The sequence below is a fragment of the Lottia gigantea genome (assembly GCF_000327385.1).
Source record: "Lottia gigantea unplaced genomic scaffold LOTGIsca_29, whole genome shotgun sequence".
In the NCBI taxonomy this organism is placed as follows: Eukaryota; Metazoa; Mollusca; class Gastropoda; family Lottiidae; genus Lottia; species Lottia gigantea.
This window is the reverse complement of record NW_008708943.1, coordinates 1,559,883-1,675,137: the sequence shown is the minus strand read 5'-3', so window position 1 is coordinate 1,675,137 and position 115,255 is coordinate 1,559,883. Positions and strand designations below refer to the sequence as shown.

Sequence of the window (115,255 nt, the reverse complement as noted above, 5' to 3'; positions counted from 1 at the left end):
CACCATTATATGCTGTTATTGAAAGTTGTGGCAATGTGGTAATATTTATTTTGATTTATGCAGGCATGTAGTTCAGTAGACAGTAGGTAATATGCGTATAGACAATCTGCTGTTAAGTGGATTATAAATTAAGTCAAGTATTATAAAAGAAGCTTAAATAAACTGATATAATAATACAGAATAGATAAGATTAACTAAATAGACTAAAATATAAAATATAGGACGTCTACTGTCTCCACTCATATTAACTGTATATACAACCAAAATTTAAAGGGATTGTAAAGAGGTTTTTCAATTTTCAAAAATGTGTATCAGGAAGACTGATAGCATCAATTAACACCATTTCAATTTTCAATCAGTGTCTCCAATACACATAAACAATTTAGGGGGTTTTGAAGGGGGTTGCTTGGGGATCATGGCTCCCCTAGAATTGAGGCTGACCGGACCTTACTTTGCCCTAAAAACACTTTTTTTTATCATATTACATTGGGAAAGTGCCCGTGAGCCCCCCTTCACCATTCTATGACCCTCTACAGCCACCAGCCCTACCCTCCCCTCAGTTCTATTCGACTTTCATAAGGTAATTATTATGTTATTTTGGTATTTCATTTTGTATCTAATTTACTTTTGGTTTCCGCCCCCAATCCTTTTTATTTCTAATTTCAGTAGTCAAAAGTTTTTTAAAAAATAAAACCTGCCACCCACGCATTACGTTTATAAAGAAAAATTAAAGCTGAGTTGTGACCTATTTAACTTTAAAAACTACCGTCTGTATTGCAGTGTGTAAACTTGAATAAAATAAACATTCTGTTGACCCAACATCAGACAAAACAACAAATAAACAAAAGATCGGGTCAAAGTCGAGGAGGAAAATAAATATTGTGTTTTAAATGTTACGACATAGAAACCAGAGAAATTAAATTTCCGCCGACTCTTTTAATAAAAAACACTACCACACTTTTCTTATTTTATTAACAGCTTTTTGATGAGATGACAGCATTTTTTTAGCGCCCGCAACATACATTACACGGTGTTTTTAAATTTGGAGAGTGTGATATTTCATGATATTAACGGAAATGATTGCTTGATGTTTTCTATTGGTCATATCAGGACAACCATCGGGAGTAGGTTTGGTACCTTGAAAGATCTACGACGTTACCAAGATCACAATGACCAAGATTTACCTATCATTTGAACAAGCAACAATGTACGTTGTTAAACAATATTGATATCAGGGAATTAGCTTTCCAATCTTACCAATCTTAAAATAGTGGTGATAGTGGCTGCTTGTCAGTCGACATCAAGCCGTCTCTCACAAGCACTGGATATATCAGAAGTTCAGTAGGAATCAATCCGCGACACATGCAGACGACAATCCATCTCGCTACAGGTAGAGCTTTTCCAATGACAGTGGTGAAAATCTGAATCCCGCATTTCTGTGCATCTTGTCTTTTTCTTGGTGTTATTTAAAGGTTTTGAACTGCACTGAATTAAGTGTTGTCTGCGGTAAGAGAGATATGATCAAATTGCAGATGTAGATGTTTCGTTTTCGTTTTCGTGTTATTTGTATTGCTGACTTCACTTGTCACAAATAAAATCAAACGAAACGAAACTATTCTTTTTACATTTTATCAATCATGAAATCTGCTGTCAAGATATTTAAAAAATAAAAGACGATGGCCTTAGAACAAAGGATATGCAAATACAATCATGACCAGTTTGTCTTCAGTCTGCTGAATGAACTCTTCATACACATCATATTAGACAGAAATATTCAAATTATAATCCACAATGACAGAAAATAAAGCCTTATCTCCGGACCTGTCAATAACATGTCCACTTGTTTCATACAATTGATTATTAATTCAATTAATGAGATAACCCTTGTTCTTTCACTGACAGATAATCGAATACACTCCTTGACTGAAACAATCAAACAATCGAATGCCTCGTTGTGTACAAGGTCACAGGGTCGAAGTTTTTTTTTATTTGTAAAACGTTAATATCGTTCGTCAGAATTCTTTTTATTTGCAGCCTTCTGTTCATTTGACCTTCAGTCATTCAATATTACGACCTTGACAAAAAGAATCAAAGAAAGAAACCACCATATATCACGAGTATTAGAATTCTGAGATTTGATGATCCTTTGTACCAGCTGGTATTTGACTGAAAATTTCATTGTCTAGTGACCTGGTAACCACCTTTTTGTACCTTTAACCTTATGCGCAATTCCTGGTACCCTTCGACCACCAGCAAAGCCAATGAGCTCGATGAAAACTTTTTAAAAAAACAATTGTATCCATAATCTACTCTTGTACATCTGGGTCGTAAGTACCTCTTGGTGATACCAGTATCCCAGATTGGGAACATGGGATCTAGTGTGTCAGTGTGATTTTCGAAAGGATATTATTTTTACGTTGGAATTGTGTGCATTGTCGCCATTTAAGTATATGCATATGGGGTAGGCCTAATATTACAATATGTAAATGAGATTACTACACTACTGCTCACGAGCAATAGATTAACAGCTGCACTCCCTGAATACCTTGTCTGTCTCTATTCAAATTCACAGCGGAGGCTGTATTTCATAATTTGTTTGAAAACTATGTTAGGAATACATTAAGTAACAAAATAGAGAAATCATTGCAACTTTTATGTATCAAATTCGCCGTTTTCCGTTTTTTTCTGTGTAGAATAAAGAGCAGACGGTGTATATTGTGCTTTCCTTTCAATATTGGTCAATCCAGCTGTAAGGAAAAAAAGCATGTTGGTGCTTTATCATCTGCACGTGTCAAGCTTTTAACTTCGTCTTATACCTTGACTGAAAAAATCACCTTAATTGTATCCCGGAAGTTTGTTAATGAAGCGATATGATTGGCCTCGGGAGCAAGTCTGTGAACACAAAGCCATAATGTTTAAAGCCATCCTGTCGAGGGCTCTGATTGGCTGTATTCGCTGGCGTACAATCCAATCAAATAGCTTCATTCCATGATACAAGTATATAAGTACGAGGTTAATAGCTTGACATTGTGAAGAACAATAGCTCTTTGGTAAGACATAAAACTTCATTGTTTCGGGCGAACAAGAATTCATCTTTAATCTTGCTTGTCAACTATCTCTAAACTTAACAACACGTTCTGTATTTACCCGAGATCAAAGTTTAAAATGGGTAAATACTGCATAAGTCCTATTAAAAAATCGTTCTTTATATACAGAGGACTTGCACAATTAAACAATGTTTACGACTAAAAGGGTAGTATATAGAGATATTCAGCCGTACAATTTCAATTATCACCGTCAAAATATCAACCTTAAATACGTACTTCTTAGTCATGTGAAAAATATATCACATTAAAAATTAAAAAAAAAAAACGAAATGAATGATCCACGTTAAGGGTTTCTTAGACGTAAAGTGATACGTTTTGTAGTTTACCATATATACAGTTAAAATGTTTTGTAGCTAATGGTTTTGCAGTTAACTAATAAGGAGAGTGGGTCTATAAACAAAAAGCTTCAAATTGCAATAGGTTTTAGAGCATTCAGAATTTTGACATTGTATTTTGGGAAAATGGTAGCTCTACTTTAACTATCTAAGTGTCCGAGGTCTTCAAAGAAAATGTTGCTACGTCAAATGGTATATATATTTAATGACTCCATGTCCAGTTGTTTAATGGTTTTGAGTGGCCTAAACTATATGTGTGATTTTCCTCCAGCTTTTTACATTCCCTATAATGTTAATCAATGTAACAATAATCATATTCCTGATTTCAATATACATGCAGTTGTCAATCATAGCCATTTTGGGTATTGGCCTTTAAATGTTCGTCATACGCATCATAGCTCCTTACTAAGCCATAAATCACAACCTGTCGTGTTAGAAGGGCTTTCATTTAGTAACCACAATCATAAGCAGGTTTAAAGAAACAACAAGAAACAATTTAAGACTATAAACCCCTAAACTTGACCCCTTGTTGACTCCATATTGATCAATAAAAGGGGCTACTGTAGTTTTATGGACATATGTCAATAATGACTATTAGTGAAAACAAAAATAACCCGCCCTTTCGATTGTTCAGTATGTCTGTAAATAGAAGGGGCCAATGTTCTCAAGTTTGAGCTTAAAAAATGCTCCTCATCAATCAGAGAGAGAAATATCTGAATTCCTGGCGTGACAAATAGCTATCGCTATACACCAAGGTTGGGAATGCTTACTCAACCAGAATATCTGATATTAGATAAGTACTAAAATATATCTTGTATAGTTAGTTACCACTATAATATTTTTTAATTACAAATTTTTTTCACCTCATGACCTGATAAACATTAAAAAAATTTGATAAGATCTTGATTAAAGCCTCAATGATGTAAAACATGGCCTCTATATTACTGGTATTCAGAGCGAGACTATCTGTTATCCCATATTATAATACCTTAACATTTATATATCGCCAAAATTCCTTGCTATAAGGGTCAGATATCATTCTACCAAAAATCGTAGGCGTAGAACTAGACGGCCACTTTGAAAATCTGCTTAACAAACACAATATACTATGCCCATAGCATATTTTAACAATTTTTATACCGCCTAAATGTTTTTCGATGAAGGTTAGATATCATTTCACCAAATATCGTAGGCGTAGAACAAGAAGGCCAGTATATTTTGAAGGTTGACAAATATCTGCTAACAAATATCAAGCCACAGATTGTATACAATGTAACCAATGAATACTCCAAATACCCTCTGTATAGTTATCACAGAAAAAATTAAAAAAAGAAAAATTATTGTGCACCAAATTAGTTTCTTATAGGAGAGTTGTTCACGGTATCTATAGCTATATTCTGAAAACATATCAAAATAATGGTATCCAACATAGGTCACTAATTGAAGTTAACAATACTGCTTTATGGACTATCAACGAGGTTCAATATAAACTAACCTCATCCCGATGAGTATATAACAACTCTCTGTATTGGTCAGAAAGCTTTGAGATGTTCGTAATGCATGCCCAGTTCTTGACAGACTCAGGCTTCAGGCTTCCAACATAGGTCGCTAATGGAATTTAACAAACGCCCTGCAGTTCATCAACAATCAACATCGAATAACCCAAATAGTTCTTTACAGTCAAATATTGAATCTAAACAACCAGGTAGTCACACGGTCATCTTGACCTACAAATTACAGGTAGCTCTTTCATCTTACCACCATGGGAGACGGGGCACGGCAGGGGATGCCGATACCCACAGGGATGCCTAGAGTGTTAGAGTAATTCATACCAATAATGACTTTTTAATTAGTCATAAATTTTACACTTAAAGGGATTGTAAAGAGATTTTCTTAATTTTTCTTGTGTACCGTAGACACTGATAGCATCAATATTCACCTTTCCATTTTTCAGTCAGACGTGTTTATAAATCTTTGAATGGTGCATATCGATACAATCAGTGTTCCCGATACACATAATTTTTTTCGATAACCTCTTTACTTTCCCTTTAATTACCTTATCTAAATAACGATCGGTCTCAAATAACTGGAGTATAAAAATTTAATATTGTTAATAGTGTATTTAAATAAATCATTTTTTTAAATATGTATACATACAAATAGGGAAGGTCTGAGTTTGTAGCAAATTTAAAAGTTTGGAAAAAGGTACTTATTTTATGAGGGTCATACATGCTCGACAATATTCGAACCACAAACCATCGTGTTAAATTGTGTGGAAAACATTGTCCATAAAATTGTTACTATTAATGATAATAACACTATAAATATCTATATTGAACAGATAATGTCTCTATGAATATGTATGTTTATTGAATGCATATATATATACATTAAAGGGACAGATACGCCATTTTTTTACCATGCTACCTTAGTCACAGAAACGGATTTTTTTTTGGCCAAGCCAATCAGTAATTGTGATCACCTCTCGTCGTTGAAATTTGAGCCTTCAAATCCATGTCTAGAATTAAAAAGTTAAAAAGACGATTCGTCTTTTCTAGAGAAACTACCATATGATAATAAATAAATAAATTCCTTGTTTGGGGTATTTTTGAATACAATATGCGATTTTCGAACATTTCTAGTACTTCTTAAGACTATTTATGTATTCAAGACTGAAATCATCTCCCACCCCCAATGGCGCATCTATCCCTTTAAAGTATATTGATCTAAAACTGTCTATGTATTGTCAGAAATACAATCATGCATATATATCGCCGTTCATAGCATATAATATAACCAATATACTTAACCAGTTTCTTTTATACTATATATGATCATACATATTTTTATTGAAAAATACTATAGATAAATAATGTAGCGTTTTAATAATATTGATTGACCATGTAGTATGTACATAAATATTATACTTATATATTATACTTAAAAAAATATATATATATTAAGAAAAATACGACTTTTGTACCTATGTACCACATTTAGACACTACTGGTACATCTGCACTCGCCATGAGCAAAGTGAAAGTGCAATCGTTTCGAATCGTAAGCACCATACATGGTGATGGTTATGTTTGTAATAAATTATATGTAGCTGGCCCTCTAAACAGAATCATATGCTTATATCATTTTTTGCTTCTCAATGCGGTTTATTACAAGTATATGTATTAATAACACCCCATTTATAATTGATTTAATAAGACTCTGAAAAGATCAATCAAGTTCATTTCAGTTCAAGATATTTCAATTTAAAAATGCAATCTAATTTCCTGGCTTAAATTAATTTGATTAAATTGATATATGAATTAAATAAAATCAACCGTCAATAGTCTTTGAATAGATTTACTGCATTTTTATTACATGTTCCTTAAGCAATGTTACATGATAATGATCATGTGAATAATCGTATCTTTGCTTAAGGAACAAGATTTTATTATAAACATTTCATGAACATTTTGACATACAGTGTCGAATTAGCAAATGTGAAAGAAAAATTAAAGAGCTAGTGTTATATTTATCAACACTCCGTATTCCTTTTCAGAAAGAAAATATCAATGTACTTGTAATCTACAATTGAATAATGTTCACTGACATATTTGAATCCCCCACCGAATTATTACTGCATTATTTGCATGACAAACTGTCGAGAATGACCTAAACAACATCAGGTGTAAAAAACGTTTTTACAATAGGAGAAAAACCGTACGCAGGATTCTCATTTTGAAAAGAGTATGGACTGTTGAAATAAAACTTAAGTAAAGCAATATTTAGACCACCCTTTACGATATTGCTATCGGAAATAAACTTGTTGGTTGATACAAACTAGTGCAATAAAATTTAAAAATACTCAGCTGTTGATAAATGAAATTTTATAGTATCTATTGATATTGCCTGACCCTATATATCATTATATATGACCTAATAATCTTTGATCTCACCGACTCATCGATAATTTATATCTTATACTCTTACAATACGTGAGACCCTGAGAGGTTTGAAGTATCTTACTTTTGTGCATGGAAAAGTCGACGTGACTAGCAGAATCCAAAAGAATGTTCCACATTCCAGGATAAATTTGGGCATGTTTAAGTGGAGCCCATTTGAGAAGCTACCAATCACAAACACATTATGATATAGAGAGTTGCGGACGAGTCAACATTCCGTACCATAATGGATGCCATCGTCTCTATTACGCATTTTTACCGTGTTTCCCTTTAGCAGGCAAATCTCTTATTAGAGACTGATAAAAGTAATATTAATAATGTCACGTGATTTTGAAACCAGCCAATCATCACGCTTGTAGGTAGCCATTTTAACGTTTTGTTTTGTAAATATGAACACATACACAAAATGATTGAATCATATATGAGTAGGGCAACTTTTTATTGGGCTAAATTAACCGCTTTTTTCGAAGCCATTTGGATAAACTCAGGATGCTGTTTTTGCATTGAATTTCCCCAAAATAGCAATCTCCATCGGTTCATTGCTTGGATCTGTGGAAAGTTCGGGTTGAAACTCTTAATTCCTCAAAATGGATAACAAAATCATGAGGTTTTATCGAAGACCAAAACTCTCCCTTACTTATCAGACCTTTGATGTTTTCAATTTTCATAAACCAAGAACGTCAGGAAGTTTAAACAAATCATACCAATATATAGTAACTTATGTCTGGGGTTTGATAGATAAAGCACATTGTTACAATATATATTATGTTTTACAACCAACCTTGACGAGACAGGTGTGGGCTCATTGAATTCGGGGCTCGATCTGACTTAAACAGTCATTCTACTTCAAAGTTATATTAATTTCATGCGTTAACCTCCAATGCCCTTCAGACAACCACCCTAAAGTACCGAAATCCGGCAAATTGTAACACCAAACTTGCATCTTTATCCTTATAAGTTCCAGCCAATAATCAATTCATCCATTTTGAAGGTTTCTCCATTATCAACATGGGCCTACTTTATTAATAAAAACTTTTAGATTTGGGGTGCTGCAATAGGTTTGGAGAGATATTTACATTGAAATGTCTCGAATCATCATAAAGTTTCACATCTTACAGCACACACAATCAAAAAACAGATTCATGTGTGACAGGGTGCTGCCACAGAACGTGGTTACAGCTTCAGGATTTAGCAGTACACAAAGACTGTCAGGTGTAAATGCAAGCGATGGTTGCAACATTGTGAGTTGAGAGGGGGGGGGGGGTCTGAAGGATGTACAGTGGTATGGCCACCCAGGTCTCAAAAACATCCAGGTTCACAGACGTTAGCGAAGAGTGAATGAAAAAAGATGTTACACACATCAAAAGGTATACGAAGTCTGAGTATTGATCTCAACTTCATACTCCAACATGAAATCATTCTGAATTAGTTGCTTTTCAAAATATTTTAATTTCACATCAACAAAAAGACGAAAACATTTCAATAATATATATTCTCAGATCAATGTTATTTAAATAAGGGTTTGAAGTGTTTTTAATTCACACGAGAGTGTAAGTGTTCATATCCTATGTAAGGATAATATTACCTATAAGTAAGGCTGTTTTAAACTTTCAAATTTTATAGGTTCGTATGACTCTCGGCGTTCACAAAATCAATTAAAGTAACATTCTTCATGCACATCTCCAAAAACAGTGTCTTTACCACTGTTAATATGTTAATGAATTGTAGACGAATTGGATGTAGACATGTTATGTTGAAAAGTGGTTCGGATGACTGAAATCGAGATAAATCAGCTTGGATAGCAAATATTTCAACGGCTAAATCCCTTGAATTGGGTTCTTTGCTTATTTAGGTTTAATAATGAAAAGTATTGTATTATGAAGGAATATTAAAAATACTGTCTCTAAAGTTTCTAACACAGGGGTTTTCAAACTTTTTCAGTTTAATAACTCTTTTCAGGATCCTTGGTAGATTGCATTACCTCCCTTCTCCTTAAAGACCTTTCCAGTTCGTGATTTTATCTTAGGTTTCCTGATGGTTCGGTTTATTGTCCCATGTCAACTTCAACGACCAGCTTCAACGACAAGTTCAAAAACTCTTACCTTATCTCTAATAGTTTAATCCTTAACTGCTAATCCCTTTAAATTTTATACTACAACACTTTTGCACTCTACCACACTTTTAATCTGTTTAAAATTACTCGGATTTTTATTTTATGAATTTCAATGTCACAGAAGTTAAAACTAATGAGGATATGATTTTAAAAAAAATATTACGAGATAATCCTTTAAGATAAGCGGGTAATATCGGTGATAATGCCCTGTAGAGATAGTGGCTAATATAGCACAGTGAATTATCCAATCAGCAATTTGTAACGAAAAACTGTTGTCTGATGTCACCAACCGTCTGCATTCAGTCACCCAAACATTCATCGTTCATTCATACATTTCGATCAATCCATTAAAAATAAACGGGGGTGACAGGTATGCTACGCTTGATGGGTATGCATAATAAACAGAATTAGATTAAACCCTTTGTATCATTACTCGATGTTTTCACAGTATATTAAATATTTTATGTTAAGTAAATTTCTTTATGCAAATACAGACTTCCATCTATAAAAGGGACAAGCGTAAACTCCCATCTCGATTTTACTCAGGTTAAAAAAATATATGTGACTTTTTTTACTTGTATGATAATGATTAGTTTGTATATTTAGATTGACAAAATGACTGACGTGACATGCGATTTTTTCTTTTTCGTTTAACGGTGTCACATTATTGGTGAATTGGTACAAACCTTTAGGTTTTACTTGTGACGGAGAAAAACAAACGATCCACCGTGATAAATTCAGATGTACGGAAACTGCTGCCAAAGATGCGGACCAAATTGCTTAAAAGTAATTTTAACAAGCTTCTTTTGCCAAAGGCCCGTAGCTACGGGGAGCAATATAATAATAATTCCAATACTGCAACTAAACACCATACACCAAGTCTGGCTATGGGCATGGACAATGTATGTTCTCATTAAATAGGACAAATGAACGCATTGGGCACAATTTTGGTCGATTCCTGTCGACAGAAATAGGTTGTATCTAAATACAGTAAGATTTGAATGTTCAGTTTAGCAGCAAGAATCCTGTGCAATCCGTACTACCAGCAGTGTTCACAATGCAAGTCAGTCTGATCTATAATTGCTTATATACGCTATGATGGTAATGTTGCCTTTTTAAGAACCCTTATTGAATCCAAATATAAGACCTTGGGAGTTCAGTGAGGTATCGTGCAAGCTACCGTGTCATTAGCATCCAATAATTGCATTCAAATCCCATTTTGTGTACTATGTAGATTTGCGCTATTGGTAGGTTACTGAAAGAATCCAAGCAGTATAGATGAGGAATGTCCAGTCAGCTAAGTACAGAGTATAGAGTCAAGGTTATATAAGAAAGATAAAAGTCAAGGAAATAAACTCAGGAAATATAATCAATTATCCTCAAGTGTTTCCTTTGTTATGTTTGAAATACTTGAATTTTAATCATCATGGCCTATTGCCATACATCACGACCTTGAGGCAGGGTACTCGCTCCAGGTCAATGAGTTCAATAAGAACTGTCTTTATGTATCAGTTACTTAGAATCAATTGATAAAAAAGTGAAATTTTGAAATATTTAGATCACACTATGAAGTAAAAGATACGATATTTATGTAAATTTTCAAAAATTTGGAAAATCAAAGTAATCAGGAAACGAATTTTTGTTATGTTAATTTAATTCCGCTATATTGACTAGTGTTAAAATCTATGAATAATTTTTCAATAAAAGGCTATAAAACTCCGTACATTTTAGGTCAATGACTGAATGGATTATTATTTTAAAGATATGGCCATAACTTTAGCACCAAATGACATCCACCATATTTATAATGGCAACATCAACGTTATGCCAAGCACATTGGAGGCTTATATTGAATTTCATGAGAGTCTTTAAAAGTGACCAACTGGTGAACAGCAATGTGTATATTCTCGAGGTCCTATTTACCTAAAGGGGCTAGCCAACATCGGGATTTGATTTGGGTCTTGAATGTATGTAAATAGTCATCAGAAGTACTAAAAATCTACGAAATTCGCCCAATCCCTTCAAAGATATCCCAAACTGGGGATTTCAATTTTCTATATGTCGTTATTTAGTTCCAAAATGCGGATAAGTCTGGAAAAACGAATGACAAACTTGTCCCTTTAAATGTAAAAAGTTCTTATTATTGAATTTTTGTCACCAAACTACTGCAATAAAATTAATGGATTTTTCAACAAGGTATATAAACCAGCCGCGTTTAAAGTTATTTATAGTTTGTGCATAACTATCAATTAAAGAGCACTCTATTCTCACCCGAGGCAATGCATATTTATCAATTTAGTATAATTTTATGTAGGAAGTTGAATTTTTATTTGTCTGTCGCCGGCATAATTTTATTTGTTAAAATACAAGTCTGTATTGTACTATAATTTTAAAGCTGTGCACCGTTATTTTTTTTATCAAAAAATCAAAGCAATCGGATAAAAATGCAGATCAGCGTTTCGTGGCTGATCTACTCGTCATGACGACTTTCTATCCCATTTTCCCCAATTCTATTTGTTTTAACCAATCCAGTTTTTCAATTTTGTCATTTCTTCCTATTCATTATTGTGTAGGTTAATGCATACCAACTTTTAAAAGTGTGTGATTGGTGCGCATTTACGAGATGCTAGTTGATAAAAGTTCGACTGAACATGATATAAAGAGCACTTTCTTTTATCTGAAAACCACATCGAAGGAGTACCTAATCTTCTGTAGATATGACGATCGTTGAGAATCTACACCTAGCCCCGTTGATCGTCACAGAATAATCACAGTACATGACACAGATAAAGCTCTATGAGCACTCCGCTTCTCACTTCAGAAAGGAACTGACAGAAGAATACATGGATGAAGTCGAAGAAGCACCCCGATCCACACTCAACGTTTTCTCATCAAAGCGGACATCATGGCGTCCAAGAGGAATAGAAGAAGAAAATGATATTGTAACTAGTGACCAACATTAGAGGAGTTTCAACGCATTCTGGGCATAGTTAAAGGGAAGTAATGCGAACCATGAACAAGACCATCAACGTTTCATATAATTTATTAACCAATGATGTTAGCATCGGATTTTAACATGGACATAGTATTACTAAGACTACCGTTATTGGGTGCTGGGTTTATTCCCAATAATTCACAGATCAATGGATATATATCTACGCTCTCAATGGAAGTCAGTCGGTGATTCTCCTTGAAATTGGGCCCATGAGCCAAAAATATTGGTTTCATGGACATATATTCATTACTGTAACCGTGAGAACCATGGGGATGGTAGTGAGAGTACTTTTTTTTATCCTGAAAAAAAGAGTATATTTTTGTATCTTGGAACCTATAATAGTACCTCTGTAATTCAATGAATAAATATTGAGTGAACATTCTCATGAAGGGTTCTTGTCCTTATATCCATAAAGTGTTTTGTTCGAAAAACAAAAATTAAGCGTTTGGTTTTATCTCGATCCCACAGGTTGCTCATAATATATAGGACCAATTCCATTAAACGCTCAGTTTAAGTGGAAATGCATGAGCTACAGACGTCTGATTGGAAATGGCGCAAGTCGATGCTATCAGTTTCCAAAATAAACATACAAGGTTTAGAAAACCTCTTTACAATCTCTTTAATATGACCACCAAGTGCAACTACAGAAAAATCATTTATGATATTACCTTCATCAGTAACCAGCCTTCATCTGCCATGGCGATTATAGGAGGTATACGTCTGTTGTCCTTATAGTGGAATTTCTCGGGGATGTCTTCCTTTTTATATACCGTCATATGCATGTCTTGTTTTTGTTGTTCAAGAATCTGGTAAACCGTATCTATTTCACCGTCTTCTGGAATGATGTGAATGACTGGACCCTCTTTAGGTATCATTTTAATCAAAGTCTGGTTGACCCAGTCTCGCACGTCTATCAACTACAATGAAATTTTGAATCTTTTGAAATTAAACCGTAAATTTTGTCAAAAAGTGAACAATGAATTAGTGATACAAATGGACACTTGATTTGACACGGTACACCTCTCTGTCCAAGATATACGTTTCACCTTACTCATTGTAAATCCCTATAATGCCATTGTATGACACATGATATTTTCAATATATAATCTGGTTGCGGCCATATCTATAATCTTGACAGAAGCTAGACTCTTGTCGGGAGGTCGCAAGTAGGTATGGCCGCAGTCGGTATTATTATCTCTTTATGGTTTTTAGTCGGACCAAGAGAATTCAGATTATACTCACTCTTTTTGTGGTGTCAACAGTTGTCATACCATGATCACTTGTTAGGATAAGATTGACTGAATCGAACAGACCAGCAGCTTTTAGTTTCACCATCATATAACCTAACACGCTATCCATATATTTTACTTGCGCTTTCATCTCATCTGAATAGGGACCGTATACATGTCCAGTATGGTCAGGTTCATGGAAATACAAGGTTGCTAGTTTCACATCTTGATTTAAGAACCAATCTATGACCTGAAAGCATCGGGAAATAGACAAGTCTTGTTTTTTATTAGCTTTTGTTTTTAATATAAGCACTTCATTTAAGGTCTAAAGACGGACCTTTTAGAGTCCTTCTAAATAGATTTTTGATCTAACTCTGATTTAACTCTTCAAATTTCTACCCTCTCCAGCGCTGGCAGTTTGTGAGGGATTGGAATTTAATTGGTTAAAGCAGATGTCATCAGATTAGGTCAAAAGTTTATTTTGACGAATGGTTAACAGGCCCGTCTTTAGACCCTAACTGAAGTGGCTATCTCAAAAATAAAAGCTAACAAAAAACGGGACGAAAGTTGGTCTAATCATAGAACTGTAATATTATAGTTCTATGGTCTAATTTGCTATGCTATGTTACTTTACCAAGCTCAACCATAATTATGCTTCACTCTGTCCCATTAAAACATGCTGTTACATACTACAACTATGCAACGCACTGTCAGTTTAAGCCAAGCTGCTATCCACTACAACTATGCCATCACAACCCTGCGCCACTATAAGCAGTGCATCAACCATTTTTAGTATGCTTTGCTATATTGTTACTACATTCTCTGTTGCTGGGTTACGCTTTGCTTCTTTGCCCTGCCCATCGTCTTCGTCTTGTTAATTAAATTCGTCTCTTATGGTATGTTCATTTATCTTACCGTTTCAATTCTTTTTTCAAAAAGTACAGATTGGTTGTATAGTTTCCAGATGGCAGGTCGGACACCATGTATAGCAACTTCGCTACCGGGCCAGAAATAGGTTGCAGATTTAACAGATTGTTTAGTTGCAGTTATCCAGATTGGTTCTCCACCTTCCCACCATCTAGGTTCATGGTTCGCCATAGTGAAGTTTGCATCAAAGACCGGATCATACATTTCATTGGCAACGATACCATGGTTTTCCTCATACAGACCTAAAGTAAATATAAATCCAGTGGATTATCATAATGCTTTGGGGCACGAAGTCAAAGTAAAGAAAGATTTAAAACAATCAGAAACAGAGCAGAGCAGAAACAGAGCAGAAACATCTAACAGCAGAAACCCCCACGTCGCAGTTAAGGTTTTCAATAGTTCAAGCAATATGAATGGAGTCTTCTAATTGAAGTATTTGCCCCATCCTAAACCTGAATCAAGGAGAATCAAACCCTCCCTTCCAAGAAAACCAATACCATGCCAGAGAAGTAGTATTAGCATATGCTTGGATTATTTACTGTCGATAGATTTTTAATCACGCGGAGCCTTGTTTATCGTTTATTGGCCTTGGTAAGCAGGTAAGAGTCAAGGTCACTGTGATTTTGCCATGGAAATCTGAATTCCAAACATAAATATATCACCTGTTGCTATGGAGTAATGGCAAGGGAACGTTTCTGTTATGAAGGTGTTGTTAACGTATTTCACTTTCACGCCATGATCGGCCAAATAATCAAAATGTGGCGTATTCATCTTGTCAAGGTAATCCCAACGAAATCCATCCATTGAGACTAGTAAGACCTTGTCTACATATTTTTTCGGACTACCAGTAGCAACGGCCGTCACGAACAGTATGAGATGAGCAATTGATAGTTTTCCCATTTTTCCTAAATACAAGATAAAAAAACATGTGCTGATAAGTTACTTCTGTTAACTGATCAATAACTATATACATATATCCATCCAATGGCTTAACTAGATGAGTAGGGGCCCGTGAGCTGGAGTGGATTGTGGCCTCTCCACGGCCTTTTTTTTGAGAGAGATGCTCTTCTGGATATTTTCTGGGGGTGGGTCCCCCTTAAGTGGACTTTTTTCAAACGACCCCTATGATAGTTGAGCCACTACACAAGAGTCAATTGAAAACACACCATAGGACAGTACCATCACATACGTTTTATAATCTTGCACCAGTGAGCGATTTTAAAATGTCAGACCATTTAGAAATGATTTTGTATGTATCATATTCTTAACAAATATATTCAGAAACATTGGAGATATTATTCCGTTTGTGATTTATTCAATAACAATTTTTGAATAAGAACAGAACCGAGAATAAAAAAATAACGAACCTGTACACCCGGTCGATCCCTGATAAAACCACAGATAAGAACCTTCAGGTGAACAAGATCCGCTAAAAATATAGGTCTCTTATCGGTCATCAGTGAAATTATTATGTAAATTATAGAGGAAATCGATTCTTCGTTAGAGACACGATATAATGCCGTGTTGCAGATTAGGACAAGGGCATGCCTAGCCTAAATAAAGAATCAGCCAACCTACATAATTCAAAATTTAAAAATAAAGCCCATTGATCTGATGTTTAATCTTGTAATCAGGCATTGAAGAAATAAGTCGAAGTTGCCATCAAAATCTACCATAGAGTACACACAGTCTTATTTAAATATCACAGTAAAGGAACAAAATAATTGTAATATAATTTTAATCGGATTTAATAAATGTCCCTTTGGTTAACATTTTCTATTTATTGAGGATATAATGATGAGTATGAGAATGATTGGTTAGTTGAACATTATCCAATGTCTGTAGACACGGTCTGCATTCCACTAGGACAGTTCCACCAGGTTGAGGAATATCCGAAGAATTCTAAAAATAGAAAAAATGGATACACATGTAGTTGGTGTGATCTAAAGAAAGAAAAAAGAAAGCAGCAACCATTTGTACAACTCAGATTCACTTAGATCCTTCTCCTCTTTCACACTATGACCAAGATTAGACTCACGACCACCATTTGTTAGGCGTAACCAATTATACATTCCTTTGAATAATAAAAATAACCCTAAATATATTGGCAGCCTAACACGAACGTTTATTTATTCTGTTTGTCAAGTTTCTTGCTATTTCAGACGGTTCTCGCTATATATTTCTTGATTTTGAATATCTGCTTGTTGATAGCTTCAACTCCACATTTGAATTAAACCATTGTAGAAATATCAGATAATTGTTTTGAAAGTGTTGATAAATGAATGAACTAAACGTTTCAACATCTTACCTGTATATTAAATCGTTTAAAATTCTGTATTTGTATTGAATTTGGTTTGTGATCATCCTTCGATATAACACTACAAAACTCTTTCAGTTTTCTTTCGAGGCTGCATAATTGACTGTCAGTGACTTCTTCGTCCCAAGCGACCGGGACGCTACCAAATTCACAAACGTCGACCAACTTGAAACATAGATACATCAGACAATAGAATACCAATTCATCATATAGATCAAAGTCTAACAAAAATCTCACGAGCAGAGACTCGCGCTGGAAATTTATGAATGAAAACCATGATCACTTCCGGTTAACCTTCTATTCGAAGTGACGTAACTTTTACAAATAACTGATTCGATATTCCATCTGGCTGAAGCTTCGCCACAAAGGAATGGGCTTCACCTTAATATTGATTTGACGATTGTTATCCCATGATGTACTATTTTTGCTTAAAGTAGCCCAATAAATCATGAGGACCGAGAGCTGCTCGTTGGATTTAAGCCGTACATGTGAACATAACAAGAGTCCAATTTACATTTATCCGATCGTGGTGAAGAGTTAAAATGCAATTCGATATATGTAACGTTATCCGCCATATTTTCTTTAAAAAAAAACTAAATTAAATGTGATGGAGTTTTACATCTCAGTTTTCTGCACCTGATTGGGCTAATGAAGATCAGTCGCGTTCAACTTGAGAATTTCACATTGTGGGAATGGTCTGAATTCAAAATTTTACGTTAAAAGCAATGGTTATATAATAAAAGCTCTTACATCTTCAGTGTCTTCACCAGAGTCTTGAATTTGCTTCAGTCTCCTCACAAAATTCTCTTTTGCCAGTAAAGCTCTCGTTTCTTTTGCTCTCATCTCTAATTTTGATTCTTGTAGGTAACTGAGTTTTGTGGATATATTTTGAATCTTGTCAAAAGTTCGATGCGACAACGGATTAAACATCGATTGCCCCGTTTGGGTTATTCCAGCCGATGAACAATGTGAAGATTCTGGTACTCCTCCTAAATCACTCTTCGACCTTAATAACGTCCTTGACCTCGAAATTACAGATCTATTCATTTCCGGGTCCATATCTGTACCTGATGCAGTAACTGGTCGACCGAGGAGCTTCTGTTGTGCAAATACATTGTTCTTTATTTGAGACACGCTTCTCGGAAGACGACCTTTGGGACACAATATGTCATCAAACCTCTTTAACGTCCGATTCGTGTTGCGCATTATCTGCTTATTCTTCACGAACGACCTGTACCTATAAAAAATCGAGTCTACTGTGTATGGGGAGGATAATGCCGACTGATTGTTCAAGAAAAGTGTAACTAAACGTTTCTGGTCTTTTTCTTTGATTTGACTTTGATCAAAACGAGCACCTGCTTCTCTCAACAAATTCTTTTCATTATAAACTTTATTGACAGGTCTGCGTTTTAATTTCTCACAAAGTATTTTGAATAATGGAATGGTGTCACCATGTGCTTCACTTCGAGCTGAAAGTTTCTGTGAAACCAACTTTTCCAACAAATATTCTGTCGCAGTTCTTATAACTCAGAAAAAATGTTTCTGTTTTCGATGAGGCTGATACTGAGGCAATGTTTGTTGGAAGTTCACAAATCAGTTCCACATCTCCTGGAATTATACCATGTCAACATTTAAAGGGGTTGTAAAAATTCAGAAAACCTACTTACAATCCCTTTAACTCAATGTGCAATTCATTGGCTTCAATAGTGTAGTCAATTACTATTTTAATTTATTCATTGGATCAATGTATTACAAATTAACTTTCTTTAACATAATTAGTGCTTTAGACCATATTTGGTAACATGAGGTTCTACAAAACGTGCGATCAGAACCACCAATTTCATGTCATTCTGAATTAGAAGACATGACATGGTCTGAAATAATTAATGAGAGTGATTTGAAAGATGGTGATATTATCTTCTTACCTATGATTTGTCCAGGACCTAATACACAAACATCAGTATTTCCTTTTATTGTTTTCTCAATAACACCATTTTTCCACTCAAATCGGTGTTGGCGACCTCTATATATAAGAAAAGTGAAATTAAAATGCTGAATGGATATTACGTTGCCTGTTATCAAGATTTAGAAGTTGAGATATATCATGCACACTATGTAAAAGCAACATTTCCATCGGAATAGCAGTCTACAATGCTTCCCATATTAATTCCAAAAAGTACCAAGTCTGACTGAATTATAAGGCTGGGAATACATCCAGGCTTCGGAGAGAAGCAGATGTAGCGGCATGCAATTCTTTGGTTGATTTTGGAAAGCTGTCTAATGGACAATAAAGCCATAGCATTTCTTACCGCTTAACATCATTCATCAGCTTAGGATATTGAAGATGGTGACGTTGAGGTTCTACAGTAACAATTGCTTGACCTCTGAAAAAATAATGACATGTATCGAGTTTAATAATTCAATACCACATTCCTGGCGATGAGCATTTGGTAACAGAATCTACTAAATCTGTCCTTTAGATTCATGGTGCTGAGCCTTAAATATACTGATGGAGCAATGAATAAATCTGAATGGTCGGGATCACTTACTCACTTACTTTAACGAAATACCATGAATAATAGACGAAATTGTCTTATCCAATGTTGTTTCAATAGCAACTTACATTGAAATATCATCAACAGAAGCTTAAGGGTCTCTTGTTGTCCGATAAGGTATCCCGTTGTCATTTCCAGGGAGCCCAAAGGTTCGGCTGAAAAGCTTGGGAGATTGCTTACGATGGTATCTCAAAAATGTATTTTTGACAACTTTACATTCAAAATGATCTGGAAAAAACGCCTTACCCTAATATGAAATGAATTCCTTCCACTGGCCGACCTTGACACACTATTGGCTGTCCAAACCCGAAGCTAACTTTCTGAAGACACATTTCAAGTAATCGTTTGAAGCGTGAATTCCATTTGCTGAACCAAGGATGCTCCTTAATGAAGTTGTATCTTTCTCTAAATTCTGTCTCTTGTTGGCACTAAGAAAAGCAATTGAATGTTGGAAAATGAATAAATCTTTCGTTCTGTACAGTTATGCATTTTCTTTGCCTCTGCACAATATTCACAAATTCAATGAACTGTTTCCATCAAATCGGTAACACAAAGAGTGTAGGTTCAGATGACTTTAATGGCATCTTGAAAACAACAGAAGACAAATGGGGTTTTTCAGACCGCTATGTATTATTTGTTTATTTGATGCATGTCTATTGTACTTCATTTTTCTGTTTGTGTGCCTTTTTCCCAGCTCTCTAATAATGTGTTTACCTTTAATGATCGGCTGAATAAATCACTTGATATCACTAATAAATGACAAACATTATCTGCAACAATAGTGGCATTTCTAACATTCCGTTTACTCATGAGAGCTATCTCACCAAAACTACTACCATTTTCTAAAATTGGAAATATTTTGAGTACAAGAAGTAGTTTATTCTGCGTAAAACCGAGTGATAAAATCCGTTCAAGCAAGACAATTTCGTACAGAGAATGTAAAATCGGGAAATAGTTGAATGGTAGTGAACACCACCAAAGAGAAGTACCACCAAGTGTTTCGAAAAGAGTAAGCATGGTCTGCGTTGCATGATGACACAAGCAGGCCTTTGACGTTGGCCAGATTATAGTTATGGCAGTATTCACTAAACTGCCTTTAGAACTTAAAATAAAACAACAAAGATTATACATCCGTTACCAAACGATGTCATATATTTTCCAAATTGTGTTCTGTCTACTGTCTCAAAGTTTTCATGTCCTGTTCCAGAAACTTTAGAGGATACCATTTGTCCTCTTGGTGTCATCGAGGCACCATTAATATAAAGCAGCTGTCGCTCAATAGATATATCTTCATAGGCATCTGTATACACTGACGCTTTCCCATTTATTAGAATGTAGAAGCTGCAAAACAATATACTTCTGTAATTGCACCAAAAGATCTATATACCGGTACCGTGAAAGCTCTGCTAGCTCTACGCAACAGATTCAGCTTTAACAGAAACTCCCAAGTATTACCGAATGTAAGTGCACATTTATGAATGCATTTATAATACATTAGCAACTGTTTTTACATTTGTAATTGATGTTGTGTTTTAAATCATATATGAGACACTATTTTAATACAATTCATAAAAATGGATTTACGACCTTCTTTTGAAATTGTAAAATGTTTGTACAATTATGTCTAGAAATTTTTACAGATTTTTACAAACCTTTCTCCAACTTCTCCTTGTCGAATGATAATTTCATCCTTAGAAACCTTTTTGTATCCACAGTTTTTAATAATGTCATAGAGAACCTCTGAAATTTTGATAAAGAAACTGTCATCAAATCCGTCCGCACGTTGTTTGTAATTAATGCTGAAAAGAATCGGGCATCAGAAACTGGAGATTTGCACATACTACTACTACTAAAAATTCGAATTTTTTTTGTGACCCCCAGTTTGTCGGACCCTTTTAAGGATACTATACATGGAAATATACGGTACTTACTTACCCTTTGATAACTTGTACAGCAGATGACTACGCCTTCGTAACCAGTAAGCGACGGAATCAATATCCATTTCGGATCGATTGGATGGATCCCGGCTTATTAGGCTGATTAAGGCATCCTCTGTAACGGAACTGTTCATTTTCTTCTGTGTTATTTTAGTTTCAAAATTAACAGAATGGCTTAACGGTACTAAATGGTCGTTTATAGTCAACATACCACATTTCCAAACAGTACTATATGCTATAGCTTTAAAACATCCACAAAACTAAACCATGTAAACGCATTTGATCAAATCCAAATAAAAGTCTTCGTTCGCCACATATGAAGAACATGAACCGAAGAATATTGGAAAGCAAAGAATGTTTTAGTCCAAAAGTCTACCGTCCGAGGATTCAAACAAAGCTTATAGTGTCGCCAAAGTTAATAAAGTTCAATAATGAAGAGATCGTATTGGTAATTTATTTGTTGTTGAAAAGGAACTGTATATTAAAATGTGAAAAAAGGAGAGTAAGTAAAGAGAAGGGGTTATGGTTATTGAATGGGTTTGATCAGTAATTGAAAAGGTTGACGATATCGAGTATTCAAACCATTCACTGTGTTCAAGTGGGTTTTATTAAGAACATTGTTAGCTTTAACAATAACTGTTATTAGGCAAATTGAGGGTTGATTTTTAGTTTTTAGAGATTTAGGGGGATAGAAATACGAACTACCGTGGCCATCTCGCTTTATTTGAAGTTGTTCTGTTACCATATGGGGTATGATCTGCTAGCAGTTTTCTGTAACCAGATGGGGGGTAGACGTGTGACAGTTTCCTGTTACCAGATTGGGGGATAGACTGCTGGCAGTTTTCTATAAACAGATTGGGAGATAGACTGTTGGCAGTTTTCTGTAACCAGATTGGCAGATAAGACTGTTGGCGGTTTTCTGTAACCAGATAAGGAGATAAGACTGCTGGCGGTTTTCTGTAACCAGATTGAGAGATACTTGCCGGTTATCTGTAACTAGATTTGGAGATAGACTGTTCGCGGTTTTCTGTAACCAGATTGGGAGATAGACTGCTGGCGGTTTTCTGTAACCAGATTAGGATAGACTGCTGGCATTACAGATTCCAGACGGGAAAAGTTTAAAATCACTGAAGACGGGAATTACACCCGCTTAGACACCATTAACTTCTTGTTGTAGTTCTTAATCTAAAACAGACTAATTGATTAACCCCGAAGTCAGAATGATTAACACTATAGATGTTTATCTTTTCAGAACCTATTCATACTCTCTTCTTTCAGAACTGGTTACAAGAAAACTTTCATATTATAGACTTTTGTTTATTGTAGATTACTCGTGGTTGTTTATTTTTTAACTTAATACTAACTATGCTAACTTCACCTTATCTTGTATTGAACATTTATCTCTTTATTTGTGACCTTGGCCAGTGCTTTACTTAGAAGTTTTTAGGAACTTCTTCACTCTTAACACTGAGGTCAGAGTTCAGAATAATAGTTTTTTTAATTGCCACCTAAACCCTAATGGTATCTAACCAAAACCATGGATTTCGACAACCCTCAAAAAGCTATCAGATCAATATGGCGGCACCAGTTATTCGAGACTGGGGTTACAAGTTGGGAGCATACTGACTGCGGCGCGACAACTGTCACTCGTGGTTGTGGAAACACCATAGAAACAAGCATACAATGGAGCGGCTGAGAGGGTTCTCTACCAAGAAAATTGAAACTAGAAATGATTTAGTGTATTCTGTCTGACACATATTTTGAGGCAAAAGCATATATAAATTATATCTTTTAAATTTGTTTGAAATGAAGTGGGTGTACAATGGATTTAGTATGTACGTATGTGGCCTACATATAACTTAGTGCTAGTTAGTCTTTTTTTCTCTGAAAAACTTCTTACACCCAGTCAAAATGGTCATGCTGCACCCCTCATTACTAATTTGACTTTTTGCCAAGTCGGACATTTCCAAAATTCTGACTGATTCTAAGTCTGAAACTTTCAAAAATCTTTAAAATGTCACTACTTTCAAATCCTTGACTCTCCATAAACCTGATGTCACTGTGTAATTGGGTTTGTCAGCCCTCCAACCCTTTTGTAGATTCCACATATTCACTGTTTAGTTGGCATAATTTCTTTCTTAATGAGGTTGTTTCAAAACTAACTGTTATCACATCTGATTGCCTCCAAATCTGATTTTTTAAATATCTAAAGATTCTCATGATTTATCATCAACACTGAAAGGATCTGCCCGTGGTTTTTGTGTTTCTTGTAATAATTCATTTAATTGTCCAATTTGTTCTTCATTAAAGCAATTTAATAACTCGGATGATAAGTTCTGTCCAACTGTCACATTTGCCCTTCTCCTTCCAATCTGTTTAGCCAAGGTCATGTAATATTTCTGAAATAAAAAAACAATGATATGAAGAGTTCACAAAATTTGTTAAGTTTATTACAATAGGATAAAACAATAGGGCTATAATAAATTAAAAACCATTCAATAAAGTATAAACAAAAAAGACTGGCCTATAAGACAAATGCTTCATGACAAAATTTGGTGACAAGTGTTGCTGTATATAAAATACAATTAGTTATTTTAACCATTGAAAGGTAGAAAATGCTTACAGTCCATTCCTGCATAAAAATGTCTGCTTCAGCACTTGAGGCATTTTGATGTTGTCTGAATTCTTCTTTAACATATTGATCACCTAGAGCCTTCATTTCTAGTGGTAGACCCCGATGTATCTTAAGAATGGCCTTATACAGGGCTCGAACCTTTAACACTTGTGTTACACCCGACATCTGTCAATATTCAGCATTGGTTCTCTTTTCTACAAATAAGCCAATATCAATATATGAGTTTCTGGATCAATCCAGAGGGCTAATAGGTTACAGAGTAAAGCAAGATGTTGACCAATGTATTTCAATCCAGAGGAAGATCAATGAGTCACTGGTAACTTGGTCAATGCCAAGGTGACCCATGAGTTACTGGGTCATTCCAGACAGGGAATTATTGGGTAAACACAGAGAATGGACAATGTAAAGGATTTCTGGATCAATCCAGAGATAATTAGTTATTGGGTCAATCTAAAGAACAATCAATTGGTTATTGAGTCAATCTAGAGTACAACCAATTGGTTACTGAGTCAATCTAGAGTACAACCAATTGGTTACTGAGTCAATCTAGGACTACTGCAGTACAACCAATTGGTTACTGAGTCAATCTACAGTACAACCAATCGGTTACTGAGTCAATCTAGAGTACAACTAATTGGTTACTGAGTCAATCTAGAATACACCCAATGGCCAATCGGTTACTGAGCCAATATAGAGTGCAACCAATTAGTTACTGGGTCAATCCAGAAGGCAACCAATTAGTTACAGGGTCAATCCAGAAGGCAACAGTCAAACGATGAGTTATTGAATCAAGCAAGAGAAACCTATACTGTTACTTACATGTATTAGCTTTTATAACCAATGTTATGATTTTGGTTATCCAGTCTTAAAAATCAAACAGTAAAAAGTCTGGGTCATCGAGAAATATTTTCTTGATGATGACAAACATTAATTATTTTCATTTGTAGTAATAAACCAAAGCATGAATTCCTACAATTTTTTTTTAAATCTAAAAAAGGGATAAGAAAAAAGGGTATTATAAACCCAGTTTTATTTTGTTTAATGAGGTTTAACCACAGAAAATTGCACATCATTTAGTGTCAGTTCGAGTTTTACAACTTACTCGTAGCAAGTGAAATACAAACAGAAGAAAGCGAACTCAGTCTCAAATGACGTCATTTACATCCCGCAGAAAACTGACAGCTTCCGGAAGAATGAATCACAAATTCTGAGAGTAAATTGCAAATAGATTTAGCTGTGTTTTGCAGAAATAAAGCAAAAATGGCTGACCGAAAAGCCGAACTAGAGCGAAAGAAAGCTCGTCTGGAGCAAATGAGACGAGAAAGACAGGAGAAAGTTCGACAGAAAACCGGGGCTACTGAGGTAAATGGCAGCATATTTTCTATTTGCTGTGTTGCATAAATTAGCCTATTGATTTTTATTATTGCTTATCAATACCATGCAGCTAAAGCAATTTCTTCTAGATCTACTCTACAAATCTACCTTGACACTCTACGTTCAAACTCATTGTTATCCATTCTTCATCGGTTGATGGTAGAATCAATGTCTAAAACCATTAAACTTGCAACCTAAACCACCTTGTTGCAATGAATCTTATTCTAACACATGAAAAAAGATAAAATGGTTTATTTTATTATTGAAAAGTCCTGTTCATATTTGCAGGGCGAAGAAGGAAAACCTAAAGTACAGAAAGATCTACGTGCTGAAACAGATGATTTGCTTCGTGATTTGGGAATTCCAGGTAAATGTCTGTTATGTTTAGCTTGTAAAAGGATTTCTCGGCCAAGCCCATTTTTGATGCCACAGTCACATGACACAAATATATTTGTGGTCTGGATTGAATTATAACACTTACCTATTTACCTCAAGATTAATAATCTGACTTGCATAGATTTAAATGGTGAGCCTGTATGTATTGTCATATATTTCATTTTATAACTAAAAGAGGTTCAAGAAAAATCTTTTTTTTTTCTTAGCAGAAAATTTCTGCACAACTTTAAATTAATAGATGTATTGACTATATTTAGTAAAATATGATGAATTAAAAATTTCAGAACCATCTTCAGTTCAAACAACTGTGAGTAAAACACCAACAGGTGGGGAGCAAGTTGTGCATACTGTTTCTACAAGGTAAATTTTTCTTAAATCATTTTCTTGTAAGGTTGCTAAGTTTGAGGAATTGGAGTTTTTGAACCAGTACAAAACCCCTACATTTTTTACATTTCTCGCATTGGATCTTTGAAATTCTGGTAGACTGTATAATTTTTTTTTGTATTTTTGGACTTCCAACTCTGAGTGAAGCAAGGCAGCTTTCATGAACACTTAATGCCACTTCTCTCTATGGCTCAGTTTGTTTGCCCTGAATACCATTCCACATACGTAATATAATTAATCATTTGATTTCAGCTCCAGAGCGAAGGTGAAGCTGAGTTTATGTAAAGTAAATGAAACAAGTATAGCTCCCCGAGAACAAGTTTCATACAGTAAAGAGACTCAAACAATAAATGCAGAACCCATTGATAAGGATGGTCAGTATTAATTTACTTTCATTTTATTAAATTTTACTTTCATTTTATCGATTTGGAAAATCAACAAAACTCCTCAATGGGTTAAATCTTTAGCGATTTTTCTCTGTAAAAATGACTTTGACCAGAGGTGACCTTCTCTTTCAAAATAGGCCTTGGACATAAAATAATTTGCTTTATTAAAATTTTTATTCTCTAAAAAAAAACCAAAAAACTGAAAAGGAGTACATATTCTTGTCAGAACTGATGTGCTTTAATTTCATTTATTTGAAAGTTAAGATTGTCTTTAAGTTGAACCTCTTTCTCTAATTTCTTGTTTCACTCAGTCTAAGATTTAGTTAAAATGATTTTTAAAAAGATGTTTAATTTACTGACTAGAAATATTAATTTACTGATTATGTAGATTTGTTCAATGATGAAGGTGAATCAAAAGGTAAAATTACCATAAAGACTTTAAAGATTAACTCAGATATATTTTGGGACTTATTATATTGTGATCAAATTAAAACTTTTGGGTATATACGGTAGATGTTTAAATAATCTATGAATATGTGTTGAATTTTTTTTACTATTATACTAATGATATGACAACCAAATGTTTAGAATTTTAATTGTGACTAGAAAGTAAGAATGTTGGGTGTGATAGTCTGGTGTCAGTAATCTTTAGACTATTCCAACAGGAGTGTGTGCACTCTGTTGATAAGTCTGGCAAGTAGAAGTCCATGTTTTACTGCATTAGAATACCCCAGTATTTTAAGGTGATTTTCTGATCATTGTATGTGTATCTGGAACACTTATAGCTTCAATTTGCTTCATTCTTATTTCCCAAACAACATATTTGGTTCTTGAAAGAAACAGAGAGAAACAGATTCTGGAAAGATCATGACATAATTTTTCAATTGGCTTCAACATTATTTGCTAGAATAGTGACTTCATTTCTGTTTTGCAGTTAAAGCAACCATAGACAAGGAATTAAAATGATACAAATAGAATGTGTCCCTGATACACATACAAAAGCTAGAAAATTTCTTTTTACTATCCTAACATTTTACCATTTCATATGTTTTGTTAGTCATATTAATTAAATTTCTAAGGTGTTACTTACAAGGGATTACAAGGGAACTGACTCAGTGATAACCCCTTAACTCTTTAAACAACCCCATCCCTTATTCTCTTTATTTCGTACTAATATTGTGTGATAAAATACAGGGACTAAAAGACGTGCTTCCAGTAAGTTAACTATTGTTCTTGTCTTGTTTGTTGTCTCTATTGCCTGTACCAGCCTGAAACATTCATTTCATATTCTATGCTAGACTAAGTTTTGTATTGCATGTACCTGACAATAACCGAAATACATTAATGGACTTAATTATGGACTTGTTGCCTTTATGATACTAGAATTAACTTAAAAAGAACTGGTAGTTTGTGAAAAAGGACTTGACTTTGACTGTATCTGTACCTTAATTAGACTAAAAATCTTTTTGCACCTCTGTTCTTTACTCTGCAATTTTACTTCTTTTCTTGCTACTAGGTTTTTATCACAATACAACTTTTACATTGATTTAAATCCCAGTTGAATTGACAAAAAAATTTCAGTTAGTAGTAGACTATGCCTTGCAATTGACTCTTGACTTACATTTGAAAAAGTTCAAGTACCGGTACTAAACATTTTGAAAATTCTTTCCTGCATGTTGTATAGTTGAAGCATGTTTTATAGCTACAAGTTGTCCTAAAACATATACAAAGGATAGAAAACCTTATGACTTACTTCTTCAAAAACCTCTATCATTTTAGGTTTTGACAAACTTTTCTATCGCATCAACACAAACACCATCAATATTCTGTATTCACTTGCATGACCATACCTGTATTGAACATTCTCTGTATGCTGAATGAAGATATTGAAACATGATATAATACCTGTAGATATATTAGGGTTATTGATAATCCCATTCCCATCCCTGTGTCTTGACTGCCTTATCAGACTCTATTCATAGTCTCACACAATAATTGTGCACATCTGGCAAAACTCAAATTAAGAGGACCCTGGGAAAACTCAAAATCAATTAATTGTACCTGGATTTGCATAAATATTCATCCCAGGCTAAAGTTATATCTGGTGTACAATTGATATTGGATTTAACTCACCCAATCCTTATTTTAGCCCCTGTTAATATCAAATTTTTTAAAATGTTATTGGGTACCAAACTAACTTTTTTTACTGATTTATATATTTAAAGTGGCATAATTTGTTTTTATGATATGATTACTATATATATGTTTTATGAAAAAGAAATTCAAAGAAATATTTAAAATCAGAGTAATGAAATGTTTGATTGTAAATTATGAAATAAGGTCAACAAACTTCAGCACAAAACTTGTAAAAAGATATTAAACTATTAGACTAGAGCTCACCTCATGCTGCTGATGTTTTGGAAGCATTAAACTCATTTAAGATTTTCATTTGTTCAGAACTATTCCATGCTTGCAACATTGTTCTATCTTATATTGATAGAAAGTATCATATGCTATGCCTGAAATTTTAATACTGTAATTGAAAAATCGATTTCTGCTTTTTGCTAAAATTGAAAATCCATTTTCATCCAATATCACACATTTAAAAATTGAGAAAATGAAAAAATTTAATTTCCAAAAGTTATTAGAAATGTATAGTTCAAAAAAATTTGCAAACTGAAATACCATATAATTTAACATTGTTACAAGTGTTGTAAGATAATAACAGCATGTAAATGTAATAAGTTGAAATAGATATTTTAATGGCATGGTTTAATGTCATTTATTTACAGCATGCAGGGTTGTCAAACAACATGCCCTTTGAATAAACCAGGGGTCATGTATAACACGCTTATTCCCTACTTCCGCCTCGGGATAAACAACATAGACCTAACATGCCAGTCTATGGGAAGGATCTTATACTAAGGGTTTGCTACATATACAATAGTGATATATGCTATGAACTGAGAAAACTTGCTTTCGATAATGTTCTAAATGCTAAATGGATAACTGTCTATGTAGTTAACCCTTTATATTTATTAATTTTTTCATCGCTGGCCATAGACTGCCATATTAAATCGAGACCGAAGAAGAAGAGTAGCCTGCTGTACATGTGCACATATAACTCTGAACTGGCTTATAGTTCAGGCATTTCTGATAAAATCCTGTACAGTGAAAGGTGCAGGATTGTCAATGAAGTGGAAAATTGAACATCTTGACTGGACAAGAAATATCTTATCTATTGGCACCAAAATTATGATGAGATTATTCCAAAATAAAAAAATATTTTAGAACATGTCATCTTCATTAAGAAAAATGCAATTTTTTGGTATCAGGGTTTTGATCTTTTTTAAAATGATTTTGTTTTACCACAATAAAAGCTACACCTTTTGATTTTTTGGGCATTATCAAAGATAAACATTTACAAGATCAGTCTGCATGGTTTATGGATTTGATATCATCTTACATTAAATTCAATTCCACAAAAAACAGCGGGCTTAAAGTGTGTTAATTTTGAATCGTACATGGATGATGGATGAGCATATTAAATATCTATGTTCAACCATGAGCTTGAAAAATGAAAGTAGTTATTTGTGTTTATCTTCGATGACGGTGATTTGACAACCCCAAGCATGAAGTACCATATTTTACGAATATTTATACCATAGCTCGGTTGGTTTGTGCTCTATTTTTGTTGGCCTTATTTGGATTGTTATTTTTGTCTGCTGCTATTTTTTTACTAACTTTTTTATTTTCCTCCCCCAAAGCTCGAGGCCCTTGGGATTATTACGGTAAGTTGCCTCCCTTAAAAGATAGGGTTATCTCCCTTTTATTTAGGGTTATTTCCCTTTAGATATTGTTGTTGCTTACGGAGGCAGGGTTTTATTTTTGGTTTCTTTTTTTTTATTTTTGGTTTTTATAGAAGAGATTTACGGAATATGATACCTTAATGTAAATGCACCTTCCTCATACAGAAAAACTAACTTAATATCTAGAGGAAAATTAATTGTTGTCTGAAAATATCTGCAGTTACTGAAATTTGCTGAGTTAACGAAAGTCATATAATACTGAAATATGTGTAGTAGCATTTTACTTCTCAAAAATAAGTTGATTTGAATTCATCATCATCATCACAATTATCATCCATTTGAACTTTGTTTCAGTCAAAAGTTTCTGATTTATTTTTGAAGATTTTTGAATTTCATTCAATCAACCAGTTCATCCAAAAAATCATCTATCACATTATAACCTCATCTAATATCATATTTATTTTGGCTGAAATTTCTAATCATATTAAGGCCTTCACTAACAATTCTAAACACTAAATCCAAAAATCCACATTTTGTTTTCAAATTTTGTAGATGATCGTTCTGAATCAGAAAGTTCTCGCTTTGGTACGTTCTTTTGTCTCTTTTCATGTCATGATCTCATTATCCAATCAGAAGGGCTTTTACAAAATACAAATTTGTATCACCTGATCAAGGTGCTTTTAGATGATGTTGAAATCAAAAGTTATGTGATTATTTTTTTATCCAATCGAAAGATGAATAGATTTTGAAAATTTATTCTGAATTGTTTCATTAATTTCATCGACTTAGAGATCCCTTTTAGAAAATCCACATTTCATATTTATTGGTATTTTGGTTTGTCAAGTTGACACGAGCGTGCACATGACTTGATAAACTTGAATATAACACAATAGAGATAGATTAGTGATGATCTTGTTGTTCAGGAATCCCAACCTTAATTTTAACTTCGCTATGGTTTTTATCAGGTTCATCCCATCAAGGCTCCCCGCGTTTCGGATCACCCAAGTTTACTCAGCCTCATCTTGAGTGGGACGATGAGTTTTTTGATGACGATGACGAAGGTATTAAAATACTGCAGTAATTTCTGTGCTCTCTTTTGATTGGTTATAATTTTTTGTATTGTCTTTTACTAGAGTAGGCTTTATTTTTACGTATTTAACCATGTCTTGTGAATTTTTTTTCATGCTTTTAGCTAAAATGTTGAATTTTCATGTCATACAATTAGAATATATATTTGATTAAAATTTTTGATTAAAACAGGGATTGTGATATTGAGATTTTTAAGGTACTGCCATATAATCTATAACATACATAAATTGAAAAAACAAAATTCTTTTGAAATTGCATAACTTTTATAAAATTCTGCAATGAAAATTCAACAGTAATGAGTATTAACCACAATCTACTAATGTTTCTAATAATATTAATCCATATTGATCTAATGCATGTCATCAAAATACAGATGCAATACTGGTTAGTGAGAAAAAAATTTGAATGTGTGAGTTAATCCAGGGTGATAGGTATAAGTACAAAATTACCCTGTATTCCAGATAAATACTGAAGTTTGCATGTTAACAATTAATTTAGACAGCTTTTCATATCTTACTCGAATAAAGCTTATGAAATCTAATGAGGAAGGTCCATTATATATGAATTTCTTTTTTTTAACAAACTTTTATTTAAATGAACAAATCAACATTTAAAATGAAATAGAGCGATAACTTTAAAAGAAATGTTGAATTAGTACATGTAATTTTTTTGAATTTCAAGAACTAAAAGTAAAAACAGAAATATTTAGTGTCCAGAAATACCCCTACTCCCTTAACAATAAGATTTTATTTTGCATGTGGATGTATTTTGATTTGAGCTTGAAGTAGTCTGTTTTTAGTTTGAATTCTGTTGGTACTAGTTGTCATAGTTACAGTGCTCTCTAATTTCTTAAAGGAAGGTGCATTTATACATCATTATTATTACTATTATTATTGTTTTAATTATTATTATGATTATTATTATTATAAGGTATCTCTAGTTAGTTAAAGCCACTATAGTCAAAACTCTTAGCTTGTCTCCATGTCAAATACTATCCAGATTTTTATTTTTTTTCTTGACCACATACTGTCACACAGCAAGCAGGTGTCAATGTGTGTTTGCATAATTAACGTATGTAAGTCATATACTTGTATATATACTGATTAAATAACTATGGTCTATAAGAATGGTCTAAACTAAAACTGAAAAGATATCATACGTTTCTAGTCTCAGTAAGCATCTTTTGAATTTGACCAAAAGAAATAGTATGTTCCCATACAAAGGGCACTTTTAAGTCTATAAGTATTTGATAACTCTCTGCTGTAAAGCTATATCTACATTGAATGAATAATTGTGTCTAATGCAGCTTGGATGTGTACTACAGTGTTCACCCATGATTTATGATTGTAACTAAGTAGATGAAAGATGTTTAAACTACTGATATTCTTACAGTCTCATTTAGTGTTGGTCAAGTAGAGAAAATTAAGTTGTATCTATGGAAATTGTAATCACAGTCCCCAAGCCCAGCAAAATCAGTGAGGGTGCAGACACTTTGTATTAAACGACTTTTAGGACAAAATGTTTATCTTGTGTGAAAATAAATTAGAAAATGACATCAATTCAATAAAATAAAGTGTTTCCAAATGTCAAATTACATTATAATTTGAAAGAGATTTAGAAGAGGTTTCCCAGCCTTTGTAAAGTCGAAAATTTCCATATCTTGGCAGTCCTGTCACAACATCATCTTTCCAAAAAAAAAACCATCCCTCTCTGTGATCATCAAGAATCCTTTGACAGTTTGACACTGAAACAGGCCTGGCACTGCATGCAAACTTTGTCCAAGCCCTGGACATGAATCCATAAACTGACAGATACAGATGCAGTCTAGATTTTATTGCAATCCAACATGCAATTTCTGCGTTCTTTTGTATGTTGTATATCTGGTTTCCTCTTTCTGTGATACTGGTAAGCTTGTTACAGAGCTCATAACAGTAGGGAAATATTTAAGAAAAGTAGGATGTGTTATCTTAATTTCATTTCATTTGTAATTGACAGTGCTCATGCAATTTTTATTTTTTTTTTGGAGAAGAACAAATTTAATTGCAAGCCAATTAGCAGAGTGTTGTCATGTGGATATAACTAACTAGAGAACCAGTAAATCTGAACAACTAAAATTCAATTCAAATTACATCAGATCAACATTCTAATTTTCCTATTGGTGGTGATTTTTTTTGATTTTCGCATAAACTTGTGATTTTATTGGTTTATTTTTTGTGGGTTTTGATTTTTTTTTTATATATTTTGGTATCTTTATTTTGCGTTGGCTTTATTTTATGGGTTTTGGGATTTGATTCTTATGCTATTTTGATTTTATTTATTTATTTATTCATTTATTTTTTCTTTGATTGCTTTGATAAATTGTTTCAATTTTCGCAAAAATTCTTGAAAAATCTGAAAATCAATTAAATTCCAAATCAATAATGCGCTGCCTCAGAATAAAAACCTAGGAATTTATTAGTAATAATTCTCAATATATTGTTTATTACATATTGTACAGCTATTTGTATTAGTTAGCTTCATGGAACCAATATTTTAACAAATACATGTAAAATATTGCACTGTTACAACAAAATTGTTGTTTTTTGTCTTACTTACAAATTTTTTGGAAATGTATTGCTCTCTTAATGGTTTTTTGATTCAGACTCAAAAAAAGAGTCTGTCATGTCAATTCAGCGTGCATTGGGAAAATGCACATAGCCAAAATTATTAAGGTGTCACAGTTGGAATCACTTCATTGTGATCTACCACAGAGCTCAAACTTGCATTGAATTGTGTTAAAATGTTGGTTCTTGATTGAATAAGCATGTTTAGATATTTCACTTTAAGCCATTGTACCAGGACACACTTTGCATGTATGTTGTGAGTTCCCTAAGAAAAAGGTTTTAGACACAGGACTCTGGTACCCCCTAATAAGATTATCTCCCCTTTCAAAAACGTTAAATTTGTTTTGCAATGTGTATTATTTCTGTAACATTAAATACATCCTAAAAAACTTGATCCTGTGTCTAAAACTTGATATTCCAGAAAGAAGTGATTTGTATGGTTGCATAATGATGTTTTTTGTACATCTGGGTTTGAATCAAACATAAACATGAGTAGTCTATTTTGTTTTTGGGTGGAATAAATAGTGACTGAGCTGTGTTAGTCAGTCTTATATCATGTTCATTACTACTTAAACTACCTAAAACTAAAGTGGATTGCTCGTGTTTATGTTTTAATCAGATTGGGATGTGCTCTAATATCTTTGCTCGATTGTATCAGCTGTGTATGTTGTGAACTCTGCATGCTTGACCTTCATCATTAATTTCATGTTTAGAATATAGAATGAAGAGATTTCTTTTTGAGCGAAAAATTAAGCAACTAAATATGCATGGAAAAGCTTTATTGCAATTCAGCTATGGCTTATCATATTTAGAATTTAAAGATATTTAATTTTTAGATATAAGATTTTATATTTGCTATTATAATATAATATTTAGTCTCATGTAAAAAAGATTTTTTTCAGGTTTTCCCAAAAATTGAGTTAAGACTTCTTCCTCTGACATGTATATTTTGTGTGAGAAGGGCAACATTTCCCCACTCTCCCCTACAGGACAACCTCTCCCAATTCTCCTGTTTTACAGCCTTTTGAAGCCTGTGTTAATTATTGAGTTACAGTTCTTGTTGATGACAACCTCTCCCCTCTCTCCCCTAATGGACAATAACAAACTTTCCTTTACATTCTAGTATAAAAAGGTAATTGAACAATGTTGGTGATTGTAACAATAAGTTCGTGTTAATGATGGCCCTACTCCTAATCTCTCCTTACTCTCCCCTTGAAGCATGGAGTAAATTATTGATACATAGTTTTTGATGATGATAGTCCCACTCTTCTGGTTGTTGTTTTATCTTACACTTACTCCTCTGAAATGACAACCTCCCCGTGTCTCCCCTATAAAGAAAGTCTCTCCCAATCTTCCCCAGTGTACCCTATGAAATTGTTATGGGACAGCCTGTAGTAATTATTAACATACAGTTCTTGTTTATGACGATCCCCGTCGTTCAGATGATGAGGGTGATACAGATTCTATGGATGTTGGTGTTGATTCTCCATCCGCTGGTATGCCACAAGTTAAAATGGTCGAACCAAAAACAGCCGAAGAAGAAAAGAAAGAAGAAGTTGGTAAGTTTCTTTGTTTTCTATCTATGATTATAGGAAGCCCTGTTTACTGTAGACTCTGCTTGTGAAAGATTCTTTGACAGTTGGAAATAATTTATGAGTAAATTGATGCCACTCTCTTGCAAAAAGTCATATGGGTTGCTAAATTTCAGCCCTTTCAACTGATTAAACAAATAATAATGAATAATGTTTTAATATTTTTTCCAGTTCGAGAGTTATCAGAAGAAGAAAAACAGCTGATAATAAATGATCCAGAATTTAATGTATTTTTCACAAAAACAACTCGTATTGTGGAAAGAGCTCTAGCTGAGAATTATGATATTTTGGTGGATTATTCTGGAGGAGACGGAGAAAACAAAGATGAGTAAGTTGACAAGAATTTTCTGACAATTCTTTTCTGACAATTCTTTTCTGAAGCATCTTAAAATAGAACGTAAACCATTGATCATCCTTACCAGAGCCTGATATTGCTCTTTGTTGGATTATCTCACTATTTTTGAAATTGTTGATTTTTAATTTTTCAATTTTTTATTTGTAGTGATGTATTAGCTGGGGAAAGATTGAAGTTAAATCGTACATTTTACGATGACCGTTGGTCTAGACATCGTACTGTCACCAGTTTAGATTGGTCCATACAGGTAAGAACATTAAGTTGTTTCATTGTTCATAATAAAACTTGAATTGTGCATAAGAATTTCTCTTACAAGGATAACCTGTGTTTTTAAGTAACTCACAAACTGTGTTGAAATAGGTAGATAATGATCTGATAAATAAGATCAAAGATGATAATAACTTCTCAGAAAGATTGAAATAGTAGCCATTTTGTAGCCAAAGAAATAATGTCATATTATTTTAATATTCTAATGTACAGAGCTACTGTCCATACACCATTCCTATATTGTCCCATGTAGCTAACTATTTTCATATATTTCTGAGTCTAATGATTGAATTTTAATATATTGTAGCATCCAGAATTAATTGTAGCATCATATAATGTAAATGAAGATTCTCCTCATGATCCTGATGGTATTGCTTTGATCTGGAACACCAAATTTAAAAAGACAACCCCTGAATATATCTTCCATTGTCAGGTAAACAGATTGTCTTCTTCTCTTAGCCAGTTCATTTTGAGGCATCTAAATTGTGATATGTATTGTTATCACCAATGTTCATTGACATTTCTTTTGGAGACCATGATTTTCCATGATAAAACTTTTCATGCATGCATTTTTGAGTTAGCTTTATGTTTGACTTCAGAGTTCTTTCAGGAACAGGAAAATTGTCTGAATTGGCCTGTAAAAAGTTAAGAAAACCCCAAAACTTTATTAAAGTTGAGCTCTGTTGTAAAGAGTACTGTGGCTGGTGTCTGTAATCAGGCTGCCTTCCTCACTCTTCCTGATCACCTGATCTCAAAGCAGCATACAATAAGTACACAAAAGTAATTTTATTTTCATAATCTTTACAAACTTTTATATAAATTATTTTATTTCAGTCTGCATTTTATTTTTATTTTGTAGTCTGCATTGATGTCGACATGTTTTGCCAAGTTTCATCCTAACCTAGTTGTAGGTGGAACCTATTCTGGACAGATTGTGTTGTGGGATAACCGTGTTAATAAAAGAACACCTATACAGAGAACACCACTTTCAGCTGCTGCCCATACAGTGAGTGTATCTTAATGTTGATAAATTCATCTACAGCCAGTCTATTTCATCAGAATTAAGATTGCTTCTTTAATTTTGGAGAGAATGGAGGAATTTGTTAAGAATAAAATTGTATCAAAGAATGTCATAATGCTCATTTTGAAGGGATAACAGTAGATAATAGTGATGTTTTTGAATATTTATTTATCAGATGTAAAGGGTATTTGCAAAGATAATACCCAATCTATAGGGTGTAAAATAGTAAAGGTAGCAGTAAGCCAAATGTAATATTGATAAAGGATGTGAAGCTCCTAACAATATATAAATAAGCCAACCTAGAGGATGTTAAGTTATGGTAGCTAATAGTAATGTATTTTGTTCCAGCATCCTGTATATTGTGTTAATGTAGTGGGGACTCAGAATGCTCACAATCTAATCAGTGTATCTACAGATGGTAAAATGTGTTCATGGAGTTTAGATATGTTATCTCAACCACAGGTAAATCATTATATTAATCATGGGAATGGTAGTGAGCAAAGCCAGAACTATTTATCAAATCTTTTCCAAGAGTTGAAACTAAATAAAATAAATCATGGTATGTTATGATGTATCTTCAATGTACAATTACCACTGTGATTATTTTTGTTCATTTGATTTGGAAAGTTGTGGTTAAAATAAATATTTGAAAGAATTTGTTCCTTAATTTTTGCATATTTCTCAAAATTGTAGGACAGCATGGAACTACAACATAAACAGAGTAAAGCTGTAGCAGTGACAAGTTTCTGTTTTCTGTCTGGAGATGTGAATAATTTTGTAGTAGGAGCTGAAGACTGTACAGTTTATACTGCATGTCGACACGGCAGGTTAGTTGCTTTACACCTATTAGTACACAATGATGTGGTCAGTCATGTCAGTCATTAGAGCTTCCCCGTAGGCCATGTCTAGCATATAGAGCCAAATCATGAGCCTGATACACAAGATTCTGACAGGATGTCTCAATCATTCCATTTCTTAATTTCAACTGATTCCAATTTCTCTCACTTAACCTACACTTCACATCGTGTACCAAAAATGTGTCTTGTCTTTGCCATATATCCCAGAAAGAAAACACATACTTACAAACCCTTCTACTTTTGCTTAAGTGGAGAGAGATGGAAAACGACGCTGGGCTAATCCTTGAAGGCACCAGTTGTGGTAAAAGTCGTGGACATCATATACTGTCTACACATTTAAAATTTATATTAAAAATATCAAGTTTAATATTAAAAATACCACATGTTTTTTTTGTTACAGTAAAGCTGGTATTAATGATTCATTTGACGGCCATCAAGGACCAATCACAGCTGTGGATTGTAATTCTGTCCAGGGTCAGATTGACTTCTCTCCATATTTCTTAACTTCCTCGTTTGATTGGACGATCAAACTATGGAGCATCAAGGTATGTTATCTTCAATTTAGAATTGAAAGGAGAGTTACTTAATACTCCTGAAGGTTGAGTTTACAAACCCAAAGTATAAGTAGGCAACACAATTATCAAACAAATGTGCCATCTAAAAGGGAAGTTAAAATTGGCGATCAGCTCACCATGCTATGTGACAGTTGTTACTCTTAAAAAGATTAAGTGGGCTTTGTTGAGAAACTTTCTGAAAAAAAAAGTTTTGATTGTCAAAATTTAAATGGATCTGATTTTGTTATTCTAGGACCAGAAGTTTATCCATTCATTTGAAGATAACAGTGATTATGTATATGGTGTAGAATGGTCTCCTATTCACCCTGCATTATTCGCTAGTGTGGATGGTAATGGCCGACTGGATCTCTGGCACCTTAATAATGAAACAGAGGTAAAAACTGACATTTTTCTACATGATTTTAGACTTTTCAGGTTTATAACTTTACCAAATAAACTTTTGAACTTGGTAGTTTTTAAACTTTAGGGGAAATGGGATGTAGAGGTTGTTCGAAGTTACCAGTTAGGGTGGATAAAGGGTAACAAGGCACTGGCACAGGGTTAAAGCAGAGTTCACTAATGTGACTTAGAAAATGTGACATTAATAGATCAGATGTGTTGGCTAATACAAGCAAATCAACAACCTATAACTGTATTAATGACAATACATACTAATACATACAAATCAGCAGCTTACAGCCTCATTCAAAACTGCCTTGATAACACATCATGCACTGTTACATATGTATAGGGCATGTATTCAGCTGGAAATTACTGTTAATATCTATTTGGTTGATATTATAGGTTCCCACAGCTTCAACTGTTATTGATGGTAATGTGGCATTGAATACCTGTCGCTGGCATCAAAGTGGTCACATGATCAGTGTGGGAGATGATATGGGAAAAATACATACTTATGATGTGGGAGAGGTTGGTATATATTTATAGTAATTAGGGGTTGAATTAATTAATTTTGATTAATTAAAAGCCAACACAAGACCAACTCTAGGAAGCACTAGCCATGGCATCAGCATTGTTTTCTACTTTGAGGACGATTTGAACCCACAGCATCTAATGGCCAAGCAGACGCATTTCAACCTGCTACTGGCTGTCATAATGTAAACACTAGAGCTACTTCAGTATGGACATGGGCTGATATAGCCAAAAATTCAGGCTCTTTACTAATATATCTATCTATCTCTTTATAGCATTTGGCAAATCCAAAACCTCAAGAATGGTCCAAGTTTGTTCATACCTTAACAGAGTTAAAACAACATGCTGTGGAAAGAGAAGACGACTCTAATCTAGCTTTACGATAAATTATCTCCCTTGGCTTGTTATGGTGCAATTTCTTATCATCCTTTTTCATTGCCTTACATGTATAGACTTATTTTTCCTCAGAACAAAATAAAACTGTTCACAGTTCTAGCTTAAAACCCTCTCGTGAAGTCATTTATGATTTTGTATTGGTTGGGATTATATCTGTCAAATTTGACAATACCTGTTTCAAGGAGTTGACACACTTATTTAGAGAGGTAGAGAGATTTATCATGAGATTAAAGTAGCCTGTTTACAGATCAAGCTAACAAGCCTTTAATGAAAACAGGGCTTGACTTACGAATGTGTCTGAGATGGGTTTGTGTCTTAGAGAGTCCACAAGCCTATAAATGATCTTTCAAAATGCATGCCATGAAATAGCTTCTGATGGGTTTATGTCTGTCAGATATTGAAAATAGTCTGTACTATGTTTCGGAGAGTGCACATGCCTATTTATGATCTTTCGAAATGCTTGACATGAAAAAGCTTTTTTTTGTGATGGGTATATGTCTGTTAAATATTGACAGTAGTCTGTACATTGTTTCGGAGACTGCACATGCCTATTTATGATCTTTCGAAATACTTGACATGAAAAAGATTCTTTTTCTGTTCAGTGTATTTTTGTCAAATATTGACAACGTTTACGTTCTTTTAAGAATATGACATGATTTACCATGATTTGTCTGTTATTTTGATATCAAATATTTGGCTCAATTCTGTGGTAATTGGGATCTATATCTATTGTTGAATAAAGGAAATGGATTTAGAAGTAAAATAGTTATAAATATTGAGTCTTTTTTTTATATCTTTAGTGCTATTCTTATTATGATATTATTTATTTTTTCGTAGCATGAAAATAGAAAAACATAGGATATGAGCAGTAACTTTGTTTAAAATTTGTCAGATTTGTACTTCAATAATATTATGTTTTTCTTCTTCTTTCACAACAAGCTTACAGCTTTTCATTTACATTAAAGTTTGGTTCTGAAGTTTGCATTCTTTCAATTTTTTATTAATTTTTTTCTGTTGATCTAGCTTAAACCTTTCATGTAACATAAAATATTATTATTTAGTATAAAAGTGGAATGGATTCTGTTGAATAAATTACTATATTTACTGATCTCCTTCTTTTCCTTAAAATCCTGTGGGTTTGAGAGTTGGTAAACAGCACATTCTGGAATGTGCTGGCAGTGGGATAGGGGTTCAAAATCTGACGCTGCTATGAAATTCATGAGGAACAATAATGTGTCTGGGTGGACTTGAGCTTTCATTTGGAGAGGAGCTTAACCTTGTGGATCAATCTTTTACCATAAATAAACATACCTCAATTATCTATTTTTTCTATATGCATGTGGTTTGCAGCTCGATTTTGACTACAGTAAATGAGCTGGTATGAAAAAAGCAATTGACAGGGACTAGAAACCTGGGTTGTGCATACAGCAATAGTTGATGTCAGAACAAAAATTCCCGTTCAAAAACAAACTCAAGAGCAGAGAAAAAGGATTTAAAAAATCCAATCCTTTTCAATTTGTAGAATTAAAACTTGTTGAACCAGTTGTTCCTATTAATAAAGTTGCATGGGAATCCTACCATAATATAAAGACACTGACTGTGCATCTCCTATAGAATGTACATGGGGAATCCCCTGATGACTTGCTGGAAATCCCCTGAGATCGATATGTTACTATAAATAATCGGGCTGGGAATCCCCTGGGATCAATATACTACTATAAATAACTTTTATGTTTATGTAGCCTCGGTGTAATATACCGGAAGTATAGTATCGACTGGGCCAAACGAAGAATATTTTTGTTATGTAAGTGAATTTTGAGATATTTTTCTTGGCAGCCGACTTATTGTAGTTGAATGTTTGTGTGTTGGTTTGTTAACAGTTAGACTGGGTTTGTTTGAATGTAAAAAATGATATTAAAACAACTGTCTTTTATGACTAACAGCACAGCGACAGACATTCATTAAAGCCAATACTGTTCTCACTTACTTTCATCACGTTATACATACATAATTTACAGTACCGGTACACAGTAGGACTACATCAAATCTAGGCGTTATTATCTATTTAGACTCTTAGAAAGGAATGCTGAGTTGACAATGTAAAAAGACCAAAATATTATAAACATTAGTATTAGCTATCTGAAGACTTTCTGAAAGGGATGTTAAGTTGACAAGCCTGAATACCAAAGAAACATTATTAGCTATGTAGATTTTCTGAAAGGAAAGCCAGAAAGGCATACTGAGTGGATAGACCTACCATTACCAACTACTAATGGATATTATTAGTATTATTAGTTATACCAACTAGGCCTACCAACATTTATTTGGACTCTCTAAGGAGATGGTGGGTTGACAACTGTATGCTTCAAATGAATACTCGATCTTATTTGCTGATTAATAAATAATTAAGGTTCTTTTTTTGCATAGACCTACTATTAGTTGAAAATTGGGCTGTTCTGTAAAAAGTTTAGATAAAGTCATTAAAAACAAGGTTTTTGACATTAAAAAAGCTTGCCCATTCCTTGCTACATACAAATTACTATATTGGGTTTTGCTTCATTTGATTGCAATTAGTTCAATAAGTGACTGATTTCAGGTAACAAGATTTACTTCAGATCATTACACGGATGGCAGCCAGACCCCAATTATTGATATGAAATCTAGAGTAGACTAGACTACAAACAGGGATTTTATCATGATTACACTAGGGCAGACAAGCATATTTTATTATTATTATTATATATTTTAAAATCATTCACAAAATTCGAATGTGTTCCCGCTCATGCCCCGTTGTTATGGGGTTTAATCATTGTGATTGGGCGATAAAATACACGTCTGCTCCCAGCATTACAGTGAAATATGACTGCCTGGATTGATGCCGCAATGAATGTGCCAATCCATATCTATTGTCTCCTTAAATTAAACTACCTCAGTCTAGTATTTGGTTGGTTTCCAAGTTCGAAGAGAGCAGCTTAAGGTGCAGGCACAGGAACGGTCTTGGTGGGAGATTTTTGTTGCAGACTAGAATCTTGAGTAAAATCTCCCATGTGCCCATGTTTCCACGCTAAGATTATCATGTTGCTGACAGGATTTATAATATTGTTTTATTGTCTTGAAGACAGAGCGTCATCATCCAATCAGATTCAATTTCCTTTCAATTGCATGCTTGGCATGTGATTATTGACATGGTGGAAAACAACCGACTAGAAGTTTTTGCCTCCTCATGTGCCTGTGTTGGTGGGTGTAACTCTTGACAACGATCTAGTCAGTGACAAATATAACTGTTTAGTAAAGTACTTGGTAGGTAGAAAGTGACTGCAGGGTATATGTCATTATATTATATGATGTAAAAGGAAATGAAAGTAAATGAATGACTAGAGCTGTTATAACTTATTATATTCCAGAATGGAAGTCTATATTTAGTAACTGACTAAACTTGTTAACAGTCTGTGTCATTTTCCTTAAACATGGTTTTATTGTCTGAAAATGAATATTTCATTCATTAGTTAGTTTATCAATCACTAGTATGGTGGCAGGGTCAGCAAACTGAAGTTGCCGGGTAGGGATTGGTGAGTAGGCCTTCTTATTTTAGTGGAGCTCAAATTCAACTTAGTTCAAAGCAAATAGTTTGATAATTACCTTAGGAAACTATTGTCCACCAACAAATTCATCAAAGGCATATTGAAAGTGTAATAATTATACCAAACCTAGTCTCAGAGTGGCATCAGGTGTTCTTAGAAGATTGATATTAATGTGATTTGACCAGATGTATTAAGTAGCTAGTATAAACTATGGTATATCCTGTATTGAGTATTTATAGTATTATTATCTTTCAGGTCAATATGGACCTTAATAACAGTCTGTAGTAGGTCTATTTCAACTATATTTATTGTCATATTACCCCAGCCGGCCAGTTCACTTCCCTTATCTTTCACTATATTTACAAATTTAAATTTCACAAAATGGTGGTCATAGATCTTATAATGGAGTAAGTGACTTACTGTAGTTCTGTTTTGATAAGAAAAGTCCCAAAAGAATTTTGAGATTTTGAAATTGTATTTAGGACAGAAGCATAATATCAAAAATTGGCTTTGCTTTGATGCACATTTTAATCTAATTAAGAAAGTTTAAGGCAAGAAAAAATTGAAGCAAAAATAAATTTTAGACATTATTTTGTCAAATTTTTGAGAGAGAACTCACTTAATCTAATTGATAAGCATTCCAGTTTCTGACTAAGCTCTAGAGTGCTTTTTCTCCAACAGACAGTTCACTCAATAATTATATACTGGCTGTAGGACTTCCTATTTAATATAGCTTGGTTTTATAACTAATCCTTCTTTAGTTCTTATAGAAGTTCTTATTGAACTAATTAGATATATTGATTCTTGATTCTAACAGATAACAATTGGCACTATATATGTGGGTGTGTGGCTAGAGTGGGGCGGTGGAGAGCTTGAAAACTAAGTACATAGATGGACATTTTGTTATTAGTTCTGAGAGATATTCTTAAAGACATATATGTTTATGAAATAATATAACTGTATATGGATTCTTGAGCAATGTCTATTGTCTATATTAGGCACCAATAAATAAGGATATATAATATAGAAGTGAAAACTTACTGTTTATTTTTAATGTGATACTATTTAAGAATAGTTCTAAGAGGAAAAACCATGATAGTTCAACTGAATTGAAGATTGAGAAGTACCTACACAGAGAAATTCAAATGAATATTTAGATATAAGGAACAATAAACTGTTAGGCAGGGGAGTTAAAGCTTTTTCATCCTCTGGATATCAAACAGTATGTAATCTGAATTGGCATCAAAATTTCGCACATTGCTCACGGTTCACTATATGGCATTGCTTTTCTTCATTTGTCAATAAGAAGTAGGATGTAGAAACTCCAATTTAATTTCAAATGAAATTGATCCGACTGTATGTAAATATAAAAGACAAGGGGTTATGTTTTGTTAAGAAATCTGACATGGTGAGAGCTAGTTATTAGACTAACATCTCTGTCAATGGGAGAATAACAAAATCTCCGCAGTGAATTGAAAATGAAATTTGGTGTGGAAGTCAATAATGAGAACAGTGTGCTGGAATATTCTATAGAATTTTCTAAAGGATACAGTTATACTAGAGTATAGTTGTTATTGTATCTATCATAGATCCAGTCGAAAAATTCGAAAAGGGGGGGGGGGGTAATGCCCAAACCCCTCTGTACCCCTTGTGACCTCAATGACCCCTCACGTCTTAACTCAAGATTAAAGGTCAAGAGTTTATAATAAATTGACATTTAGCTACAAGCTAAAACCTCAATTTGATTTGTTGTTTCCTTGAAAAAGATTAATTTCAATCCTTTTTTAAAAAAAAGATCATCTTGCTTCTAATCACCAACTGTTTCTGCCAAAAGAACTTCTCATTCATCATTCAAGCCTTTTATAGAGAGTAATTTTGGCTGGTAATGACCAGAAATTGAATTTTGTAGTGTGAAGTTGCCACCTAATTAATCTACATAATGATCCATTAGGAAATATTGATCACCATAGAAACAGATAAATAAAAATAGATTCTTCAACCAGAAGTAAGTTAAAGGAACTGTGTGCTTATTTCATGAAATCTTCATGGAATATCATGTGTATATCTGGTGTATCGCTTGCCAGTAATTTGTTCAGTTCAGATCAAATTTCCATCATTGCACACTGTATAGCATTTTCTATAATTATTAGCCAAATTTGGAGCAGAAAAGGATGTCTTGAAAAAGAAACCAAGTACTAATGATCTGAATTGGAAAACAAAACATGAGGAAGTATATCAATCATAAGTGAATAAGTATTTCTTAATAATAAGTGATATCAGGTGTCTAGATTTTAAGCATACCCTGCATAGCGCAGGCCTGTTTGTCTTGAACTTCATTTCATTACTTATTATAAGAAGTCTGTTATCGTGAGAAAGGCGTATTGTAGTCCTTTTCAGGATATCATAGTTGTAACGAAGACAATGGCAAACAAATGTTGAAAAGTTTACTATTCTAAACCAGTTGATGACATTAATGGACAAACCAAAATTTACTTCACAACGTCAATGTTAGCAATAACCCTTATATATTTTCATCCTGGAATCTGAAAGGGATTTTAAAGAGCATTTTGTAAAAAACTTATCTGTATACGGGACACTGTTAGCATCGATTTGCACCATTCCAATATCCAATCAGACGTCAGTGTCCACAGTGCAATTCCACTTAAGCTTAGCTTATGGCTTTTGGGTTTTATCCATCACTATTGCAAATGTTCTTATATATCAATAGCAGATTTTGTAATAGTGATATCATAAAACGCTTACTTCAAATGGAATTGCAAGAACCACAGATGTCTGACTGAAAATTGGAATGATACAATTTGATGATATGAGTGTCTTCGATACACGAAAAAAGTTTATAAAATCTCATTACAATCTCTTTAATTCACAATTTCTACTTCAAGGAAGCTGACACACCCTTTCCATTTTAAATTTTCTTGGCCTAACTTGAAAACCAGTAATTAGGTAGGATATTTTCAGTTGCACTAAATCTCGCAAGTTAAAATTAAATTTAATAAATTTTATCAAGATACACCTAGAGTGAACTGAAAAAACAGAGGAATATTGACTCGGTGCCAAATATTTTCTGATCAGCCTGCAGCCTGAGGAATTCTTCATCATTAACCAGCTCAAGTCTTTAATCAACCCAGTTTATTTTGTTGAAAAGGAATTTTATATTTTTGGAGGCAAATGTACAGTTTAGAAGGTATTTTATTTTTTTGTTTATTCACTGAAAGGAACATTATATTTTGAGGTGAAAGTAGATTGTATTTGGAGTTTTATATTTTGTTCAAAAAGTTACTAATATTTTTGTCATGGAATTACAATATAAACTATATTAGGTTAGGTATAGGTATATCTATTTTAGTGATACATTATAAAAAAATTTCATTCTATTTTCTTAATGTATGTATTTCTAAAACATTTTATTCAGGAGATAATGGTATGAAGCTGGTGATGCATTAATTTTATATTGTTTTATTTCGAAAGCAATTTATGAGACTAGTTTAATTTATGAGACTTTTTTTAATTTATGAGACTACTTTTGATTTTTGAGACTAGTTTGAATTATGTACTACTTTTAATTTACAAGACTATTTTTAATTTATGAGACTAGTTTTGATTTATGAGACTAGTTTTGATTTATGAGTTTATGAGACTAGTTTTGATTTATGAGACTAGTTTTGATTTATGAGTTTATGAGACTAGTTTTGATTTATGAGTTTATGAGACTAGTTTTGATTTATGAGTTTATGAGACTAGTTTTGATTTATGAGACTAGTTTTGTTTGAACCGTTTTGCATCAAGTATCTAACTTATAGTTTCCCGACAACCACGCACAAGTCATGACATTGTGTTTATTGGAGAATTCATCACAGATCTCTACAGTATTGTTTCTACGAAATGATTTTGTTTGGCTCTTGACAGATATTGGTTCAATAATGTCATAAGCGTGATTATCTTTCTCGTATGTGTGAACTTCTGTTATGGTTTTGTGGTTCTGGTTATTTAAGATTGAGTACATCTATCTTATTAAACCTACGTGCTTTGGATACAACATTATGTTATATCTGTTCGATTGGTTATTTGAATGTATGTGTTTGAACCTTTAAAGTTATTTCTCATATTTTTACCAATTATTTTAAAACCAATATTTGTGTGACATACCATTAAATTTATAATTTTGACTGTGAGCCATACTTTTTTTCTGTACTCGTATGATTTTTTTCCATTTTTTTTCTTTTTTAAGCTTGCCTATTAGATATGCAGTGTGGTTTTTATAATTTATCTCAAGACTTTTATAGATTGACTCATTAAAAACCTGTAAGAAAGCAAAAAACGGCTTTGAAATGGGACTAATGGATGTCAGTGATTTCGTAGAATTGTGGTCGTAAGTTCTAATCTATGTTAAAATGTGACAACTCGGAAAAGATAAATTACAAGAGGTTGTGTCAAGGATCAGCCAATAGACAAGACAACTTTTATTCTTACACCTTAAAAAAAATGGTTATCTTTCTTCTCTATCTTATATTTTCAATGTTTGCTTCTCGGTTTTGTCCATGTTTAGTGTCTTCATCAAATGATTTTTGTGGTTTACCTCATAAAATGCATGAGAGAGAGATCTTGTTAGCAGTGTAATAGTTATCTATCCACCTGTTGTAAAATAGAAGAAGGCTATAGATGAAAGAGTTTAGGAGATAAAATACCTCAGACTGGTCTCATTAGGCCAAGTTAGTAATTTTATCTGATAGAATGTTAATTTCTATTTCTCTCTCAACACTTGATTAGTTTATTTTATGATTATTTATATATATTTATTGGCTAAATTTATATAAGGCAATAGGTATACTATATATGTTATTAGTATATATTTTGAAATAAGTATTGTCAAAAACCAGCTATGAGTGAGCAAGATTTGGACTTTCATATTTATATTTATATTAGGTTATTCTATAAACTTGTATAAAGCAATAGGTTAACAGGTTCTATATGTTATTATTGCATATAACCAAAGCTATCACAGGCTAGGTAAGAGTTTTGGACCACTGTGTGCTATACTGTTATGAACTCTGAAATCTATTATGATATATCTATCAAAGCTTGGATGAGTAAGCAAGTTTTGGACTAAAGTTATTGGCTAAACTTATATAAGCCAACAGGTTTACAGGTGCTAGTACTTGATTTACTATACTTTGGGTAGGAAAAGGATAAAAAGATAAGTTTTGGACAACTATGTTATATAAAGTTATTGACTCTAAGTTTGGAATACATGTATATTATCATTGTTTAGAAGTATATTAAGCTATCAAAGTTATATGCTCTGAATTTGATTGCTCTATATCATACATTTATTATATCTATCTAGGCTAGACATGAGTTAGCAAGTTTTGGACCACAATATTATATAAATTTGTTGTATAAAGTATGAGCTATTGGTATATAAGAGGTATATATAAGGTGTATAATATATGGGACAGTGAGACTTGTGATAAACAGTATTATGGTATTTAGTAGTCTGACTGTGTAACTTGCTATATTCTACCAAAAGACAGAAATACCAATATCATATAGGTTTATAGAATTCTAAAATATCAAAACTGAAATTTGACTGTTGGATTAACACTGTATGTAAGTAAGGAATTACAAAAGATTTTCATGGTTTTTAAAACGTTTGGATTGTCTACAATTGAAGTAAATTAACTAGGTGCCATAGCTCAAAGATGAAATCCTGCAACTGTCAAAGACCACTTAAAACCAGAATAAACAACGTTTAAGAAAAGTAGACAGATATTTTTTTTTGGAAAATTATATTATATCATATTTGGTATTTCAGGTTTATAAATAAAGCTACACGGATATTATTAGTGGCTCAATTGGTGCGTTTCAATCCTCCCACTGCCTCGTTGTTTTCTATGGGAGATTTGAACTCGAAACTAGAAATGGTGGATAAATCTCAAGCTCTTCCTGGTAAGACTTTTTTCACAATTGTAAAATAATGGATTACTTAATAGTATTAGGCCCCCGTTTCCAAACTGGGGGTGTTTTCATCCCCTGGGGGTGTGAGACTAGGGTGTCAGGGGTGTGGCCAACTGGTGTAGGAGAAGAATGTATTTTGAATTGAGAAGCACCTCACATCATCACATGCTGGAAATGTGGATGAAAAAAATTTTGGGGTGTGTGGAAGGTACAGGTGATTGCTCAAGGGTGTGAAGGTTGAAAAAGGTTGGGAACCTCTGCTATAGGCCATGACTTATTCTAGGATTAATAGTTTGCTTAATTTGACTCTAAGAAACAAGGAAACCCATCTTTAAATGAAATACCATTTGGTAATTATTTTCAGGTCGAAATGAATCTATATCAGTATCTAAGAAACATGTAGTGAATAAAAACCCCACCTTACCACCATTTCCCGATGGCACGAAACAAGCTATGTTTGGTAAGTTTGATTTCCTACATAGATATTTATCATCATTCATTCTATAGACATGGTGGTAGCTCATTTTTACATCAATTGTAAGTTGTTAACTCTTCAACAAGTTTATCTGGTAAAAGGTGGCCAAAATCAAATACAAACTATCAAGATCTTTCATAAAAAATGTAACAACTTTGTATAGACCATACTGCAAATCAATTTTTATCATGTACAGAGCTGAGATATCTAAGCTATGGTTTAGCAAATATGTGTTCTGGACATTAGACATCATTAAGTTAAACTTGAAAAATACATTTTAAATGAATGAAGAATGCCAAAAAAGTTACGAATCAAATTTTCTCAAATAAGACATAATTTCTTTTTAAGGTATGGGATGTTTTTGGGGTGCTGAAAGAAAATTTTGGCAACAAAATGGTGTCTATTCAACACAGGTAAGTTTAATACTCTTACCATACATCAATATAGCAATGACTCTGCTGGTGGACATGATGGCCCTGAATATCAGTCTCCAGCCTTTTAGATTCAAAGGGATGTAGTTCTTTAAATAGTTGAGTTATCAGCTGATAGAGCTGAGCTGCTTTGAAATTAGGAAATTCTGTTCTTCTACAATTAAATATAAAGGATATAGTTGTATTTTTTTTACCAGCTGATAGAGCTTACTGTTGCCTTTAATAATACATTCATTGATGATGTTGATATTAATGTTGTATATTGTAGGTGGGTTATTCTGGAGGGTACACACCCAACCCGACCTATAAAGAAGTTTGTACTGGTAAGACTGGACATACAGAAGTTGTGAGAGTTGTTTACAACCCACAAACCATTACATATCATGATCTCTTAAAGGTATGTACCTCTCAAACATAAATTGCAAACTCTAACTCAGCTTAATTTGTTATGGTTGGTGGTTGAATACCAAAATGGTATTTGTTGTTGTTCGTGGATGGTACAGAAATTAGAAACATTAGGGAAATACTGTTGGTACAGAAATAAGCAATAACTGTCCCTGTGTGTGTCTTATTCTCATGACATCACTTTGATTATATAAATCATAAAAACAAATAGTTCCCTCCAGACTTCTGCAATTTATTTTCAGATATTCTGGGAAAACCATAATCCAACTCAAGGTCATCGCCAAGGTAATGACCATGGGACACAGTACCGATCAGCAGCGTATTACTATGATGAGGAGCAGAAAGAGCAGGCACTGGCATCGAAAAAGGTTTATCAGGAACTTATTAATCAGAAAGGCTACCCACAAATCACCACCGAGATTAAACCAGCGGGAGAGTTTTATTATGCGGAAGATTATCACCAACAATATTTACATAAAAACCCTGACGGATATTGTGGCCTGTCCGGCACTGGAGTTTCGTGTCCTGTTGGACTCTTCAAAAAGGACAAAAAGAAAAATGAATTGTGATTAAAATGTAGACTGTAGATTAGAGGGTCTGTTTGATTCATGCAGAAAATCTAGAATAGATAAATGGTTCCGTTTGATTCAAACAGGATTATTATCTTGGTTAACCTATTTTTGCATGTCAAGGGAAAAAACTCCATTTAATATCCAGGTAGAGCTTTGATGCAGCTTCCAGAATTATCCTTCCAAATCAAATTGAAACACTGTGCAAATTGACTTTATATGCCTTGCTTATGGCCTGAATTTTTTATAGATATATTGACAATGAATTTTTAATAACAAACATGCACACAAAATATATTCATAGAATTTAACAGGGGAGATTAAAAACACAACTAAAGCAACTTAATAAGGCCCTCTACTAAAATATATAGTCATGACATTGTTCACCAACAGATGTTAAAAGATGAAAATTTTATCTTAATTAATTGGAGTATATTCAAGAACATAACCCTCATTATAAAATTTCACTTGCAGATGCAATACTTAAAGAATCTGGAGCATTGTATACATATGTTAACGTACTAAGCAATAATATCAAGGTCATGTTATCTACTAAAAACCATAAAACAATTTACATGTATTCAATAGTAATAGACATGATTCATATAATGTTACATAAAGAGAAAAAAGTTACCTAGCAATCTAGCATGTTAACACTTAGCTAACATATCAGTGTTCAGATACTGAGCCAGTTTGTCAATATGAAAATTAAGCTTGATTGTCAATGGGTGATATTAAGCTAGTGTATCATTAAATGTAAACATGTAACTAGTTTGCCAAAATATAAACATAAGAGGTAAGCATTTAACAAGCTTGTTCAGGTGTATTCTGCGAACTACCTTAACCAGTAAACAAGCTTGACACCAAGTAAACTGTAATCATTTAACTAGCTTGCAAAATAACAAATGTGTTATACAAAGCCAGGTTTTCGGCACGTAAACCTAAGATGTAAAAGTCAAATTGTAAACAGAAAACCAGTTTTGTCATTTTGTAAACACTAAGCTGTTAAGTTGTCAATATCTTGCGAATTCAGTAATTTTGGTACCTTGTAGATTTTATTTTTTGAATATTTCAGCCAATCAGAAGCCTTATTTTATGTCATGTGACTAGATTAGTTCTTAGTTATGTACATATAGTCAAGTCATTTGCTGATGTGCTAAAATATGGAATGAAAATTAACATAAAATTTATTATTGACTCTTAAGTGTAATGGACTTTAATTTATAAGGGGGTCATGACGTCATCTTGCCTGTATATATGGATGTACACTGAAGTAACTGTAATTGATAACTATGAATTCTCGCTAAAAACAGGATTCCGTGGCACTATACCAATAGAGATAACTTTAGAGTGAAATCATGGTCAAATGAACTAGCTCTAGAACTTTGGTTCCCCACCTAGGATTCTGGGAAGTGCCAACCTTTGGTTTTGAGATTCTTGTATCTTCAGTTTGCCAAAAGTGAAGAGGTACCATGAGATAGTGAGAACAAATTATGGGAAGGGGGATTTAATAGGATGGGAATCAAAGCTTTTAGACGATACTATAAACGGGAGTTTAAAGAGGTTTTCTGAATTATTTTATGTGTATCAGGGACAGTGACAGCATCGATTTACACCATTCCAATTATCAGACATCTACTGGTTTTACAGGAACCACAGACATCTGACAGAAAATTGGAATGGTGCAAAAGAAGACTTTCAGGGCCCTGATGGACATAAAGCTAGACAACAGTTTGCAACCCCCATTAATATAGCGATGCGAATAGTTCTTTATGTTGTAATATTTTGCTCACTTTGGCTCAAACTATTTATAACTGATTTCGTCCATTTAATAATAAAATAGATTAGAGCAGTATTTGTGGAGTTATTTCTCAATATAAGTCGGCAATACCTTGGCTAAGCTTGAGCTATTAGGGGGATTGTGGGGAAAGTATTGTTTTCCGTAGCATCCATCATTTCTTGGCACAGTGACAGTTGTCTGTGGTCAGATTGAATCATCATAACTCACGGGTCTAATTCTAAATCTGAGTGGTAAATATCATAGGCATTGGAGCCCCTATATTATTTATTTAGAAAACGGATGATATAGCTCAGAACGTTTTTTAAGACAGCCCGTCTGAAAACTAATATTGCTTGCCCAAATGTTCATAAGTCCTCCAGCCCTCTATAAAACTCTTTGACCCCTGCGCTCTGTCCCCCTACATACGTGGGTAATAAAGTAACTGCACTGTGTCGGACAATTTCTACTGTAGGGTGTTGATTTGAGTTGAGGCTTTTGGTACTGAAGAGTATTCTCGTAATTGACTTCCTTTCAGTAATCCTTGATTTTAAATTTTCATAATCGATTTTCAAACCATCTATCACGTCGAGAATATTTTATCCGGGGGATGTGACAACAGAGCTATTCCCAGGATATCTTGTAGAGTCAGATAATATAATACTGCTATAATTTAGAATTGTCCCATTTCATCTTAAATCTTACTTTAAACTATAATTGTAAGTGATTTAATACTTCGGAGTAAAATAGGGGGAACGGTGGTCATTTTTGTTAAATTGGGAATATTTCTATACATTAGACTTGATATCGATGATTACCACTCAATAGTTTACATGTTCATGGTCTGAATTTAGTTCACAATTCAACTATTACTCACGAAATTTTAGATTCGACAAATTCACCCTGTTTTAACTCGACAAGACCATTCAATATTCAGCTCTCCAAGATATCAGATATGACTTCAGAGATAGGTAAGATATTATTCTCTTGAAAACTATACACCATTTACATAAAGCGAGTTTATTTAATGGAAGCTGGTTGATGGTAACCCAACCCATGCTCATCTGGTGTTACTACTTAATCCAACTTGCAGTTCTTGTTCCAAACAATACATTTTGCAAAATGGTATGTACAATATCTGCGATTTTATCGACTTCACATCCACTGTGTAATATCGCACTTACCATTGATGAGGTGCACAGGTAAGGCTTTAATCGAAATCAATACTACATTCTAAATGGTCGCACTCAAAGTGTTCTGATATATTCATTTGGTCAAGGGAATTTGAAACTGAATGGTTTTCATCCTTTACCAATGGCTTTACAGCTTACAGTTCCAAGATTTACAGCACTGGTTCCAGGACTGTGGCTTTTGATGGATGTAAGATCTACCAGACTACTAGCCTCCAACAACCAGACATAAGCTTGACTCACCAATATCTGTAAGTTTTCGTAATTTATGAATGTAATACAGGCAGTTATTAGTCTATTTGGTATGGAGAACACTAACCTGTAGCTTCTATTTGCACCATTCCTATGGCGTGCAACGGTGTTTCCTATTATACCAGAAAATCTTGGAAGCGGTTATGACTGTATCATCGCAAAAACCAATTGATCTGAAAAGCATTTGCCATAAACTTAATTTGGTCAGGTTTTTTCGTATGTAACATGAACCATGGAAATTGGCGAAATTGGAAGGCTTCAAGTGTAATGCTGCTACCTGTTTACTCATTCTCAAAAACCACATGATACAAACAAAATCTCAAATGGAAAAAACATGTCTAAGAATATCATCAACACCCTCACCTGAAAATCAACTTCCGTATGCATTTGTTTCATGGATATGAACAGCATTGTTAGCTACGCCATTTGACCAAACTAAACTGTTTTTTTTTTTGTTAATTTCAGTATGAAGAATGCCGTGAAACCGGAAGAATCCTTTTTGAATAAACTTCAACAAAAAACGGTAAAACTCTATGAAACAGCAAGATTTGAGTACAATTACCTAAAATCCCCAGAAGTTATGTACAGGAAATCACAATAGCACAAAATTAAATCAAAATCCCATCTTTAGGTCATCTCAATTACCCCCGAAATTTTACCATTGTGGACCAAATCATTGATTCCTTTCACACCCTCTCTCCAACCTCAAATCTTATGTGTATATGACTGTGGTTGGCCTTGCAGATGTACAGTCTGACAAGTTAACGGTACAGTTTTTAAACGTAATATGAACCTGTCGCTTCAGGAGAAGTCCACAGATCTGTTGAAAAGTTTAGTAAGAGATATTAGGTTTTTATCACTGAAACCAAACTTAAACCAAGATCCAAAAGTTGAAACAAAACTTAAAGGTAGGCATGGTGTATTGCACAAACTGTTTCGACAATTTACACTGTAATCGGGTGATAAAACATGCAAATGGTCTAATGTTAATATACATGAAACGTTATGTACTTTAAAAATAAGAACAACAACTGAACAGATCAACACTCGACATTTCGAATTCAGGCATGCACCATTGTTTCATGTTTTTGGTCCACTTGCTATTTCAGATTGGACACCGGAGCTGAAGGAAGAGATGGCGAGATCTGAAACCCAAGATGGATGCCAGGTTGTGATTCAGAAGGAATTGGTCGATGACGTACGAACTAGAGTCTGTAAAATGTTGACTCGAGCTGGAATCGATGTCTCCACCATTGATGATCAGCAATTACAAGGTTTGTCTGTTTACCAAATTACCTAAAAATTTATCAGGGGCTGAAAGGTGATACAGATATATACAGACTCTGTCCACTGGTAAAACAAATAATAAACTTATCCCTTACACCGATATCTATTTCAGATTTTGTTGATCATCTGCAAAATGAAATGGGCGGTAAAAAAGCTTCTGATGTATTCGGAAGTGACGTCAACCATTACCAATTCTTGGAGACATCAAAGATGATGCCGCGCAATGAAGAAGAGATGGCGAAGATCAGGAAATATTTAGATGAAGGTTGTGGTGATAGTATTGTTATTTCTCATCAAATTCATCGTCAAACCATGGTAAGATGGTCGTTCATTGTTTTAAAACCACACATCTGGTAATCCGAAGTTCAGATTTAGTTATATGTGTACACGACCCAACAGTAAAAGCATTCTCAATCAGATATATTATTATATTGGATCCACATTCAGCAACACTCAACTGTTGCCTAGAGGTTATTTTTTTTTTCGGTAATGGATGGAACTAAGCCCTGTCTGAGGCAAGGCTCCTTTATCAGTCGTTTTTCACGTTAATGCAAATGTTTCTTTTTCAGACTGTTCCTGAATCTCGACTGTCACCAATGCTGTTGGAATTAGTTCCTCCGTCAATCAGACGCACTGATGATGTGGGTTCTATTTACAAAGCTGTCATAGATAATCCTAAAACCTGGCTTTCTCTCCAACAACACTAGATTTGTTCATGGTATAATACCATATACAATTTTCTTAGGCTGTGATCCTCTTGTGATCTGTTGTCATGTCAATATAAAGTTACTGACAACTCTCGGTATCTTATTTTGCACCTCAGCAACACGGACATCGACATTCAAAGCTTATAATTATGATATTTCCCTCGTCTTCACGACGCCCAATGGTAATGCTTCCCCACCCTGCAGCCTTTAAAATATTTCTCATAACCCACCGATTCCATTACTGCAACACTGTACACCATTGCCCCTATGATATATTACATGCCCCTCCGAATAATCACGTCTGGCTACCTGCCTGCTTTCAGATTGGTTAAGAAAATGTGATGCATTCAACGTCCACTACTACGCTATGTTGTTTTGAATGATAATCATCCACGCGAGACTATCTTGTCCATTGCCTCGGGCTCCATATTATTATTAACACTTGTTAAATCTAAATATATAAAAATGTCAAATAAACCATGCATATTTATTCAATAAATGCACAAAAAGTGGTTGTTTTTGATCAATTTGGAGTAAATATTATTGACCAGTTTTCGAGCGTGGTATTTGTCAACAAGATGATAGGGTATATAAACATTGGAGATCAATTGAACAAATCATTCTTACCTTCATCAATACAAATAACAGATACAAAACGGTAAGTACTAAGGATATTATTATTAGGTATGTTGACTTTCTGAAAGATGCTTATGTTTTAAATTCAGCAACAGAGTGCAGTGAACTCTTCTACATGCGCTCGGTTATCTACCGATAAGGTTCATATCATTCTGTCGCATAGCAAAACAAAAAAATCGTAACCCGCCTCCTGTCTGAACCATTTTAAATACCAATTTTTACATTTCAGTACTACTCTAAAATGATTTCCTACGTGAGTTTATTTCTGATGGCTGTAATAATTGCCTCGACACAAGCTTGTAAGTATTTCATCATTAGCTGTTAAACTACAGTTCGTAGATAAAGTTTTTCACACACAGTCCTTGCTGCGACACTTCTTCGTCATTATTCAATGGAACCTATTAATAAGGATTGTTTAGATCAGTTTAAACTGGAAAGGTTACCATGTTATTACATAATACAGTTTCGCATTGAATTTGGTTGCTCTGTGTTTACGACCCACATGTAAGAAATCAGTACATCATAGCCCAAACTTTTCTACACTTTATCTCATTGGCATGATTCATCAGACGAATGCAGAGTAGGAAACTTATATTCATTCTGATTACAAACCGACCTTTTGCTCTTTTTTTCAGCTGATGGGGTTGAAAGAGATGACGGATTTTATCGTCAACCATTTAGAGGATTCGGTCAGCCAGGCTTCAACCAACCGTTTGGTGGAAACTTTTTCAACCCCTTCAACCAAGGATTCTTTGGAGGTGCTGGGAGATTCTTGGGAGGTGCTCCTAGATTTTTAGGTGGTGCTCCTGTTTTTGGTGGAAATCCATTTTTTGGTGGTAATCAATTCTTTGGAAGAGGACGCGGGGGATTCGATTCCAGAAAAAAATGAATAATTTTAACATCACACATTTCCATTTTATAATTCAATTTTCATACTTAATAAAAAATTATCATCACTAAATATTAACTTGTGTTACTGCTTGTAGTGCCCTACATTTGATTATCATATGGATTTTACCCCCAAGATAATAACCATAATTTCCTCTCAAGTTTTGATAGTCTAGATATAGTTCTAAACTAATCAGATTCACTGGGGGGACACATTGACTTTATAGATGAGGAAAATGAAGTATCGTACGTCTTGATAAATCATGAGGTATTTCATATTTCAATTTCCATTACTTTCTGGAGTTGCTGACGCTCATTTATACATGTAATTTTATATACTTACCTTTGTGAGGTACTGATGCGCATAAACAAACCTCAATTCATATACTTACCTGGTGGAGGTGCTGACACTCATTTATACATTTAAATTTATAAACATATACTTACCATGTGGAGGTGCTGACACTCATTCATACATTTAAATTTATAAACATATACTTACCATGTGGAGGTGCTGATGCTCATTAAATACATTTAAATTTATAAACATATACTTACCATGTGGAGGTGCTGATGCTCATTAAATACATTTCAATTTATAAACATATACTTACCATGTGGAGGTGCTGATGCTCATTAAATACATTTCAATTTATAAACATATACTTACCATTGTCACACATTGTCGATTAAGACAGACAAGCGCATACCCAGCGTATAAAAAATTTGACGAATACGCTGCCGTTCGTCGAAAACCTAATGAGTAAACACTGAACAAGCACGTTAGTATATGTCGTAGTAACAGGTTGCTTTGAACCTCTACGTCGAACTTCCATTGTAAGTTGACGTGTTCTGAACAACCCTAGAACCTACTTACTGTGTTTTTAATTACATGTAACGTATAATGGTAGATTGACATCTGATATTTATTTAATACCCCTAAACGATGCACTATACGCCATTATACGGTAGCTGTAAGTTAGACAAGCGTTTGGTTAGTTCTGTAGTCGTCCGAGATAAGTTTAGCATAGGTTCAAAGCAAGTAATACGTCGAAAATTTTATGCACGCACGAAAGATTTAGACGAGTTCACCATACTTTGATGTATGCCAGTGTGCTTTCAACTTAAACAAAAGTTATCCATAACTTCATCGACATGTGCAAACGTATTCGCCAAACGTTGGCATGCGCTAGCCAAATCGTCTTGGTTTGACAGCATTAGGGAACTGGTATATCACAATTGTTAGTATAAGTTAACTATAAGTGAGCACAACGTTTATATAAGGTTATACTATTTATACAAGCAATTCGTTGTGAATACGCAAAAAAAACCCCAAAAAACCAAAAACGTGAATTGTTCAGCGTGTACCAGCATTTTAAGGAAATTTTTATTCAATGCCTTACGCTGGCTAAATCGTTAAGGTGTGTCAGGGCCATTACATGATTTGACCGTCAATTATCAATAGATTTCAGTCGACATGATTGAGATTATAACTATTAGAATCCAACCTGTACCCATAGTGAACATGGCAATCGTAACTTTAGGGCACAATGGTAAAAATCTCGTAAGTGCGATCTGACAATTTAATTCATAAATTCCGAAATAAAACATGTTGACTTTAAATTTTTGGAAGCATAGGAACAACCAATTATAAAAAAGATTCATATCCAAATCTCTAATCATTCGCATCTCTATCTCAACATTTGCCCTCTATTACATCCCCAAGTTCCAGTTCGCTGACACTGCCTCCAGAAATCATACAATCTGGCCACAAGCAACAATGCAAACCTGCAACGAGGTGCATTGAACGTCCGTCCAACTTCTACGTTGTGTTTTGATGAAAATCAACCAGTCGAGACAATCTTGACCATTGCCTCAGGCTCCATCTTCTGTGAAATTTGTTTATGCATTTAATTCAATATAATTATACACAATAAAACATTGTTGTTTTCGATCAATTGGAGTAAATATTATTGACCAGCCAGACCTTAGACACAATTTTAAATACTAAATTCTACATTTCAGTACTACTCTAAAATGGTTTCCAATGTGAGTTTATTTCTGATGGCTGTAATAATTGCCTCGACACAAGCTTGTAAGTATCAATCAGTAATTGTTCTAGGTACATCTAGTCACAAGAGGGCTGACATCAATATTTACAACGATATGGACTCTCTGGCACTAGATGTTCCGAAGAGAGCATGCACTCTCGCTAAAGATACCCGCCAATTCTTTAATGTCCTTATGGAGGATTGTATTAATTCGCCTTGATTCACATCTCACAGTGGGTTATATCTCCGAAGAAACAAAATTACCCGTCCTTTACCTTTCGTTAAATTGCACTATTACAACCAATGTCCTAATGAAATAGTTCTACACTGCATGACATGATTTATAAGATTAATGTGGAGTAGTAACTTTCAATTTCAAACGGACTTTCGCTTTATTTTTCAGCTGATGGGTTTGAAAGAGATGATGGTTTTTATCGTCAACCATTTAGAGGATTCGGTCAGCCAGGCTTCAACCAACCGTTTTTCAACCCCTTAAACCAAGGATTTTTTGGAGGTGCTGGGAGATTCTTGGGAGGTGCTCCTGGATTTTTGGGTGGTGCTCCTGGTTTTGGAGGAAATCCATTTTTTGGTGGCAATCAATTCTTTGGAAGAGGACGCGGGGGATTCGATACCAGAAGAAAATAAAAAGTTGAACAACACACACATTCATTTTATAATTTCATTGTCATGCTCAATAAAATAATCATCACTCAATATTGGTTTCTTTTCGTCGCTTACTGTAGTGTCCTTCCCTGATTTATCAATTACATCTTACTCTGGGAGCATGCCTTCAATTGTTTCTCAGGGAGCCGCGGTGGCTCAGTGAGTTAGACGCTTGCTCGTTAACCTGAAGCTCCAGGGTTCAATCCCAGCATAGGTCGAGATAATACCTTCGGATTTTTCAACCCGGTTTCCCCCTGTCAGTGATGCAGGTAAGAGGGGCTGACATGGAAAAAGCGTCTAGTCGTTCGGATAGGACAATAAACCGAGGCCGCGTGTGCTACAGGCTGTGCACGTTAAAGATCCCTCGACAGTTGGAAATCGAAAAAGAGCAGGCTAATGCCGCTGTCCTGGCAAAATTTCCCTCATGGCAACCTGCATGGCAACCTGCATGGCGACGCTCGTTGATTCATTTCATTTCGTACACTTACTTTGTAAAGGTGCTGAGCTGACCCTCGTTGATACATTTCAGTTCGTACACTTACCTTGTGAAGGTGCTGAGCTGACCCTCGTTGAATCATTTCATTTCTAACACCTACCTTGTGAAGGTGCTGAGCTGACCCTCGTTGATACATTTCATTTCGTACACTAACCTTGTGAAGGTGCTGAGCTGACCCTCGTTGATACATTTCATTTCGTACACTAACCTTGTGATGTTGCTGAGCTGACCCTCGTTGAATCATTTCATTTCTTACACTTACCTTGTGAAGGTGCTGAGCTGACCCTCGTTGAATCATTTCATTTCTTACACTTACCTTGTGAAGGTGCTGACGCTCGTTGATACATTTCATTTTGAACACTTACCTTGTGAAGCTCGTTGATACATTTCATTTCGTACACTTACCTTGTGAAGCTCGTTCATACATTTCATTTCGTACACTATACCCTGAAGGTGCTAACGCTCATTCATACATTTCATTCACATATTTAGTCGTTCGGAGGCCCAGTGTGCTACAGGCTGTACACGTTAAAGATCCCTCGACAGTTGGCTAATTCCGCTGTCCTTATTGCACCCTGGATGGCGTTGCCCGTCTTTATTTGTCACATGGTGCAGACAAGTAGGACGTAAAACTCTATTCATTTCATTCATATACTTACCTTGTGGAGGTGCTGACACTGGTTGATACATTTAATTTTAAATACTTACCTTATGGAGATGCTGGCACTCATTATTACATTTAATTTCATATACTTACTTGTTGAGGTACTGACACTGGTTGATACATTTAATTCTATATACTTACCTTGTGGAGACGCTCATTAATACATTTAATTTCATATACTTACTTGTTGAGGTACTGACACTGGTTGATACATTTCATTCATACACTTACCATGTGAAGATGATGCGCTTTAATACATTTCATTTCAGAATCTAACATTATGGAGGTGATGATGCGCTTTAAACATTTCATATTCCAGAAGTACAATTGAATGCATTTAACACAAAACAAGCATTTAATGCCAGAAGTAAAGACTCTCGTCTATAAAGACACACCAAAATCTAACTTTCTTGGCACAAAAGTGTACATGGCGACTTTCACTATCTTCAAGGCGTTCAATATTGCGAAAGAAAAGTCTTTGACTTTTGATTATTTGGAGTCATATGAACAATCCCATTATAAAACAGATTCAATATACATTACCAGCTTTGTGTCCAACTGAGATCTTAGTCTGGTCACTAGTGGCATCAACATGTTTTCTCTTTTACTGTTTCTTTAAAGGAACATGCATGCCACGTGACAAGAAATATTTCCTTCTCCACGGTCAGTGTTTTTAAGACCCGAGTCACAATTTTAGATACTAAATTTTACATTTCAGAAATCAGTAATCTTGTAAAATGGTTTCCAATGTGAGTTTATTTCTGATGGCTGTAATAATTGCCTCGACACAAGCTTGCAAGTATCAGTCAGTAAATGTTCTAGCTACATTTAGTCACAAGAGGGCCGAGTTGGTACAAGGTGTTCTCGCTAGCGATACCAGCCACATGTCCTTACAGAGGGTTGTATTAATTCGCCTTGATTCGGATTTCACAGTGGGTTATATCTCCAAAGAAAAAAAATTATTATTAGAATATTTCAACCAGTGTTTTAATGAAATAGTTCTACACTGCATGACATGATTTATAAGATTAATGTGGAGTAGTAACTTTCAATTTCAAACTGACCTTCGCTTTATTTTTCAGCTGATGGGTTTGAAAGAGATGACGGATTTTATGAGGTGCTCCTGGATTTTTAGGTGGTGCTCCTGGTTTTGGAGGAAATCCATTTTTTGGTGGTAATCAATTCTTTGGAAGAGGACGCGGGGGATTCGATACCAGAAGAAAATGAATTCTTTTAACATCACACATTTCCATTTTTTAATGCAATTGTTTAATTCAATTGCTTAATAAAAAAATTATCATCACTAAATACTGACTTGTGTTACTAACGCCGGATCAGTCAAATTTGCAACGGGGGGATCATGCTGACCGCGTAGAAACACCACGTTAGCCGGCATGACAAAACCGTCTAAACTTTCTCTTACTGCATATATACAGCAGGACGTTGCCCGTCTGCACTAGAGACGGAATAGAAGTACTGTACATTCCACCCCATTTCTCTACCATTTTTCTCGCATGTTTTCAAAGCAAAAACTAAACGCCGTTAAGTAACTTAAAACACCAGGTAGACACCATATCTCGTTTATTCGAATCATTAACTACAAGCTTTATTTCACTAAGTTACATCTAGGGTCCTAATTAGGTCAAAGTATATCTGATTTGAGTCTATATATAATTTTCTACCTTGATTTAGCATAGAGTATATCTGATTTCTGATTATGTATACAATTATTAACCTGTTAGTTAGTCAAGTATGTTAAATTCGAATCCCTAATGTACGCTTTGCTACCTGTAGTTGGGTCAAACTATTTTTCAAGGGAGACAACCAATCCTTAAAATATTTGCTAGAGTCCTGAAAGGTGAATAAAGCCGAAAATAAAGGAAATCTTCTTGCGATACCAAAAACTGTTGGTAACTTGTCAAAATTAAACTCAGATTACGATTTACCAAACAATTTTAGGTACAAATTTTTAATTAGGTCATCTTTTTGATAATGACGCCAAGGGACATAACTCGTGTCTAAATTATTCAGTGATCACAATTCTATGAAGCTTATCGTCTTGGTTACTACTGATTGAGGTCAAACTTATCTGTTTTGTTTAAAGTTAGCTTAAAACCAGTCAACCGTAATGGATATGCTTAGTCTATTACAACTTACTGACTCTTCTTTTCCAACTGGTGGATTTTCTCACAGTGCAGGACTAGAATCAGCTCTTCAACATAAGGTAATCAAGTCGAAAACTGATCTTGGCAAAATTATCCAGACTCATTTGGAGAATACTGGATCATTTAGTCTACCATTTGTAAATGAAGCCTTCAGAAAAGATGTACAAAATGTGAAAGATCTAGATGAATTCTTTAACGCCTCTACATCAAATCATGTGGCTAACAGAGCTTCTCGTAAACAGGGGAAGTCATTCTCAGACACGGTCACCAAAGTTCACCTAAATGAAGAGTTGCTTCGTCTTTATCAATCTTTAGACCATCATCATTATCCAGTGGTATTTGGGATCATATATTCCAAACTCGGAATAGATCTAAAAACTACACAAATTGCTTTCCTATCATCCACTTTGAAATCTGTTATTTCCAGTGCTGTAAGATTGGATATAATCGGTGCTATCGAGGCCCAAAGACTACAGTTAGAATTACAGAGAAGCATTCCAGATATTGTGAAGCGCAATGATTCCAAGATGGCGGTTGATGCTGCATTGAGATTCCCAGTTATTGATGTCGTTCAAAATTGTCACGACACTTTATTCTCGAAACTCTTTTATTCATAACTGAACGATCCGACTAGGTTAAACGCTTGAACCGTTACTATAAGATTATCGGTTTATAACTATATATGAATAATTAACTAATAACGCAACAGCAGAATTTTAAATCCAAGGATGAAGATCTAGCATATTTGGTGTCTGAAAGGTGAAGTTTCTGGATGAAGTGAATCTTGAAACTGTGTTGGATATGATTGTAGTCGGTGCTTACTGAATGACCGGTCAAGAAGGAGGTGTATTGGGAAGGTGGAGTGAACCACTTGCTAAACTGCTTCCGAAAAATCTAACAGGTGTGGCAAGTTGACTAGAAGTTATGGGGCAGATCAGCTATGCTATTGAATATGCCTCTTTAGACAGTTATCACGATTTAACTCATGTATCATGTATCATTATAGTTTTAATATAGTTTTAATATAGTGTTTAAATAATAATGTGTGGTGTATTAATATATACCTGTACCTGAAATAAATATACACCGTATTGTATTTTGTTATTGTTTATTGTATCTCATTCAAACAAACTATGTCATATGTATACATCTTAGCACCACATCTGATTAATGCTCATATGACCAGTTGTGGAATTTTGAACAAAAGTTATTTGGAAATTATACAATATCATACAAGCCATGCTTACCATTAATAACAATATTTGAAATATCCAATAGAAGTGGCTCTTTAACATTGCTTCAGGCCCCATAAAGGTTGAGGTCCTGTTTCTAGGCACGCCATCTCTCTACTTTTAGTAACAGGTCACTTTTGGTCTGTCACTGATTCAGTTTTGTTAAACTAAGTCGAGGGTATCCCAGATGATCTGAAAATACTGGGGACTATACTACTAGGCTGAAATAATAACAATATTTAAATTTCAACTCAGAATTAGGAGATTCAAATTCTTTTTGAGTTGTTAATATTTCCATCCATTTAAATAGTAAGCAGTTACTGGTACATGGTGAAAGTAGGAACTCTAAGCATGAAAAATGTGATGAAATGTCTACTGGCATACACGAGCTCCATCTTTCGGCTGCCATAATTTACCGACTTTTCCTGTTTCCACAATGTAAAACCAAGGAAGGTTCTAAGGTCACGTTAAGTTACAGGCTTTTGCTATGTAGTCAAGGCACTGATTTTTTCAGGGTCTGGTTGTATTCTTTCCTCTGATACGACGAAACCAAGGTGTTTGACAGATGACTGAAAAAATTCACATTTCTTTGGGTTTAGAAAAACTAATGTCTTGTTTGAAGTCTGAAAGTGGGGTATCAAATTAATGCAACAGCTCACACCATAGCACCAATTTTACCAGGATTTACGTATATAGGCTTATCAGATTCATTTTCAACAAAAATCTTAACACGAGGAAAAGATTCTGTAACAGACGTGAAAGTGTTTATTATTTTGAGTCCACAAGGTAAGTTTTCACTCTTTTGAATTTCTTGTTTCACTTAAATATTCAGATAGATATTGAGCATCGGAACGTTCAAGCTTTAAAAACTCTTAAAGAAGTCTGACACCATTCTGGGTAACACCATGAAGTTCCTCCAACTCTTGGGAAATGATATGGCATCCAGCCCCCGAACCATATCAGGCGGTGAATGCATACTGGCTATTATTCTCTGCCGTTTCCCAGACAGTAAGGATGGTATCTTCCGGGACGATATCTGCTTGTCGATTCCATTCTTCAAACCAATTCACAGTGAAGGTTTAATTGAACATAAGGTAAGTATATACTTGGTCTTGTAAAATCTGGGCAAATCTGTCCGTGTGTGTACCGCTCTCCTAATTAATATGAATATTGGCAATGCTTGAGTCTCAGTGACGATGTAGGAGTTGGTAAGCAAAAATTATTCTTCACAGGGGATCCGACAGAGTGTACTTATGCTGTGGTGAAACTGGGGTCTGTCTTGGGTAAACTTGCAGTGTTGGTCTATAAATATAGAAGAATATAATGTTTATAACATTTATTATTACAGATTAAAAATAATACTTTTACTGTTAGTCTTCACTACAGGAAGAACAATCCCAGAATGTCTTAGGAAACAGTATAATATATACTGTGACACAGATTTGGTAAGTGTAGTGTAATAATACAACATGGAATTATAGCAAGACATAGTTTTACTGTCAATTCCATAAAATTAGTACTAAATTAGTAGGCATCCCAATTTGCGTATATACCTATAATCCTGAGGATGGCTACCCATACATGTTTTATTCAAGGGGTTGAACCCATGGACATGATCATACTGGCTACTGAATCAAGAGTGCATAAGAAGAGAGAAACAGCAACTGACAGAAAACTTGAGATTGGATTGAACGAAAGAGATAAACAGTTTTGAAAACTATGTAAATAATTGTTGTTTATACTTAACATTGTGATTTTACGACAATCAGACCTACTGCGGCTTCGTCCCGAATCTTTCTTTCCGCCACGTTTTTGCTGAGCCGCAGCTCAATTATTTATATGCTTCCTGTGGAAAATTGATTGAAGAACCGTCGGACCCAGCGTATTAATGAAGAAGAGGTTGGGAGTCTTTGTCCTATCACTTCTTCATGCTCCAACACCAACCCTACATCAGTAAGCAGCAGTGCTACCGGTTTAACTACGGTGACTGTCAAAGGTACCTTTTTACAACCTAATATTACTGTTCTGGAGATAACTTCTGCTTCGGCTAATTGCTCTTTCTTACCAAGACAGATTGCTGTCGTTAATGATATTCAATATGATAAACAATATGGGGCCAATCCTGCTACAATTAAAACCATCGATCTGGTTTCTCCAGAAATTAACATTCTTGCAGGTAAAGACGTCTTAACTTGCTATTAAATTCAAATTACATATTCTCTCAGAAAAGGATAAAAGGCTGTCTGAAGACTTAAACTTGGATGAGTTTAGTGTGGCATTTGGGCGTTACAAACGTATTATGTGTTCAGCTTTTCCCACCAGGTCTGAAGAATTGGACGATTGCACCGGTTACATTATCGAGACCGCTTACATTTGGCGAAGTGAAATTTTTTGAGTACCACAAGATGTTTTCGGCTAAATGTGCTATGTTACCTGTTGAAAGAAACCTCAACATATATTGGTAACAAGGTTACAAAGGATTACGAGAAATTGTGTGTGCTGGATTCTAGCGTTCGAGCTAGCGTATATATGAGAAGACTTCTTTACATATACCAACTTCTTTATTAATTTTGTTCTCCTTAATTAGTTAGTTAAAATTCAAATATACATACGAGGTGTAAGATGGAAAATAACTGGAACTGTGGAACTCATATTTATACTCATTTGAGAAAATCAATTAATATTTTTAATGAAACAAGTGTTGAATTATCTTGGTGGTCAATCATATATATAAAATATTGAATGACCCCGATCAAAAGGAATTAATTCAGTTCAATATGTTACAAACATTAAATTTACTTTTTTAATAGTTATTTATCAGCATATTGAACTCTTGAACTTGGTCTAAATGAGTTCACTCATGACACCAATTAATTTGTATTATTTTAATTTTACAGTGTCAATAACACGTTTGACCTTCTGATATATCTTAACAATCTTAAAAAATTATGACAAAGAAAATGGTGAGGATAACAAGCGTCGAGGAGATAAAATATCCTATGTACCTGAGGACGAAACGGATTTTCTTACAAAAGGGTGTAAATTAGACAGTTCTAATTCGCCCATGGCTTTTTGCAATTTTGGATTGTTTTGATTAATTGGGGCCAAGAAATTGATAATATTGTAGGTAAAGTTTGAGTGTATGAATATGCCTTATCTTGTTTTGAAATTTTATACAGAAATGTGGCAATAATGTTCTTCTTGCCAACAATCTGTCGAACATTAAAATTGGAAAGTTCTTGTAGGTAAAATGGTAACGTGAAATACGACGGATGGACTGAACATCCCTTTTTATTGTTTATTCCTCGACTTAAGGCAATGTTATTTAATAAATTAAGAGGTGGATCTCAACATAGTAAGTCAAAAGTCGTGTCAACAGAGCTGAACGCTAACCATTGTGTCTTGTAATGTTAATATTACTGGCAAAATATTATTCTCCGACATTGATGTAGGCAAAGAGTTTGGACTTTTAATAGGTGAATTCAGACTAAAAGAATGTGCATAGCAACATCAGTATTTAGGTCCAGGAGATTAAAAAAACAGTATAAACAATTTACATCGTTATCCCTAGTAAATCACCACACGTAATTTAGTATTGTGACAAACATTGCACTAAGCATCGCAATAGAGATACAACAACATTGAGAGGAGATGGACACTACGAAACAGGTCTACTGTGGTCTAGTCATTACATTAAAATGTCTGACAATCGTTTTGAAGCCGAGAAAAGGTACAAAACCGTAAAGAAGAAATTTTCCCGAGATAAAGAATATGAAAAACTGTACAGGAAAACTATGAATTAATATATTTGACCAAAAATCCACTAAGTACTAATGGTCTAGAAGCACTTACCTCAAATCGTTTTTTGGACTTAAGGCTATCAATGTTATTACCGTCAGAAATAGTACATGATAATGATAGATGTAGTCGAAAGAGATGGAGACGGGTTCAAATCCTATCCAACCATTACTGGAAACGATGGTTGAAAAAACATATTCCGACAAACATGAAAGGCAAAAATGGCATAAGCCAATATATAATTTTAAGATAAACAATTTGGTTTTAGTTGTAGATGATACTGCACCAAGAAATCTCTGGCCATTAGGTCTAGTAATAATCGTTTACCCTGGGTCAAATGGACATTCGATGTCAGAACAGAAAACGGAACCTACAGGCGTCCCATTAACAAACTTTGTTTACTAGAAGCTTTTGATTCTAATATATGTAATCACTGATAATAATCATAGTTTAGAATTGTATTGCAATTGTTTATGTTAAGTAGAGAATAATACTACTATATAAAGTTATAATTTTAATGTACATGCATGTTCTTTTTCGTTTTATTATATATTGAATTACTTACAAATTTGTAGTCAAATATTGATAGTATTATTAATGAAGGGCCTAGAGCACAAAGGAACCAAGTCGGTTTTTCTACTATTCATGATACACAAGATAGTCTACACAGCAGTCAATGCAGTACAGGTATGAGGCAATAGTTTGTCATTCATGTGTCCAAAGAGGGCTGTCATGTTAGAATGTTTGTCCTGTGATGTAATTGTCCCTGCTCCTCGACACCTCGCTCAATTGTAGTCCAAATTTAGAATATATTAGGGCGAACAGCTGATGAAGTTCCAAAGCAATACGACCTGCATATCGATCAAGGGGATGCTGGTTATGAGAAGAGGGCGATGGACAAAGAGAGTGCGCGTCAGTCCACAAGATCCATGTTCACAGGATGCGACTGATATGTATACCTTTGACTATAAGAAGAATTTTCTCATGCCAAACCTGAGGCACAATGACATCTACTATCAAACTACTCTGTATTTACATATTTAGTGTCCATGACTGTGTCCGAACAAAAAGCCTGATGTACTACTACCCAGAGGTAGAAATGAAGAAAGAAGGGTCTGAGGTAGCATCTGAGGTATACAATGCAGTAACGGAAACCAAGACTGGGACAAAAATATTGCATATTCTATACGGACCGATGTGGGGGTCAAAATAGAAACCGTGATGTGATGACAATGTTCCAAACGCTCACTGACGATCCGGATAAAAAATTGTTTGATCAGAACGATCACAAAATACATCTAAGAGGGCACACCAGACTACCGAATGACACTGATTTTGCGAAGATTGATGAAGCAGAACAAATAAAAGAAGTTCATCTACCAAGTGAATATGAGCAGTTGATTCGTGATTCAGTAAGGGGAAAAGGTCGCTTTAGTAAAATTAAGAACGAACAGAAGATGGTTTTTGATATGAAAAAACTCTGTAAAGATACCAGAAAGGCTGCTTTGAGGGATATTGAAAATGATAAAGTATTGATATCCGAATATCGGTGGTTCTCTTACGGCCAAAGTCAAGAGTTAGTATGGGGCACTGCCGGGCCAGACGCTGTGACTGTAGACCGTCCCGGAGAAGTCTGGATGAGAAAGACACTCGATAAGAAGGAACCTTGAACAAAGGTAAGTTGTATGGCCTATGGTAGTCTCTGACACCCAGACTGCTGCTCTCTACGACGACGAGTCTGGGAAAGTCAGATAGATTTCCTTACATTGAATCTCAGGGAAAGAGAACTACTGTTAAGCATGTTTGATCAACAAGTTTCAACTTTTTTCAGGTCCCAACCAAGAAACGGAATGTGCTACAGCACGGCAACTTCACCCAAAAGTGTGATAGTAACAAAATGCCATTGAAAAAAGGAAAGTGGGACGATCTTCAAAAAATTTGTGAATTCCTGCCAGAAGATAAGCGAGCATACTATAAAGAACTGGCGCACTTAGGAAATGTTCCGAATATCAGTCGTGATTCTGAACCTGACAGCGATATGGAATATGACTAACATTCTTGTCTTCATAGTATTTGACTCAGGATCCCCGTTTACATTACTACCGGGCCGGACCCTTTCGCGCGTGCCGTTTACACTTGAGGCGTCGAAGTGGGCCGAGCCCGTTGCATTCACTGTAACAAAATGGCGCCACCCATAGTCCAAATGCTTTTCTGTTTGTTATTTTGGGGGAAAAGATGCCCCATCAGTTACAACACCAACGAGTGATAATGTGTTATTTAGATTACCAGAGTCAAAATAGGAGAGTCCGTTTACGGCAGTATCTTGTTCGAAGGAAAGTTGTGTATTACAAGATTATAAGAACGTGTTGTTGTCGGAAGCGGAAAACTACACACACACATGCGCACTTAGCGTTATAAAGCTTGCCAGGCCCAGTAGCGCGTTTACACTGTACGTTCAAGTCAACCGAACTCGGCCGAGCCTACCTCTTGTAAAGGGTCTCAGCCCACTTAAAACTAGCACGGTGCCGAGCCCACTTTACCCGTTTACATTACGCAATTTTTTGCCGGGCCAGGCTCGAACCGGGCCGAGACCGGATGAATACTGACAATGTAAACGGGGCTACTAGTGACTCAGGAATTTCTTGGTTTGTTTGTTTGCTATATTGTTTGTTTCTTTGCTCATGTTCTCTGGTATGTTTGTTATAATTCAAGATTTTGAACGTTCTTCCTTAAAATAAATTTTAAATAATAAAAACACACTTGCGTTATATTGTTTAAGAGCAAAAGGCACAATTCATGCAAACGAATTGTGTCCTTTGCACGCTCAGTCCGCAATTTTTGTAGTACACGATATGAATTACGTCCTTTCACTACAAACAGAAAATGTTTTTATCGTTTTCCCATAGTTTATGGGTGTAAGATCATCAGTATATACTATTTTCAGCACTGGGTTATACTATATTTCGTACAAACATGTACCACAATGATGCGACCTCAGATAATGAATATTCAGTTTTTATCACATAGCTCGAAAGTGGAAAAACGGACTTACACCCTTTGTGCTCTAAGCCCTCCAATTTAGAAGTTATTATGAACAATTGGTTACGATAATTGTTCATGATGGGGAGAATGTTGTCACTTTATTCAATATTTCTGTCTTTGTACTAAGACAAAATGGTAGATCCCAACAGTTTTGATTGTTTTCAGACGCCTCCTCGAATAATATTTACATTTATTCCAAATCAATGACTTGACAATGAAAGTTCGACTACACAAATGAGTTATGCCCCCTCTCATTTCGTCGTTACCGGGAAAAATCCCACCTATATTTTGAAAATAGCTTAAAAATATTCTGAAATTTTCGATAAATATTAAGGGCACGTGCAAGTACCTTTCTGTCAAGTTTCACATCGATCACTGATCGAGTTGGTGCATATCTGCGACAGTTTCCGTTGATTCAATGAAGGCCGTCATTTTCAATCAACGACCTTTAACTCCAAATATGACGAGATTCCTGATTAGATAATCGAATGGTCTCCAAGGGAGGTTATCAGTCAAAGCGACAAGAATATAGAATTGTAAATAATCATCATACCGTTGCTAAAGGAAAGGGAGTTTTGTGATGAGTTGGCTTATTTTGTTGCCTTCTTAGAGAAAAATATATTTATGAATTAAAAAAACGAGTATGGGAATGCCAATGACACATCTATGACAAATTGTCCTTAACCACAACCTTTGGCTGAACCAAGCGATGAGGAGAAGCAGCTAATTGCTTAAGAATCTGATTCTTTAGATGTTTTTGACGACCAGGGTTCATCTTTGATAGAAAATAATTTTAAAGGGTAGAGATTATTATTGATTTAATATCAGGGAAAACATCTGTCATATATTTTGTAGGCTTGATCATTGATATGAATGAGGAAAATGGAATGAAGTATCTGTGATTAGTGGGTTGAAGATGCCATCAAATCCTAGTGGATTTACTACGCATCCACTCTAAACAACACAAACAACCGCGTATGTAAAAGAGAATAGGGCTGTTTTGAAATATCCTGATTTATGCTTGAATCACATCTCATTTGCACTGTTTATAATTTTATAAATTAAAACCTTTATTACAGAAAAAATAATGGAGATTAAACATGTTTAACACAACCAGTCATGCAGTGACCATGATTATGATGTTCCATCTCTAGAAGATCACACATAAAAAAATCACGGAGAGACTTGAAATTCTTGGCTCAACGTTTGGATTAAAACGTTTTAGTTTTAATAATGATTTGATTTTATTTTCAACAGGAGTTAGATATTATCATGATTTTATATCTGTTTTAGCACATTACAACCAACAACCAAAAATATGATTAGAATAAGGAGGGCTCTGACACTCTCAGATAACTAGTTAGAATGTATACGTATTTCGTTTATTGTTAATAATATATCAATTTTTTGGAAGAAGGATGAGACAGGATTATATTATTATGCCATATTCGGTATCTTGGCATTAGGCTAAATAAATTCACCGTTTAAAAACATGGTAAGAAGATATATGTCTTATTTTCAACTACTATCTTGTATACACCAATTTAAGAACAGAGGACAATCAGTTTGTGATTCAAGTTGATATTACATTGGTATTTGCAGTTTTAGAAAGTATACCTAGATTTTTTTTTTTTTTTTTTTTTTTTTTTTTTTTGTATTATCAATACTGTATCTTTTTTTTTTTGGTGACTCTTTCATCTGTATCAAGTTTAGCTGATTTTTATTGGAAAAAGATCGAAACTAACCATCCACTTCTAAAGATACTTGTAAATCAAGAGAAATACCAGACTACGACAGAAGACCGTTTCACAGACATACCCATTAAGAAGTTGGTGGATAGAGGATTAGTAGGCCACCGAGTTTGGATGTCCATTATTCCTCCTGTGACATGTGCCTATGGAGCCAAGGCATTTACGTATTATGATTCCCAGTTTCGCCTTTCTCGTCACACAACAAACCAGTCATGGGATCAGATTAACTCAAGAGTTTTGGCTCAGAGCTACGACTCTATATAGTTCTCATATAATGATAACTTATTTTACCAAGACGTTAAAGCATAAGAAACAGCTGGTTTTCAACAAAAGGATGGGTGACATGTTAATATATTAAATACAATATTACAGATTATAGTTTGAAGAAGTGTACGTTAGTTTCACCTAATGTCGTAACTATACACGTCTTACTTCCAGCTTGTATCTTGTATACACCAATTTAAGAACAGAGGACAATCAGTTTGTGATTCAAGTTGATATTACATTGGTATTTGCAGTTTTAAAAAGTATACCTAGATTTTTTTTTTTTGTATTTTAAATATTGTATCTTGTGTTTTTTTTTTATTTTAGTGCCGTGACCAGGATTTAGGCAACTTTCGGCAGATTGGTCAGGCAACTTTCGGCAGATTGTTCAGACTCTTTCATCTTTATCAAGTTTAGTTGATAATAGGCCACCGAGATGGGATCAGATTAACTCAAGAGTTTTGGCTCAGAGCTACGACTCTATATAGTTCTCATATAATGATAACTTATTTTACCAAGACGTTCAAGCATAAGAAACAGCTGGTTTTCAACAAAAGGATGGGTGGCATGTTAATCTATTAAATACAATATTGCAGATAATAGTTTGAAGAAGTGTAGGTTAGTTTCACTTGATGTCGTAACCAGGGGGTGAGAAGATATAGAAGTGTTACTTCCAGCTTGTATCTTGTATACACCAATTTAAGAACAGAGGACAATCAGTTTGTGATTCAATTTAATATTACATTGGTATTTGCAGTTATAAAAGGTTTGAGTAGATTTTTTTTTGTATTTTAAATATTGGATCTTGTTTTTTTTTTTTTTTTTTTTTTTTGGTGCCGTGACCAGGATTTAGAGAACTTTCGACAGATTGTTCAGACTCGTTCATCTTTATCAAGTTTAGTTGATAATAGGCCACCGAGTTTGGATGTCCATTATTCCTCCTGTGACATGTGCCTATGGAGCCAAGGCATTTACGTATTAGGATTCCCAGTTTCGCCTTTCTCGTCACACAACAAACCAGCCATGGGATCTGATTAACTCAAGAGTTTAGGCTCAGAACTTGATATCGTAACCAGGGGATGAGAAGATAGGTCAAAATAATTCATCATATGCCATGTTCGGTATCTTGGCATTAGGCTAAATAAATTCACCGTTTAAAAACATGGTAAGAAGATATACACGTCTTACTTCCAGCTACTATCTTGTATACACCAATTTAAGAACAGAGGACAATCAGTTTGTGATTCAATTTGATATTACATTGGTATTTGCAGTTTTAAAAAGTATACCTAGATTTTTTTTTTGTATTTTAAATATTGTATCTTGTTTTTTTTGTTTTTTGTTTTTTTTTTTTTTGGTGCCGAGACCAGGATTTAGAGAACTTTTGACATATTTTTCAGACTCTTTCATATTTATACTCATTCTTTTACTGAAATCGACGAAGATACGCCGGCTAACATTTTTGGAAACATGACATTACGGAATCCACATCGGATTCAAGATTATGGTTTCATAGTTCAAGATTTTCGAACTTTTCTGAGGAAGGCATCGTCAAATTTTTCTTTGAAGTATTCGAGTCCTAATGTGTTCTTACTAAGCTAACAGATCAACACAAAAATTGGAAACTTTTCATTTACTACTCCTTGGCCCTGTCTGAATGATTTTGCTTTCTGCATTTACCTGCAGCTAATAGTTTCAAACGATACTTGTTTCCTACCAGTGTTCCAATATAAGTGCAGAGATACAAGTATTGTTTACATTACTGATGGAGTATTGTTTAATCAAGTCTACACAGACAATCGAGGCAGAATCCAGTTGATTACAATATTGGATCCACATTTGATTCACACCAGGTTCATACATACAATTACGGATCAATTAGAGCTCCCATAGATCAAGAATCTATCGTCTACAAAGAGAAGGTCGCCTCGATGAGCAATGGATATTGTTAGATTAATTATTATGTACATTTACAGTAATCAACTCGACTAAAGTCGAAAAGTTTGTTTTAGTGAATAAAAAAGGGTAACAAAAGCCATCCCAGGGTAGAAAAATGGAATCTTGAAGAGTTTGTTTAAAAAATGTGCATTGGAATATATCTTTGGTTGAGTGAAGTTGGAATCCTATGGAATGGGTTAGTTTAGGGTAGTGATGGGCCGATTGTCGCAAATAATCGGTTGTCGATCGATTATGTCCTACTGATTGCGACAATCGATTTAGAACATGAAAACTCGATTACCGATAATTTAGTTAAGGAAAATTGAGATTTCATATAACATGATAAACGTCTGATAAATTTCATAAGAAGTTCTTACATGATCAAACGACTGTTTTAGATAGGTCAGAGTTAATGTTAGTATCCAGATTTCGTCTGCCTCACCAGGAACCTTCCAAGAATTCTTCTCATAGTGTATATTCTAGATACATTTTGATTGTTACGTCAATGGATACCCGATAGTTCAAGAATGTGTAGGCAAGAGTTACTTCCCTTAGAGTAAGCTGCGAAATTATTTGACCTAATTTAAAGTTTAGTCCATTTCATTCGAAATATTCTATTAATTGATAATATTGTGCTGGAAATGAGTAAAACAAAAGTTAAGGTTCGTCTTTCTCACCAAAAATTTCATTCAAAGTGCATATTTGTCTTGTTATAATTAAATTTATAACCTTGACTAATGTTTACCTCCCTTGAAGTGTATAATCGTTAGGTTATGTCGCGTTCGAATCAATGCGTATATACCAAACTTGGTATGAAATTTTGTAATACAGAATAAAATGTATGATACGTTCGAATCTGTCATCATTTTCAGAGAAAATCAAGTTTAGGCAAGTTATCTTTAAAAGAGGGAGCTGCCAAAAACATGTTGAATTTGAATAGATCTAGATAGATAACAGACATAAAACATCAAAACGGGTCTATGCATAACTGTTACATAATTTGAAAGACCAAATTTGTAACTACCCACCCCCAAGCCTAATTTTAGAAAATGAAGGTCGTTCTTGTAATACAGGTCCACTTATAACCAGGTCACTTTTATACGCCCACTCTCCACTGTGGCCATAAATTGCTGTCACCCCTGTTCGTCCATCCATCCACTCAAGGCTTATGAACGCTATAGACAGTTTTTATTCGTAACATGCATTTGGATGCTGTAGTTTACTTATGACATTTGGTGTTCAGTGTTTCATCCAAAATATCTTGAATAAGTTGGAATTTGACAATTATTGATGTATTGTCGACTCAAGATACTCTGAAAATGCATTTAAAGTGGCTTGGTTTTAATAAAGTTTGTGTGCAGCATTTTATTCAAAAGATTTTCATCTTTACTCAGATTTTTTTTCCATGTGTTCACTCATATCCATATGGCCACTTGCAAAATGTCATATTGAGAAAAATCTCAAGCCATGGTCTCAGGGCCCATGTATTAAAGGGACATTAACTCTGCCAGTGAAAACAATATTTATTTATTTTTTATAATTTTCAATATCTACAATACATCATCAAATTATTTTAGAAAAATTCTCAAAAAAAAAACAGTCAAAACATTGATACACATGTTAACACTGTACATAAGTTTTATTTACAACCATAGCATTTTATACATACACGATAAAAAATAGTTCCAACCCTGTTAATAACTTGTATTTGAAACTGCTGAAACCACCCAAGTAAATACTTGCTGAATTGAATATTGTTGTGTTAAAATCGACTGGAGGAAAATTCCCATGAAATGCAAGAAAGAAGGCAAGATATATCATTCTTAAGCAAATCCTTGTGGTATTATATAGTTAAAATTTGAGATCTATAAGCTATGTGAATTCTCTGAGAACATGCCAGAAGGACAAACAGTAACTCATGATAAGAATCGACAAGAAATTCTAGCAGACATTTTGATTTGGCTTAATCCAGCCAAGTAAGATCAGATTGTAGAAGATGTTTAGAGTCAATAACCGAGTAATAAATAAGATATCATACAATGTGTAAGGACTTTAAGATTTAATTAGTGAAACCTAGATTCTCAAATCGGTATGTTCTTATACCAAATGTGAACAAGACCCATTTCAAACTGGACTTTATCAAGAGAATATAACAAATATGAGATCACTAAGGAACAATCAAATTGACATATTCTTCAATTGGTGTCATAATTGGAGATCCAATCAAAATCACATGACCAACTTTAAATCACATGACCAATTTTAAATCTAATGACTAATTTAAAATCTCAAGACCAAGTTGAGGTCACATGACCAATTTTCAATCAAATACATGACCAATTTGAATCAAATGACCAATCTAAGTCCTTTGGCCAATTTTAAATCTTATAAATAATTTGATATTTGACTAATTAGAATCACATGACCCAATCATATGGCCTATTGAACTTATATGACCAATTTGAATAACATGACCTATTAGAATCCCATGACCTATTGAACTGACATGACCAATTGGAATCATGTGACAGTAACAAATCACATTCCCATTTTGTGCATCCAATTCAAATCCAATGAGTGATTTTAAATGAAACATCTAAAGGACTAATTTAGATGATGTTAAAGCTGATAATAAATTAAGCCAGATAACTGTATGTATCCTTCTGCCCTTCCACTCTCTCTAAATATTCCTTCTCTATTAAAATATCTATACATTTCTGTAATAAAAACAATAAATATTATTAGATATGTGGACTCTCAAATTGTTGACAAACAAGCTCCAAGAATGAGGAAAGAAAGTTATGGTTTTTTTTACTATCTTTGTTTCTAAATAAGAACAATAAATAATACAGCAATATATTTGGCATGACACCAATAGCATTTTTATTTAAAGAATGGACCCATAATCAATTAATTTTCTTTCATGACGATAGAAAGTGATTATTTATAATCTGTAAACTGAAACCAAAAGAGGTGTGGTGCATTAGCACTTAAGATCCAAGAAATCAAAATTATTCTGAAAATTCATCATGAAATCAATTACCTTAATAACTGGAACTCGAGGTTTAAAACGTGCTGATAATTGATTTAAAACTTCTGCTAATAAATTCTGGTGTTTTAGCTGTTTTCTCATCTTCATTATTCTAACAATAGCAGCCTGTAATATAAGTAATATGAAGTCAGCTTGGAATATTAAAAAAAAAATCCACAGTCATGAAATGTTAAAGGTAAGTACAAAAGACATGAAATGTTAAAGGTAAGTACCAAAGACATGAAATGTTAAAGGTAAGTACAAGAGACATGAAATGTTAAAGGTAAGTACAAAAAATATGAAATGTTAAAGGTAAGTACAAAAAATATGAAATGTTAAAGGTAAGTACAAAAAATATGAAATGTTAAAGGTAAGTACAAAAAATATGAAATGTTAAAGGTAAGTACAAAAGACATGAAATGTTAAAGGTAAGTACAAAAGACATGAAATGTTAAAGGTAAGTACAAAAGACATGAAATGTTAAAGGTAAGTACAAAAGACATGAAATGTTAAAGGTAAGTACAAAAGACATGAAATGTTAAAGGTAAGTATAAGAGACATGAAATGGTAAAGTTAAGTACAAAAGATATGAAATGTTAACGGTAAGTACAAAAAATATGAAATGTTAAAGGTAAGTACAAAAAATATGAAATGTTAAAGGTAAGTACAAAAAATATGAAATGTTAAAGGTAAGTACAAAAGATATGAAATGTTAACGGTAAGTACAACAAGCATAGAAAAAGTTAAAATTGCCTTTAATACCTGAATAAGTAGCTTTCTATCTTCCTCTATATGTTTATGTGTGATTTCCTGTTCAGCTTTCACTTCAGTTTTCAATGGCACATTAATATTTACACGTAATTTTTTACTGCAAAATTTACAAAAATTAACTGTCAGCATTGAGACTTCTCTTATTAACTAGATGAACTAGAATAATGGCTTTATAACCATTTATTTCACATCATGATTGTATTCACTGAAGCACCAATGATGGGGCAATAATTACGATTTCCAGAGTAGTTGGTAAATCCAGCTGCTTTTTGTGAACAGAATTTATTGATCAGTTTATTGATGTATTAGTGTATCATTTCAGACTCTGATAATAAGTTGAAATAATGGAAATAAAATACCTACTTTTTATACATGGTAAACAATGAGACAACAGTTTGAGGGGTTAATTCAGTTTCTGCTTCCTTGGTAACTAATAATTTAGACTTTAGTAAGATCTGTAAAACTTGAGTTAACAATTCCTACAAAACAAAATTACAAAATTAGAATCAGTACTAATTGGCAGTAAGAAGACTACTGGACAACATCTGGAACTATCTCAACAACCTGGTTGTTTCTCATTCATCGCAAATTTTGAAATTTATTTTAATATATGAGAAGAAAGAGGGCCCACAACAACTTGTAATATTTTCCAAAATGGCTTTATACTTGGTGAAATGAAATGGAATTTGGATACCCTCCTTATCTGCTTGTGATTGAGCTGCCAAAAGGATGCAGCCTGCAGTAGTTTAAATTTTGCTACAACATTGACATTTGCCTACTCTTTTTCAGTTCTAGATGATGAGAAATATAAAACCTGCAGTAAAAAGGAGCCTAAATTAATTGTCCAATCTGAATCACACATATCTATGATTTTTTAAATAAAGTAACCCACCATTTTAATTTGCGTATTTTCAAATAGTTGCTGTATAGTAAAATTATCCATTAAATTATACTGCAATAAAACTGCCATTTGAAATGTAGAGGACTGAAATATAAAGAAACAGTATTGAGGAAAAGTTGTAGCTGTGTCTATTAGAGTTTTAGTTATTGCTTAGTTGGTATGGTTTAGTTAAATGGAGCACTAACATTCAGTTGTTTAAAGCTCTTTCAATCTTGGAGTGCTTGGTTACGTCAAATGAATAGTTATAACCAGGTTTCTACTTTTATACAATGTAAAATTTCTTCAGCCACTCATCAAAACTGTCCCTTAAGATTCAGCCTAAGAAGCCCTACGAGTGAATCTGTTTTTAAAACTGTTTGTCCTTAGTTTACACACAGTAAAACCAGATAAGCTTTACCACAAGCAACCCCCTCTCTCTTACATGCCAACAATACTTCTTGTCATCCATGACCAATCCTCAACCCATCCAAATGGCCGTTTTTGTCCTACCTGTAGAGTGTATCTGTTTTTAAAACAGTTTGTAACCAACTCTCCTTTACACATGTGGTATAACCAGTTTAGTTTACGTCCACTGTGTTGAGCACTATAGAATGTGGTAAACCTTTGAAAACTTCGTTCCAACTGAAATCAAAGAAAGCAACATTATCGTTTGGGTCACAGATTTTTGACATATCAAAAATTGAAGTACTATGCACGCCTTGACTATGGCAGTGAAAACATTTTAAGTATTTAGGCTGTTAACATTGTCATTGAGTGATATGGCAGATGACAAAGGCAATACTGGAGACTGCTAATAACGTCCTGGAAGTGACAGTCTAAACTGATATGTTTTTATTGCATTGTAGGACAACTGGGTGCAGGATTTGAAAAGTAATATGAACAGCTGAATTAAACTCTATCAGCAGATAAAGTAATTTTAGACAATCATATCCCTTAAAAATTCTCATATAGAGTTATTATCAATGATGTCATAATCATAAAGACAGGGTGAAGAAAAACATTAGAAATACCACTCACCTCTACTGGCAAGTTAAATGTACATGATTGTTGAAATGGCCAGGAACCAGAACTTAATACCTGCATACTGAAATCAACTGTAATAGAAATCAATTACTTAGTTTCTGTCTCACTTCTTTGGCAGCATTGATGCAGACACAGCACAACAGCAATGCAAAAAAAAAGAAAATTGTCTAGAATTTAAACTCACTTAACCATAAGTGGTTTTATGTCCAATTTGTTTGTTTCTCGCTACAAATGGGTTAATGAACTCATAGCCATGTGGTCGGCAATGGGGACAATTTGTGATCATGAGACCTATATTTGATGTAGGTTAAAAACAACTATCAACATTTTAGAAAATAAGAGCTCCTTTAAGACTAAACTATGATACTAGCATTCTCACTATCTGATTGATCAATAAACAAAACTTACTGTCTAGAGAATCCCCCTGTAGGTGTTTTTTAAACTGTTCGTTTAAATCTTTACTAACTCCAATATCTTGGAACATTCTCTGTAGTTTAGAAGTGTACTCAAACCCACATGCTTGCTGTAAATAAATTGAATATGCTTGATCAATGAATCTCTACACTGTCATTAAAATACACAATATGGTTACATGGTTATAAATTTTTGGCACATTTTCAGGTAAACAAAGGTCATATACAAATGGAAATGAAGGAAAAGGGATTTCTATACCTTTAATTTTGAGATCATACTGGCCTCAGCATCATCACTAGCTGACATATGCTGAACCAAACGTTTCCCTAACATTTTACTGTAAAACTTCTGGAATACATCTTTATCTTCTATATATTTAAACATTATCATCTGAAATTAGATAGATAAAATTAATGACAGAATGATTGAATGGAATAATATAGATAATAGAATGAATACATGGAGAAACTATTGAACGTCTAAAAACGTGTATGAATGCATGAAATATAGAAATAAATAATGTAACTGATATTTTGTTACATGATTGATTGATTGATTGATTGATTGATTGATTGATTGATTGATTGATTGATTGATTGATTGATTGATTGATTGATTGATTGATTGAATGAAAAGAAAGAAAGAAACTTGAATTTACCACTTGATTTAGAGTATCTTCTAACTCAGCCTCTTCAGGATTTTTAGAACTCTTTTTCAGGAGAAGATCACAGTAGCGAGCTAGTAATTCGGGAGATTTACTCGAGGCTTGAGCTAATTTTGTCACAGAATTATTGTTAATAAATCTACCACATGCCTGAAAAATGAGAAACAGAAAATAGAATAACATATGAACACTTTCCATCATTACTGTTATTGCATAAAATCTCAGTTAACAAAGGTTTGGAGTTATTTTCGATGTATAACCCTTAAACAGAAATACCCATATCTCTTATCTCCAAGAGTTAAATATAAACGGATCCCTCACACCAGTTGTGTATGATTGAGAGTAAGAATAGCAGTTGTGTATGATTGAGAGTAAGAATAGCAGACATGTTTCGAACGAAACTCTTGAAACATGTTTCAGCGCAGACTCACTTTGATTCCTATGCAATCTTCAATGAGTTCACTTACAATACAATGAACATTTAATCACAACTATGGCTTACCTTATCTAGAGCTGCCACAAAACCTGAATCATTGTTGAAAGCTGTCATCACTAGAGCATGGTATTTTTTATGGACGTCTAAAACAGTTTGTACGTAGATCTTTGGATCCTGTAAAGTAAAACAATCTATATATATTCAACTTTTAAATATTGATCATATTTTTTAAAGATTTGTATTTGGGATATTTTTTTCTCCTAGACCTCTAGCTGAACATTTTACAAACAACATGATTTCTGACAATTTAAAGATTAATTTTTCTAACCTTGTGTATATCAAGTATTATTTATGATATATTGCAATTAGCAGCTATAACTTGGCTTAAAAACTAACACGACTTACATTTAAAGCAGCTTCACCACATCTATCTATGGCAGTTTGTCCCTGGTTAAATATATGGGTCTCTAACAGAGACTTTAATTCACCCAGACCGTCCTGTATTCTAGACACTAGTTGGTACATTCTACCCAGATCTGTAAATAAACACATAGAACAAATAACACACACCAGCCTTAAATAATACTGATAGAAACACATAATGGTCCTGTTGATCATAAGCACCCCAATGTTAAAAGTTCTTTTGTCTCTATGAAAGCCTTAGTATTCCACTCTTACAGTTTTGACCTGTGGGTATGCAATTTGGTAACTTTCCCCCAATCAAAAATAACTTGACTACCCACAACTACTGATACTTTTAACCTTGTAACCTGCTTCTGTACCTTGAGAAAATCTCAATCCCAGAAAAATAGTTTGCATACTCCCACTTCATTTTTAGCAAATTTAAAAAATATGATTTGTATACAAATTGGCCCCTAAATATGTGTCAAAATGCACCAAATAAATTCAACTTTTTCAAAATATTCTTGGGAGAACTCTTTCAGACCCTCCATGAGAGGATTGCAACAAGACGCCTCCACAGAATTCTGGCATATTGAATTTAGGCTGACATCGTCAATGCTAAAGTGTTTTTTCTGTAGTATGTATGGTCAGGGGCAAGGTCAGAAAAAGTGTGCCTTGATCCTTTTATTTCACTCTTCTTTTCTTTCAGTCTTGATATAGAAAAAGTAAAACATAAAAAAAATTCCCAACCCTACCATTCCTTCCCTCATCCTTGACAGTTCAAAGACACCTACCATCATTCTTATCAGCATCTAACAGATTTTGAAATTCATAGTGAAAGATTTCCAGATGTTTTTCAATTAAAACCTTTTCACAAACTTTTGCTAAGACATCTTGTGTAGATTCATGAAGGTAGAGTTGGACTCGTTTAAATTCTTCTTTTAATCGTGTTTCACCCTAGAAAATAGAAAATAGAAAATAGAAAATAGAAAATAGAAAATAGAAAATAGAAAATGAAATGAGTTTTTCAACCAAATACTTTGTTTCTGATTTTACTAATGTAGACAGTCAATGCCATGCAGTGCACAATCAGGGTCAGTTTTTGCGAAAGACTATTCTTTTTGAATTTCCATCTGTTAATGGATCTACATAAATCTTGATAATAATGGGGCATGTAAACAATTCATGACAATAAAAATACCCAAGAACAGATATACTGTATCCTTCTGAGGACAAACCTAAGATATTTGGTGCCCATGATTTCACATTATTCAAGTCAACGTACCTTTTTCATATATTCAGTGACTGGGTTTTGCTGTAAAAATTCTGTACTTTCTTTGATATAAAACTGATCTGTGTCTTCTAAAAACGATGTTTCAAAATGTTCCTTATATACAGACAGGGTGGGGCCTTTCGCACTTGAGTCATCTTCATTCAGACCTAGTTCAACTGAAAAGTAATAAATAAACACATATTACAGTGTTATAGGGTGGGGCTAGTAGAGGGTGAAAGTAAAGAAATTTTCATTCTGAAAAACAATCAGTTGGAGAGAAAATTCTTAGACACACTATATATTTTAATCAAATGGCCATCCTGTAAAGTCCAATGGGGTTTATTTCAGATGAAAGTTATCAGGGCCTTCATTGCAAGTATTTTTTTTTCAAAGTTCATAACAAGTGTGAAAATCTAAATGCGAAGAATTAAGTCTTGTCTTTAACCATGAAATGAATTGATCTCATACAAAGTGCCAACTTGTGACTTACCATAACAGTTTATAACACCACTGATTAAACGAGTGTTCACTGTCTCACCGTGGCGTTCACGTTCTATCAATTTTAACACAGCGTTTGTGACCTGTTTATTTAAAGGTCGGAATAAATTGTCTCTCCACGTAATTAGAGCCAGCTGAAAATATAAAATATAATCAAATCAGGGCTGATGTTTTGGTGGCATTTACCAGTCATGTCAGCTTTGTATCAGTTGTTCACTTTCTCAAATTTTTCTTGAAAAAAAAAACAATTCTGACATCAAGGTACAAATATGAACACTAAAGAAGAGAAGCTCCCTCAAAAACAAAATGAATGGAGGAAAAGATAGAAGATTGAATCATGACCTGCTACATAATTAGTGGAAAAAGATTGAATGCCCATTAACATGTGTATTGTTTCATTTGCCAAGATTAGTGAAAATCCTGAATAGAGCTCAACTTAAATTAAAATAAATAGTGACTTGGCAATGCTCTAAGCATTGAGATTAAGCAGAAAATGACACTACCCTGCAGTTATCTTAACAATCTAAAGATTGAGACAACAGCAATGAGACTAGGTACGCACTGTTATTTTATAAAAGTATGAAGCTTACAGAATAAACTTCATGGATTCCTTTCGTTCCCTCATCACATTCTCTACGAACCCAGTGTCGGTTGAGATAGGCACAAATACCATTTAAAACTTTACTAGAGAATTGATAATCTTCCCACTGCCTGGTGTAAAACTGTAGAACCTGTTCATCTAGTAAGTCCTGACCATCCTGTAATAGACAGATACAATCCAGAGTATAAAGGATGCAGAGAACCTCTCATTAAAATAATAATTTAGGGCCTGGATTTCTAAAAGTTTGAATCTGTTATTGAAGGATATCATGGTTGGTTATAGTGTGCTAGTCATCTATAGACACCCCTAAATCTTCAGTTGAACTATTCCACACATGCATACTTTTTTATCAATATGCCACTTTCATGTATAATGGAAGAGCTCATTAGTAAAATTAGGGTTTTTTTTTTTGCCTATCAAATCATTTTCAATTGCAGTTATAATTTCAAATAGTGCTCAAATAATTACAGACAAGTACTGTTTTACCTAATCTATTGCAATCTAAGGAGTAGGCATGAAACAGAATCCCCAGTTCCCAAAGAACAATATGAGGATGACAAAATCATTTCTAAAGAATGTGTACTACCAGTACAATAAAGTCTTTGAATGGCATTTAGCAATTGTGAGTACGATATATAGGCACAGCTTTATGGAACAACAATCACTGGTTAAAGTTTTATGCAACGTTTCGACGTGTTTCCCCCGTCGTCCTCAGGCACATAATGAGAAGAAGTGATGGGCAAACTATGTATACATTAAGGCTTATTATTAAGAACACACAAGAGATAAATGGCACCTTTGGGGAAAACAGCTAACTCATTCATTAAAGACTCAGAAGAATTTGTCACCAAATTGAAAGAACTGCAGATCACAGGGAAGATGTACTCATATGATGTTGTCGACTTATTCACCAATGTCCCATGTAAAGATGTGTTGAGTATCATAAGAGATAAGATATCTAAATTAGAGACCCCACTAGATACTACACTTACTACAGACAGCATCGTCGATCTCATTCAGATGTGTATGTCCTCTACCTACTTCACATGGGGAGATGAGATCTATGAACAAATCCACGGTCTACCTATGGGAAGCCCCTTGTCACCATTGATTACTGAAATCTATATGACAGCCTTTGAGGAAAAGACCATGGAAACCTCTCCGATCTCACCAATCTGCTGGTTCCGGAAAGTTGATGACACCTTTGTCATGCTTAGAGCTGAAGATGACCCATCAGCTCTACTTCAGCATCTTAATGCTCAGCATAAGAGGATCAATTTCACCATGGAAGCAGAAGAAGATAACTCTATACCCTTTCTGGATGTGAGAATTAAGCGGTTAGGCGGTCAGTTGAAGACATGCGTGTATAGGAAACCTACACATACAGATCAGTATGTGAACTACCATTCCAACACCCCTCAACATGTCAAAAGGGCAGCCATCACAGCGCTGGTCAGAAGAGCAAAAAGGATTTGTGACCCAGAATACTTCAACAGGTAAATTGAATCCCTCCAACAACCAAAAACCTAAGGGATGTGTCTACCAAGTTGAGTGCTCCTGTGGAAGCTCTTATATAGGGGAAACAAAGAGACCCCTTGATGTTCGACTCAAAGACCATCAAGACAAGCCGGCAATGAAGGAACATCTGCTGTGGCTGAACATCTTGCTATGGGAAGGAAAACAGGACATAAAGTCAACTTTGACAACACCAACATACTGACAATCAATAAGCACATAGATAAAACCAGGAGACTTCATGAAGCTATCCACATCAGAAGATATCAGCCTGACCTTAACAGAGATGAAGGTGTTCGTTTATCGCATGCATATGATAAACTTATCAACTTGTAATTATTCATATTCAAAAACAATTTCCAACTTTAAGCATTAGTTATATGAACAATGTAATTTCTATTAATAAAAGACTCCAATACCAGCAATAGTTGTTTATTTAATCTTCAATTAATCTTTTTTAATTCATTTACTTTACTTCAATTATTTTACTTAATCAACCTGTATGTTATTTTAAGAATTATATACCTCTTATTGTACCTGTTAAAATTTAATGTAATGTATCAATAAACCATTTATCTCTTGTGTGTTCTTAATAATAAGCATTAATGTATATATAGTTTGCCCATCACTTCTTCTCATTATGTGCCTGAGGACAACGGGGGAAACACGTCGAAACGTTGCATAAAACTTTAACCAGTGATTGTTGTTCCATAAAGCTGTGCCTATATACCAGTACAATAGTTTACCAACCTTTAAGAGTTTAACAAGATATGTTTTTAAATATTCTTTTAATCTTTTATAAAGTTCATGACCCACAAATTGAGCTCCTCCTGCAGGTGGTTTAGGTTTCCGACCTCCGGTGCCACGACCTTGAACTTGCGAACCTTGGCCTTGACCCTGTCCGTGAACACTGGTGCAATAATTATAGACATGTCTGACAAACAGTTAAAGAATTCTTTGGGAATAGTTTTAGTGATATATTGAATACAATATTTCTGTTTTACTTTGCTAAACCATATGCATACTTTTCTTTTGAACCAAAATATACAGTTATGCTAATTTTTTTAAATTTACGTCTTGGGGGTGATAATGCAGAATTCTAGTTAAATCTGGCAATAACCTAATTTGCCTCAAATTCTTAAAAAGCTTGAGAAGAAAAGTAGTATAAAAAAAATATTTAATAATTTCCATCTGCAAAAAAAAATGTATTTCCTTTCAAAAAAGAAAATAAAATGAGACACAAAATTAAAACTTATAAAAAGGATACGTATAAAGTGCTATATATCGAGGTTTATTCATGTATTGTCTTTGATAAACATGTTCAATTCCTGATCTCAAATCATCCCATATCTGATCTAGTTCAATCTGTCGTACTCCGTGTGGATTTTGACCGCGAGAAGATGGACCGGCCATGTTGATATGTAAAGGGAGAAGGGTTAGGAACAGCCGTTGAACTTCTGATTGGCTGGGTGTAATTAAGAGACAGAAAAATCGCAATTGTTTCCCCTGACTCTACTCCATTCTCAGTCTGAAATGTATGGAAACTAAAATAAAATAATAATAACATACCTTTACTATTAATCAAGAAGCAAAATCCTTTACAGTTTCACTGACAAGAAAACAGTTTAAACATGTTGAAAGTAAAAGGATGAAAATGTTACAACATCATTTATACAAATCATATTCTCACATGCTAATGAAAGATACTAAGCAAGCTGTGATATAGTGAAGCACATCTGATCTGATAATCCTGAGCCTTGACATTTTCTTTGCAAAAGTGACTGAATCGTAGGCTCATCTCAATAAGTTTCCTTCTAGTTTTAAATTTAAGTCAGTCGGTTAAAGCTGTCTTAAACTTTAGCACAGGAAATAACTCAACTAAAAATGCAGCAAAAAAATTTCAACAAAATAGACCAGACAAGATCAAGTTTTCTTGAAAATTAAAGTGTGGCAACTAATAAGTGATTGGTTAAATTGGAATAACATTTAACAAAAATGAGTCTTTTTTTTCAAATAAAACCACTAAGCCTTAATACAAATGATCTACCAAAGAAAAAATATTAAAAAAGTCAAAACAGTTTTTTAATAAAAAAACAACCCATGATCTAAATGCAGAGGTTAAAGAACTGCATCATAAAAATTGACATTCTAGCATAATTAATTTCTTTGATCTTACGCCGACTCATTGATCCAATTAACGGATTAGAGAACAAGAAGAAAGGGAAAGGATTTCACAAAAATACAAATGGCGGCCATATTGCGACGATTCACTTGAGTCAAAATTACAAAAGAAGATTTGTACCACATGAAAATATTCAACGTTAGGAAAATGGTAAATTTGAAAAGAAAATACCTTTAAACTTCCAAATAATTCGCTCCTGTAAAGCTCACAGGCTTAAGGAATTGTCAGATTAGAGTTTTTGACAGAAAATTACAATGAACAAATTTTTATTTTAAGAGAAACAAGAGTTACTTCCCTTAAAAACGGTGAAGAAGATATTTTATCCCACCAATTTTAACCTCCAGTAAGAAATAAAATTCCACTGTGGATTTGAAGCATAAAAAACGCACTTTCATAAAAACTGCCTCTATTTAACGCACTTTTTACAATTTTAAGTGAAAGGTAAATTTCACTGATAGACGACACTGTTCAACCATTAATATGATGCCAATCGCGAAAGATGCTAATCTCATGCCGAAAGAGGTATGATCAACGTTGTAATATTTCAGCTATTGAATTTCATAATTCGAAAAGCATACCATTTTTCACAGAAATAAATGCATTTTCCGAAATGTTTTTAGGAGAATTTTAATTGTTCAGAAGAGAAATCTACCATGAAATTCAGCGTCTTAGAAAATGGATATTTTCTACGAGGATATGAAATACCGAAACACCGTTCAATATTTACTGTCAATAAAGCAATCACATGACTTGATGTTACTATTTTAAGATTATGAGGACATAACAACAAACAGAACTAACATATTTTCAAAGTTTTTAACTTTTAATCAGTATGTTTAAGAAAAGTAAGTTTATGTTGTTTTTACATTGTTTTCAAGCCAATACAATCACAAGATTTTTGATGTCTGTCACAGTATAAATTTTTTTTTGAACATCATTCCATATCTTGATAGACCTTTCCTAGAAAAGGAAACGGATTTTTATTTATCTAACTCATGCTACATTCAATATGTGATGGCTTCATATTATAAGGTGACTATGAACAAGCTCAGTTGGTGAGTTAGTGGACAGTAACAGTTGTCTGGGATAATATGTACCTGAACTCCTGAAGCCAAAGCATCCCTAACCATATGACAATTTGATATTCATTATTTGGTAAACTCTGACATAGCCGTCAGCACAATCTTTGTTTTTCTTTCACTAAATCAATTTTGCCTGCTTTTCTTTCCAAGATTTGCATTGAATGGTTATACAAATCTCCAATTCGTCATAGCTTTTAATAAGAAATAAGTTAATGTTGATGCCCATATTAGCTACAATGGGTAACAATAGTCTCTGTTTTACATGTCTATTGGATTTCTTTTATTTATTTCTTTAGAAAAGCCAGCTCAATCTCCCTACCCTAAACAACAATATGCAGATGTTCCAAGTGAACCGGTAAGCTACCCTAGTCCACAGCATAGTCAATATGGGGACCAGAAATATCAACAGCAAGCTGGGGCAGGGTATGCTTACTCTTCCAGTTCCAGTTACAGTAAGTATATTTAAATCAATCTAAGCCCTAAAATTATTCTGACCACAGAAAACTGCAACAATTTTCATGTCCTTACTGGTGTTAACAGCACAAAATGAGCTCTTTACAATTACATACAATTTGACGATGTTTGTACAGCTGGCTATGGAATATTCAATATTCAGGTTGAAGATTTCTTGGTCCTATACTGTATATATATACTGAGTTTGTTAACTTTGATTTTGGACAACATTACTTCTTGTTTTGAACATGTGTCAGATTAAGAGCTTGTGTAAATGAAAGGGATTGTAAAGAGGTTTTCTAAATTTTTTAAATGTATCAGGACATTCATATCAATTTGCACCAATCCTATTTTCACATCCTTGATTCCTGCAATTCCACTAAAACCAAGAGTTTGATGATGTCACTAATTGTGAAGGGTCTTATTGGAAAATGCATATTTTGTGATTAGTGACGTCATCAAACACTTTGAGTGGAATTGCAGAAACCACAAGTGTCTGGTTGAAAATTGGAATGGTGCATATTGATGCTAGACCAGTGTCGATAATCATAAAAAACTTAGAAAACCTCAAGTAATTGATTACTGGTAATATCTGCATTTTAGTTCAACAGGCTCCTAGTGCACCTCCAATTTATGGTGAACCTCCACCCCCATATTCCAAGTTCCCAGAGCCCCAACAACCAGCCCATTCACATCAGGGGCAGTATCAACAAACACCCTACCCTCAGCATTCTTCTTATAATCAGGTACATATAACTTAACGCTTTGCTATTGCCTTGTGCTACTTATCTAAAGGTGCCAGAGCGATCTTGGTCGCAGACTTTTGTCACTGATTAGAGTCTCGTCTTGAGTTTCAACGACTGTTACGGGCACATGAGTATACAAAAATCTTGAATCAGTCATTTTCCGGCTTGTCGCTAATCACATGCAGAGCATGCAATTGAAAGGAAAAGGAATCTGACTGGATGATGATGGTGTGTCTTGCAGACGATAAAACTATTGGAGATTTTATCAAACTTTATTGATGTTATAAATCCTGTTGGCAACACGATTATCTTGCATGGGTACACGTGAGATTTTATTCAAGATTCAAGTCAGTCATGTGCCACACCTTTAGGGAGATTTGAAACCACTGCATCCGATCCCCTGACTACCATCAGCTTTTCATTGAGGACTGAAAGGTACTATCTTTAGAGAGATATTTATTTGTGATACATGTTCATCCTTGCTTCATTGTTTTTTCTAGAATTATATATTTCATACATTTTTTTCATTTTTCAGACTCAGTATAATGCAAGTCCTTACCCCCCACAATCCCAAGGTACACATTACCCCTCGGGTGCAGCTGCTTACCCTACCAACTATAGTTACCCTGCCCAACCCATGTCCTATCTCACAGGGCCAGCTCCCCATACTGTGGTAGCTGTGGGTGGGTTTGATGCTGGTGCCAGATTTAATGCAGGGGCAGCTCCTGTTGTTCCTGTAAGTATTACAATAGATTAATGATTTAAAGGGATTGTAAAGCAGTTTTCTAATCTTCATAAATATAATTTACATATAGATACTGTTTCAAAAATTTGAATGGTGTAAATCGAAATTTAGACAACCTCTTTTTAATACCTTTATTTGCAGCAGATAGGACTCATTTCAAGCCATTTGGCTGCTTCTCAGAATGAAAGATTTATACCTGTTTTGTCTGCATTGTTAGAGAAACGTTAAAAGCAACAGGGTATCAGTATCCATGTTCCTACGTCTATAACTACACCAAATCAATAATCTAAATGTTCTGTTTCAGCCTGCACCACCAGGAGTTGTGCCAAATGCTGCTCAGATGGGCGTTAGTCAAGGTCACAATGTGGTAGCGACACAGAGAAGCACCAATTGGTTCACAGGTGGATCTGGAGGTGGACCAATATTTTGATTGTTTTTCAGGACAGTTTTGTAACTTGTATTTTTTCTCTTGGTCTTAAATGTGTATTTTTTACATTTTTTTTCATGTGCTGCCTTTTCATTTTTAAAGTTCTTTCATAACATCAAAATTTATTAAACTGTGATTTTCATTCTTTCAAAAATTGTCTCAAAAATAGAATTACAACTATTTTTACATATTTTTTATATTTTGAACTCTGCATATTACACCTTCGTGTTTAATCAAAATTTATTTTATTTAATATTTTTTTGTACCAGTACCTTGTCAAAGTGTTGTGATTTATAGTAGGACAAAGATATCCATGTACATCCCATACAAATCAAACATATATACATGTCTATTGTATAGACTCCACATGATTATAATTTGATTTGCGGCTTTGTATGTTGCTGATATGTTTCTGACACAATATCTTCATCAGGAACTTACAGATAAATTGGATTGTATAGTTTCATTTAGTATTTGTGTCATCTGTTCTTGTTTATAGTTTATATTTGAAAACATCTCTGGGTGTGCAGGAATATCTTTGTAACTATCTACTGTGCCTTCTTGCTGTAACTACATCTAATGTCTTTCTATAGAAGGATATAAAGCTGAATCTAAAGGGATACAGTTGTCTAAATATTTGCTTTTCTTGTTGACAATAAAATGTCATAATAATATATCTCTGTTTGTTCCCAAAGTCTCTTAAAGTCATTTCTCCCTAAAATTTGTAGTCAAACTTGTAATCTGCATAATAGACCAAAGTTTCAGCTACCTTTATCATCAGTTTTAAATTCTGACATCTGGTTAATCCACAATGAGATATTAACATTTGACCGGAAGCATATACAGTTGCAACTTTGTCGTAACGTCAGCTTATTTATTAAATTTCAGATGAACCATAAACCATTGAATTTTTAAAAGTGTCACAAATAGCTGAAATTGAGCTTTTCTGACTGTAAAGCAAATTTTTAGGCAACTATATCATTCGAAAATTATTTTTTTTTAGTTTTTAGAAATTTGTTATTTCATCTACCTTGTTATTGTATCGATTGACTGTTGTGAAGTATCTATCGTGCCTTTTTATCCATCTAATTGAAATACAGAGCTAGTTGTATTGTCATCTTGGATCTGAAGAATTTGATCTTTAAGCAAGTCAATGGTTACAATAAATATTCCAGAATTACATACATGAAGTTAATGAATAAGATTGGTTGAAAATTTTGATAACCAAGAACATGTGTTGCTTGACAATTTCGTCATATCATGAACTGCAAGTGGAGTCCATAACAGAAAAAGCATGAAATGAAACATCTTGATCTGCATTTCAATCAAATAACCCTTTTATTGTTGTTTTATATTATTCTGATTGTAAAAAAGTGTGGAATTTTACATTTATTTTATTTATGTATTGATTAATATATGACAATTCTATTTTCTACCAATTTATTTAGATTTTGTCATAATTTGGCTGAGATTTTGAATAACAAAATTGTCCTGATGGTATTGTTTTTTATGTGATACATAATCTATGCAGATGTTGGATGTAAGTCAGGATATGCTAATTCTTCTAGACATCTGATGTCTCTCTGCCATTGAGTTTACAAAGTCTTTCTTTGGAATTGCACTGACTAAGCAAATATATCATTCCTTGGTTTCCCACCAGAACACCTGATATCTCTCTGAATGGTTTGTCAAATGAATATTCCTTTCAGAGAGCTTACAACATTATTTCATCCTTGGAATATATACAGTGACATTTATTATTCATGTACAACTTCTATTATTTCTGCCTGTATAAGTTATGGATATTGTAAATAAATTATTTAAATCTAATCAGCCTAATTGTCTCTCCCATGGAATATAAATAAGAAGTCGGCGCCTCCTGAAAGTGAGAGGTTGAAAGGCAACACTGAGCTGAGCTTACAAAATTTGGCTATGCCATCAGACAAGTTGTTGATGGTTTGTGGCGCCAGACAGGGTCTACTTACTCTTCTAGACACCTGATTTCATTTTTCATTATAAAATACTTACTCAGTTATGATTGATATATTTCCCCATGTGAAAAGTTCATTAGCGCCTTCTAATGTTTCGCCGACACTGTATTTACATAAAGAATTTGAAAAAGTAAGAGTTGTAGTCTGATATATACAATTTTATATAGAGTTTCATCCCTTACTCCAGATGACTTCATAGTTTATATGGGTTCTTCAGTCTTGGAAAAACAGAATTGATTTGGTGATGTGGTGATATTTTGGGGCAAAAAGTTGCGATTAGCAATGTAGTTGGTATGATTCCGTTCATTACACGTCTTTTGCCCTTACTATATATGACAATATCCAAAATTGGCATGTCTGCCCACTTTTCCAAAGTGAAGTCCGTAAAAAAGAGTCCACTAAAGATATTATTTCACCATTGGTACAAAAGATGGATCATAAACTGGATCAAACATAAATATTTCAATATAGGCGACAAATTACGAGAAACGAAACAATCATGTCCTTCTGAATGTTAGTGGCTAGTGGCTTTTATTATCAAACGCACGCATTAAAAATGCATCAGATTTGTCCACGGACCAGCTTCAAGTGCACCTATGAAATTTGATCTTGTGATGTGATGATATACAAAATGTAATGAAGTTAGATCACGTGATGTGATAAAGATACCATATTAATTATTTAAGCTAATTAACTAATTAAAACTAGGAATCACGTGACGAATCGGAGATGCTCTGTCCCTTGGGTGGGGATTTAATCAACATTAACACGATATCAATACACTCTATTATTTATAAATCTAAGATCAGATCATGACGTATACAGCCAGGGGTGGGGAATATGAATTTTCAGCATCAAAATACCACAGTAGTTCGGGGTAGAAGAGACACCCGAAAAGAATCCATATGTTAGGTTATGATACCCAGTAAAATCTCAGTTATTTGTCAGAAATTGATGAGGGGAGGGGGAAGACTGAAACAACCAGTCAGACGTCTCTGTTTCTTATTGGAAAATTGCAGCCCAATAAGATACAGAAAAATACGACCCATCATTTCATTAATCAAGGAATGTTCAATGAAAAGTTGGATGTGAAACTCATTTCAGCAGGATATAGCCTAGGCCTACAACTCATTTCAGCAGGATATAGCCTAGGCCTACAACTCATTTCAGCAGGATATAGCCTAGGCCTACAACTCATTTCAGCAGGATATAGCCTAGGCCTACAACTCATTTCAGCAGGATATAGCCTAGGCCTACAACTCATTTCAGCAGGATCTTTTACAACTCATTTCAGCAGGATCTCCTACAACTCATTTCAGCGGGATATACCGCAACTCATTTCAGCAGGATCTCCTACAACTCATTTCAGCGGGATATACCGCAACTCATTTCAGCAGGATATAATTCCCTCTGATGATTGACAAATTACAGTTAGTTTATCATTTTTACTAGAAATTTGATAGGCAACTAATTTCCATATAAATATATAGTTTCCTGTCTCAAATCAAACATGACACGTTTCATCCACCGTATCAGAAAAAAACCTACCCTGGGCCTACAAAATAATGAAGTTAAAAGGGTGTAAAGAGATTTCCTTCAGTGGCGTAGCGAGGATTTCATTGAGGGGAGGCCATTCGAGCCCCGATGGCCTTTGCATTTCGAGCTAAAGAGAAGGGTAAGGACAAGGCCAGTCGTGTTTCAGCGCTGTAAATACAACTGTACCTTCGGACCAGTAAGCATATAGGGTCACACTTGCACTACACTTAACAGCATACTGGTAAGCATTCTCTGACACATTCTATCTATATAACCCTATAGAACATTTCGAACTGGAGAGAAGACGCAAGCTAGAATACAATACAATAGGCATATAAGGTGACCCTTGTTTGGCAATGTAACACCATACTAGTAAGCATTCTCTGACACAATTCTATCGATAGAACCCAAGAGAGCATTTACAGCTGTAGTGTAGGGTAAAGCTAGTCGTGTTTTATCGTGATAGAATACAAGTGTACCGTCAGACCAATAATTCAACTCAGCCAGACTTTATCAAACCAATCATATAGTTAGACTGTTCACATCCACGATACAGCCTCTCCTACTCATTTCTATAGTGTTTCAGCCTCTGTATCATGTCTCATGCTTGAACTAACTGGATTAACGGATTATCAATGTTGGAATAATCGTGATAATGAGGTATGTATAGTATATCAGCTATTTTGACATAATTTCAACTATATACTCTCCCGTTTCAGCTATTCTATATTTAACTCGATTCTACCAGTCGATATTATCTTGATTCGTCTAACCTTGAAGCGAAATAGATATTTTATAGGACAAATACGACTTGGACAGAATGAGTTAATCACCGCCTGGATAGTTATTTACACATTAGATTCTACAGTCTTATATTAAAAACACCAAGAACGAGTCTTTTAGACGCCGTTTTCGCTCATAGAGATTTCATATAATATTATAGTCAGAATTCTAGGACAAATTCTTCGAGGGTGGAATGAGTAATGCACCGCCTGACTGCTTATCTTATTCTTACCCTGTCATAAATAAACATACATTTGTTATTATTTTTATACCCTACTATGTTTTTTGATGAACAGATAGGACTAGATGGTTTTATCAGATAATAATATGCAAGTCTACAATAAATGTTCCATTTGACTATTATAATAATAGGTCAATAGAGTCAGAATTTCTTAGCTCAGTGCTTGTACGCTTGAATGAAATATTCACCCAATTAAAGGTTTCTCCATACTTTGCTGGTCTAAATTTTCCATGTCATTCAGGGACAATCACATTTATATTCCCAAGAGTCAGTTATATAGGGCCTCCAACTAACTCGATTTCCCCCCTGCCCATGTTATGGTTTAGTGGTTGATCCTTAAAGAGTTTTTTATCGTACAGACATTGGCTAATAAAAATTCACTCATCATACACTCCATGACTTTGCCCGATTCCATTTAATCCAAAAGATTAATTAATGCATTAAATTCATTATCTAATAAACAGAAGTAAAACTCCATTCCTTTCTGATTAGCCTCTACCCATTTTTGCCTGGGCAAAACTCCAATATATTTCAATCAATTAGCCTCTTTCTCTATAATAAAGCCGCTGGGTTTTCACCCTGGCATTACATGAATTATAAAAATTATACACAGACGAAAATGAATAATGTATCGTCTAACATTTTTGTTATAAATCTAACGAAATATGTTCAACATTAAAACATGTGCCAAATTTCAATTTGTAACTTCTGCAAGGCTTGTTTTCTTGTGCTCTATAATACACATATATGAAATAACAGGGATGTGTTGACTGAAGGGTACACCAGCCTCTTTCGCATTAAATATTTTACCTTTGAAAAGCTAAACTCCGGTAAACTTTGAATCAACTTGAAAATATTAGATATGAAACAAACAAAAAAAATCTGTAAAATTTGAAATGAAAAATATCACAATCTGCCATGCAACATGAGTTAGTTAGTAGCATGAATAACATTAAAGATAATGAATATAACATATGTTACCATTCGATAGAGAACGATAGATTTACAAATTCTTCAGTCAGATGAATGCTTTGATCCTCAAAGGGTTTTTATCGTATAACGCTGATTAATGAAAATTTCACTCTTGGTACATTGCATGACTTTGCTCCCTTGAGAATAAGATTTATTAGCCTAAAATGTTGCAGAGAGGAAGGACGTTAACTATATTTTGTTCTCATCAATAGCCCAGGTATAACATTTTATTAAAGAATGGTAGATTTCCATGGTCCACAGTCAAACGAAACCTTTAATAGTTTCATTTAATGGTCGACAGTATCAAGTAGCTATGACGCCCCACCCCCCACTCTTTTCTTTAAGTGATACCTTCTTCGCTTATCACAGGCATTAAACAAACGACAGAAATAGCAAAAACTGGCTTTATTTGACTTTAGGATGAATATTAAAAACAATACTGTACATAAAACTTCAACGATATAAAACTTGAAAAAAAAATAAAACTTGAATAATGTAAAACTTGATTAAGTAAAACTTGATTAAGTAAAACTTGATTTATATTGACTTTGACTTTATATTCCAGCTCTCACAAACCTAATATAAGTGACTTCTCCTCTGCAATCTATGATATTTTTATGAGAAATGACGGAGGTTCGACACTCTCTAGAAACATTGTCATTAAAATGATTTTACGAAATAAATTGGACAGTTTCCTGGAGCCTGGATAGTTTTATATCTGTCAAAATATTGTAAATTATTATCATTATATCATAAAAACCGAGTTATTGAAAAATAAAAATCGATTGACAAAAGCAAAACAGCACATAAAATTATTTAATAACCATGTAAATTATTGAAAACTTGTATACGATAAACTCGGCAGTTGTAGATAAACTCGCTATGACATTGTAAATTGTTGAAACGTTGTATACAATAAAATCGGGAGTAATATACCATATAAACTGGTTATGACAAATTAATTGTTGAAACGTTGTATTTAATAAAACCAGGATTGATATACCATATATATTGCCTATGACAGTAAGTTATTGAAACCTTTTTAGAAAAAAAACATAAGTAGTAAACCAGAAAATTGTATTTCAATGTGATTTGTGGAAACCTAGGAATAGTACACTATAAACTTGTCTTGCAATGTAAATTGTAGAAACGGTGTGTACTGAAAAATTGTAGGGCCAGTGTACATCACTGTAAGCAGCGAGTGGGAGATGTATAATACAAATATCGGATAATTAATGAAAAAGTAAATAGTAAATCTGATTGATGAGTTGATTTATTGATTTGTGATCGATAAAGTTATTGATCTTTATTGATTGATTTATTGATGAAGTCGGTTGATCAGCTGTAAGATTACAAGATGCTGAAATTTTTTATTTTGTCGTTTACGGCGGATTAGAATCAAAACTTTTAGTTACAAACAGGTCGTTGGTCCACTGATATCCTATTGTCACCTTACTCTTGGTTACAAACCAGACCATTGATATCCTATTTTCACCTTACCTTTGGTTACAAATCAGACCACACAATATCTTATTGCAACCTTAATCAATATTGGTTAAAAATCAGAGCATAGATATCCTTACACCTTACTCTTAGTTACAAACCAGATCATTGATATCCTATTGTCACCTAACTTTGGTTACAAACCAGACCATTGATATCCTATTACGACCTTACCCTTGGTCACAAACAAGATACACTTTTGTCACCATGCTCTTGGTTACAAATAAAACCCTCTTGGTTACTAACCAGAAAATTGCTATCCTATTACAAACTAGACCATTGATATCCTATTGTCACTTGACTATTTGTTACAAACCAGACACTCTTGGTTACAAATCAGACCATTGAAATCCTATTGTCACCTTACTCTTGGCTACAAACTATAATTAATTGATATCCTTTGTCACCTTACTCTTGTTTACAAACAAGACCCTCTTGCTTACAAATCAGATCATTGATGTCCTATTATCACCTTTCTCTGGGATTTATTGTCCTATTGACAAGTTAAAAATTAGACAAATTCACTGAACAGAAGAAGTATATTAACTAACCTGATGTCAGTAGTTAATATCATGTATAAATCAGATCAATATAATAAATATTACACGTCTAATATCTAATTAAAACTCAGTCGACTGTTACTGGGATATATTATTTATATACTCACCCTGATTCACAACCTTATCATTCTAACAATTTAGTCTATTACAACCTAGAGATTTATCTTGGCATTAATCAACAATGATCCTTCTTAATTTTCGAGGACCTACTCATTTGCATACAATGTAGAGACTCTATGTAGTTCTACACCCAACGCCAAAATCCAAGTCAACTTGAAATTTTATTTTTTATCTGTGGGTGTTTCTCTCTGACAATCAGAAAAGTAGGATGTAAAACTCAATTCATTTCATTCATTTTATATCAGTAACAATGTATACTCTCTAGGTGGTTATGGAATGGAATATTGATAGTGAGAAAACATCTTTACATCCTCTTGGTTGACTAGTTGCTGTTAGTCTTTAGGTATTTATACTTTATGATACGTTAATAATATGTTATTTAGTGAGTCATTACACCATCTAGGTTTGCTAGTTGCTGTAAGTCTTGGAGTTCTACAATATAAAACCTTATATGAATCATTACACCTCTTATAAGTTTGGGGGAACCAGTAACTCTCTACTGAGAGTAACCTATTTATACAGAGTATAAGAATCATTATTAATATTTTCTATAATTATACCGGTTGCTATAGCAATATATTTCAATAATTACTCAATATGATAATTACCTACCAATCTAAAGGTACCCATTCATATAAATTCTCTTCTTAGCATTTAAAATAAACTATTCGTGTCACTTTAAAAAATAAGAATAATGTTCTTATACAACAAAAGTATACAGTAAAACTTATAGCAGAAGTGTTCGTTATGAAATGTTATCTTTACTATGAAGTAATATCTGAAAGTGAGAAGCAAATAGTTAAACGGCTATCGAAAAGATTTATTACATGCTGAAGAGAAATAACTAAGAAGGCTGTATCCTTATCAGTACAAGTTTTAGATGTTAAAAAGGCTAATTGAGTTATGTCCCCTTAGGTGTTTGCATCATACGAGTTCAACGGGTAAAACAGATCAAATTTAAATCAAAACACGCTTTTTTTATATTTATGTTTATTGGTAACCACAAGATTTCAGATAACCTTGGACTGGGTTTGTAATATCATATTACCGTCAATTTAATCAGCTAAACATAACTACCAATTAGTTTAATTTATATGTAATGATTATGTGAAATGTAGCAAACTAGGTTTGATATCAGTTAGGTATGTTTTGTATACGAGTTAGGTTTGATATCAGGTAAGTACGTTAAGTATAGTAGTAAGGTTTCATTTCTAGTAAGTATGTTCGGTATGCGAGTCAGGTTTATATATCAGACGAATCAGGTAGGTATGTTAAGTATACGAATCGGGTGTGATATCAGTCGTGTATGTGAGAGAAGTTCGATGTCTGTTAGGTTTGTTAGGTATATGAGAGAATTTTGATACCAGTTAGGTATGTTAAGTGTATGAGTCAGGGTTGATATCATACGAGTCAGATTTGATATGAGTAAGGTATGTTAAATATACAAATGAAGTTTGATAACGGTTAGGTATATTAGATATATTAGAGATAATTGATATTAGTTAAGTTTGATATCAGTTAGGTATGTTATATATACGTATATCATGTTTGATATCAGTTAGGTATGCTACGTATACGTATATCATGTTTGATATCAGTTAGGTATGCTACGTATACGTATATCAGGTTTGATATCAATTAGGTATGACAGGTATACGTATATCATGTTTGATATCAGTTAGGTATGTTAGGTATATGTATATCATGTTTGATATCTAACCTTTGATCTAAGATGTGCTTTGGATTGAAAGCTCATTCCATAAACACCTGGCATTAGCACATTTATTTTCATCATGATTCAGAATGACTTTTTGACTTGGTTCATGTCTACCTCATTGGTTATGACGATTTGTTTACTTTGACATCTGAAATGTAATATGGATAAGTACATATTTCACCTGAAAAAACATTTATATGTGGTGATGTATGTAAGTCAAGGCAGTAAGGCAAGTAAACTAGTGTAGAAAGAACCAGTTAGCCTCCATGTTAAATTCCTCCGTCTCATTCTCGGCAAACTTCCAACATTTTTCCTTTGTTATTTATTCTCTCTCCCTCCCTGTCTATTTATAGAGTCTTTGATTCTAGACCATTTATAATATATTTGTATGATTCTTTTTGATAAATGACGTATTGGAAGCTTAGACCGTTGGTAGGAAGTGGGGAATGTTTGGAAGGGATTCGTCATATTTCTAAATCTCACAGCGTGCTGTAATTAGTGCAAGTAAACAAATACTCCAGAGGAATCAAGACTGTCCGATAAGAGAGACCCACTCCCCCAATTTTTTGGAGCATTCACCCACATTGTATTATAGTATTGAAAGTAGCAAGTTAGTAATGTTATGATGTGCCACCAGAAGTGTATATTGATATTGTGAAATGGTATAACGGTCGTTATAATTGAAGTCAAATTGATATTTACCACTCCACACTGTATGTTATTAGTTATATTGACCAAATAATTACTTTAACATATGGCGTTACTATAAATAGTTTAAATAAATACTACTTTCGCTTTAGCTTTTATTATAAACATCAGGAATAACATAACACTGGGTCTTGATTAATTAGTCTGCTGTGTCTATTATCATAAAAGTTTGATCAGTGTTCATGTATGAAATATTATTAAAAGGGCAATATGTACCAGCCTCATATGAACAAGAATTGATTTTTTATGCACAGTGCTCATTGGGAGAGTAGACATAGCTAATATTGCTCATTCGGAGAGTAGACATAGCTAATATTGCCCATTCGAAGAGCAGACATGGCTAATATTGTTACCATATACATTTCGACCTTCAAGTTCTATCACAAAGAATCCTTTCACTACTCTATCTGATCAATATGATTTTATGCGATATTTTTAAAGAAAATAGAAATTTATCTTGAACAATGAGATAGTTCTATTCAACTCAGTGATAACTTGATGCTTTATTTTCTAACACGTACCAGGGATTTATCTATTTATAACGTCCATCAGGTTACATCGTGTCTTCAATACCTCGGAATATATAACATATTTCTATCGTGTTTCACTGTTACCACTTTATTGCAATATCAAGGCTAAGGTATAATGGATATTCATATCCGTCGTCATTTACAGCCTATACGGCCAGAGGGAAAAGGGCGTCCAAATAGTTTAAAATGACCCTCATGTTTTCTGAATTTACAGACTAACAAGATGTCGATTTGATATTCTGAAACATGATACAGATGACTGAAGCACTGTCTGCTTAAAACAAATGTTTAAACGACCATATCCCTTTAATGTCAATTGAAGTGTACGGTGCTATGACAAGTGCTGCTTAGCTTGCAAAACCCGAGAGAGTCAAATGTCTTATTCTTATAAATGTGACATGCTTTAGACTATCCAATCATCATTTTTCTTTGAAGATTGTTACTAAGAAACACTAGCATCAGAAACATTCCATGAGTTTTTGTTTTTCATATCTCCAGCTAATTTCATCGATTTATTTCTCATTTTGTAGTTTCTTAATCGAGACTACAGTCTCATTCTGTCCTATTAATCTTGTCTTGTAATTTACAAACAAGACTTAAAGTTAGATTTCTCTCGAGATTGGCATAAAAAAAATATCACGATGTGACGTTTTCACTCTTCTTGGGCTAAGCTGTGGTTAAAAAATGCTTCCACGACCCCTGCAAGAGTATGCTTATTATTTTTCTTGAGCATCACAAAGCGCAATTTGCATTAGCCCTATATGTTGGTCCAACCACACATCTAAACTCAGAAAGCAAAATTTTCAATGTTTGGGAGTAACTGTCAGAATCCAATGGTCTAGGCAACCCCCACCCTAAATTTAAGGTCGTAATTTCCACTTGTTGCTGATGTTTTGCTGTCTAGCAAAAATTATCATAATATTATCATCGACCTGTGCAGTGTGAATCATGGCGACAAGTCTTCTATTTGACGATACACGAACTGAATCAATTTGGAATGTTATGTCCGGCCTGAAATATGTTAAGTTTTATTGCGTATTGATTTTATCGGTATCCAACTTGAAGAGCTGTATTAGCTTTCAGGAAGTCGAACTGGATCTTGATGGTCAAGTTTTCTTGTGGATTATATAGATATTGATGCCAATTCAATACTTATTTTTGTCGGTATCCAACATGAGATTCGTCATTTAAGAATCTTTTTAACCTCGGCTCCAAAATGGCGTCAAATAATTTAATCCGAACCATTAAGACAGTATTTTTCTCTGTAGACGGTTTGTTATCATCTTATCAGTTGATTTATACGGGAATTCACTCAGGCTGTATACATTAAATATATTTTAAATAGTTATGTAGGCTGATAAGGGTGGAAACGGGGGATTCATTCCATAGCTATCCAATCACTTGATAAAGGCTTTCACTAGGCGAATACGCGAATGGAAATGTGATCTGCAAAACGGTTTTTTGGGGTACATGATTGCTTGCTTCAGTAGTAGGGTGCAAGAATGTGCCAGAAATGATGGGATAATTAGACAGCAACCGAAATTTTCATTTTGTGTGTGGTGTACACCTTCAGTTCCAAGAAGAAAATGTGGTCGGCAACACTACAACAAAAGCGAGTGTTAAGGTTCACAAGACCTAGATCCATGGCCCAATTTTTAATCATTACTTGACTTTATTAATCTTATCTTGCAATTCTCATGGGATCTCATCGTTTGTAACAAATCTCGGAAATAAAGCGAGAATAGCATCACATGACCTGTTCCCTCAATGAAACTGTTAATGAATGTCGAGACTCATTCTAAAAGTAAATTGAAAATTTGATGAGACTATATTTTGGGAGATGGAATGACTTTTAAATTCTAAATCATATGAATTAAGTTGAAGTATTGACCAGACTGGAAGTATTGCAAGTATTCTATAACGCCCACCATGTACTTCGTTAATGGTCCCTCGTTACCCCATTACACGCTGTATGCCTTTGCTGTAGCTCTACTCATTTACTCCAAACTGAAAACAAACTGAAGGCCGTCAGACAAGTAATAGTTCCATAATAACAGATGTCCCCCTGATTAATCAGATAAAGGCAACATGAAAGAAGGATAAGAACAGGGTCACAGAATGTTTATCTTCCGATATTTATCGCCTGTCAATCATTCTATTACACTTTCTGATTGGTTGCCAATGATTCTATCAGTCATTTTCATTGGTTATTGACAGGACCAATTAGCCAAACAAATTACAAGTAAAGATATCTATTTGCCTTGTCGATCTTCTGATACCGGAAATAATGGGTACGACAACAAAGATGACGGCGATGCATGATGCATGTCGGAAAATGAAATAGATGGAAATTTACGTCCTATTTTCTGCACCATGTGGGCTAATGAAGATGGACAACGCCATACAGGATACAATGAGGGTAATCTTGCCAAGACAGCGGCATTAGCCTGCTCTTTTTCCAACTGTTGAGGGATCTTCAACGTGTACAGCCTGTAGCACATGGAGCCTCGGTTTATTGTCCCATCCGAACGAACAGACCCTTTTCTATGTTAGCCCCCCTTACCTGCATCACTGACGGGGGAAACCGGGTTTGAAAACCGGAAAGTGTCATCTCGACCCATGCTGGGATTGAACCCTGGTCCTTCAGGTCTAACTCACCTGGCCACCGCGATTCTCCTGATGCTGGTCGGGGAGGCTGTCATTGGAAAATAACATCTAGACTTTCGGATGATCCTGTATGGCACTGACTACAATAAAGAGAAAGTTAATGTTGCAGTTCTTGAAAAAAATGCTTGCATTGCACATTGCATTTCCTGTCTATATAAATTGAAAGAGAAATGTAGCGCGTAATACTCCATTCATTTTATTTCTTTCACGTATTTTATAGCAGGTAGCAAGTTATTTAGATTGGCTTTATAATATCAGCTTTGTTCAACAAGTATCAACTAATCATAAAATCAATTTTAACTCATTAACTTTCAATACGTGGTTTGTGTTGCTTTATTCGAATTACAATACACAGACCTTTAAACAGGTAATATGTGATTGGGTGAAGTTTACTTCGTACTATACAGTCATTTTTTTTTTGGACTAATGGTATGCCTGTGGGTTTTTACGTCCCATTGTTCTGTATCATATTGGGCTAATGGAATGGAATATTGTTTTATGTCCCGCTGTTCTGTATCTTTTTGGACTAATGCTATGAAATGTTTTATGTTTTGCTTTCCTACTATTCTGCCCCTTATTGGAATAATAAAATGAAATGGAGTGTTACTTTCATGTCTCGCAATTGTCCGTGTCGGATATAATTTAATCATTTTATTTATACGTTAAGGGTGAACGGTGTGATAAATAGCTTAGCGTCCTCGTTGGTTTTATGCATGAGTTATATTTATCTGTCCACATTTTGTTAAATTTACGATTATCGCTTTCAGACCAGACCAAACCGCAAAATTACTTCCGGTTTTACCTCTATGGCAACTACTTTGAAACATTCTTATTTGAAAAATTGAAAAAAAAAATGAATAAATTGTTGTTTTTTTTATATTGACAATTGACCAATCAGGTGAGAGATATGAATAACACAACATACCCAGATTGTGCCATCACCTCGTAGGCCCATCACCAGAGAAGAATCAGCAACTTTCAGATTTGGTTATTTTTTCGGACTAGATCCAATTTATGCCACTCTGTTGATAATCAGTTAATTATCTGTTAATTTGAATGGCTAATTACTCCCACCAGTTCCTAATTAACTCACAATTACTAATGTTATTATTCTTTCAGGGGTGAAACGTGTTCTGCTCCAGATGGAAGACCCAGTCATTATTATAACAGAGGGAGGTGAATGTAACAGCAATGTAATTATGTAAATGAAGTGGTTTATTTACGTCACGTGATTAGGGATCAGTTATTATAATAAGTGTAAGAATAATATTTTGGTTTGTAAGAAGTCAATAATAAAACCACGAGAGAAAGGTAAGAGGTACATTTCTTTCGTTTTCTGTTGAAAATTTCATGTACTCTTCACTTCCACTTCAAACCTTTCGCCAACTTTCCATCCTTACATTGGTTTTCTGAACCGGAAGCTGCTCCTTTACGTATATTATGTCAAAGATGTCGTCATATTTTGCCTTTTTCATTCCCATATAAAATTGCTCACAAAATCTACATGAAACTGTTTTGAAGGGGTTCAAAAGAGGTCTTTTAATCATGTACTTCTGTAATATTCCAATAGTCGACTGTGTTTGTCACTTGACACTATTCGGAGGGTTCATTTACATGTTATTGGGTTATTATTTATCTCACACACGAGTTAGCATTGCCTGCAGAGTTCAAAAGTTGGGAATTATGTATTAATTAAAAAGGGATTATCCCAACACGAGATTATCCCAAGTCAGGCTCGGGACAGAGCCAGAATCATTATTTTAAGATTTGTTGGGGTCATAAGGTCGCTGATTTAATACCACATTTGCTCATTTATACCGAACATATATTTTATGAACCATATTCAGAAAAACATTAAGGTGTGGAAATACCAGGGTGAATCATACTCTTGTGTACTTACCTACGACTCGTGGAACTTCAATATTTGGATTTTTTTTCCTAACAGCATACGGTAAGATAGGTTAGCTTACATCGAAGAGAGGGCAATTGGCAAACGCTTTGTCAAATCAAGGTTGTTTTATCCTTGCTATAAAGAACGGATATCGACTTTTTGTATTGTTTTTTTTTTTCTAAATTGTGTCAGAGTTCTTTGCAATGTATCCGTGATACAGAAAATTGAACATTTTTATTATGCCATTTTCACAAATGCCGAAGGTCGCAATAGCTTGGCATTTAGAAGATGGTAGCAGGCCAGTGTCATAAGCTTTGGTCGCGGGTCTGTTGATAGACAGGGCCCACAACCATATTCGGAACAGTGGCAGTTTTATGTTACCAGAGTGGATCTAGAGATCATATCTATAGTCTCTCTGACACCCAGACTATACCTGTCTATGACAACCACCTATCGTATTAGCTGAGTGTAGACACGGACGGACGGGATGATCGAGGCTAGATCATCTCTTGTTGTAATTGCAAATTTTTTGATTTAGATAAAGACATGTTGAGGATCCGGTCTTATTTGTCTCTAATGAATTGTTTTAAAATCTACTTGAATCTACCAATAAACACCGGAAGTCAACTTCATCAATTATTTCTACCTTCATTATTGAAAACTTCCACTTTTACTCTTTTTCTTCTTCTGTGCTGCATCAATAATTTATCTTTTTTCATCTCATTAGATTTAAAACTTAATGTTGCATTCTCCTTGAGCGAAAGACACGATCACTTTCCATCGTACATGGTTCTAGCCTAGAAACTTGACTGCTTTAAACTCTGCCGTATCAGCATAATCATGAGTAGATAAATATTACATAAACTATTATACTCAATTTCTTTTCTTTTCATTACTAAATTGTCTTTTTTTATGAACACTACCGTTTGTGTAGGCGTACATTTCGATTAACATGATAGCGATACATTCTCCTTGAAGACAACGGATGTTCAGAATAAGAGAGATTCAAAACGCACCTTTTGAATGCTGAGCAATTCCAGAAAAACACAATCAAATCAAAAATAGCTTAAAATATTGAGTTTTAATTGTTTAATAACATGACCAATCTAATCCATATATAGTGGAAGTTCAAATGAACAAATTGAAATACTCTAAATATGTCGTCTTTGGAACTTGCAAATCCGCTTAACTTATAGCTATCGAAAAGGCTTTTACATAGCAACTTTGTTCAATGATGACGTCATATACAGTTATATTACAATAATTGCAGGATAACCACAGATTTCTGGCGGAAATTGATGCAAATGAAAGCCATAAATGACCGCGATACACAAAACAAAAGCTACAACACCTCTTTACAATCCCTTATAAATATTGGCCTATAAAACGTGATCTGGGAAATGAAAGAAAAAAGATTGTGATTTCACCATCTGTTACAAGCTATATTATTATTACTTATATACACTAGAATATCATAGAGAATCGATAGTTATATATCGGTATTTCCCGCCTACAGGATTGTATAAATGGGTCAGGTTGGAAGATGATAGTCACCTCTCATTATTCTCATACATAAAATTATATAGTCCAAAACTTACCGACGCTTACCTAGTCTCTGATAGCTATTTGACTAATCCTAATCTCAGCTAGTTAGCAAAATTAGCTAAACAGCTATGGGCTGTTTATTGTTATGGGCAAGTGATAGCTATTATACTCGGTTGAAACATTGCTGACATATTATTCAGCCTCAGCTATTTTGACTATTACGACACTTACCTGACTCACACTTCTAGCTTCTGATATTTATTTGACTACTTAGAAATTTGTCTTTTGCCCAGCCTCTGATAGCTATTTGGCTAGATTCTCTCCTGGCTTCTGATAGTTATCAGACTAGCCCGAAACTTGCTCTCTCCTAGCTTCCAGTTATCAGACCGGTATGAAACTTGCTGACTTCATCTGTCTTCTACCCCTACAACTTGTTGTCTGACCCAGTGTAGTTCAGGTTATTACCTAATCAAATATCTCTAAGATGCTAAATGTGTAGCCAGCACTTTTCGGACTAAATTGCAATCAGCCTTTGTTTCAACATGAGTGAACTAATATTCATATCTTAACGACCTCGTCCAAATAAATGTTCTTAGAATATGAGAAGTTTGTAAATTTAATATTTCGAATCAAACGTCGGTTATCTTCTTTTGTAAGACTTATTGTTCAAAGTTCTACCAAACTATGTTATTATCTTATTTACTGCAATTTCCATTTCAGAAGGCCAGGATAGATTGTGACAGTGTATGGAATGGAAAAGGAGTTGTAATGTAAATTAGAGTCAGGGAATTCTTTGTTACTATTAAAAGAAAATATGTGCTTTCTGTGTTACTAAAAATAAATTGTGTATTTCCGAAATCATTGATTGGCATTGTGATTGTACTATAGGCAGAATTTAAGGTGTACGCAAAATAAGAGAAGTGTTATAAAAAATATACTTATACAAGGAATATCCCATGTTACTAATTATAGCATGAAGGATATGGACGAAAGAAATGGCCCCGTCCATTAGAATCTCGTGTCTTACCCCTGCTCTATTTTGTGTCTTCATGTATTTTGGAGTAGCACTTGCACAACATGATTATTCGGGTAAGTAAAATATTATCCCCCTTCTTTTGTGAAAATCGCATATAACCACCGAGTTACTTCCCTTTATTGCTTTGAAGTGATGCCTGAACTGAATGGAAATGAAAGTCTACTTTTTGACATTTAATTCCATTTGCAAATGTCATTTTGTACTTCTACTACTACAGTTTTTGCTGTGGATACAAATGTATGTTTGTCACTTATATTCCCCTATATGATTGTCTTAAGTCGTTTTGTTCAGAGATTTTGTATGAACAAAATGTTTTTTACAAACTTAAAACGAACAAAACCAATTCCCTATCATTGTGTGCAGCTTTCAAAATAACTTATGTCCCTGTAGGCATCACCTAATTTAGAGTTATATTCCACAGAGCGCCCTCCCCCTGCCTCCACCCTATTATAGTATGATATGTAAACAGAAACACAAAACATCACCTAAGACATCACTCTGGGTTATATTCTAAAGTATGGTCCACTGTTGTGTTATTGTCTGGTTTTGGGAATCACCAGACATCACTTAACTTCTGGTTATATATTCAAGTGGAAATAAAGGACATCACCTAGTTTTTGGTTATTTAACGTAAAGTGTGGTATATTTTGATAGATGATGTCCAGCTAATCTACACCATTCAGTTATAGGTATAAGATGCTGGAACTGTCCGACTCTTTGACACCAAGGGACGTGTCATTCCCAAAACGAAAGTTGATATTTTGTCAGAAATTTCATGCTGATAGAGGAAGGATAAGTGTTATAGTCAGACACATTTGTCTGTTTTTCTCGATAATGTGTAAAAACACTTCACGCTTGCAATCTTCATGAATAATGTAGTAAACAGTTTACACGAAAACAATAAATATAACACCAAAACATCACAAAGTTGACACAATAAGAATGGCACAAATCTTAGGTTTGGTGACAGAAACATTGTAACTTTAAGATAATAGGTAAGACACGGTATAAAATGAATTTATTGTAGTGGCAGTATCGAATAGTCAAATTCCCAGAAATTAAAGGGACTCGTTTGCCATCCGTTTTACCAATAGTTCCTTAGTTGCAATCAGTAATGGTGCTATGACATGCTCAGCAAAAACTGTGGAAAATAAGGGGACAAGACATTTTAATATTCACAACACAAATTTGTCCCTATTGATGACTATAAATTATCAACAAATAAACTAGTGACACCTTCTCAGACAAGAAGATAGAATTTGCCTGATCAGATTGAGTTCCAGATTTATTATTCTGAAAGTTCCCTCTAGAGACTCCACAACTTTTTCTAGAGTTTCTTCTTAAATCGGGTTTCTTACAAATTTACAAACCTGACATCTCAACACTAACGAAAATGATCTATTGTAATTCTCCATAGAGACATCTCGCCTGGGTCAAATTATGCTGCATTCGGAAACTCTCCGTAGTTTCCATAATGCTTAATAAGCTTTCGACAAAGCTCGTAAGCTGAATGTGCATACATGTAGTTCCATAAGTAATAAATAGTGGAACTTTCAAGAAGAACCATTTAATAATGTGATAACCCAATCTGAAGTTCAAAACAATTTCCCAAAACTAAGGAGAGCTGACAGCAGAAATGAAACTGACTTAAACGTCGCACCGCTTGCTCCTAAATTGGCTTCCACTGTTCTCTACTTCGAGTTTTATAAATTACTCGTCTGTATCTTACTAGGCTAATGACAGGTAATTGGGTTTTACATTTTACTGTTTTGTTCCTTATTGGTATAATGAAATAAAATGAACGGTGGTACTGCTCTTTTAGAATGTGAAACTGGTGAAAATTTTAAACATGCGACTGATGTCAAATGGAATTCTAGTAGCAAAAAGTATTAATCTAGATTGCGAATTAAAACTCTTAGACAACTTTTCAAATCTAAGGTGCAATCGTTACTGTATTTTGTATCTCATTTTGTTTTTTCTTGTGCTTTGTTTATTTCTGTGGGTGACATCGTACAAACTTGTTGAAGAAAAAACGAAAGTAAATGATATTGAAGTAGTATTTTAATCAGTTTGCTCACGATTGAAGCTGCAAGTAAAAACACATTAAACAGACAAATGACTTTACTTTAACCAATCGTCAAGATGTTTCCCAATTCAAACTTAATTGTATATGCATGTATAATTAATGACAGATTTTCCCAGAGGGGAGGTAATTATTACAAACTCGACAGAGGGTAGAAATAACACTTAATGAATATTAATTACTTCATAGGATTCTGATTCCTGAACAAAAATTGAATTGAGTTTTACATCTTCCTTCTCCGCTTAAGATTGAATTAATGTAAACACGCAGTGACATGCAATAATACACGAATTGTCGAGGGATCTTTAAATCAGAACCTGAAACTAACGTAACGAACAATCACTGACAAACACAGAGTGATGATATTAAATATTGATTTATGTATGAGATTCCTCACTCCTGCACAGAGAGTAACATCATCCAGTCTGTAGCCAAAATTGGGTACCGGAGTATCCCTTTGTCAGTCGTTAAATTAAAGTTCACGTCAACAGCAGTGTTACCTATTGGGCGATAATCCAGTTTTCGGTTATAAAGCATCAATTCAATCTTTTTCACCGAAAACGTGAGTGGTTACTGCCACATACCCAGAAATTGGCTTAGATGGACAAACTTTTTGGATGCCAATTCTGTTAAGTGAAAGATTCCTAGATACAAACCACTCCATTGAATCAGTTGAACAGTAAAAGAAAGATATCTGAAGTAATTTTGTGAGATTGTATTTAATTAATACTTAGAGTTGTTAAAAGAAAATATTCCGTGCTTATAGTCAATAAGAGAAACTTAGAATTCTATTAAATCTTATTTCCTACACCCTAGCTCTCGTAAGTCGTCTTTTAGCGTGTAGTCAAGTACATGGCGATCTATATTGCTAATATCTTACTTTATCTTCCCTGTAGACACCGCGTCACGATCCGTGCCTTGTTCAATGGATAAAAGGGGGTAACACAGCATAAGATTACGTTACAATTTAACGATTTTCGGTATTAATAACTTAATGTAAGATAGGCAATCAGCTTGGCAATAAATGACGTCACGGCTCTATAATATAAAATGTACGTATGTGGCGTCACATCAGCATAAAACAAAGATTGTGACGTCATATCTGCCAAATCCACAATGTGACGTTAGCGCGATATAAAACCTTAAGGGACGTCACGATATTAAATTTCGATGGTGACGTCATTGCGATATTAAACTCAAAGGCTTTGATTAAACTTCGATGGTGACGTCATCGCGATAAAAATTTGCCAGTCAGCAAGTTTTATTTTAGATCTATATACCCACCTGTAACATCTAAGTTTCGGACTATCAAGCAAAGTATTTTAGGACTAGTATAATGCATTAGCACTTAGCGTCTCAGTCTATCAAATTAATTATTAATGTTCAGTAAATAAAGATATCAGATTCGTCAAATAAAAAACAAATCATATAAACTACATTCTTTACGATAGAAAGATCAAACTGAAATTTTTAAATAAAATATCTGAAAACAGGATTTTCTGATACTACAAATGGGTTGATTAATTGAATTCTTTGGAGAGAAACTTTGAAGATTTCAAACAGTGAATCTTATTGATCGGTTCTTTAATTTCAGAAAATGATAGTCTTTAGATATGTTATTGCTATTTATGATAAATAAAGTATATAGGGCAGATGTGTCGTTGGATATTGCGGTGTTATAAAATGTCTAGTTCTTGAAACATGCGTCTTGAACAAGCTTATTAGCTGATTTCTATTTTTGAGTGTACATTGATTGATTCAAGAGATTAAACCGTCTAATTATATGGGTTAAACTGTTGATAGAGCTCATCTTTAGTAACCCATATAACTTTTCAGAATCGAAACC

At 34.1% G+C, this 115,255-nt stretch overlaps 13 protein-coding genes across 13 annotated transcripts; 8 read left to right on the top strand and 5 right to left on the bottom strand.

Moving 5' to 3' along the window:
• Positions 1-12,558: 12,558 nt before the first annotated feature.
• LOTGIDRAFT_118461 (hypothetical protein) lies at positions 12,559-15,564 on the bottom strand (the record flags this gene model as incomplete). The annotated part of the gene is made up of 5 exons (XM_009056861.1): positions 12,559-12,795; positions 13,177-13,418; positions 13,747-13,987; positions 14,653-14,906; positions 15,327-15,564. 5 exons carry the CDS (start codon positions 15,562-15,564, stop codon positions 12,559-12,561), a joined length of 1,212 nt encoding a protein of 403 aa, XP_009055109.1.
• An 828-nt stretch (positions 15,565-16,392) lies between these two features.
• LOTGIDRAFT_232506 (hypothetical protein) lies at positions 16,393-18,187 on the bottom strand (the record flags this gene model as incomplete). The annotated part of the gene is made up of 3 exons (XM_009056860.1): positions 16,393-16,566; positions 16,973-17,146; positions 17,732-18,187. The coding sequence occupies 3 exons, from the start codon at positions 18,185-18,187 to the stop codon at positions 16,441-16,443; spliced, it is 756 nt and encodes a 251-aa protein (XP_009055108.1). The 3' UTR covers positions 16,393-16,440.
• Positions 18,188-18,440: 253 nt separating this feature from the next.
• Positions 18,441-21,538, bottom strand: LOTGIDRAFT_161481 (hypothetical protein; the record flags this gene model as incomplete). The annotated part of the gene is made up of 5 exons (XM_009056859.1): positions 18,441-18,589; positions 18,907-19,004; positions 19,291-19,365; positions 21,189-21,276; positions 21,472-21,538. 5 exons carry the CDS (start codon positions 21,536-21,538, stop codon positions 18,441-18,443), a joined length of 477 nt encoding a protein of 158 aa, XP_009055107.1.
• A 1,660-nt stretch (positions 21,539-23,198) lies between these two features.
• Positions 23,199-24,962, bottom strand: LOTGIDRAFT_215760 (hypothetical protein). The gene is made up of 3 exons (XM_009056858.1): positions 24,928-24,962; positions 24,097-24,302; positions 23,199-23,872 (listed from the first exon to the last, which is right to left on the bottom strand). The coding sequence occupies exons 2-3, from the start codon at positions 24,271-24,273 to the stop codon at positions 23,690-23,692; spliced, it is 360 nt and encodes a 119-aa protein (XP_009055106.1). The 5' UTR covers positions 24,274-24,302; positions 24,928-24,962; the 3' UTR covers positions 23,199-23,689.
• A 318-nt stretch (positions 24,963-25,280) lies between these two features.
• LOTGIDRAFT_215757 (hypothetical protein) lies at positions 25,281-41,233 on the top strand. Its single transcript, XM_009056857.1, has 15 exons — positions 25,281-25,470; positions 25,771-25,849; positions 26,163-26,238; positions 26,515-26,636; positions 35,658-35,720; positions 35,913-36,069; positions 36,244-36,343; positions 36,671-36,796; positions 37,223-37,369; positions 37,733-37,846; positions 38,078-38,211; positions 38,642-38,786; positions 39,049-39,189; positions 39,600-39,725; positions 40,004-41,233. The coding sequence occupies exons 1-15, from the start codon at positions 25,369-25,371 to the stop codon at positions 40,112-40,114; spliced, it is 1,743 nt and encodes a 580-aa protein (XP_009055105.1). The 5' UTR covers positions 25,281-25,368; the 3' UTR covers positions 40,115-41,233.
• An 8,304-nt stretch (positions 41,234-49,537) lies between these two features.
• Positions 49,538-51,579, top strand: LOTGIDRAFT_232500 (hypothetical protein). The gene is made up of 5 exons (XM_009056856.1): positions 49,538-49,672; positions 50,046-50,141; positions 50,505-50,569; positions 50,856-50,984; positions 51,235-51,579. The coding sequence occupies exons 1-5, from the start codon at positions 49,618-49,620 to the stop codon at positions 51,559-51,561; spliced, it is 672 nt and encodes a 223-aa protein (XP_009055104.1). The 5' UTR covers positions 49,538-49,617; the 3' UTR covers positions 51,562-51,579.
• Positions 51,580-54,460: 2,881 nt separating this feature from the next.
• Positions 54,461-56,774, top strand: LOTGIDRAFT_161474 (hypothetical protein; the record flags this gene model as incomplete). Its single annotated transcript, XM_009056855.1, has 6 exons — positions 54,461-54,540; positions 55,246-55,303; positions 55,586-55,688; positions 55,890-56,054; positions 56,180-56,382; positions 56,637-56,774. The coding sequence occupies 6 exons, from the start codon at positions 54,461-54,463 to the stop codon at positions 56,772-56,774; spliced, it is 747 nt and encodes a 248-aa protein (XP_009055103.1).
• Positions 56,775-57,406: 632 nt separating this feature from the next.
• LOTGIDRAFT_232498 (hypothetical protein) lies at positions 57,407-58,368 on the top strand. Its single transcript, XM_009056854.1, has 3 exons — positions 57,407-57,432; positions 57,640-57,709; positions 58,046-58,368. Exons 2-3 carry the CDS (start codon positions 57,652-57,654, stop codon positions 58,297-58,299), a joined length of 312 nt encoding a protein of 103 aa, XP_009055102.1. The 5' UTR covers positions 57,407-57,432; positions 57,640-57,651; the 3' UTR covers positions 58,300-58,368.
• A 1,455-nt stretch (positions 58,369-59,823) lies between these two features.
• Positions 59,824-61,063, top strand: LOTGIDRAFT_232497 (hypothetical protein; the record flags this gene model as incomplete). Its single annotated transcript, XM_009056853.1, has 3 exons — positions 59,824-59,862; positions 60,324-60,393; positions 60,753-61,063. 3 exons carry the CDS (start codon positions 59,824-59,826, stop codon positions 60,992-60,994), a joined length of 351 nt encoding a protein of 116 aa, XP_009055101.1. The 3' UTR covers positions 60,995-61,063.
• Positions 61,064-64,306: 3,243 nt separating this feature from the next.
• Positions 64,307-64,954, top strand: LOTGIDRAFT_118615 (hypothetical protein; the record flags this gene model as incomplete). The annotated part of the gene is made up of 1 exon (XM_009056852.1): positions 64,307-64,954. The coding sequence occupies one exon, from the start codon at positions 64,307-64,309 to the stop codon at positions 64,952-64,954; it is 648 nt and encodes a 215-aa protein (XP_009055100.1).
• A 5,416-nt stretch (positions 64,955-70,370) lies between these two features.
• LOTGIDRAFT_161470 (hypothetical protein) lies at positions 70,371-71,037 on the top strand (the record flags this gene model as incomplete). Its single annotated transcript, XM_009056851.1, has 2 exons — positions 70,371-70,499; positions 70,648-71,037. 2 exons carry the CDS (start codon positions 70,371-70,373, stop codon positions 71,035-71,037), a joined length of 519 nt encoding a protein of 172 aa, XP_009055099.1.
• Positions 71,038-78,318: 7,281 nt separating this feature from the next.
• Positions 78,319-90,349, bottom strand: LOTGIDRAFT_215748 (hypothetical protein). The gene is made up of 20 exons (XM_009056850.1): positions 90,245-90,349; positions 89,159-89,419; positions 88,642-88,825; positions 86,366-86,533; positions 85,768-85,909; positions 85,290-85,453; positions 84,799-84,961; positions 84,008-84,138; positions 83,669-83,776; positions 83,161-83,316; positions 82,761-82,892; positions 82,497-82,611; positions 82,083-82,159; positions 81,555-81,686; positions 81,057-81,149; positions 80,528-80,643; positions 80,156-80,261; positions 79,406-79,519; positions 78,700-79,079; positions 78,319-78,619 (listed from the first exon to the last, which is right to left on the bottom strand). Exons 2-19 carry the CDS (start codon positions 89,302-89,304, stop codon positions 78,999-79,001), a joined length of 2,328 nt encoding a protein of 775 aa, XP_009055098.1. The 5' UTR covers positions 89,305-89,419; positions 90,245-90,349; the 3' UTR covers positions 78,319-78,619; positions 78,700-78,998.
• Positions 90,350-92,901: 2,552 nt separating this feature from the next.
• On the top strand, positions 92,902-93,517 carry LOTGIDRAFT_89443 (hypothetical protein; the record flags this gene model as incomplete). The annotated part of the gene is made up of 2 exons (XM_009056721.1): positions 92,902-93,090; positions 93,404-93,517. Coding segments are annotated over 2 exons (303 nt in total), but the record flags the coding sequence as incomplete, so codon positions are not given.
• Positions 93,518-115,255: the final 21,738 nt, after the last annotated feature.

What these genes read in the sequence shown, in the direction of transcription:
- LOTGIDRAFT_215760 (XM_009056858.1), bottom strand. Translation starts at nt 24,273, where the DNA reads ATGTCGGGTGTAACACAAGTGTTAAAGGTTCGAGCCCTGTATAAGGCC. An exon ending in TTTTTATGCAGGAATGGACT is followed by an intron (nt 23,873 to 24,096) that starts GTAAGCATTTTC and finishes TTTTTATTTCAG; the next exon opens with AAATATTACATGACCTTGGC.
- LOTGIDRAFT_215757 (XM_009056857.1), top strand. Translation starts at nt 25,369, where the DNA reads ATGGCTGACCGAAAAGCCGAACTAGAGCGAAAGAAAGCTCGTCTGGAG. An exon ending in AGAAGTTGGTAAGTTTCTTT is followed by an intron (nt 35,721 to 35,912) that starts GTTTTCTATCTA and finishes TATTTTTTCCAG; the next exon opens with TTCGAGAGTTATCAGAAGAA. An exon ending in ACCTTAATAATGAAACAGAG is followed by an intron (nt 39,190 to 39,599) that starts GTAAAAACTGAC and finishes TTGATATTATAG; the next exon opens with GTTCCCACAGCTTCAACTGT.
- LOTGIDRAFT_232500 (XM_009056856.1), top strand. Translation starts at nt 49,618, where the DNA reads ATGGGAGATTTGAACTCGAAACTAGAAATGGTGGATAAATCTCAAGCT. An exon ending in CACGAAACAAGCTATGTTTG is followed by an intron (nt 50,142 to 50,504) that starts GTAAGTTTGATT and finishes TTTCTTTTTAAG; the next exon opens with GTATGGGATGTTTTTGGGGT. An exon ending in CATATCATGATCTCTTAAAG is followed by an intron (nt 50,985 to 51,234) that starts GTATGTACCTCT and finishes ATTTATTTTCAG; the next exon opens with ATATTCTGGGAAAACCATAA.
- LOTGIDRAFT_232498 (XM_009056854.1), top strand. Translation starts at nt 57,652, where the DNA reads ATGATTTCCTACGTGAGTTTATTTCTGATGGCTGTAATAATTGCCTCG. An exon ending in AATTGCCTCGACACAAGCTT is followed by an intron (nt 57,710 to 58,045) that starts GTAAGTATTTCA and finishes TCTTTTTTTCAG; the next exon opens with CTGATGGGGTTGAAAGAGAT.
- LOTGIDRAFT_215748 (XM_009056850.1), bottom strand. Translation starts at nt 89,304, where the DNA reads ATGGCCGGTCCATCTTCTCGCGGTCAAAATCCACACGGAGTACGACAG. An exon ending in ATCTTGTTAAACTCTTAAAG is followed by an intron (nt 86,534 to 88,641) that starts GTTGGTAAACTA and finishes TGTCTATTACAG; the next exon opens with GATGGTCAGGACTTACTAGA. An exon ending in AAAATACGCAAATTAAAATG is followed by an intron (nt 80,644 to 81,056) that starts GTGGGTTACTTT and finishes TTTGTTTTGTAG; the next exon opens with GAATTGTTAACTCAAGTTTT.